A 121,896-nucleotide genomic window follows, 5' to 3' on the forward strand; every position below is an offset into this window, starting at 1 on the left:
CAGCTGTCCTCTGATGAGCTCTGAATTGTCATGGAAAGGATAGAGTTCAGCAGCACAGGCATAGTGCTATTCAAAGACTGACTACAGGCCACCTGGAAATTAATGTTATTGTGCAAAAAGATTGGCAGATTACAGAGACTGTACAGAGGAAGAGCCATAGGGGACACTGCTTTTTGTTGGGCAAGATTGTGCCAATATAGGTTGGTTAAAGTTGATGGCTCTTTCTGTCTCCAAGCCTGTCACAAATTGCAAGGTTTGAGAAAAGCTTTTTATTCTATTGTTTAGCACAGACATTAACTGAAGACTTGGTTTTGTCAAGGAATTATGTATCAATATGTGTGTCTGTCACGAGCACAATTTTTGCTAGGTGCTGAAAGAAGCAGGCTTTTTCTGTTGTTATTAAATGTGTGATTTTTGTGTCAAATTACTTTCTAGCTTCATGACTCAGGTGTAATTTTGGTGACACAAAGCTGATCCATTTTGAACTTAATTTACAGTTCCTCTCATCACAGCTATAATTCCATTAAGTCAAGTAGCATGCTGATTATTCTACAAATAACAGAAATTATTTGTTCTCGTCTTTAGTAGAATAATGCAGGGTTTATTGTCCCTTTCAAGGCACTATTAATATCTTTCCTAGATGTGTGATGTAGTGTTTGTTCCAAAGAATCTTCTTGCAAGATTCCAAATTTGTATATAGTTGTATACAAATGTAAGTTCTATACACACAGAGAACAACAGAGATCCTAAATGAAAATTGCTTTTCAATAACAAATATTATTTTTTTCCCTGCAGCAGGGAGAAATGGTGTCCTTGTTTCAGATGGAATAGAGTTAATTTTCTTTCTAGTAGCTGGTTTTTTTGGATTTAGTGTGAGAATAATGCTGGTAACATACAGTGTTTTAGTTGTTGCCAAGTGATGTTTACATTTTTTTCAGCTTCCCATAGAAGCTGAGAAGGAGCATAGGTAGACCAAGCTGGCCAAAGGAATATTCCATCTAATAGACATCAAGCTCAGTATATAAATGGGGGCTGGCTGGGAGGCAGGAGTCTACAATCACTGCGCAGGACAGGCTGGGCAACCAATCATTGCGTTGGTGAGAGTGACCTGTGTTGTATCATTTTATTGCGTATATTCTTTTATTATTATTATTATTATTATTATCATCATCACCACCTTCTGTCACTGTTCTATTAAATTGTCTTTATCTCAACCCACAAGTTTCCCTTCCCCCCCTCCTTTTTTTCCTCTTCTCTCTACCCTACTTGAGGATGGGGGCCTGGGGGATGTAGGTGGTGGGGAGTAAGCAACAGGCTGCATGATCCCAGTTGCTGGTCAGGGTTAAACCACAGCAATGGTCAATTATATTCTTTCAAGTCTTTTAATAGTGAATTACTTTCAGTGCAATGTCAAGAGTACCAATAACTGTTTATGGCATGATTAATGCTATTAAAGCTGCTGGCAATTAACTTTGTCATTGCAGAAAACACTTTTGTCACCAGAAGCCAATGCCCTGATGTCTGGAGGGAACAGGAGGTACTGCTGGCCCACAAGAACCAGAAGTTGTCTAGTGTCTGAGGGGCACAAAAACAGTTGACTGAGCAGCTGCTGTGGTCAGACTTATCAGGGTTTAATATACAGTGGTTTGTCAGAGCTTATGGCATTTCTGCAAAACCAGCTAGGCTGTAGCACGGGAAGAAATATGATGTTTGTGATCCTTCCAGGAAAACTCTGGGCAGTATGCAGGAGCAGAAGCTGTGGCAATTGTGTTCTCCCCCTTCCCCCTCCCTGGCTCCTGCTCATGCCATAACTGTTAGTGGGAGTTGTAATGGGTTCCGCCTGGACTTTGGGAGATGGATGGCAACATAGCCAAACACTGCCTGGAACGGGGACCTAGACATCTTGTTGCTATGCAAATATGCCTGTAGGTCAATTATCTTACTCCATAAATAGTAGACAGCTCAGAACCTGTTGAGGTCTCCTGCACGGCAGCAGGCTGCATGACAGGATCTCCCCTTGAGCAGGGACGCCCGCTCAAAGTTACACCTCAAGGTTAGAAGATTCCTTGCCACAACAGATCCTTGGTAAGAGGTTAATAACATGCTAAATTTTGAAATCTTAGCTAGGTGATATGAAGGATTGATTGTACATATATAATCCTTTAGACACAAACCGTTGACCAAGTCTGGGATGAGGATTGGATCCAGCTGCATGTAGACTCCACTCTGAGAAGGAGTTTAGAGAGCAAAGGGGGCCTTTCTGAACCTCATGACTCAACGGTGGGGTCTCCCTGACAGTTTTGTCTGACCCTGTCCTCTATGTAGTAAATAACCAAGTGTACTTTGCCATCAAATCTCGTAAAACACTGTCGCATTTACTATCAAACTTTATTAAATCACTGTTTTATGTCAATAATATTTCACTGTTTCTCCCTTATGAGTGAAATTAATCACTCAATCTACGACACGCTGAATGTTACCACAAGCAGCTTCGGGTGGACAGTGAGGGTTAGGAATCAGTGAAGAAAAGAAGGGAGAAAATAGGCTTTAGAACATGTCCCTTTGATGGAGTTTTTGTGTTTCCTGTATATTATCGTATTCTGGCTCAGCAGCAGAAATTGTTAAGATGTGAATAGCAGAGTTTTTTTTCTGGAACTATGAGGATCAGATCAGGAGCACTGAGGACAGTTTACACATTTAGGGCAAAATCTTCAGTAACACCATCTAGTAACAGTTCCTATGGGGGCCTGAGATAAGCAGATGCCCCAACTATACAGAGTAAGGAGGCTTGTCAGGACTGGAAAAACAATGGAGTGCTGGGCTCCCGCTGCCTACGCAGCAAGGTAGTATCCTTTGAGGTGCAGAATGCTAGCAGACACCACGGGCACGCTTGGGCTGAAAACCAAGATGGAGTCAGAATACACTTGGGTCTGTAAGCTGGATGCAGACAAAGAACGTGAGTTGCCTGAAGATAAGCTGGGTAACTAAAATTTTAGGTTTCTACCATTACCTAGTGCCCAGCTGCGCAAACACTTCTACATGGGGATAGCAGGGAGGATTCATCACCTGTGCAACATTGCCCACTAATATAGGCTAGGTCCTGTGAGGAATTATCAAGAGTAAGTTCTTCAACTAAATCCATGTTTTCTCAATAATTTTTTAAGCATTCCTTAAGAGGCAAAACACGAGGTTTAGGTGAGCCCTTTTTTGAGTTACAATAGCTGTTACTTGTTGTTATTAACATCTCAGGAAACTCCAGATTGGATGTGAAACATTCTTGACATAATGCTGTTTGGTCAGTGAGGCATCTGGAACAAAGTTGGAATCTACCTGGCAGGTAGGTTGTGACTGCTCACGCGACTGTATGAAACTGACTTTAAGTGTAATCTCTCATCCACTCTGTTAACTGTACCTAAATCAAGATGGTCTGGAAAGCAGGAGACTACTGGGAGAACCTGGAGATGTGTCTGCTACTATCTGCCTTTGAAGAAGACTTTACCAGCTCAGGTGGTGCTTCCTCCCTTCAGGACAACAACTGCACCTGGCTGTGGGTTTATTCCATGGGTTCTTGAGCTTGGCAGAGGCCTCAAGCTGTTACCACAAGTGAATGGGTAAAACAGGGTTTTGTCCTGTCTTCATGCATCCAGGCCAGCAATCCTGAGCCAAATAATTCCCACACAAGTTAACAGAAGAGATCAGGCTGATGGTTTGATTAAAAAGTGCTGTGTGTTCTATTGGAATTTAAGACTGTTAGTGTTAAATGGATTTTTTTTCCACTGAATGTGGCAACTTCTCTTGCAACACCTCTTGAGCAGATGGACCATAAGATGAGGACTGGGGGAGCAAAGTCCCTCCCACTGTAAGAGATGATTAAGTTCATGACCACCTGAGGAACTTGAACGTACAGAAGTCTATGGGAGCTGATGATATGCATCCCAGAGTCCTGAGGGAACTGGTTGATGTAGTTGCCAAGCCACTCTCCATGATATTTGAAAAGTCATGGCATCAGGTGAAGTCCCTGGTGACTGGAAAAACAGAAACATTACACCCATTTTTAAAAAGAGTAGAAAGGAGGATGCTGGGAACTGCTGACCTGTTAGACTCACTTCTGTGCCTGGGAAGATCATGGAAGAGATCCTCCCAGAAACTATACTTAAGGCACATGGAGGACAGGGAGGTGATTCAAGACAGACAGCATGGCTTCACCAAGGGCAAGTCCTGCCTGATCAACATAGTGGCCATCTATGTTGGAGTGACTACCTCAGTGGACAAGGCAAGAGCTATGGATCTTGCCTATCTGGACTTCTTTAAGGCCTTTGACACAGTCCCCCACAACATTCTTCTCTCTAAATGGGAGAGATATGGATCGGATGGGTGGACTGTTTGGTGGATGAGGAATTGGTTGGATGGTCACATTCAGAGGGTAGTGGCCAACGGCTAAATGTCCACATGGAGACTGGTGACAAGTGGTGTCCCTCAGGGGCCTGTATTGGGACCAGTGCTGTTCAATATCCTCATCTATAACACAGACAGTGGAATTGAATGGACCCTCATCAAGTTTGCTGAAGACAGCAAGCTGGGTGGTGCAGATGACACACCTGAGGGACAGGATGCTGTTCAGAGGGACCTGTACAAGCTCAAGAATTGGGCCCGTGTGAACCTCATGAGGTTCAACAAGGCCAAGTGAGGGTCCTGCACCTGGGTCAGGGCAATCCCCAATATCAATACAGGCTGAGGGGTTGAAGGGATTGAGAGCAGCTCTGTTGAGGACTTGGAGGTACCAGTAGATGAAAAGCTGGACAAGAGCCAGCAATGTGCACTCGCTGCCCAAAAAGCCAACTGTATCCTGGACCACAACAAAAGAAGCATGACCAGCAGGTCAAGGGAGATGATTCTACCTCTGTACGCCGCCCTGGTGACACCTCACCAGGAATACTGTGTCCAGCTCTGGAGGCCTCAGCACAGGAATAACAGGAAAAACAGGTCCAGAGGAGGGCCACGAAGATGATCAGAGGACAGGAGCACCTCTCCTCTGAGGACAGGCTGAGAGAGTTGGGGTTGTTCAGCCTGGAGAAGAGAAGGCTCCAGGGAGACCTTATAGCAGCCTTCCAGTAGTTAAAGGGTGTTTATAAGAAAGATGACAACAAACTTTTTAGCAGGGCCTGTTGTGATAAGACAAGGGGTAACGGTTTTAAACTGAAAGAGAGTAGATTTAGACTAGATATGAGGAAGAAATATGTTTATAACAAGGATGGTGAAATACTGTAACAAGTTGCCCAGAGAGGTGGTAGATGTCCCATCCCTGGAAACATTCAAGGCCAGATTGGACGGGGCTTTGAGCAGCCTGATCTAGTTGAAGATGTCCCTGCTTATTGCAGGGTGGGTGGACTAGATGATCTTTAAAGGTCCTTTCTAACCCAATCTATTCTATGTTTCTGTGATTCTGTATCTATGGTCGCAACAACAAATGTGCAAGTGCACTGAAATATCCATGTCCATACTCTTCTTTTCAACTTACTACTCTGTGCACAGCCAATTTACCTAGCCATAACCTCTAACAAGATGCTTTAATATTCATATGAAAAATTGATCTGATCCAGGAAAACTAGAGCGATTCACTGCAATCAGTTGTCTTAGTGCAGCTGATGCTGGCCTCAAATACACGTGTTCCAGCTCTAAAACAGCCCATCTTCAAAAGGTACAGAGGAAAAGTGCATCATATAGAATTTAGGCAGGGATCTTGGTAATCAGTTCCCAGAAAAAAAAATCCCTTAGCAATAACATTTTAACAAACACAAATAACTTTTGCTACTGTCTGTAATGGAGTAGGTGAACAGTTACAGCCACATGAGTGGGTTTCTGGTTTGTTTGGCCTAGGATGTTCAGAAGGAGAACAAAAGATCCCCAAGAAGCTTTCTAAGAGGATGCACAGTCTCTTCTTGGCAGACTGTTTCCTGGATAGCTTTTTGTACTCTGGATATCCAGAGTACAGATTCTTATTCAGCATAAACCAGCATTTCTCCAGCAAAGTTACACGGAGTTGAGGTCTCGCATATCAGCCCATTGTAAACTCTTCCTTCTGTCCCGATGCATATAAACGAGTCACAGCTAACACTGGGTATGGGCAACACTCTTCCATGCCAGTGTCCTCCCACAATATTTCTGTATTTGAAAATTGCTCTGGGATATTGAATCTGAGGTAAGAATTCCATTTCCAAGGATCACGTCACCTGGAGAAACACAGAAATTTCTTATTTGTACAGTTAGCCACAAAAATTACCCATGAAATCACCCATAAAGAAAATACAGAATGTTTTAAATAAGGAGAATGGAAGAATTTATCTGCCTTATTGTAGGTACTAGTAACAATGTTACTAGGCTTACAGACAAGAGTTGGTGGCAAGCCATGTTTGCATCAGCCTCCACTTTTTATAAACACCATGAAGTTTCTCCCTCACACCCAGCTATCAAGCTGTCAAGTTGCCTACACAACTTCATGAGTGAGATCCAGTCCTTCAAGGAAACCCACATCCTGCAGATTGCTCTAGGAAAAGCAAAATGCTGTAGCACTCTTGAAATCAAAGACACTGTTGCCAAGGTGGAGCTGGTGTGCAAGGACCACAAGATTTGCTTGCAAGCCTATTTTGGTATTTCACACCACTACCTTTGCAAGTCTTACCTTTTCTTTACCTCTGAACCATTCTCTCCTTCTTCTCCCCGACTGTTCTTTAGAAAAAAAAAAAATGATGAATTGACATGGTCAACTGAGTGGCTGCAAACCCAGTTCATCACAACCCTTCAACTTCACCATCTCTGAGACCACGAACAAGCAAGATGAGACTGCATGGCTCTAGTTGTTGTCCTCCAGGTGTATATGTCCAGGGTGTGAAAACACATGTGAGTCCTGAGAAGTGGGACGTGGTGAAAATGATCTTGGTGGAAGCTCCCTTTCTACCTGCAGTCTGCACTGCAAGAGGAAAACACTTATTCATGCGGGATAAAGCCAGAGATGGTCAGCAAACACCAGAGAGCTGGAGAACAATCTTTTTTTCTTCATTAAGATTTTCTTCCTTTTCTTGAGAAGATTTGCTTGTGTTCTGGCTAGGTTGTTGGTCTGATTTTATCAGCCTCTGGAGTCCGTCTTGGGAGGTCAGCCAGTTGTGCAGTTTTCTATATTAGGTTCCAGCACAGTTTAGCACTTTCTATACGTGGGTCCTCTTAAGCTAAGCAGTTGACATGGAGCACCTTGGCTATATATACTTCTCTTCATGTCTTGAACTTCTCATGGAGTCTCCACACAAGCCCTTTTCCCTGATAAGTGGCTGATTTCATAGCCTTTCTGCAACATACATAGACAGAACTGCCCACTTCTGGGTGACCACTGCATATTCATGTGCTGAGAATGTCATTCCTTGGGAGCTGGTTCATACACCAAATGAGTGAGGATAGCCAAGAAGGGTTGAGAGGAACAGCTTAGCTGCATAAGGGTTTATCAAGCCAGATCTATGAATCTGACCACTTCTCTATCCCAAAGGTCTGGCTCATGAACTTCTCCTTTCCTATTAAGCAAGGAATAGATCTTATTCCTCAGATAGGGCAGCCTGGTGGGGAGAGGTACATGTTGCACAAAGGCCTGGTAGCATGCCCTTGCAGCAGTCTCACACTTGCCTCAAAGGACCTGCAGTGCAGAGGGGACACCAATACCGCACAGCCCTCAGTCAGCATCCAACTGGGTACAGGGTTTCAGTTGCTACATGACCCTCAGCTTTCCTCTGTCCACCTAAATGGGAGCCTGCTGACCATGGGGTCACAGGGCACACAAACACCTGTGCAGGAGGCTGTGCAACACAAACCTGTTGCAGCCAAGAACAAAACTTCAACCAGGAGGACAGACCCTCCCATCCCCTCCACCTGACTGACACACTGCTAGGACCAGCCACAACATGGCCTCTGTCCTGCTTCCTGCAGTAAACAGAGCAAGTCAGAAAATCCCATCTGGCACATCACAGTGGCCACAGACCAGGAAAGAATCTATGATTCTTTCACACTCTAGCACATGCTACCGTTTTATCTTCAGGGCAATAATAATAGGAATTAATTGTGAGTATCCCATTGAGACTTCTGAGTCAAATCCCCAGTAACAGAGAGTGTACAAAAGTTTGTTTTTTAATGCTGAGGAAGAGAGTACAACACTGACTCCATTGTGCTCTGGGAAGTGGTAACATGTAGGGTGTGAAGAGTTCTTCTCCAGTGGCCTTGGATGCACAGAAGTACAGAGGCACAAAAATCAGTAGCAAGACTGAAAAAGAAAGCTGTGATGAGGCCTGCCAAAATGTTGTGTCTTTTTGGACACGTGTCAGCAAGCATATCTCTTGATCTCTGTGGCTGACAGCTGTTGGAGACTGTTTCTTACCAAACAGACATGACTCAGCATCCGAAAAAACAGACAGTAGGGCAATAACTGTTAAAGTTGCATAAGCCACTAGAAAACACAAAGTTGGAAAATAAAAAAGTAAGCTGGGGGCCTTCTTGAGCTTTGCATGCTGAATGTCTGGCACTGCAGAGCACTTGGAAATACTCCCGGGGACCTGTAAGAATAAATAACTTTGCATTGACTTTGGTGATGCGAGACAAACTCTGACCATCTATCATGAAATAATTCCTGCCATACTAGTGATAAAACATGAAGAAAGGCTAAGGGGATAAAAATTATTCTATTAATGGAGGACATCAGGCCTATATTACACACAGGAATGGTTAGAGTTCTGGACTAGGTCACAGATATGAAGACTACAGTTGACAGCTACAGAGGTCGACATACTAGTTATTAAAAACAGAAGCCTCTGCCTTCGTCCAAATTGCGAGCATCTATTGGTGATCCTGGAGTCTTTGAGATCAAGGAGAGAGCCAGTCATATGCTCAACAAATTCCACTAGATCCAAAGAACACACAAAGCAGGAGTTCTCACCCTTGCACTTGAACTGTCTCTTCTCTATTTTTAATAACAAGGGAAATTCTCACTTTATCTATAACCAATATTCATGCAACATGCGGAAGAGTAAAATCTCCGGTATCAGATCGACTTGACTTCTCTGGCCAGAACGCTACCTGCCATTGCAGCCCAACACAGTGAGGAACACGTAAAGCTGGAATTCTGTGGTTCAAATTGCAATTCTGCTTTTGGTTTAAATTTTTGTCGTGTCAGTGCAGCTGCTGTTGCTACTGCAGAGGAGCTGCTCAGAGTCCTCATGTATTTGAGACCCCCAGAGTTCTCTGCACTGGTGAGCTGCAAAAGTTCTCTGCACAGCTGCAGCAGACAGATATTTTGGAAAGATCATAGAACCATAGAATGGTTAGAGTTGGAAGGGACCTTAAAGATCACCTAGTTCCAAACCTCCTGCCATAGGCAGGGACACCTCCCACTAGACCAGGCTGCTCAAAGTCCCATCCAACCTGGCTTTGAACACTTCCAGGGATGGGGCATCCACAGCTTCCCTGGGCAACCTGTTCCAGTATCTCACCACCGTCACAGTACAGAATTTCGTCCTAATATCTAATCTTAAACTACCCCATCTCAGTTTAAAGCCAGTACGCCTCGTCCTATCACTACACTCCCTCATAAAGAGTCTCTCCCCCCACCTTTCCTGTAGGTCCCCTTTAGGTACTGGAAGGCTGCGATAAGGTCTCCCTGGAGCCTTCTCTTCTCCAGGCTGAACAACCCCAACTCTCTCAGTCTGTCTTCACAGGAGTGGTGCTCCTGTCCTCTGATCATCTTCGTGTCCCTCACTCCAACAGATCCATGTCATTCTTACATTGCAGACTCCAGACCTGGACACAGTACTCCAGGTGGAGTCATAGAATAGAATCATAGAATTGTCTAGGTTGGAAGGGACCTTTAAGATCATTGAATCCAACTATTACCCCAACACTGCCAAAACTAAACCATGTCCCTAACCAACATGTCTACCTGTCCTTTAAATACCTGAAGGGATGATGATTCAACCACTTCCCTGAGCATCCAGTGTTTGATAACCAATGTTCCATCCAATGTTCCAATGTTTGATAACCCTTTTGGTGCAGAAATTTTTCCTAATATCCAGTCTAAACCTCCCCTGGCACAACTTAAGGCCATTTCCTCTTGTCCTATTGCTTGCTATTTGGGAGAAGAGACCAATCCCCACCTTGCTACAACCTCCTTTCAGGTAGTTGTAGGGAGCAATAAAGTCTCCCTTCAGCCTCCTTTTCTCCAGACTAAACAATCCCAGTTCCCTCAGCCACTCCAAAGACTTGTGCTCTACACTTCTCACCAGCTTTGTTGCCCTTCTCTGGACACGCTCCAGCACCTCAATGTCTGTCTTGTAGTGAGGGGCCCAAAACTGAATACAGTATTTGAGGTGCGGCCTCACCAGTGCTGAGCACGGCAGAATAATCGCTTCCCTAGTCCAACTCACCACACTATGCCCTATACAAGCCAGGATGCTGTTGGCCTTCTTGGCCACCTGGGCACACTGCTGGCTCATATTCAGCTGCTTGTCAACCAATGCCCCCAGGTCCTTTTCTGACAGGCAGCTCTCCAGACACTCTTCCCCAGACCTGTAGCATTGCATGGGGTTGTTGTGACCCACGTGTAGGACCTGGCACTTGGCCTTGTTGAAGCACATTCCATTAGCTTTGACCCATTGGTCCAGCCTGTCTATATCCCTCTGTAGAGCCATCCTACCCTCCAGCAGATCAACACTCCTGCCCATCTTGGTGTCATCTGCGAACTTACTGAGGGTGCACTCGGTCCACTTGTCTCGCGAGAGCAGAGCAGAGGTGCAGAATCACCTCCCTCGACCTGCTGGCCACTCTTCTTTTGATGCAGCCCAGGATGCAGTTGGCTTTCTGGGCTGCAAGCATACATTGCTGGGTCATGCCGAGCTCCTCATCAAGCAACACCCCCAAGACGGTCTGTGCATGCCTTCGTAAAAGAAAAAATAGGACATTTTTTCTTATTAACAATTGAACAATACCTCTCCTGTGTCCTGGAGTAACTGAAAGATGTTAAAGGGTGTTGAGGACACAGGATTCATTTACGGCTTTTGGGCCTGCTTTGAGTTGCCCAGACTGGGTTCAGTACTGTTTTCCCACTTAAAAGCCTAGGTCTTATGCAACCTCTAGATCCTAACCAGGGTGATGTAGTCTTCTTCAGAGGGTGAATCATTATGCTTTAGCTTCTGTTCACATGCATTAGGAGAGATTTTTTTAAAGGCAGAAGCCTGATCTTTAAAGTACATTTTCCTATAAACTGTGGAGTCTCTCTAGATAAGGAGGGCACAAGCTCTATCCTCCCCTGTAGTCTGTAATGCACCGGGTAGAGTTTCACACAAGAAAATCATTACACAAAGTTGAACAACATACCCTTTTCAGCTTGTTTTATGGTTTGAAAACAGATAACACTATAAATACCATGAAATCCAGGCTTTATTTTCCAACTCAGTATTTCTTTAACAGAAACTCCCAGAAAGTTCAAACTGACCATTTAAACTCTGTACTGCTTTAGATGCTCTCAGCCACTTACGAAAGAAAGGGACATATATTATCCAGACACAAAAAAATGGTTCTGGAGTCATTAGTTATTCAGTTACTGTTCAACTGTTATTAATTATCAAGGTACATTCATTTATTTTTCTCATATTTGCAGTACAAATGGCATAAGAAATATAGGACCTGTCTTCAGGAGAAGTTTTCAACTCCTTTACTAGTGTCCTACAAAAAACAAGTTATAGATCAAAAAAAAATTTTAAAACTCATCAGGTGAAAATGCTGGCAGGTGCTTTACTGTGTTTATAAGCTTGAGATTATCCTTGTGTAAAAGGTATATGTTACTTATAAAAATTCGTAAACCCTTGCTCCAGTATCTTAACCAAAACAAAACCTGTAACTGAGACAACCACTTGTAGGACTTCATTGTCTGCCCATCATAGATATGTTTTAATCTGATCAAGCAGAGAAAGGATTCCTATGATTTCCACCAGAATGTTAAAGAATTCCCTTTAAAAGTAATTGCAGATTGAGCAGAAGGTAGGTGGGTGGGAAGTCCTTGGAATGAACTGGTAGAGACCACAGGTAACAAGAAGAGTGATTTCAACCTTAATTACACACAAAAATAGCAGACCAGCCAAGAGAAGAATTTCAAGGACACAATCAATAATGAGTCTGGATTTTTAGACTGTATTGATTTTTTGATACATTCAAAGTTTGCCCTTGCAAAGCAGCCTGGCTATCCTAAGGGAAAACTAAGAAGCATATGGAACTTCACCCACCAGCTGTTTTCTTGTTCTGGTGACCCAGCAATAAACTCCAAAGCTGTCTACTCATACAAAGGTCTCATGAGGAGCTGTAAGTACAGTAGTTGCTGACCGAGGAATCAATACTTTCAAACTTACTGCTTCATTCATCTGCAGATGCCTATTGACCCCATTTTGGAAAGGCAGTACTAGAAGACCTTGGAGGGATGGAAATGCAAACCTGAGTCTGTTTTCCTGACATCTCTACTACTACAGTTACCTGCTTGCACAGATATACCAACCAAAGAGAGGATCTGACCTCGGTGTCCTTCTCAAGGCCAACTGATGCAGCTAGGTTTTGTACCATGTCATTACTGACACTAAGGCTTCCCTGTGGTTACTCAGTTCTTCTGGTTTTGCTGAGAAAATCCCACCCAGAATTTGCAGGCACCCCTTCAAAAATGTTTTCTTGAAATCTAGTATGTTTCTTGCAAAAAACTGTAATTTTCACACACACATGTCTTCTTTGAACTTGTCCATTCACATATGCGCACTGTTTGGCAGCAAACAGAACATATCTTAAGGAAAATTCAGCATCTTGGTCACCAACAGTCAGTGGGTTACTTTTTGAATTACTGTCTCAGCTGGGCTAGAGACCAGCTGTACCCTAAATAGAGTCCTAGTCAGAACTCCAGGAGGAAGAAATAACAAGCATCTTGGTTTCAGGCATAAAGAAGCATTTGCAGCCTGCAAGAGAGGCAGTCCTCAGCTACACTGCCCAAGGAACAGACCAAGGACCTAGTTTATTCTAATGTGCCATCTGGCTCTAATGCCCACCATCCTCTGCTCTGCTGACTGCCCCATCAAGCAAAATGCTCTACCATCTCCCAACATTTTATCAAGTTTCTAAGCCCTCAAGTTTGAACTTGCAGCTGAATATGCCTCAGGTGTATTCTTTAGCTTTGACCTTTGCTCAGGCTGAGATGAAGGACAAGAACTAGGCTTCAGAAGTCAAGACTGACATTGTGAATAAGACATTGACAAGAAAGAAAGACAGGCTTGTTTCCTCAGTTTCTTTTCTCTCTCTCATCTACTTCCTGAGTTCTTAACCTATTCCTAGTAGCCTGCTGTATTTCTTGGAGGAAAGTAAAAAAATATGTACGTTAATTTCCTTATAGATTTGGGTTCTCATCAAACAGATATTGCATACTAGCTTTCCTTTTTGTCTGATAAGTATTGTATTCTTTTCTCCACTAGCAAGTAGTTTTCCAGAGCCCACTGTAGAAAACACTACTGTGATTTTGCAGAACTGTGAAACATCTGGTATGGCTGTAATGTATTGACAGTGCTACTCCATGCTATTCAGCTCCCAGTGAGGATTTTTTCCTGGTGTGCCAAACCCGCAGTGAGCTATGGGAACACTGGAGCCTTCCCTAGCAGGTCATGAAACGAGTCATCAAGAAGCCACAGTCCTGAATGAATCTGTGTGTTACACAGATCACTTGTTAAGGGAACAAGTATTGTCACTGAATAAATTTTCACATCCTGAGAAAAAAGCAAGGATAACATTTTAGTGATTCTGTTAGCCACAGGCATGATTTCCCTTGGATTCAGCTTCACCTGTACTCCCCCTTTCTTCCTGAACAGATATTGTTCCTTCCTGGCAGAAAAAATAAATATAATTTACTGTCTGTGATACGTCTAAAGATATACCTCTTCTGTCACATCTGAGGCACTTAGCCTAAGAGTCTCCTGATCCCTGTGCTTCACACAGACAGACCCCACACACAAGCAGCACTGTGGTTTCTCTCTTGCCTCATAAGCCTCTGCATCAAACAAGAGCTAGGATGCAGCAACATCCAGTCACAGAGTAGAAGAAATTAATTTTGGAACCGTGTCTGCTTGGTTTCCTGTGACAGTGTCCCTGTTAGACAAGAGTCAGAAAAAGAGGACTTTCTTCGAGTCTTTTGACCTGACTCTAATTTTTCCAACAGCTCAAAAGCATGCAAATATACTGACTGTATAAAGCAGCCCAGGCTTTTAATAACTTGAGGAGCCAGAAGATAGTGTCCTTGTCATCGAGAGAACCCCACATCTGAGCAGGATTCTGTTTCCTCCCACCATGCTTTCCATGCATCAGGTTCATATCATCCCGTTATATGGGTAGATATCAGACAGCTGATCTGTTGATGTCATACAATCATATTACAGATGATGTGTCACAGACTGCTTTGGCAAAGGAACAGTCCCTTCCTTTTTGCGTCTCATTTTCTAGTCTATTTACAACAGACCAAGCAACGGTAGCCCTACCAGCCCTCTACATAAGAGTGACAGATGATACCCAGAATCACATAAGCATGATACCACTGATAAGAGAAACACTGATGTACGTCAAAAAAAAGGAATACAGCAGGCATCTCCAAAGGCTGCAGACTGCATATAAATTTGAAAGAAGGTTGTGGGTACTGTCTGTATGGACATTGATGAATCATCCAAAGACCCAGTTCCACACCTTAGTGCCATGACTAGCCACAAAAGCACTGCTATAGGCAACTGAAACCAACGAACCACAGACTGAGTATGAGTGAAAGCACTTTTGTGCATGCAGCAGCTTTAGCTAACAAAAATTTAGGTGATCTTTCCCTTGCAATGACCTTACCTAATTCAAACAAGGACTTAAATCAAGGATGTTATTAAGAACTATTGTTATCAATGATTATATTTAAAAGGTAATAGTGAAAGAGCACATCCTCCCAAGACAAACTCCCCCGTCCACCCAGCATCTTATCAGAGCTCATCATCTTAAAGGGAGATAGAGATTTATCCAAAAGCCAGCAAAAACTTTGAGTCAGGCCTGCTCATGTTTCCTTCTGTGACCTTCTGACGCTACCTCAGTCAATCTGAGCCTCTGTTCCTCTGCTTGGGGAGCTGACTGGCTTACTCTGGAAAAGCACCAGAGGGCAAACCAACATGTAGATGTCTGGAGAGTGGTAAAAAGTGCAGGGAGACCTTTGCTCCTACTTGTGTACCATGTACAGCATGGCTTCTTCCTAACAATGTCAAATTCATTCACTGACACAGCAGCCCTGTGAAGTAAGGGTAGTACCATCCTATCTACCATCCCTATGTGGGCAAATGAAGGAACAGATAACACATCATACTAAACACATAGGGATAAGACAGGAATTAATCCCAGGTCACCATTCAGCTTCCCCATGCCCATAGTCCTTCCTTCATCCTGTGGCCCTTTCTCCCTGATTAATGATCAAACATTGCATTATGTTGTACAACACAGGGTCTGTGACTTAAAGTCAGGACCCAAGAGATGCCTTGCCAGGCTACTCTTGATAGTTGCCATCTAATGAGGGCCCTGCATGCATCCACTGCACCACTCCATAGCTTCCCTCCTGATGGGAACTCTGTATCCCATGCATTCTTGTCCCAAAAGCCACAGATAGATTTTCTCTCGTGCTACTTCATGTTTCTTATCTGGTGCAGAGGAATACAACTGTGAGATTGTTGCCTAGGTTTCAAAGAAAGCTCTTTTAGCTCCCCTGGGGTCTGATTATTGCTTTGTACCTTTGCTGTGTGCACTATAGCTTCTAAGGGGTAACAGGATGTAGGATTAAGCTCCAGAACATTTTCAGAACTATTCAAATGTTCCTTCCATGTGTGGCAAGCTGCATAGCATTTTCCAGAGTCCATTTCACAGGTCCTGGTCCTGCCTTAGGTCTATTGCTTCTCTCCTGTTGCTCTGCTGGTTGACATTCCCAGTAAATTCTTCTCAAGTTGCCACAGGTGAAATACAGAATGTTCTGCCTTCACTGACATCCCACGCACACCACAGTAATGCCACTGCAGCTGAGGGAGGGACTATTTTCTTGTGCAGTAGGCAGAAGAGTTTCTCTGCAGCCAGCTTTGCTGCTCTGCAAAGAGCAGAAACAGATTCACAAAGTCTTCTGCTGCTTCCAGTGCAGCACCAAGCAGATCTGACAAAGCAGAGAGAGAACATGTGAGAAAGAGGGTTTATTTTTAAGTACAGCTTCTGCTAATTGTTCATGCTTTCAAGCCCAGCAACATCTGCAGCTACACAAATCAATACTGAATCATAATGGCTTAAAGAAGAGAGAAAGGAATAGGGACCAAGATTATCACTGTCTCCTATACTGCAATCTGGGAGAGAAAAGTTTGCCTGATGAATCCAGTGAACTGCTTCTCCCTCATATCGCCCTGTGTGACACTTGCAATACACAGGGTTTTTTCGTGCTGCTGGAATAGCCAGGACTGACAGGGTATGATAGGAGGAGCCTGTACCTCTTACTGTTTGAGCAGTCAGAGACAAGTTAGGAATAGCACATGCCACTTGATCCCCTTACACCCTTGATTTGCTGTGAGCTGTGACTTTGACCTTGGTTTCTATGGTTTCATCTGAAAAATTAGTTAATTTCTCCCTCTCTGGGTGTGGGGCTGGGATGTGGGAATATGACCCCTAGGAGGAAAGGTGATAGTTCAAACCCAGGCTTTAAAGTCAGCCCTGCATCCTCCAGCTTTTTGTCCTTAAGTAACCCATTAGGGTCACCACCCCAAAGTGTCACAGCCCCCGGCCTGTCTGCCAGACTCCAGGCAAAGGAGAAAACATCCCCAACACCAAGCATCAGATGTTTTGTCCTATTCTTCCAAAGCCTTAGCTAAATTCTAAGCTACAAAAACTCATCTGCAGTAAAAACCAAGCCCCAGCATCCTGCCCTGTTTTACTGCCAATTTCCACCCAGGCACAGTTTCCATTAATGCCGGTCTGCTGCCTACACAGGTGCCCTCTCCCCATCCAACAAGACTCCATTGTAAAACATGTAGTCAGGCTCTCCTCTGCTCAGCCTGACTCTTTTTACACTTGTTTCTGGACAGTTTCAGTCATAACCCAAGTGCCCAAGTCACCCAAGCCCCTGTACAGAAAATTACAGCCTAAAGGCATAGCCTTTCAGCATAAATCCTTGGGCCCTGCACAAATCATGTGACAGCTGCCCAATCCTGTTATAAAGCTCTCACCATGCCTTAGGCATGCTTTTCGTATTTCTAGTATTTATTAGTTATTGCCATGGCACAACCTGTATCTTTAGTACCCCAGCCAAACCTATGGTTACAGCCGTCTGTCAAAGCATCCTCCAGGCCTACCTTAATTCTTTCCTCCAGCTTTAGTCCCACAAACACACAGTCTCAGCCTTCACACCTGCATGTTAGTATGCTTCTGTGGAATCAAAGCAAAAAAGGGAAAATAGGTGTAAACCAGCAACACCCAGAGTTTAGCTTAACTCAAGCAATGAGATTTTAGGCTGAAGAAGTTGATCCATAGGCTTCCTCTAATTACATCACATAACTTTCTAGTTTAAGAAAGTCAGGAAAAATCGCGTTAACTATCCTGAAACAACTTGAAAAAGTAGAGGACCGCTAACAAAAGCATGTTTTGAATTCAGTTGCTAAGACCAAGGAGGAAATGCAAAAGATAGCTCTGCAAATACAAAGTTTAGTACAGGTCTGTGTGGAATTTTTTGACAAACCTTCTGCAACACAAAAGCCTTTTACAAATTTAAGTCAGATTTACCCAGTCCTCTGTACTTTAAAACAGATTTTTCTAAAGCATTTGTTTAAACTACAGTTTGTATTTAATCTTGAAAGGTACCTCTTTATTCCTAAAGAAATCATTTTAAATAGAGGCCATGTGCAATATCTGCTTCAAGCTGAATTTTTGAATTCCCATTTTATTTGATTAAAAAGTAACTTATTTTTCTTTTGGAAATACAAAACAACTTACCCTGACCTTCCTCCCCAGGCCCTCACCCCACCGCTCCCAGCCAGTCTGTTTCCATTTCCTCGTCACTCTAGTTATCTGGAGCTGAAACCCATTTCAACTTTCCTCTGTGGAGATAAAAGATCACCTTGCCTCCTGCAGCTACTTGTGCTCCCTATTCTTTCCTAGGAGGCAGAAAAACAGAAGAGCAGTCAGAAAAAGGGGGTTCCTTCCCCTTATTAGTCCAACCTCATAAGGCTACACTCTGCTGGCAACTTAGCTCCAGCAAGGAAGTGCTTCTAGCAACTGTAAATAACAGAGGAAGCTGCAAGAGAAGAGCCACATCCTCTGCCCTTGTCTTGCAGGGATAACCCAGTAGGAAGTGTATATTCCCTCTGTCAATTACAGCAAGTAGAAAAGGTGGATCATTAATAGAGCCTGTTGCAGATTTGGAGCAACTCCCACCTCACTCCTCAAACCATGGGGTTTTAATGTTGATTCAGGCGACCCCTGTGCTTTCAGAAATCTGAAGGCATAATGGCTTTGTGGAGTTAGTAGGTAGAAGAATCTGCCTCTGAGCAGTAGACAGTGGGCGTAAGAAATTCATTAAATGTACAGAAAAGGGATTTTATAGAAGATTATCTGTAGAAACAAAGTTATATGTTTGTCTTAAGCAAAGAAGTAGCTGAAGAAGGGGTACATATTTGTCTTTTCACATCTTTCCCCCTCCCTTAAGTCTTTTAACTTACATAAATGAGCACAAATACCTTGTGAATAATATTTATAAGACAGAAATGCATAGAGCTAGAGCAGAAAGAAATGCCAAGACCAGTATTTGTGTTACTTAGCAAAAGACATCACAGGTGCAGGGCTCTGCTTCTGGTGGTGCACAGTATGACAAGCAGCTCGTTACAGAAATTCTTGCAGCTCTTCACAGGGAAGCCTCAGACTGGTATGTTTCAGCAGCTATTGGCATCAGAGAATCAAAGCAGAGTTTGAACTGACTGAGCCCTCCCCATTTTCCCATCACTCATCTGTGTTTCCATGGAGGATTTGGACAGAAAGGCATATTGTAAATGATTAACGGTGTGAAGCAGTAGAAATATCTGATACAATAGGCTTCCTTCAGTGGAAAAATTCCTTATCTTTAGAAAGGATGATTGAGTACCTTCAGTGCAACCACAGGAACATGAAGTACCGGTAGAGACTTTCCATGACTCTGATTTTCTTTTATCTCACAGCTGTTTGGCCATTATGGAACAAATAATGAGATTCTTTAGAAGGGCTTTCAGAACACATAGCATTAAAAAGAGTAAGAATTTTTTTCTGGTATCAATGGAAGATGAGTTGAAAGAACATTGCATGTAGCATATTATTTTGTATATATTGAATTGGGATTACCCAAAATAAAGCCGTCCTGAAAAGTTACTTTAATCTCTTGAAATGATACTGGATTCTTTTCCAAGGGGTTATAAAGAGAAACGTGGCATTATATAAACCTGTACGAAATGCAGAGATTCAAAATCTCTCCCACCAGAAAGTCAATTATTCTATACTGTTTTCATGTTCTATGAATAGCTAGTTCTTTTGCAGTGTTTTTTGCCTATAAATCTTGAAGAACATCTATAAGGATGAGACTCTCTGCTCGGCCAGGTGGCATTTCTCTTTCTCAGCTCATTGAGTGTAGTGCAATAACTTCTGAGTGACAGGAGTTTACTAAGTTGTTCATGTAAAGGGCAGTAAGCTCCTTATCATCTGTTCTTCTGACCAAGGCCTCAGGAAGACCTCTCTGTGGTAAGCAGCAAATCCATCAAGATCTAAGCCATCAACAGAAAAATAAGACAGTACAAATGTCTGGGTGCTGAGAAGCACCCATCTGAATATCTCTTAGAGCTTAACAAGGTGCTATAGGCAGCAGAGACCTCTCCCCACAAAATATGCCACAAGAGTTTGCACCTTCTCTGCACAAAGATCTTCTTCTTTAGGCAATTCTCCCTGCTAATTACTTCCAGCAATTATGTTAATACATAGGAACGCAGATATAAAAAGAAGATAATGTGATATCAGCTTCCCATATATTTAGAGTTTCACTTGTCAGCTAGAGGAAGGAGAGGTAAATAAAAAGTCCAGCAAAGAAGACAAAGGGCATTGGTCATCAAGTATAATGAATGCAGCACCACACAATTAATGCAACTATCTGTAGCGATGTGAAAATGCAAGCCATCCAAGTGGAAAACATAAGCAATTTAAATTCCCTTTAGTTACATTTGCTTCTATTTTTCTCTGTTAAATCAAGTCAAGGTTTGGAGCTTCAACAAAAAAGGTTTAATCAGCCTGTTTATCTGAGGTAAGGAGTAGGTTTAAGTAACCATACCAGACTGGAAAGGTGTCTTCAGTTGCCTAGCATTGTTGTGCCAAATATAGACACCATGTGTCACATTCCAGCCCGAGTGACACCAAAGTGTCTTCTTCTGTAAAGTCCTTTTTGGTTTGGGAAGGCAACAGCTAAACACACAGACAGGTGAGGGAGGGAAAAGTAATTTCCACTGGTTCTGTGAATAACTGTCTATCTAAATTACGCTTCTCCAAAAGAAAATGTCTATTGAGAAAAGGAGGTATACATGTTGCTGAAAGGTAAAAAAAAAAAAAAAAAAAGAAAATCCTTTTTTGTAAAGCATTTCTGGGTTTCAAAAGATAAAACACCTACATTTATTTTAAAAAGCCAGAAACAAAATGTCATTTGTTTTCTTTCTCCTCTGAAACAGAAAATAAATAAAAGAAAAGAAAAAGTGCTTAATAGTAAGCTCTCAGAAGATGAAAACATTTGCACTGAAATGTTTATTGGCATAGAGAGTGAAATTTCCAGGCTGTTTAATAGATAATCTAAAAGATTCTGGAAAGTGCAGCAAAGAACATAATAGCCAAGCTAAAGGCAGTAGGTTGTTTCTGAACACATAATGAAACATTCACCACACATATGAACTAGGTCAGAAATATACTGTCTGTCTCTCAATAACTGTCCCCTGATTTCCAAAAATCCCAGTGCTCCATTCTTAAACTTCCATCAACCTGTACACAAACTCCAAAGAATAGGATGCTTTTGAGATTCAAAATAGAGTATGATAAAAATACAGGATTATTCTTTCTTTAGCAGTTCATAAGACAACTTGCCAATTACTGACCCATAGCAGGTTTTTATAGAGGTATTTGGTACTTTTCAGTGAACAAGATACTTTTTAAGGTACACTTAAAAAACTGACATCTCTGTCTTTCCTTGGATTGGATCTATCTGACAAAGACCAGGTACTGAGCATGACTGCAAGCAGAAATAACCTAGATTAATAGGAGGAAGTCTGGATAGCTTGATAAAATATTTCCTTGTAAACACTTAGAAATTTTACGGAGGTTCTCATTGCTGGTGGAACAAAGTTCAAATCAGGTCCCTGGTATCTTCTGGGGGAGAAGAGAGAGACAAGGAGAAACCAAAATTGAGATCCCCTTATAACAGAAAACATATGTTAAAGCAAATAAAAAATTTGTTTAAAAATGCTCACAACATCCTCATTTGATATACAAATCCAAATTCAGAACCTCCCAAGCTCTTCCAAAACAGAGCTGATTCTCCTACTTCCACCTGAACTACTATGAGTCAATCGCAGCATCACAAAATTTTCTAGGTTTTATAGTTGCCTTTTAAGATGGAGATCTCTCTGGCTTGTTACACTTGAAATTTAGGGTGAATTTTGTGCCTTTACAACAAACTTCAGTAACTAATTCCTAATTCCATCTAGTATTTCAAGAAAATCATAGCTCAATCTTTATTTTGTTTGGGTCATATCAGCTTCTCTGGTTTTACTATTTTTTTCTACTTCTTGGCATAAGCTGTGAAGTACACGTGAAGCAGAATGCACAGAATAAAAGCAAAAAGGGAAAATTAATACCATGGAATTGTTGTGAACAATCCAAACCATGCTAACAGATAAATGTGGTCTTCAGCATGAAATGCTGCATGTGCAAAGAGGGGTAACAAATGTTCAGAATTTCCCTTCCACACAAACATTCCAGGCTGTGGGTGGATAGTAATGTCCCCTGGAATCTCAGTTCCCTGTGATCAATACTACATGCCATCTATAGATAGTATCAAAACTGGGGCCAGGCCTCATCTACTTCTGGAAATGGGCATGCCTGCAGCACGTTTGTGTTGACATCCCGAAGTGTTTTATGAAGCTATGAAGCACCAGCAGAGATGAGTTCTTTGGTAGACTGCAAGTTAGAACACTTTGTTCATCTCTGTATTCAGAAATACTTCATTTTGACCTATTTTTTTCTAGTGGTCTTGGTGAGAGTTATGCAATTAGTAAAATTTAGCAACAAGCCCATTTTCTGGACGGTCACTGATTGAAAACCAAGTAGACATTACATATTGTTGATTTGGTGCCTTTGGTGTGATGGCTAAGAATTGCATGAGATTAAGAGCTAAGGAAAATGTCTTTGATTCCCCACCAAGTCTTTTCACAAAGGACATTCCAAAGTGTGTGTGAACAGGTCATAATGAAGAATAACTGACCTTGAGTTGTCCCACAGGCAGCAGGCTGGTTTCATAATTTTCCTAGACCACAGGGTCACTTGGTGCTCTCAGATATATATGATCATCCTCTCTGAAATTGCAGGGAATGTGCTTTATGCATTAAAAGAGCACAGTTAGCAGCATGGTTAGCAATTCAGTCAAATGCTTAAGAAGGGAGCGTACTGCAGTAGACAAAAGGTCTTCACTATGTTGTAGATTCCCAGTGATCTGCTGTTGTAGAAGTGTCCCTGTATACCAATGTCTAGAATGTGTGGGCCATAACCAACATGTTCTGCAATACCTGGTAGTATCGTGAGTTTTTCTGGCTACTGGTGTATCTAAAGGATGCCCGTGCTCCAGTTAGTAGGTTTGTTTGCTCTCCTTCTCCTGAATCACTGTGAGGTCACAGGAAATTAAGATATGCTCTGATTGCTTCCAAATCAGCTGTTGCAAAGCCAGAATTGAATTCAGAATCCTGAATGCACTGTACCTCCCCACATGCTGACATAGAGTACTGCAGGAAATCAAAGAGGTGGCTAGCAGCAGTGGCAAGAGACAGGTAATACTGCCCTTTTCAGACAGAAAGAGAAGGGGGCAAGAAATAATCAATAGCAGTGGGGAGACTGCAAGGCGGTGGAGAGTACACCAGTCTTTCTTCACTCTTACCACCTTCACTAGGCAGTTCAACACTAGTCTTTTGAGGGAAGGAGGAATGAATACAGACTACACACGGGCTTGCTCCAGTGAGCATCTTGGATTATATCTGACCTTCAGAGAGTCTGCAAAGCTGTTTCAAATGATCCTCCCTGTACTCAGATCCTGCCTGGGCACTGGTACTTACAGAATAGCTGCTCTTTTTTCAGGTTGCTTCCCTTCTCTTGATTTTGCCTTATACCCAGTAAAGGAATATGGGGGAACAGTACTTAAAGGCTTTCAGCATTTGTCTGGACACACTAACGAAGTGCTTCCCATGAACATACACTGAAAGCAGACTCCAGTGGACGTGGCTGTAAACCGGAGACATGGTGTTAGCCATATGTACACAATGGTCCCACTGAGGGGGAAAACACAGTGTAAAAAATTCATATGCCTTGGAAGGTGCAAAACTACTAAGAATGCCTTCAGAGGACTGTAAGGTATGTACTTGCAATGCCTTCAGGAGACCTGAGGAAGTTCACCAGATCTCCAATTGACTGCAACTCATGACCAACAGGCCAATAACCCTAAGAACCACACAGAGGCTTTTGAGCCTGGGAAGCTGAGGGTTCTCATTGGCCTTTGCCCCTCGGGGGAACTTCAGGCTCATAGTGGTTTAACCCCAGCATGAAACTAGGACTATGCAGATGTTCACTCACCCCTGACCCTGCCACATAATGGGATAGGGAAAAGAGGAAGAAAAGGGAAAAACAACTACCTCATGGCTTGAGATAAAGACAGTTTAATAGAACAGTAATGGAAAAGAAATAATAATAACATAAATTGTAAAAGAATATACAAAATGAGTGATGCATACTCAAAACAAGTGAATATGCAAAGTAGGTGAATGAAAATGAGTGATGCAATGCAATTGCTTACCACCTGGTGATTGATTGCCCAGCCTGTCCAGAGCAGCAATCGTGCATCCCTGCCCCCCAGCCAACCCCCATTTATATAATAAGCATGACATCCATGGTATGGAATATTGTTTTGACCAGCCTGGGTCAGTTGTCCTGTCTATGTTCCCTCTCAGGTTCTATGGGATGCTGAAAAGGTCCTTGAGTGCTAAATAACAACTAAAAACATTAGTGTATTATCAACACTATTCTCATCCTAAATCCAAAACATAGCCCTATACCAACTACTAGTAAGAATATTAACTCTATCCCAGACAAAACCAGGACAAGGCTTTTCCCCACCTTAACTCAAGTGTAATAATTTGTAGTGAGCTCAGATGTCTTTAAAAGAGCTCTGAGAAACTTCTAATGAAGGTGAAGCACAGACCTATCTTCTGCCAAATGTTTGTCTCTGGCTGTGACAACTGTTCCCTTCTCGTGACCCCCGGTGTTATGGTTTGCGTGACTAGTGCCATCTGGTGAAGCAATTGGCCATTAGTAATAAATGAGCTGGTCACAAACCTGCTCCGACTTTAAAAGCATCCCAGGCAACAGACCGGCCAGGGTGACACATGCAGGGAAATAGGGAAGCGTAATATCATGTGGGCACTGCTTATAAAAATGCACAGCTGCAAGTCCCAGGTGGGAATAGGACCAGAGCTGCTGCTGGATCCCCCTGTGGTCAGGGACACCTACACAATCGTCAACTTCTCCAAGGACTGAGACACTTTTTCTATGTGTACTGTGAGGTCAAGTTAGGATTGATGTGTTGAAACAACCCAATCTGCAGAGAGTCCAGGTAAAATAAAGTTCTGATTGTAACAACAACATTGTTGCATCATCATTCTAACGAGGATCTCTAAAGAATCTGCCTGTCCCCATAGTGTTTGGTGACACTGGTATGACAGGAAAGCATTTAGAGAGTAGAAAACTCCTAATTCATCTTATGTTGTGTTCCAGGGTGCTAGGAGAGCAAATGGGTTTCTACCTGCCACACCACAAACAATAGTAGTGAAACAAAAAAATGAAAGTTGTTGAGAAATATTCTGTAGTAAGTAGACAGTATGAGGCATGGAAAGCAATGCACCTTCAGTTTCCCAACAATTTGCCTCAAGAGGGCTTGTTTAGCATGGGAGCAGCCAGAATACTTGAACAGATTTCCTACACTCTGGGAAAATTGAATTTTCCCTACATGCGCACTGGGTTTCAAGAGAAAAGTGAAAGGCTGTGGTGGCCACGCTCTAAACTATTTCTGAAGTCACATTTAGGATTTAAGTTCCAACAGACACTAAGTTTGCAGATTAGTAATTTTAATACCCTTCTTAGGAGATTGCTTAAATGACATTTTGAACCAAAAGATACTGTTAACATCCTCATTACAATGATGTTCTTCAAGATATTAATAGTTACCAAAGAAGCAGTGCATGTAGTTATGGAAAACCATTCAAAGCTGAGAAAATGCTGTCATTTTTATTCAGTGTCAAAATTAATAGGAGTTATAAAATTAGGCTCGTGCATAATTTAGGTTATTCCTAATATAACTTGGTCATTTTTAGCCATCTGTAAAAAGAGAGGGCTGCGGTTTAATTAGAAAACTTTCTTCTTTTTTTTTTTCACTTTATATATTTGCAGTATATGCGGACGTGGTCTACTGAAAGAGATAAAACCTACTTTTACTATAAGCAAGTACCACACTTCCACCAACCCCACTGGCTCATGGCAAAATACAGAAGTATGAAATTACTATTTGTCTTAAGCCTGATTTCACACTGGAAAGTGCCTACTCACAGACATAAAGGATAGAGCAGGAAGAGAAGGATTTATCAGTGAGCATGCTGAGAGTCTCAACTGGAGACAAATCTGCCTGAATCTTTCCAGAAAGGAGACATTTAATATTAAGAGGGAAAGGGAGGGCAAGGGAGGGTACTCAGAGACAGGAGCTTGGAGAGGCTGAAAGAAGCCCAAGGAATGGTATTCACAATCCCAAATTGCCACCTATTGTGCAGCTCAGCAGCTCAAGAGCTGTTTCACTCTTGACTTGTTCATTGTTATGGCTCCCCTTAACTTTTGGGCGTGATGGCGGATGAAGACCTACACAAGCTAAACGTTTTGATCATTGTAGCACTCCTGTGTTTGTGAGTCAGTATTTAGGGTCTTCTACCGACCTGGGGGCCACCAAACTCATTCAGATATTTATCTGACTTCTTTTGTCTCTCAAATCTGGAGAAACAAGTTCAGATATGTAGAAAGAAAAATGCTCACTCCTGATGCAGGCTTGCAAACCCAGGGTGGTGATTTGAGCTAGTAAGTACACCAAGGAAGCCACATGAGACTGGTAGCTGCTAATCAAGTAGTCCTTCCCTAGCACTCAGGTTAATTCTATGCTGCGGTTTGGTGTGAAGCTGCCAAAGTGCTCACAAAACCTGGTGTCTTTACAAACTGCATAACTGGTGGTCAGCACCAGTTTATTCACCATCCCTCACAGGACCAAGCAATTACTCTTTCTTTAAAGAAGGGAATTCACTAAAGGGCATAGCTTTCTAGTGGTTTCCAGACTGACAGAAGCTTGTGTTAACAGGTAGAAGTTGCGCCACACTCTCTTCCCTACGGCAATTTCTTGTTTTCATCTTCTCAGCAAGCTTCAGTCTACTGAAACAGACACCTGAGCGTATGCGTAAGAGGCCCTGATACCTTAAGCAGGTAAAGATTTAGCTATCTGTCTATCTCAACTTATTTCAGCCACGGACAAATCCAAAATACAAAGTTTCTACAGATTGCCTGAAAATAAGTAGTTTGATAGGGGGTTGCAAATTAGAGTACTCGTTACCATAAAACCAAGGGCATAATTTTAACAATTATTGTTGTACTCTGAGCTAGCCCATGATCCTGTATGAGTTTGCCATCCAGACAGTGAACACACCAACAGGAGCTGCCACTATCCCTGCTGGACAGAAAAGCTTATTCTTGCTTCTCAGTAAAACCAGTAAATCACGCTGTCAGAGAAGGTTAGATGTCTCTTGTCTTAGAGACCTAGCAGGAGAATAAAGATGTGCAGATATTTGGAAAATAAGAATCAGCACCCTGAGTGTACCAATAGGATCTGCAATCTCTTGCTCTCCAAGTGTTTGGCTGCCTGCATACAAGTCCAGCTCTGACATGGTGCAGCCTTGTAACCTGGGACTGCGGGGGAAAAGCTGCATAAAAAGGGCTGTGAAAAGCCTCATCTGTGACTTACGCACACACACCCTTCACCCCTTGGCTTGGGAGTTGCATTGATCCTTGCCTGAGCTACTCTGTAGGTTTGCTTGTGCCTGACCATTTATCTTGCTGACCCTGACCACGTACTTGGCTTGGCTTGAGACCTGCCTCATCACCGTGAATTTGTCTGGTCAGGACTGGATTCTTGTCTGACTCTTGTTACTGCGCTTCTTCTTCAGGTGCTATGTGAGAAGATCACAACCTGCCACAGAGATCAGTGTCCCTGCCTGTGCTGTGCTCACCCTTAGTTCCTGAATTCCCTTCCTTTGTGAAGCAGCCCCCTTCTCGTTGCAATTTGGACAGCAAGAGAGAAAGAAACATCCTGAAAATTTCACCTTTTCACCTGATTTATAGTTTCATTTTGCTAATGAACTTTAGTAAACTATGAAAGCTGGAATTGTGTCTCACACGCTCCTGTGACTCCAGTCTCCCTGGTTTTCACATTTCCCTGAAACATACTAGTCTTTTTGTGTTTACACTGTAGAAAATGTATTCATTTTAGAAAACCTTAATATACATAAAAAATACAATGGGCAAAAAAAATACTGCTTGCAGCTGAAATTGCAGTTTGTGTGTTAGTGGAATTCATTGCTGAAGGATTCTGTAAGTGCAAATAGTTGGCATAAATTTAAAGGAAATATGGGTAGGTATTTTCATGAGACTTACTAAATGGAAAAACCACATAATGTTCATGGAGTTTCCTGAGCTAAAAATAGCAGGAAGCTGGGGAGTCCTCAAGGGAAGTATCAGATATGCGTGCCTTGTTCTTATTCTTCTCTCAGAATGTGCTTTGCACATGATTAAAGACAGGCTGCTCAGCTAGGGGGGCCTTCATCTGAGGTAGCATTGATATACATATGTTCCTATATTGTTATGCTTAGATTTGCAACAGAGAAATTGAATTGGTCTGCAGAGAGTGGACACATCTAGCAAAACCAGTTGCAGTCAAAAAAAGAACAAAACACTTTTTGTACTAAACCAGTATTACAGTGGAAAAATTCTGACCATTTCTAACAGCTTGAAGACATTCATCAGCAGACAGCAACCACAGCTTAGCAACTGTGATCAAAGTGCTTGTCTTTAGTCTCCCTATGAGGATGATGAAGTATGTAAATAAGACCAATGTATTAGTCATGGCTAAATTACATAAATTGTTATGGGAATACCCCATTTTTCTGCCCAGGAAGGGAGTAATCCCTGTTAAACTAAAAAACGTGTAAAATTAGTAACCACAAAGAAGAAGGCAGGACATCTGTCCGTCACCAGTTCGCCCTCATCACTGGCAAACTGAATAGACCATTGCAGGCCCGATTATAGTACTGAGACTCCTAAATCACTGCTCCCTCCTGTCTGTGCATCTAGTAAACACCCAAACTTAAAAGCAATAAGCAGCTTCAAAGGAATAAGAATCCAGCCTCCAACTGTCAAATAAGATCCCATTTCCACAACTGAACTTAATTTCTATTATACCCCACTCAGAACAGCTCATGAAGCAACACAGTGATCACATGTGTGTTCACCATGCCTCTCCTTAGCAGCAGACAGGGCATTATGGCAGGTCACTCACTATGAATTCCTGAGTGGGTGCTGATCCTTGTCAAGGCACCAGCTCCCAGCTGAGACTAACATAGCAGACAGCCTGCAGAGCGCTGACTGCCGCCTCCCAACGGCACAGCCCTGACAACAACCAGCATATGGAAAGTCAGTGTTTTCCTCTGCTTCCTTTTTGTCAGTGGCCCAATTGGCTTCTTCACTCACTTGAAACTCTAGCAGAGTGGGGCCGGAATATTCTGTCTTGGAAAGCAATGACCCTGTGCAGGGAGGAAGTACAGGCCAGAGACAATTATCAATTCACCTTCCCCAGAAACAATAGGCAATTACCGTGCAGGCATAACGTCACTAGCAGCTCAGCTCATCCCTCATCCCTTGACAGTTGCGCCAGAAATATATGGGGTGTGTCTCAGAACCCCACTTCTTATGATTAAAATAGCTGGTGCTGTCATTTCTCAAGATCTGCTGGGTGTGTAACTGTCCAAGGCGGGAGACACAGGTTCAATGTGTCACTTTGTGTTTGAGCTTATTGTGGTGGAGGAGCACAAGGGTTTCTCTTCAACACTGAGCCCAGCTCTGTCCTGTTAAGCAATATTTCTATTTCTGGCCCTGCTTCAAGGTGACTTGAAAGTCAAGCTGGGAAACAGATCCAAAGTTGGCATCTTCTTTGCCTACCCACTCTCTCTTATCCCCATCCCCAAGATCTCTTCTGCTTTGCTGACTTCAGACAATATTAGTAAGAACACAGCACCCAGCCTAGCTTTGGCTCGCAGCGTGATTTCAAATGCAGTGAAACACCATGAGGATTCGTTCCCTGGAGGAATCAGACACAAAGAAAGATTAAATTATTTGAGGGGGGTAACTAGACTACAAAGCGGAATTTAAAGGTCTAGGAGTTTAATACCTGTTACCCTGTAGGATTCCCAGCAGGGACTCTGTCTGCTATGATAACAGCATAAACACCCTCAAAAAATGAGTATGGCAGTAAATGAAATCACAGTAGCAACTTCTATGTCACTGAGGGAAAACAAAGAAAATTGTCCACAGTATTAACAAACTGCAGGACTAATAACTAACGTTTGCTGCTTAGTGCATAAGACCGTACAGAATTCCTCTCTCTGCTGTGGACTCAGGCATGACACTTACTGTGTCATGGGGAGCAGCTTTCTAATGGATGGCTCTTGTTTAGTTACTTATGCAGATTTATTTGCACATAGAGGACGAAGGAGCAGAGAAGCAATTTCCATTCCAAAACCAGTCATACTCACTTGCAGTCAGCTAGCTGAATGAGTCGGCTTTCTGTATGTGCATATGCCCATACACACATACATATATGCACACCTAAATGAAAAGATGCAAGACCACAAGATTTGGTAGATGGCTGGTCAGATGCTCAGCTAACTTATCGGCACATACTCCTGAGGTAAATTTTCCAAGGAAAGATGTTTTCTTATGTACCCCCAGACCCAACTGCTTTTGGAAAACAACAGGAGAAAGGCTTTGACACTACCCCTTCCACAGCACTTTACCTACTTCTTATCAGCTTGAAAGTAAATCTTCCACCTTCCTCTTAATGTACCCCAAAACTCTTATGAAAAGTACTGTCTGCTGCCCCGGGAAGCCTACTTACCACTTATGCATTGAAGGAACAGGAATATATTGGAGCTTCCATCTTGACGCACTCCTTGTGCAGTCAAGAAGGGGTGAGCTGGGTGTACCATGACCCCTACTTCCTAAACTCACCTGTACTTTTTTCCCATGTGTTGATCACTTAGGGCACCCGTACGGAGCTCACAGCTGCCTGTGCAATGCCATCTGTTCTGCGCCAGTAGGGACGGGGGTGAGAGGGGCAGAGATGGTGCAGGACTTTTTCTGGATCTCAATAAGAAATGCCGAACAACAAATGGTGTAATAACATAGCTGTGTCAATAAGATAGAATAAAAAGAGGAATAAAGATAGCGAGTAAAGCTTGCATTCATACATGTTTTGAGAACCTTGCATTCGTGCAGCATTGAATGGACTCTGGATGGATTTTCCCACAGCACACTGTGCAGATCCCATTCATGGAGAGAAATTTGTATCTTTTTGGTCATTCAAGATATTATGTTATTTCCATACAAGAAAACAATTCTATTTGTAAAGGATGTTCTCATGAGAACTTCGTGGTGCTCTGTTAAATAAAGGCAAAGCCATGCAGATATAATCACTGATGCCAAGCAGGAACTGCCTGCAATTACAATGACCTGACTGAGCTTATCCTGCTGCCAAAGATTGTGCAGCCCAACGCACGCATGAAGGCCATGCTGTACGTGCAGCACAGCATAGGCCTTGGTGTGCTCGAGTTAACTGTATTGTGGATCACTAACTTGTCAACATACAATGGTCATCTGGTCAGGAACAATACATTCCAACCCTGATCCACATACAGTTTACCTTTCTCAAAGGTTTTATAAGTTATGGATTATATCAGCAAGCTGTTCAGCTAATAGAAAATTTCCTGACAGGCTGGGATTTTATCTCTGCATAGCATCCACCCACACACAGCACAGCCCAGCACAGGGCATTGCTGCAGGTTCCCATACAGCAGCTACTCAAGCTAATGAACAGGTTCCTCAAGCTTTAAGTACAAAGCCCAATAGGGCAGACATACCCTGTTCAAATTCACTAACTCTTCAAACACATTGCCTTCTGCAGGGTTCTTAATACACCATAAAACCCCTGAGATCAGCTCTCCAGGTTCACCTCACTGTCTTCTCACTCTTACACATTTTCCTAATCCCAGTACATGACTGATGGTGCCACAGTTAAATTGCAACATTACATTAATGTTCCATGCTCTAATCAAGCCTACCTGCCCAATATCAAATACAGTCACATTGCTGTATCTCTTGCTTATTTGGCATATCCTCACTATCAGTTTTCACAGAGAAATAAAGCTCATTCAGTTGCTCGGCTTTAAATAGCCTGAAAGCATCTCGATTTCCAATCTCAGATGAAGGCAAACTGATTTTCCAGGGTTCTTATCTCATGATACAATATTAGAGTCCAAGACATTCTTGGCAATCAATCAATCTTTCTTTCTTTCTTTCTTTCTCTTTCTTTCTTTCTTTCTTTCTTTCTTTCTTTCTTTCTTTCTTTCTTTCTTTCTTTCTTTCTTTCTTTCTTTCTTTCTTTCTTTCTTTCTTTCTTTCTTTCTTTCTTTCTTTCTTTCTTTCTTTCTCTCTTTCTCTCTTTCTCTCTTTCTCTCTTTCTCTCTTTCTCTCTTTCTCTCTTTCTCTCTCTTTCTTCTCTTTCTTCTCTTCTTTCTTTCTTTTCTTCCTTTTTTTTCCTTCCCTTCCTGCCTTCTAAACAGGAGCTAAACTCCTAAATAAAGAGGCTTACTGTTTATAGGCCTATTTCTTACTGGCTTTGTTCTCTCTTCAAATAGTAGCCTAGAGAAACATGTGCTTTTCTAAACAGGGGCAGAAAAAATACAACTCAAGAGCCTGGCTCCAGACACAAATGCATTGTCTTTGCCAAATAAGGATTCTGAAGTACCTGTAAGTGGCCCTGACTACAGCATTGCAAGGAGGTGTTTCCATAAGGCCTTATCTCCTGATATTAAGTAACAATCTCATCTTTCTTTAGATAAAGGTTTTTCCTGGTGTTCGTGGTTGAAATGGAAAGCTAGGACAACCACAAGCCCTAAATTCTTCAGAGCAGCAGAAAAAAAACAGGACAAATCCTGTGTGCTGAAACTGCACCATGGTAGAGCTTTATTAGACGCGAGGAAATATTTTCTAATGGCAACAACAGTGACATCCAAACACTGCCTGCCTGGGAAAGGAGGATCCCCATTACAGGACGTAGCACAAGAACAGTAGACAAACTGTCAGGAATGCTTTAGAAAGAATTGTTCATAAAGGATCAATGCTGCCTTGCACAGCCACAGACTAGATCAGCTAGTATCTAACCTTATAGACTAAATATCAGCCATCCCATCCATGTGCCCCAAGTCAAGACTTTTGACATCACAGGGTAGACAGCAACGCAGTTGCCCTGAGGCTTTAACAGAGTTATAGGAGCTGCGTTTCTCTCTGGGATGGATGTCTTACGAGATCTTAACAGGTGTCACCGTTTTCTGTGTACACACACGCACAAGCTAGGTGCTTTCATAGCAGACCAGCCTAGACAATAACGCTCTGACACAGCCTCATCTTGTGGCACTATGGGACTACAGCTGTTTGATTTGCACTGTCAGCATCAAGCCAGACACTCTCAGGCTTCCCCCCACAATGCTGCTCTTGCCTCTGGGACCTCCAGTATGGACCTCAGCGGCAGAGAACACAGCTGTGACATCTCCTTTGTCAAGGCTGTACCCTGTCTTTTATCATCATGTGCCTGTAGTCCTCTACTCAATATCCTCTATCTTCACTTCTCAAGGCCTCTGCTGTCTTACCAAACCTGTATTTCTCTACACTACATCATTGCATTAGAGTGATAAAACTATGCAAAGCTAAGCAAAAGTACAACAAATTAGCACCTGGTCAAACAGAAAAATTGCAGTCACATCTAAATCAGGCGAAACAAGCTGCAAGCACATCTCATTAAGTTCAGGAAAAGCAAGTCTGGTAGTAACTTACAACCAAAGGTTACAAAGGTTACCACTGCCTGTTACTAGCAGTGGTAATACTGTGTTATAGGGCTACACAATAACAGAGTATAACATAATACCTCAATACACCTCTTGAACAGAAGGTCATCTGACCCAGGCTCTCATCTCATATTATGATCAGAAGTGGATATCTGCAGGACAGTTCAAAAACAGGGGAAACAGGGAGTAATCCTTCTTCAGAACACTATTCCAGCCTCCAAAAATGTGTGTGTCAGGGCTTCCAGCAGTGTTCAATAAAATCTACATATCCTAAGGCTACTGGCATGAACATTAAGTTTCCAGTTTCATTGGAGGGACAAGAAAGCTAAGGATGAGTCTTAAATTTAACCTATATTCCTTTCAGGGGGGAAAATAATAGGGGCTGTGTGTCACTTTCCCGTGTCAGGAAGGTCATTGAAAGAGGACCTGTTTGGAGTTAACTCTACCACTGTTTTTATACCTAAGTATTGACAGGAGCTGCACACGGGCTTTTGGCTGGATTTAATCCCTGTGCACTTTGAGGACAGAGTGCTCCCAACAGGCAGCAACAGCTTAGCAAAGGAGACAGGCAGAAATAACCAGGGCCTAGATTTTGCTTCTCATCTGCAAATGTTTGCAGGCAGGATACCCAAAGTCTTTCTCTCTCCAACAAAGACCTGAATTTCAAGCAGGAGTACTATGCCAGACTCACTGCAGCACCTGAATTTGACCTGACGTTAAGGCACCATCTTTCATATACATATTGCCCTTTGCTTCTTTAAACCATCCCTCTGCCCCTACCACCAATCTCTATTTGGATTTCTCTACTGAGATACATGAAGCAGGAATATAGGCTATGTGGGTCCCAAGTTGCTGAGGTCCCATCTCCTCCTTGCTTTTTTACTCAAAGAACATAATTAGATAAAAAATTCAGTGTTTCAAAATTCACTTTTGGAAGGAATCTCTCTGTGTAACTGAAATCACAAATGACCCAAGTGTCTTTTATATTGTATCTTTGTTCTCAGGCAAGAAACAGTGTCCTGTGAGGAAGGCAACTTCTAGTTCTTACGCAGGCAGCTTGATACAGTCCATGAATTAGGTGGTTCGTATCCAAAGGAATTCCACATATCAAGCAGATATCAGAAATCATGACCATAGCAGGATGTTAATGCCCTGGATGTAAAAATACAATAAGATGTGGTGGTTGTCATGGTGAATTTCCATCTCACTGGGCACTTGGAGATACTTGAGAATAATGATTCAGAACTTGAAATGCAGGGTGCTGTTTCAGAGGGAGGTTTTTTTAAAAGTCGCTTTTTCTCTGTGTTAAATAAATTCTTTTTTCAGATTGCCTCTTCTGATGGCAGCTTAAAAAAATACACTGAATGTACTTGAGTCCTTTATTTGTAAAGAAGAAAATCTCTTTGTATTTCTACCAACAGATCTCAGCTTCCTGAGTCTATGAACTTCCAGGAAGATTATGGGAAGACTTCAGGTATCTCTAAAATTCCTTGGGCATAACATAAAATATTTATGGATAGTTCACTTGAAGAACAATAAAGTATAACAAATAACACTCCTTTTGAAAGGATCATCAAGAATTTTTAGCTTGGAAAAGTAAGAGGGACCCTGTGGACAAACTACCGTTTCTCTTCAGAGAAAAGATGGGATTCACGTACAATGATAACAGGAATCAATTGTAACAGTGATAACTGTACTATAAAGGTGACCTTGTCACTCTTACAGACTTGTAGGATGATGCATCTCCTTGCAATATTTAAAAAGTTGTTACACATACTCTAAACAATTAAATTGAAGACATACATCCTTCTGTGTTACCAGAACTTTCCAAGGTGTAACTTTTCTTCCTGACTGCCCACTGAAGGGCGACCAGAGCTAATGTGATAAGCTGCATGCATGAAGAGGCTCCTGCCAAATGCAAATTTGCATGGCAATAACCACAACAGCTGCATGTTTCTCTGACATTTGCCAGCATAGGTGAGGATGTGATCCATCCACATGATGAGACCACTGCTTTTGCCTTGTCCTGCAGCAGGGTGCTGTTATCAGGAACAAAAATACTGCTTAGGAGTCTCATCAAACATAGGAATTAAGGTCACTATTTGCAGGTCATGTCTCAACAGTTCTGCATAAACAGGTAACTATCCTGTGGTGCTCCTCTGAGTAGCACTTGCTTTCCTCTAGCAAACATCCCCAGCACATGCAGTCCCTGCAAACCCTGCAATCTTCAAAGTTCCCATGTCAATGATGTGATGAGTGGGAAAAGAAGAGCCTCACCTTGTTGTGCTATTTCACCCAGTGCTGGGTGACCAGTGCAGAAGTGAAAGGAAAGACTACCTTAGTCCTTCACAGAGATGTTATTCTGTTCCTGAAGTCATCTTCAGTACCCATGTCCTGTCCTGGCAGAGATCTACTCAGGGATGCACAACAGGTTGTCAGCATGTGTGGGAGCAGCTGTTTCCCAAAATATCCCCAAACTGAAGCATTTGCTTTTAGGTTGCCTTGGTGCTTGGCTTGTCAAGTCACATGCATCCAGGTAGATTTTTCAGGGTCCTTGCAGGAAGGTGGGATAAGTCCACGCCATTGCAAAGGGAAAGCTAAGGGAGTCAGTCTCACATAAACAAGTGTCTCACACCAGCAACAGTGAGTTAGACACAAGGAAATGAGATCACCCTAAAGTTTACATGCTGGCATCCTGTTTTGGACACTAGCTCAGAGCCCTGCCTGTTTCACAAATAGCTGAGTCAAAATTGGTGTCAGGATTGCGCTTACTTGAGGAGTGATATGCCAGGTCCAGCACTTTGCTCTGGCAGAGGGAACAGAGGCTTGCCAGGAAAGGCTCAGTCAGAGATCACAGAACCACCACTGCAGAAAACAGGAGGGGAAAGAGTTGCGTAATACTTGAACAGCCAGTTTGGGAGAGTTTGGTAAATACTATATAGGACAACTGCCCACATAGCATAGCAATACCCTCTGTCTGGCACCACAACATCTAATAATGGTGTTTCACCAGAGCAAACAAATCTGCCATATAGGGTCCTTCTCCAGTCACCCAAGGAAGAAACTCAAATATTCTATAGCGCCTTCAGGACTGATGACAGCGGGCTGTGAATATCTACAAGCAAACAAGCAAAAGGAATTAGAAGTTCATGCACAGTTGCAGAGCTATGACCTCACTGGTATTAGAGAGACAAGGTGGGAAAGGTGAGATAAATTGCAATGCTGGGGTGCTGCAAGGGAGGGATACGGGCTTTTCAGGAAAGATAGAATGGGAAGGTGAGGAGAAGGGATTCTACTGGACACGAAGTAGTAGCTTGAATGCATATTAGTTTGCCTTTGGACAGGTGACAAAGTACTACAGAGCCTGTGGATAAGAATTAGAAGACAACCAGCAAATGTGACGTTGTAGTGTCTGCTACACACCCCTGATCAGGAAAAAGAGACAGATGAAACCTTATTTAGGCAGCTGTTGAAAGCTTCACCATTCCAGGACTTGATACTTATCGATGACTTTAACAACCTTGGTGTGTGTTACAACAGCAATACAGCTGATGGCAAGAAATCACAATATATCTGGAATGTGCTGAAGGCAATTTCTGATGCAGGTGACCGATTAACAGAGGTGAAAAGATCCTCTATTCAAGCTGGACTTCCAAACAAGGATGAACTAATTGCAAGTGAGAAGTTTGAGGGCATTCTTGACTGCAGCAAACAGGACTGTGGAGTACAAGATCCTGAGAGGAATGAATAAGACAAAGAGCAGAATTACAACCCTGGACATAAGAAGAACAGAATTTGAACTGTTCAGGGACCTGCTTGGAAGAATCTCAAGGGAAATTGCCCTGGAGGTTAAAGGAGCTTGGAAGAAATGTTTTATCACAGCCAGCCTCCTCAGAACATAAGAACAGTCCATCGCAACATACAGAAAGTCAAGCAAGCATGGCAGAACACTAGTATGGATAAACATAGATAACCTGACTAAGCTCAAACACAGAAAGGAGTACACAGCAGGTAGAAGCAAGAGCACGATACCTGGCAGAACTACAGAGACATTGCCCACCAACATAGGTATGGGATCAGGAAACTCACAGCTCATCTGAAGTTTGAAGGACAACAAGAAACGTTTGTATAAGAAAATGGGCAGCAAAAGGAAGACCAAGGAGAGTGCGAGCCCATTGCTTAGGGCAGGAGACCTAATGAAAAGGCATACAGGAAGTGCTGAAGTATTCACTGCCATTTTGCCTCAGTGTTGCCTGGTAAGGCTTGTGTTCAGGCCTGTCAGGTTCCTAAGCTTCCCAGCACAGCCTGGGTAAGTTAAAATGTACCCACAGAAAAGGAAGATACAGCCAGGTATCACTTAGGCATACACGAGTCTATGGGTTCATATGGAATGCATCCAGCAGGATGCAGATGTCATTGTAAGGCAGCTCTCTCATGTTCATTCCCCATTACAGAAAGATTTTGCATTCTGGATCCAGTCCAGTATAGGCCATTAAGATGATCAGGGAGCTTAATGACATAGCATATCAGGAGAGGCTAGAGGAACTGGGTCTCTTTTGCCTACAGAAGAGAAGGTGAAGGGGAGGCTTCACTGCTGCCTGCAACTACAAGGCCAGAGGGAACAGAGAAGATGGATCCAGACTTTTATGAGATGTGCATGGTGATAGGACAAACTGTAATGAGCACAAGTTGGAACATGGGAAATTCTGATCAGATATTAGGGAAAAAAGATTTACCGCAAGGCTGGTCAAATATCGGATGACATTGACCACAGAATCTTGGGGGTTTCCAACCTTGAAGATAGTCACAGCTCAGCTGGACACAGCCCTAAACATCCTGATCTGTTTAGAGCTGTTTTGAACAGGTAGTTGGACTACATGACCTCTGCAGCTCCCTCCCAACCTTAATTATTCTATGCCTCTGTGATTGCATTGGCCATTAGAACAGAGACAGACACTATTTAGGATCAGTCCTGATTAGCCCAGTCCTCAGGAAACACCATTCCCTGCAATGTCCTCACCTAAGCTGCAGTAAGGCCTTGACATATCCTTTGCACACCAGCATTAGGTTGTAGCACAGAGATGAGAAAGAAGCGGGGCTAAGAACTGAGTAAAAGCAAGATAGACTAAGTCTAAGGCAGTCAAGCTGACAGAGCAGTTCAGACTGAACCATGAGCTTGCCAAGTCTTTGAGAGTATATGCTTAAAAAAGCAATTATTTACTTCAGATGCCTGCTTCAGAAGCATATGTCCTTTCAGCCTAACTTTGACTACAAAGAAAGGCTACAAGCCATGCTGTCCACAGTATCATGATTAGCCAACAGCATCACCACAACATCAATGTGTGGTCACAACTCAGCAGAGCTGAATTTTATATATGACATAAAAATGCATTTCAGTGGCAAGTAATGAGCTTGAAACTCCAGTTTCATCAGCAGTTTAGTGAGCACCAAATCTAATAAAATAGCTTGAGAAGACGATAGTTCATAAAAATGACTAATACAAATCTGATCTAAGTAGTTAGAATTTGCCTAAAAAAAATTATTTGCTAAAATTGAGTACACATAGGCAATGACTTTTCTTAGCAGCATTCATTAGCTGGATTCTAGATTGTTCCCTCTGTCTTTGCTCAATATAATTCTGTTGGGCCTGAGTGAGGTGAAATGGGTTTTTGAGCTACAGAGTAATTCATAAAATCACTGGTTGGGAATATATGTCACTCAAAGAAACAATGATCCCATTGCCTTTTTTTAATGGGGTAGAGATATGCTTCCTGCAGAGAAGTATCCAGATATTACAGTGAAAGAAAAAAAATCCAGCTATCTTGAGCAACTAGCGCAACCATAGGTAAGACAGTTCTCTCCTAGCTTTTCTAGTAAATACTATAGGGAGTTTCTTTTTCCACTTGGAAAACTGTCTCTACTCAGCACCTTTGGGTCATTTAGGGGCAAAGTCCTTGAGATCCTCTGAAGTGGTTACAGACTGTATCTTCTGGGAGGAGTTTTGGGAAAATTGGTCATCTGTTTTTTTTTTAAAGCCTGCACTTTCCTTTCCCTTTCTGGTGGGGAAGTGTCTGACTTGCAGCACAGCAGGAAACCATCTGGAATCCCAATAGACCATGCCTACCTGGAGGACAGGAGAGAATTGCATCCAGGGAGGCCTTTTGATGAAAGCACACCCCAGCACCTCGGCCCTTTCTGCTCATCTGCCTGCTATTCATTACACTTAAGACCTGGCTGATCACTCTGAGGCTCTATGGCAGAAACAAGGTGAACTGTGAACAGCTTTCCTTATGACTGAAGTGAGAAAGTGAACAAAGGAGCAAGTTTGCATGTCGTTCCTCTACATCAGTAAGTGAAAAACTATTTAGTGTTACTAGTGCAGCTCATGCCACCTATTTTAGTATTATACCTTTATGGCTCCACTCCCTTGAGCGCTATGTTAGCTGTCATACAAAACCCGAAAAAAATGTCATCCCAGCCCTAAAGTGCTTAGTGTTAAAGCATGACACAGGAAACAGACTGGGGGAAGGAACAAAACACTTTTAGGTAGTCATTGTCAACAGCTGTGATCTCAGTACACCACCAGTTTCATCAATGTCAAATGTATCAGTTTCAGCTTTCTCCCAAGCATGGAGAAAGCTCCTCTGTTAGGATGACTAGGAACAGGAGGAACTATGACCAAGGAAAAAGATACGGATGCTCTATAATCATGTAGGGATGGGACTAGAAAAGCCAAAGGCCTTCTGGAATTGAGTCTGCTGAAAGCCAACAAGAAGGGATTCTACAAGTACATAAAGGAAAGAAAGGCTAGGAAAACGTGATCTCACCACTGGTGAGGACCATGGTGCTAAAGGAAAAGACCAAGGTACTCAACACCATCCTTGCCTCAGCCTCTACTGGTAAGTCTAGCATTCAGGAATCCTAGGCTCCTGAGACCAGAAAGTGGAGGAGGGTCAGGTTAGGAGACAGAAAAATTGGACGTGCAGAAGTCGATAGGACCTGACAGCTTGCTGAGGGAAGCTAGCAGATATCGTTGGGAGGCCACTGTTGATTATCTTTAAAAGGGAGAAATTTTGAAACTGGGAGAAGTTCTGAGGATTGGAAGAGAACAAATGTCAGCCCTATCTTCAAGAAGGGCAAGAAGAAAGAGTCAGAGAAGCACAGGCCAGACCAGCTCTCCTCAGTCCATGGAAGGCAAAAGAACAACTAATCCTGAAAATCATTTCTAGAAACATGAAGGACAAGAACGTGATCAGTAGTCAGCATGGATTTACAAAGAGGAAGTCATGTTTAACCAATTTGATAGCCTTCTCCAACAAGGTGACTAGCTTGGTGGATGAGGGGAGACCAGTTAACATTGTTTACCTTGACTCAGGTTGGCTTTTGACACTGCCCTAATATCCTAAAAGACAAACTGGCAAAAATGCAGATTAGGTAAGTGCGCACTGAAGTGAATTAAAAACTGGCCAAACGGCTGGCCCATAGTGTTGTGAACAGTGACACACAGTCCAGCTGGAGGCTGGTCACCACTGATGTACCCCCTGGGGTCTGTACTGGGGCCAATACTGTTTACTATCTTCACTAATACTCTGGACAGTTGGATAGAGTGCACCTGCAGCCAGTTTGCAGAAGACATAAAAGTGGGAGAAGTAGCTAATGCACCAGATGGCTATGCTGCCATTCAGAAGGACATTGATAGACTGGAGAAATGGGACAATGAGAATCTCATTAAGTTCAACAGAGGGAAATATGAAGTTCTGCATCTGAGGAAGAGTAACTCCAGGCACCTGAGCAGACCAAGGAAGGTGATTCTTCCCCTCTACTCAGCACTGGTGAGGCCACATCGGGAGTACTGTGTCCTGTTCTGGGCTCCTAAGTACAAGAGAGACATGGACATACTGGAAAGAGTCCAATAAAGGGCCACTAAGATGATTAAGCAACTGGAGCATCTGTCATGTTGAAGAAAGGCTGAGAGAGCTAGGAGTGTTCAGCCTGGAGAAAAGAATGTTTGGGGATCTTATCACCAGGGGGAATACGGCAGACAGAGTCAGTCTCTTTTCAGTGCTGCCAAGTGACAGGACAAGAGGCAATGGACACAAATTAAAATACATGACATTCCATCTGCATGCAAGAACAGACTTTTTTATTGAGAGAGTGGTCAAAGAGTGGGACAGGTTGCCCAGAGAGGTTATGGAGCCTCAATCTCTCGAGCTTTCATGATCTGACTCAATACAGTCCTACAATAAATTGGCCTATGTACAGCACAGTCTACCTCCTGTCTTCCTTAAGGTTTGTGGTACTTTGTTAGAAATCACCATCACTTCAACCTTCTGCTACTTGCAAGGGATTATAAGGTGGGTACAGCTAGTTCCTTTGCAGGCACCCTGTACCTAAGATCTGATATTTCATCTCCCAGAGATGTTTTATTCTTGTGTAGTGCAAAAGATGCAGCTGGCACTCGGTTCCACCATTCTCAGGAGACCAAAGAAATTCGTTGCTCACAGTTTGCCTTGAATGGCTGAGAGAGGTGTGAAGGCGATGAATGAGACTGTCTGCAAAGCTTGTGAGTATCATGTTACTGCACCCCGAATTTAATGTCCCTGCAAATGCACCAAGGGTGAGGAGAGAAAGGAGGAAGGTGGAATTCAGGTGAACGGGACTTTCCGAATTTATTTAACGGCCACCGGGTGTCACTGGTACTCCACAAAAGGTGATCGCCTGCAGAGTAACAAGGGCCAGTAATTTCAGTCTGGAAATTCACTTGCGCTCCTGTTGTCAGTGACAAAGACAGTAGGGACCAGGCAGTTCAGGGACTCTAGCACCTGCTCAAAGCCCTTTTTAAAAGGACTGTGACAGCTTGATGAGGAGTGAAGGGTGAGTTCACAGATTCATAGAATTATAAAATGGTTTGGGTTGGAAGGAACGTTAAAGAACCTGATTCCAACCCGCCTGCCATAGGCAGGGACACATTCCACTAGACCAAGTTACTCAAAGCTCCATCCAGCCTGGTCTTTAACACTTCCAGGGATGGGGCATCCACAGCTTCTCTGGGAAACCTGTTCCAGTGCCTCACCACCCTCACAGTAAAGAATTTCTTCCCAATATCTACTCTAAATTTACCCTCTTTCAGTTTAAAACTGTTACCCATCATCCTATTTGTACACTCCCTCATGAAGAGTGTCTCCCCATCTTTCCTGTGGGCCTCCTTTAAGTACTGGAAGGCTGCTATAAGGCCTCCCTGGAGCCTTCTCTTCTCCAGGCTGAACAACCCCAACTCTCTCAGCCTGTCCTCATAGCAGAGGTGCTCCAGCCCTCTGATCATCTTCAAGGCCTTCCTCTGCACTTGCTCCAACAGGTCCATGTCCTTCTTATGCTGGGGTCTCCAGAGCTGGACACAGTACTCCAGGTGGAGTCTCACAAGAGTGGAGCAGAGGCGCAGAATCACCTCCCTCAACCTTCTGGCCACTCTTCGTTTGATGCAGCCCAGGATATGGTTGGCTTTCTGGGCTGCAAATGCGCATTGCTAGCTAATGCTGAGTTTCTCATCAACCAACACTCCCAAGTCCTTCTCAGGGCTGCTTTCAATCCATTCTCCGCACAGCTTGTATTTCTGTTTGGGATTGCCCTGACCCATGTACAGAACCTTGCACTTGGCCTTGTTGAAGTTCATAAGGTTCACACTGGCCAACTTCTCAAGCCTGTCCAGGTCCCTCTGGATGGCATCCCTTCCCTCCAGTGTGTTGACCCCACCACTTTGCTTGGTGTCATCGGCAAGCTTGCTGAGGGTCCAATCAATCCCACTGTCTGTGGCGACAACAAAGATGTTAAACAGCACCAGACCCAGTACCCATCCCTCAGGAGCACCACTCATCACTGGTCTCGACTTGGATATTGAGTTGTTGACCACAACCCTTTGAGTGCAACCATCCAGCTAATTCCTTATCTACTGAGTGGTCCATCAGTCAAATCCATGTCTCTCCAATTTAGAGACCAGTATGCTGTGCAGGACAGTGTCAAATGCTTTGCACAAGCCCAGGTAGATGATGTCTGTTGCTCTCCACTTATTCACCAATGCCGTAACCGCGTCATAGAAGGCCAGCAAATTTGTCAGACATGATTTGGCTTTGGTGAAGCCGTATTTGCTGTCACCAATCACCTCCTTATTTCCCATGTGCCTTAGTATAGTTCCCATGGGGATCTGTTCTATGATCTTCCCAGGCACAGAGGTGAGGCTGACAGGTTGGTAGTTCCCAGGGTCTTCCTTTCTAGCCTTTTTAAAAACGGGTGCAATGTTTCCTTTTTTCCAGTCACCAGGGACCTCATCTGACTGACATGACTTTTCAAATATCATGGAGAGTGGCTTGGCAACTACACCAGCCAATTCCCTCAGGACTCTGGGATGCATCTCATCAGCTCCCATAGAAGTCTGTATGTTCAGGTTCCTCAGGTAGTCATGAACCTGATCTTCTCTTACAGTGGGAGGGACTTTGCTCCCCCTGTCCCTGCCTTGCAGTCCATGCACTCGAGAGGTGTGGGGAGAGAGGTTGCCAGTGAAGACTGAGGCAAAAAATTTGTTGAGTTGACTGTGAACTCCACCAATGCATGATCACTGCAGCCCAGGCTGCCTCCAGTCTTGATGTCACCAAGGAGCTTGCTTGCACTGGTGACGAACGAGGTCCAGTATTGCATCCCCTCTGGTAGGGCTGTCTATTACCTGGCTTAAGAAGTTATCTTTGATGCACTCCAGGGCTCTCCTGGATTGCCTACAGCTCACTGTGCTACTTTTCCAGAAGATGTTGGGGTGGTTGAAGTCCCCCAACAGTATAAGAGCCTGCAAGCATGATACTTCCTGTAGCTGGAGTAAGAAGGCTTCATCAATAGGCTCCCCCTGATTGAGTGGCCTGTACTCTAACACTAACACTAACAACAAGGTTTCCTTTGTTGTCTTTGTCTCTAATTCTTACCCATAAGCTTTCAGCCTGCTCATGGCTATTCTTCACAGACATCTCTTCACACTCTTCCTTTTTCTTGATAGGGGCAATGCCGTCGCCCCTCCTTCCTCACCTGTCCTTTCTGAACAGCCTGTAGCCATCATTAGCCACACTGCAGTCATGCGATTCATACCAAGTTTCAGTAATGGCAAGCAGATCATAGCCTTCCAGCAGTATGGTGGCTTCCAGCTCTTCCCATTTATTGCCCATGCTGTGTGCATTAGTGTAGAGACACTTCCGCTGGGCTGTCAGCTGTGTTACCTTCTTAGAGGAACACCCCTTAATTTCTTTGAGGCATTTCACTGGTGTTTCCCTCTTGGTTCCTATTGCCTCAGGAGCCCCTGGCTCATCTCCTTAAGACTTTAGGCGTGCCACAGTGTAGCCAGAACATCTCAGAGCAACAGGCTGAGAGTCCTCGCTAGCACCCACCCCTCTAACCTTGGCATGTCATCCCACAGCTTGTCACAGGCAAACCTGATATTATCCCCCTTCCCCTTCAAGTCTAGTTTAAAGCTTTGTCAATAAGCCCCTCTTCCCCCTTTCATAAACGAGAATCCCACCTGACCGCAGCAAGCCTGATGTTTATAGGCCTTCCCATTGTCAAAAAACTCAAAACTGTGGTGGTTATACCAGCCATGGAGCCATGCATTAATAGACTGGGCCTGTCTGTTTCTTCCATGTCAGTGCCCGCAACTGGAAGGATAGAGTCAAAAATAACCTGTGCTCCAGATTCCATTACCAACTGTCCTAAGGCCCTGAAGTCTCTTTTGATTGCCCTTGGACTATGCATTGCAGCTTCATCTCCAAGTGCCTGGAAGAGCAGTAATGGGTAATAGTCTGAGGGCTGTCACTGGCATTGTCATTTCCCCATTCCTTGCCCGTGATCTGCCACCTTCCTTCAATATATTCTTCCTCAACGACAAAAGGTCCCCTCCTGTGCTAAGCATGGTACCAGGGGTCTCTAGGACCCTCTTCTTGATAGCCAAGGGGTTGCAACAGTCTAGAGATGCCCCTTGCTCAGATGAGAGAGTGACAATCTGACAAATTAAGTATTACGGGATGTAAGACTGCATTCCTGAAATCATTTTTTCAGTTGTACCGAAGCTAACGTCAAAATGGCATTCAATTAGAGTGAGAGGGTGGAATTTGCCTAGGTGGTGAATGAACTCAAACCTAAGTGCTATTTCTGGACTCTGTAATGTGAGAAGCCCAAGGTGGCTGACACTGGTATGTGCAGTGGAAGTTTTTTTCCTGACAACAGTTTAGCTCCACAGCTGTAAAACATTTCTCAGAGGACAAAGGCTACGGGATATCTTGGCATCTGAGGTCACTACTGTTCTAAATAAAGAAGCATAAGGAGGCAGAAGAACCCAAAATGTAAGCCTGAAATTCACACATAGAGCCCAATTGCTACTCAACAGGAGCCACCATACCTTCACTTTCACTAGTTTGGGTCAGATCAGCCTTCTACTCCAGCACCTCTTGAGTTTTATTTATGTACTGCCTCTGTCAGTATCTGTTTGTTTTCTCTGATGGGAGTGGCTAGCTAAAACCTAAGGCTTTGACAAGTATTTCCATTAGAAAAAGAAAGGACATTGGAAGGACAGTAACTCTATGATTCCACTTCCAAAGAAGGCACAAAGTATACCTATCTAGACCACAACAGGAAGTCAGAAATGGGAGTGTTAACCTAAATCCCTCACCTCAGCCAGCACTTGAACCATAATCTCTCGGCTTCTTCTTGCCTTTCCCACCAAGTCAGGACTTTGCATAGCTCTGCCTTTCCTAGAAATTGCTTCCTGAGCTGGGCGTCTCACCCCAAAAAAGACACTGAGGTGCTGGAGCGGGTCCAGAGAAGGGCAACGAAGCTGGTGAGATGTCTGGACAAGAAGTCTTATGAGAAGCAGCTGAGGGAGCTGGTGTTGTTTAGCCTGGAGAAAAGGAGGCTGAGGGGAGACCTTATGGCTCTCTACAACTACCTGAAAGGAGGCTGTAGCCATGTGGGGGTCAGTTCCTTCTCGCAAGTAACAGGCGATAGGATGAGAGGAAGTGGCCTCAAGTTGTGCCAGGGGAGGTTTAGATTGGATATTAGGAAAAATTTTTACACTGAAGGGTTATAAAGCATTGGAACAGGCTGCCCAGGGAAGTGGTTGAGGCACCATCCCTGGAGGTATTTAAAAGACGAGTAGACGTAGTGCTTAGAGATACAGTTTAGTGATGGTTTTTGTCAGAGTTAGGTTGATGGTTGGACTAGATGATCTAAAAGGTCCCTTCCAACCTAGGCAATTCTATGATTCTATGATTCTATGGGTGGGAATGTGTCCCTGTCTGGGTGGATGTCCCTTTTGTTCCAGTTTTCTGACTGCATCAGCGAGTGCGAGGCTGTCAGACAAGGGTGGTGATCAGAACAGTCCTGAGGCCCAGTCTAGCCATTACATATTTGCTAAGAGCCACATTCCAAGTAACATCCAGGCCAGGGAGCCCTCCAGGATGATTGGTGGATGAAGGCTACTGTCCAGACTCTCTCTTTCCTCCACCTCTTCCACCACAGCAGGGAGACCAGGGAAGGAAGGGACTTTCCACTGGGCTGAGCTGTCTGGTATCTGTACCTACTTTGTGGGTGGTGCAATGAGACAGTGGCTTGGTGCACTGTCTCATTGCATTTCCCCAGACTCAGTGTAAGATGAACCTTCCTGCTCCTCTTGGCTGCAGAAATGAGGATTACTTGTTTGCTCCTTCTTGCTGCAAGCCAAATGAGCCATCCCCAGGCTCAGTGTGCCAAGGGAGGCTTCCAGCTGGCAGGAGCACAGTGACTCTTATTTTTCCTTGACTGTCATAAATGCACAACACATATCTCAGTGTCCCATTTGCTGCTCTGTCCTGTTTCTCTTTGATTTACAAACCCATCTCCAGACATTTCCCCTGGCACCCCATGCTGGCTCTGTAATCCGCATGTTGTTCAGTGCACTCAGCTAGCTAACACCTGGAGGGACCAGAACCACGTTTCCCAAGAACAGAACTAAGACACAGCACTGCTTGGGCTGACCTGTGCTTTCTCTTCTCTCTTGACAGGTCACAGCTGTGATGGGAAGTTCTGAGCACACATGGCTCTTCTGGTTTTCTGCTCCGTAAGGGCTACAGGGAACGCTCAGTTCCTGTAAGGCGAATGCCAGGCTATTGCCTGTGCTCCATCCTCCCCTTGGCTCTGTGTCAACAGGAGCTGTATGCATCAGCCTGGATGCACGCGGACCAGACCAGCCACCTGCCCCAGGTGCACAGGGTACAGAAGTAGAAAGGGCTGCTGTACTGTGGAGCTGCAGAAATAAGAGGAAGTGAGTTGTGAAAATCTTGTACACATTGCATTTGCCAGACACAGCAGTTTCTAAGCAAACATCTGGTCCCATGTGGCTGGCAGCAAGGAAAATCAACCAGAAAAGCAAAGTTCAGGCCTGATCTTAGCGTCTGCAAAAGTGGCTAAGTTCCCTTCTCTTTTTAGTAAGGAAAATGTTCCAGAAAGGCCTTTCAGTGCAAGCAGACTTTCAGAGACTAGTCTGTGGGACTGTGGGACTTGTGCTCATATCCTGCCTGGTCCTCTAACACAACAACCTTCAGCTCTCTGCAACCGGTATCACAAATACGGTGTGTCTTTAAGAAAATCCCAGGTCCAGTTTGGAGAACAACACTGTTTTCTCAAAAAAATAAAAATTGAAAACAACGACAAGATTTCTCACAGCTGGCAATAGAGAATAAGTTTCCAAGGGATCAGACACTCAGGGCTGAGTGTCTTTTTTGAGAACACTTCAAGGTTTTTTGAAAGCCTGAGGTGAGAGAAATTATGTGTTTGCCAGCCAAGCAGGAAGTCAACTTTCCCAAAACATATTAAAAGTTTCAGATTTATCAAAACACACCCGATGCTTTTATCTGTGCTAAGACATGCATGAAGTACTTGAGGCATTTTCTGCAATATTGAGCACAATTGCATGCCATCTCTGGCCTAAAGAACACCCCAAGTTTCAGTCACATTTATCACACAAACCTATCATAGCAAACACAGCTGTCTGCTGGCTTATTAAGAGAAATAAATTGCAGGGAGATATGAAGAAGGAAGAAAGTATAACTGAAAACAGGGCAAAGGCAGATAAAATTATTACCTAACTTTTATAACACTTTTCTTTTTAAAATATAGGGGGTTTTCATTACCAAATCCAGTTTACAACAGAAAGGTTTAGCACGCCAAGATCTGATGTTTAGAAAGAGTCCCACTACTCCACTTAAAAAAAGGAATCGGAAAAAAATCCAATGAATCTCTAGACACCTAGCTCTCTTAGGACCCTTTGAAAGACCAGAGGCAGTACGCACTTAGCAGGCTGAAACTGTTAACTGACAAGATGCCAAGTGTCCATCAAAAGGTAAAATCAGCCTTGTCTGTTTTTCTCACAGGTCCACCTGGATAAACACTGGCGTCCTGCTTACGAAGGTTAGCTTTCCTCTGTCCCCATTCCAGATAACCAAACGATTCCCCTTTCAACTTCTGGTTTGATTAGACCTATGAGAAATATGGTGCTTTCCCTGGAAAAAGAGGAAAATAAACCTTTTTGGCCTGTGGAGGACCCGTTCAGTTTCTGTCTCAGAAAACTATTTACACGTAAGAAGGTGTGGGTAATCTCTGGCAATTCAGTGCCTACTAACAACAGGTTATTAATCATTCCCCTTGCACAGCAGGACATCCGCTTCCCATGCTCTGATGTTATGTTTGCTGAGTTTAATTTAATATTCCGCCTTCAGACTTCTGTAATCACTTAAGAAGCCTGCAAAGCTCTAGCTTCAAAGCACAGATACCAAACACCAGAAAGCGCTCTGCTATGGTCAAGTGTGAAACCAGCACTCCAGGACTCACGGTTGTCAAGATCACCCTGAAGAGATGACCTCAATGTCACTTGAGAAATACTGCTCAGGGCACCACCAGCGTGGCAGAAGTGTGAAGAATGTAGGAGGAATGGAGGACAGGAACAAGACGTCAAAGAGTCTAGTCCTTCTCCAACACTCCCTCTAGCCTCTGCCCACCATCCCTAGGCTATGCCTGCAACAATGTAGTATCAAGGGGATTGTAACAGTGCAATTATATGAATGAGGCTCAACTTAGACGAGTGGATTCGTGTCTCAGCTGATTTCACATCAATAGCTGGTACTATTCTCCAATTCCCCTTTAGACTAACATCACGGTCACCTCAGCTTTCTGTTCAGTGAATGCTGGGAGCGTGGCAGGATTTAGCTGGTTTTTTCCCACAGTCAAACAGGAATTTCTGCGCTATATATAAAAAGGAATGCTTTGTGCAGGGTCACTCGATTTGTGGTTTACACAACCAACCTCTGAGGTACGTTGCCCACTGAGCAGATAATTCACGCCATTCCAGGAGCCTGATGTGGAGCCTCTAATACACAGTTGCAGTTTGAAGACAGAAGATTCAACTAACTATATTGGCAAGCACTGTGTTTTTGCCTGAAGTCCCAGCTCCTGAAGTCCCATTATCTGACTTGCTCCTTATTAACCAAAAATTAAGGTTCTGACTTTCGCAGTTGCAAAGAAAATCTTGAAAAAAAGGGCACCCAAAAGACTTGAAGACCCAATGGAGACAGTAAGAAGGCAAAATATATTACTTTATGATTTTAAGTAAATATAGGCATTTTCTGAATGTAAAGGACTGAAACTACTTTTCAAAGAAAAGAAATTAAAATTACTTTGCAAAATAACTGAAGTGTTCTGAACTCTTGGGGATTAGAGATGCCCAGTTGTGCCCAATTTCTTCTTAGTAGGAACTGAATGTTAAGTTCCACCAGGAAACTTTATAAACTGACTTTCCGTTTATAGATAGTGGTTTCTAAGCTGAATTTAGTGATACCTTTTGAACAGAACATGAGAATGAAGCACAGTTTAAATGCCCTTTTCAGAGTGCTTGAAAAGTCTTTCTTCTCCTGAATGCATTCACGAGCTTTGAGCAATACGGTATTTTGTGGCACATGCTTTCTGGGTTAATTATTGATAATGAATGTTCTTGGAGCATCTGAGGTGCAAACGAATCCTAACACTGAAGTATAAACTACACTGAAACTCCTGAGTTAAATTATTCCCTGTCTTATCAGAAGATAAAAAACTCTAAGACAGGCTGCCTACTGGACTTGGAGAAATGAGATCTTGGAGAATGGTGTTACTGACATAGTGCTTGAGCTTATAACAGTGTGCTTCTTTGCCAGCACTTGCAGGACAACAGTTGGCTTCTGAGACCACAGCAAAGTTGCAAACCTGCTACAGGATTTCCGCTGCAGGAGCATGGAGCACTTCTTGAAGGAATACCAGGGTGCTTGCTGCACCTTTTCCCAGATCCAGCAATGACAGTGGAGCTCAGTACATCTCCTACATGACCTTTGGTTTTATCTCCCTTGCCATGTTACCTCCTGCTTCAATCCACCAGCACAGCTACTACCCCAGGACCACTCCCTCACTGGAGCAATCACGAAGAGCCAAGTTGACCTGTTTCACCAGTAAAACTTTCCAGCATTTGGTGCAAAAAGGCACAATGTTTCACACATCTGTTTCCCCTCAACAATGCCTGGTTGCTAGATGTGAAAGTGTAACCAGTGTTTAGCCAGGATTTGACTACAGAAGAAGGAAGGAAAGACCTGTGGAGGTATCTTGGCCATGTGCTACCAACCCTTTATCATTTTTCCAAACAGTATCAGCCACTGGAATTTTCTCTGACCTTCCACTGCCTCGCTCTGTGGCTTCGTCTCCTGGAAAGCAAATCATATGAGATAACTGCATAGGTTTGGTTTGGTCAATTACACAAGGTTCTTTTCAATGTTGAAAGGGAGCTTTTAATATGACCCTCCCTGAATTTACAGAGACTAGAATACTTCTCAACAAGCCAGATTGCCATGTCAGGCAGGATTTTAGTAGCTGTTCCCAGAAGGAGCTCATGAATGTTTTCTTAAGCCCCACCTGAGAAGTGGAGTGCAACATAAAAATTCAATTGACTTTTCTTTGCTAAGAAAGGAAAAGATTTCAGTGAAACAATTCATTTGCTTGAATGCAAATCTATCTGCTAAGCAAATCTATCTGGTTTTCTCCCAAAATGTCAGGTATTTATGGTTCCAAAAAAAAAAAAAAATTCTGTTTTCAATCTCTAACAAGAATTCAATACTTTAATTCAGCTAAATCTTAAACAAACAAAAATGAGACACCTATTTTACTTTTGACTGAAGCTTTTTGTTCGTGAACTAAACTCATAGTGGCTTTGGGTGGCCAGGAAGAGAGAAATTTCTACTTGGTTGGTGAGCTTTCAGTCAACCTAAAAGGAAAACTTTTTTCAGCTTCGCTAGCGTATTAAAATAAAAACCTCTGTTTATTTGCCAGGATGAGAAGTAGTTTTTCTATGAAATACTCAGTTTCTAGAAATGTTCATCAATCCCATGTCCACTATGGCTGGTCATATACAAGTCTGCAAGCTAAAAATAAATAATTTGCTCAGGAATAAGGACTCCATTCTTCTAACTCCCAGAAATATGATGGGGACCTCAAAGGAGCTGGAGTGACTACACTGAGGATCCAAGTGTGATCTAAAGACAGTCCAAATAAAAAAATCTCATCAAATATCAAACCAGCCATATAGGAATAGATGAAATAGATGAAAAGGGAAAATACATACCCTGGAGCTTTAATGACATAGCCTCAGCCACCTCTGAATACCCCATCAAGGTGTGACGAAGCCAACATGGGAAACAAGCATCACACAACACTTCTGTCCTTAGTTAGGACATGCCAACCTGGGTGTTCCCCAGGCACAGCCAGCCTGCTGCTGCGTATGGCCATTATTGCTGCACTGCTCAGCATGAGAGAGGAGCTGTCACGCTCCTGCCCTCCTAATCCCAGCACAGGCACACAATCTGAGAGGGGACTGCTGCTTGTAGGCAGCTGAGGTTCTGCTGCCTGTCTAACATAGGCCTGAACACCATCTCACCTCTCTGCACAGACAGAAAAAGCTGACAAAGAGACAGGTTCAGAACGAGAAATTACACTTAAACTTTTAAGCAAACATTTGCGCAGCAATAATGACCTTTAAAGACCAGTTAAGACTGGCTTGTATAGGAAATTTGCATGCGTGACTGCCATCGATTTGAGCAACACCATTTAATTACCCAGTGTAAAACAGATGGTGTTCTCAGAACTGCTGTATGGTGTTTATTTTTAACTCACAGGGTTCAATAATTGACTACTCCAAGCTGGTGGTTAGAAGAGTGGAAAGATTCCCTTCACTAACAGTAGCAATGGGGATTATTTATTAAACGCTCCAGACCCTGGAGCAGCACAGCCTGGTGAATACAGCAAGTACTGTAGCACCTGCTTTTCAGACAGCTGTGACTCTGACATAGATCATCTTTGTAAAACTTGAACATTGCTTGGAGGTGGGAATGAACTGTGCAAAATGTAGCATTTTGGGACATTTTTACAGTATTTCCAGACAATTAGTCATTGTCTTCATTGCCTCCTGTTGAAGAGCTAGGACTTTCCCTGCCAAGGTCCGTATGTTATTTCATTCTTCTGTCCTCACCATCTGGCCTATCGACATGACGGTAACTCTGATATTGAGTATTTTTGCTGTCTGACGTAGGAGTTGCACCCTGAATTTCCTATCTGTACCTTGCACCAGAGGATGCCATCATCACCTTCAGAAATATGAGACCAGTAAAACCCCAAATGGAAAACAAATGTAACTCTATATTTACAAGTGGGACTTACTTATCAATGCAAAAAATCGTAGAATCATAGAATACCACATTGGAAGGGACCTCAAGGATCATCTGGTCCAAACTTTCTAGGCAAAAGCACAGTCTAGACAAGATGGCCCAGCACCCTGTCCAGCTGAATCTTAAAAGTCTCCAATGTTGGGGAATATGCCACTTCCCCTGGGCAGATTATTCCAATGGTTGATTGTTCTCATTGTGAAAAATTTTCCTCTTGTGTCCAACTGGAATCTCCCCAGGAGTAACTTGTACCAATTGCTCCTCATCTTTTCCATATTATTCCTTGTAAAAAGGGAGTCTCCATCTTCTCCATCACTCTTTAAATACTGGAACATGGTGATAAGGTCTCCCCTAAGCCTTCTTTTCTCAAGGCTGAATAAACACAGTTCTCTCAGCATTTCCTCATATGGCAGGGTTCCCGGTCCTTTGATCATCTCTGTGGCCCTTCTCTGGACCCTCTCCAGCCTGTCCACACCTTTTCCATACAGTGGAGACCTAAACTGAACACAGTGTTCCAGGTGTGGCCTGACAAGTGCTGAGTAGAGTGGGAGAATGACTTTTTTATCTCTGTTGTGAACAGCACACTGTTCGCTCATATTGACCTTGCTCTCCACCAGGACCCCCAGGCCCCTTTCCACAGAGCAGCTCCCCAGTCAGGTAGATCCCAGTCTGCGCTGCACTCCTGGACCTCAAACCTATCCTCGTTGAACATCATAAGGTTCTTGTTAGTGCACTCTTGCAGCCTCTCCACCTCTTCTTGCAGGCTGTCTGCGGACCACCCATCAAAAGATAGAGGTAAGTATACATCTGAAAAATATCAAGGAATATAAATTGTACAGAGGAGGAAACCACTTATTGCTTTGATGTGTTACAGTTTTTGGCACATGCTACGCAAGCAAATGCCCCCACAGGCTCAGATGCAGGTTTTTGCATGAAGCACTCTGCTTTGCTAGACGATAAAGTGGCAGTTTGAGTTACTCAGGATAGCTGAATTTATCACATAACTCCACAGTTCTGTCACTGCTTTGCTCATTAACTGTCCTGGAAACAGTAGGAAGGTGCTGAGGAAAAAAACCCTAGGCTTTATAGGCCATCAGCTCCAAGAACATATTGTCCTCCAAGTACTGTGAGACTGGCACTTAGACTGAACTGACAACACTTCTTGGTGATTGTGCTTCTTGGTGACTACCCTTGGAAGGAGCCTCTCACCAAACCCAACACAAATTTCCCCAATGTGAAAAACTCCGCTTGATTTAGGTGAACCTGCCTTACACCTTCCCTTGATACCTGGCCTTCCTGTCCATAAGCTGTCCTTTGACCTGGGGAAGCCATGTTTACCTCGATATGTCATGATACCCGTGTTGGCTTTAAATGCTGTACACATAGCAGTGAGACAAAGCGCTGTGGTGAACTCTGCCAGGAAGACCCTACCAGCCTATGCTGAGCTGTGTCCAGCCCCATCAGGAAAGACATAACAGTGCCAGAGCTGGCCAATTTAAGGGGGGGCTTGGCTTTCTCTACTTAAAATCACCTCTTCCTGGTCCCCTCGTTGCTGCTGCAGATGAATTCTGGACACTTGTCTACAGTTCTTCTTGGTCCTTGCACGCCTCAACTCCACTTCGACTTCTTACATCCTACTACAGTCTATTTGGCAAGGCCTGAATAAAACACACCATGAAGCTTTACAGAGACAACCCAACTGACCCAGGTAAGTACCTCCGCTGTTTCTTTGCACCAGTTTTACTCCATTAAACCAGTTGTTGTGACTAGTTACAGAGCATCCCAAATTGATGGGGAAGTCCCTACCTTATCCTATCACACAGCATTTCTCAGAGGCAATCGTTCCCTGCAAAAGGCCATGGTAAGATGTTTTTGCCTTCCTAACTGTCCCTAAGCTTAGTCCATTAAGGAATCACTGAATAACTCCTTTGTTCTTGCAACTGTAGGTATGCAGACTACCAGGATACAGCACAGGTTTTCTCTAACAGTTTCCTTGGATCATAGGGTCCTTGTGGTTTCAGGAAATGTATTTGTGTTTCTCCTCCCAAAAAGAAGGTGGGCTCAAATAAACTGAAAGAGAGCAAGGGAACACAGATAGAATCCCAGATACTTTATTTTTATTGTCTTTTTCCCCCAAAAGGTAATGGAGGATTTTGACACCATGTATTGTAGGTTTTCTTAATTTCCAGAGAGAAAATCCCTCCTGATCTCTGTTAGAGAATGTAATGCTCTCCTGATCCCTTCTGAAAGACGTACTGAAAGAGACACAGGTTAAATAACAAACACAACACACCTTGATTAAGGCAATGGTTGACTAACAACAAACACTCAAGTACAGATCAGCTGGGTCTCTCCTGAGAAGGAAAAGTGAGTCACTTTCTGTTGACATCTTTGGGACAAATAAAACTTAAGTCCCTGAAGACTAGGTAAATAAAATACAAATAAAAGGAAGTTTCTGGTGTCAGTGGACCTAGGAGGTGGAAGGGAATGAAACCCTTCCTTTTCACCTGTCTTGAAGAAGGAGCATTCATTTCTCTCCAACCAAAAGCTAGTATATCCTGCTCACATGGTCATAATTAATTACTAACCAAATTTGGGTTCAGGAGTGAATCATTTTTCAATTTGAAATGGAAAGGGACTATGAGGACTTGGGAGGAGGTGGGGGGTGGGAGAATTGTACAGCATCTCCTGTAGAACTATGGGGAACGGTTCCTTGTGTTGAGTCCTCTGGGAGTTTTATTCAAGAGATCTCCTGTTGCCTTCAAAACTGAGAATCTTGGGCATACGTATTAAATATTCTATGTTTATAAAAGTGTCTATAGGTACAAAATACTGCTATTAATTCTGACATGAATGATATCGACTACCAATAAGTTCTTCCTTATGAACACACCGATAAAATTGTGTGAATAAGGGAATGTTATGCACATACCTTCTTGTCTGTGGCTTTCAAAAGCCATATCCTACAGTCATCAAATGGCCCTAGGAGGAGAATCCCTAAGGACTGAGAAAGAAATGCAGAATTAACGTTGTAAGGTGTTCCCACACTGTAGCTTTCCAAAGCTCTCTCAAAGAAGAGAGGCCCAACAGTACAACTAGAATGAAGATGGGTGAGCAACAACAGTCAACAAAATAACAAGGTGTGGGTTTACTCCACTCTGATTTCTGTAGGGAATAAGTATATGCTTAAATTCAAGTAGTTAAATTCAAAAGACTTCTACTCATTCAGTCTGGCCAGCACAACTTGCACATGCAAATGCATACAGGTGGATGTGACAGTGATCTAGGGCTAGCTTATGTGTTCAAACAGGGTCATATGGATTGGCCGAGGAACAGCCACCTATATAGCGGTGCTGGACATTCCAGGTCCGACGGAGAAGGGGCTGGAAGTTACCTGATCACCACCAGCCAGACTAGGACATTGACCCCAGTCCGGCTCTTTGACCTGCTCACTCCTGGATGTTTGAGGCAGGTTCTGTGACCTATTTTTTACTTTTCTCACCTGTATTTTTCAAGAAGGGAAAGACTGGCCTGTGTCAGGTATTATATGCTTCTGATGTTAGACAAATATTGGCAATATTGAGTTGCTTGGGTACTAGGCATGCCATTCTCACACAAGTATTACAGATTTCTGTCTCTGCAGATATTTGCCATACAGCAAAGCTGTGCTTAGCCTTTGCTGCTCCTTCATTGAGAGAACTATGTGCCCTTGAGTTTTGCAGTTTAGACAGACCACTAAAAAAAGTTGGTCATATGCAAGGACTAATAGCACACCCACCACCCCCCTCCTATTTCTCTACACCATTAGACTGGCTGCAGGACATATAGCAGCACTTTGCTAAGCAGTTTGCAGTGCTCCTGCTGGACTACTGATGTGGAGTTGGGGTTTGGCGTGAGAACTGTACCTATTTGTTAAAACAAATAGGTGACCTTAAAGGAAGAAGGAAGCAAAAGAAGAGCTGCTCACCATGATCTGCCTCCTGCTGTGCCATGACGTGCCACCCCTGAAAGTCCTCTGACACAGAGGAAGAGTCAACAGCCCACAGAGGTGTTGCCAAGTCTCAGAGGCCTGCCAGCCCTCCTGCAGGTTTATTAGTACTTTCCCTACCTTCAGCCAGGCCAAAGTCCAGAATTCTCAGCTTCTTAACAGCCTCAGAGCTGTCTGCTTCGGGACAAAGCTGGGCATCACACCATCAGCTTCTCAAATACACTGCAGTCCCTACAGATGGAAGAAGATCTTGGCTGAGTTAGATCCCAATTGGCTAGGTGTTAGACAGAAGGAGAGTTCTGAATCTCAATACTTTCCAATGCATATACAAAAATCCTACTGGTGTCTTTCTATATTCTAAGTATCAAAGTAGCTTTAAAATGTTGCCCTCCCTCAACTAAATTTCAGCAAGACCTAGCTGTTAAAAATGCCTTTCAAAATGAGGCTAAGAATTCTTTAGGTCTACTATGTGTTTCAGCACATCTGACTTTCTTAATTCTGCATAACTCGCTCAAACAAAATCTCTTTCAGTTTGAAATGTCCTAGTCTTCTCTCTCAAAGCTGATTTATTTTCCTCATTTATTGAGAATTTCAGTTTGGCTAATAAAATATTTTCAAAAACATTTCAGATACCAGAAAGCCCATACATGAGTAATTGCAAAACATATGAAGCACTAAAAATTTTCAGTAGGCTTAATGCTAGGAATTATTGAAACTTGTGCATTCTACACATGCTTTCTTACCCTTTCTAGAAGCATGCATGACATCTATGAAGATAGTCTCTCTGGGGTACTAGGAAGAGAGTCTCTTTTGAAGGTTTACAGGGGGATTTAGGACTCTCAGTACTTGGCTCTGTAGAGCAGTGAACGTCAGAGAAGCTTGCTGGAATCAATAAGGTAGGCTTTCACTACAGAATTTGCAAAGAGGTCACTTATACCCTACATCTCTGCTTCCTAAATCCTCCCTCTACGCTAGGCTGCTGGCCTCACCTAAAGAAAGGAGCCTGCTAGAGTTCTCACTTGGATTAAAAACCCAGTGAGAACAGAACATAAACCAGAATGTCCTCCAGAGTCTTCCTGTCACAGACAGAGAAGATCTCCCGCAGCTCAGCTGCACATAGCCACAAGGCAGTTCAGCTGCAGAGCTAGGGTTTCTTCAACTCTGCCACAGGAAGGGGTTTCAACAGACTTTCAGAGGAGGGGAATGAAAGCAGTGGAGTGAACTGCTGCAGCGAGGAGCTGTACTGTGAATTCCTGACATAGGCCTGCACAGGAAGGACCCAGAAGGAAGCTTCAGACCAGCACTTCTATCAGCACAGCTGTGTGGGGCAGGAGTGTGCCCTTTGTATAGTATTGACAAAGCAGTGCTAGCAAATACCACAGGAGGGGTTCAGCTGTCTCACAGGCCTGAGCTTATATTGGGATACTACATCTTCATCTTGGAGCAAAAGTATGACGTGTTTACTCACAGAGCTGCACTGTTGCCAAAGCACTTTGCTGGTACAGCATCCGGTAATTTTGGATGAGCAACGTGCTAAAATAAGTAGGGACCTCACTTGTTTTTGTGGTGAACTCAAAAAAACTAGCCTCAACATGTATGCAGTCTTTGTCTCTTCTTTGTAGAAGAGTGTCAGCTACGCAGCTCATTGCAAATACCTTTGCCAAGAACAGAAAGACCTGCTCAGTCCCCCCCCTGCTCATCTCACACATAAAGTAGGAACTCACCTTCAGGACTGCTCTCACACAGTATAATCGGTGTTGGTCCCCTTGCATTTAATGCAAGAATAGTGACTTGCAAGAAGACGGCTCTGTCTTTCTGTCTTTAAAGGAAAAATTGCTTAACTCCTTTGAGTTTGGCTGTATTATAGGTGTCATGCCCACAAATATGCCTACTCTACCCACTATATATGGGAAATTTGCATCATCTAGGGCTTGTTTTCCCACCCCTGAATTTTCAAAGATCTGTTGGAGGTGTAGATTCAGTACATTTCATATCCAACACATTTCAGATCCTCACTTAAACTCCCATGACAGAATTAGACCTTCTGGTTTTGGCACTGATCCAACAGTAGAAAATGGTCATGAAAGCAAGGCTGTCCTTTGCTTTCGTAGTCTTTCATAGCTTTCAAAGCAAGGCATCATAGTTTGCACCAGAAAAAAAGCCCAAATCAATCAAAGATCTAAGTTTCTGCACAAAGAATAATCCAGTACAATGGTATCTGTTCCAGTAGCTTTCTGGTTTAGTCTAGTTTATAGTCATAAACAGGCAGGATGAGATGGCAGGTGATCTAGGATGGAAAGATTGTGTGCCTGTCAGCAGCTGTAGTACAATCCTTAAAATTTTCTCTCATCAATAAAGGGTTTTTTTCCTGCACAGCCCAAATCCCAAATGGATCCCAAGCCTAGCCTCTCAGCTTAAAGACACCAGTGCCCAACCATGATTTCAACTCTTCTATCAAAGTCTCCTGGCTCAGACCTTCTCTTCAAGAGCACTAAGCCCCAGGCGCTTGGCTCAGCACCACCAAGGCTGTAATCTCCACCTTTGAAGTATCAAGCAGCAAGGCCCAGATCTATAAAGGTATTTAGGCTCCCAGGCCTTTTCTACCTTGATTCGTTCAGCCACATGTTTCAAATTGTCCCTTGACACCATAAAAGCTAAACACACACCTTGTCCTACAAGGATCCAAAGCACTAAACAATAGAATCAAAACCTGACCAAGAAAAAAAAACCCACAGAATAAAAAAAAAATAAAAAAAAAAAAACAACAAACCAAACCACTGGAAAAAGTTCATGCTGGGGAAAAAAATGCAGGAATTTCTGCAATGCGTCATTTGAGACACCAAAGGAACCAACACCTTTAAGTCAAATACCTTCTTCCTCTTCAACAGGATCCACATCCTGCCCTGCCCTTCAACAGATACCAATGAGTGGAACAGGTTTGCTCTGCAGAGACGTTACTGCCAAGACACACTCAAGGAGCAATTCAGACATTTTAAGATAGGTGTCTGATATAATTTTAGAGGCCTTTAAGCATCCCTTATGGCTTTCAGCTGCCAGTACATGACCTCTAGGATCTTTTGCATGTCTTCAATACTTGACAATATCTATCACAGAATCACAGAGTGGCTGAGGTTGGAAGCAATCTCTGGAGGTCATATGGTCCAACACTCCTGCTCAAGCAGGACCACCTAAAGCTGGTTGCCAGAACTATGTCCAGGCAGCTTTTGAAAACCTCCGAGGAAGGAGACTCCATCACCTCTCTGGGCAACCTGTGCCAGCATTCAGTCACCCTCACAGCAAAGAAGTGTTTCCTGATGTTCAGAGGGAATCTCCTGTGTTTCAGTTTCTGCCCATTGTCTGCCACTGGGCATCACTGAAAAGAGCCTGGCTGCCTCTTCTTTACACTCTCTCACTCCCTCAGATACTGGTACACAGTGATGAGATTCTCCCCTGAGCCTTCTCTGAGTACCGGCTCTCTCAGCCTTTCTTCATATGAAAGATGCTCCAGGCCCTTCATCATCTTTGTGGCCCTTCGCTGCACTGTCTGCAGTAGCTCCATATCTCTCTTGTACAGGGGGAGCCCAGGACTCGACACAGTACTCCAGGTGTGATCTTACTAGTGCTGAAAAGAGGGGAAAGATCACTCTCTCAGCTTGCTGGCAACATTCCTCCTAATGTAGCTCAGGATACCATTTGCCTACTTTGCCACAAGGGCACATTGCTGGTTCATGTTTAACTTGGTGTGCACCAGGACCCCGGGTCCTTTTTGGCAAAGCTGCTTTCCAGTCAGTTGGCCTCCAGCATATACTAGTGCATGGTGTTATCCCTCCCCAGGTGCAGGGCTTTGCAGTTCCCTTTGCTGAACTGTATGAGGTCAAGGTCACACTAGACAGCAGCATGACCCTCTGGTGTATCAGCCACTCCTTCCAATTTGGTGTCATCAAAAAACTTGCTGAGGGTGCACTCTGTCCATCATCCAGATCATTAAAGAAGATGTTGAAACAGTATTGAGTCCTGGAGTGCACCACTAGTTACTGGACTCAAACTTCATGCCACTGATCACCACCATCTGGGCCTGGCTGTACAGCCAGTTTTCAATCCACCTCACTGTCTGCTCATCAAGCCCATACATCATCGTTTTCTATGAGGATCTTATGGGAGACAGTGTGTCAAAAGCCTTACTGAAGTCAAGGTAGGCAACATCTACTGCTCTCCCCTCATATGCCAAGGCAGTCATTTTATCATAGAAGGCTATCGGCTTCATTAAGCAGGACTTCCTTTTTGTAAATCCACCCTGACTAATCCAAATCACCTTCTTTACAGGAATTAATAGTTTCCAGGATTAGTTGTTTCACCATATTCTCAGGAAACAAGATGGGGTTGACTGGCCTGTAATTCCCTGGGTACTCCTTCTTGCCTTCTTTGAAGACAGGAGTGACATTTGCTTACCTCCGGTCTTCAGGAACCTCTCTCAATCACCACAACCGTTCAAAGATTATCAAGAGTGGCCTCTCAATGACATCTGCCAGCTCCCTCAGCATTCATGGGTGCACCTCATCAAGGCCTATGGCCTTAGGTATGTCCAATTTACTAAGTATTTCCTAACCTGAATCTCTTCCAACAAGAAGAGAATCAAGTCCTCCTGCTTTCAGACTTTCCCCCAGTCTCACGGACATTTAAACAAATTCATTCCTACAGTGCTTGATAAGCAAACAGCAAAACTGAGGCCAAACCCTTCCTTGCAAGCAATGAGGCAGTTATTGCTTACTGACCACAGATCAGGAAAGTGAAGCTGCAGACCTGCTTTCTGACTGTTGGTAGCACATGAAAGGCATTTTCAGTGTTCTGGGGTCTTTGGTTTGTTATTTGGGACCAAAGTGAAAGTTTTTTGATTGTTCTCAAGTGGTGGGAACTGCACAAATCCACTGGCATCAATAACTCAGACCCTTCTGTGCATTCACATAGAAGTAAGGACTTAATGTTAAACCGCAAGATCAGCAATATAGGGAGGGCTGTTTCCTGTCTATGCTTGTGTGACTCTTTCCAGATAGGGCTGGGAGGAGGGTCATTGCTAAATGTGGAGTGACCACCATTCTTCAGAGAAAAGACCCATGTCAATCTGGATCACTGCTGTTTTCTGACAGAAGCATATTGTTTCTCTTGTCTATCTGCTATTAATCAAAAAACGCACACCTCAATCCTTAGTTGTCCTCTGCTGCTCAGATATTTTCAGCTGTGGAAGAAAACCTCATGTTTGCCCTGCTCTGACCAAGGACAGGGAGTGAGAAGTTGTCAGGGTCATACTAGAGCAGCTGGCTCAATCTTTCCTGGGCAACTTTCAAGCCTAGACATAATGCTGCCACACGGATGAGCCACCTTCAGAGCAGGCACCCGTTTGAGTCTTGGAACAGAAGTACTCTGTGCCTCTCACTGCTCTGTCACAAAAGGCATGACAGGGAGCTCTCAGACCACCAGCCAGAGCTTGTGCTCAGATACCTGAGCATGGTGCTCCCTTCATAAACAGGAAACCAAGTTTATGGGAAAGTGCTGGATCTTGTCTGGTCCCCCTGCTATACCCCATGACAGCAGTGAAGTAGAAGGCAGGTAAAGGTACCTTCCTCAAGTTTGGTTAAGGGCAGAGGTTGTCTGAGGACCATCCTCTAACAGTGGTGTTCTCTCCAAAACAACAAAGTGCTCTTTTCTGCATACTTTTTCTCACCAAAAATCACATGTGAGCTGGCCTAAGAGTCACGTGGATGTATTTCCTGAAAGATTAATTATACCTCATGAGTCCTGTATATGGTTACAGGCCTCCTTAGAGAATTTTGAAATTCATGTAGCTTTCCTCGAGCAAATATTTGTTGCTTGCATTTGCCTTTTCTAGAACCAGGGCAAGCATCAATATGAGTCACCAAGGTCTCAGGATCTGTAATCCTAGCTAAAAACCTCTAAGCAAAATGGGACCCCAGATGGGCCCTTCTTTTTTCTAGGTAAACAGCCCATGCCATCTCAAATGAATCCTACCTCCAGCCTGCCTCCGTACCTATTTAGCTATATAAACCTAGTGCTCCCCAGAATCCTGCATCACAAGAATGTAGCAGGGATTGTAGTCCAATGATGTCTGAATAGTCAGAAGATAACCACCATTATAAATACTTCCTTGAACCTTGCAGGATCCTGCAGGTCCAACAGGATCTTCAGTCAGCTTCACGAGCTTGATGCTTTTGAAATTAGAAAAGCAGGAGTAAACATGCTTTCCTCTGGCACCGCAAAGCTTGTGTACTAAACCATTACTCTGAGAACCTTATTACATACAACCACATTGTTGGGATTACAACAGAGGATTTAGCCAAAACCTGACCCAGGAGTAAGATCTGATTTCACCGGGGGCTGGAACAGGCTGTGGACATGTAAATAAATGTGATGTTTTGCTCCTGGTAGCAGAGAGATGCTATTATATTTCAGATACTGTTGGTTTTACTTTCAATGATTTGTGGCTAACTAAATGTATTAGCCATTCACCACATTGTATGCCACTAGCTAGGGAAACGCAACTGCCTTTGGTAAAGGTAGTTAACACCCTTGGACGGATGGAGCTTTGACCTTTTTTAAATATGAGTAAGCTGATATTTATCATCCTTTTGATTCTGAACAAGATACTGGGTCTTATTAAGCCTGCAAGCCTAGGGTTTTTCCACACAGAGCTTTCTCATTCACCTCCTCTAAACCCAGAGTCCCCACTGTTGTGGGCCCAGGGTGCCCTTTTCAGACTATCTGGCCAGGCTCTTGCACAGGGGATGAGAAGGGCCAGTGGAGGGCCCCAGCTGTCCTGAGGAGTCCTCAGCCCCTCACTGCAGTGGCCGGAAGAAACCACTTCTTTTTGTGTCATTCTGGAAGTTCAGACCCTTCCTTTCTCCTTCTGTAACTTTACTGTCCTAATTGTTATACTGAATCCCTGTGGCGTTTGTAGCAACATTTTTGTAACTGAGCCCGCATGAACTACATAAGAGTGTCTGCTCTTTTCTGAGTGGATTTTGTTCACATGCCATTTTCACAGGAACAGCCTGAAGGCAAAGAAAAGGATGAAGAGGAGGGTAGAACAAGAAAAGCTAGTATAGCAAGATTAATTGTTTAATCAGAGATCGCTTGAAAAGTGCCTTCTATCCCTCCTTGACCAAAAGCACAGAGAAGTAAGTAGATTCTAGAAGGGGTCAGAGGAGTTAACATTTACTCTCAGCTTCCTGCAACACCAGCTACACAGGAGCAGAAAAAAACCTTCTACAAAACTTACAGGTCCATATTTCAGTTTCCTCCATGCCCAATGCCTTGTCACTTGGGCAGGGCGGAGGACTTAGACTGTATAAACTGCAAAACGGACATCAAGTGAACCTGTAAGATGCTGTTGGAACTCCAGGCAAAATTAGCAGGGAAATGGTGGTGCTACCTGCCTTCCAATAGGAAAGGGCAGTGGAGGAACACGGAGAACAGGTGTCAACGTTTGAAGCCATCATTGTATATCCTATATACCACTATATCACTCACTTTAATATCCCACACAACTGAACCTGAGCTTTTTCTTCACCCCTCTCATTACCAGACAGCCAGGGTAGGTGTCAGCTGTGTGCCAGCTGCCCAACCTGGCCAGCAATGCAAGCAGCACAGTTTGAGTTCACCGAGCTGCCTGTTCCTCAGAAAAACACCCCTGTTCACTGGGCTTATCCCCATTCCCAAGCAACTGGTCTGATCAAATGGGGGGAAAAGGGGGAGGAAGTGAAACTTCTGCCACATTGATAAAAAATTATCAAAGTGTTATTACAAATGTAATAATTTGATAGACTGTAGACTGAGTGGACTTTGGGCAATAATATCTTACCAAGACTTGTTCCCTGAAGTAGAGGCCAGCTATGGCACCTGAAGGTCTGTTTTGCCTGAGAAGGCATGCTCTCAATTAGGCCCAAATAACTTGTACATTCTTAGGTGACTCACAAGCCCAGTCAAGGTTAGGGAGAATACAACCCTCTCCTATGTTTGTCATTTGTGCAGAGAACCGGTGAACATATCACAGAAATTACCTGTTACTACTTTGAGCAACAGGGATAGTGAGGGAAAACCCTGTCAAAGGTTCATTTTATGTGTCCCCCAGCCATCCCTCCTGCTTAAAGCCTTACAATTATGTCTTACCATGCCTATACAGATATGTTTGTAAAGCCTGCCTGAGAGTAACAGTGACCTTTCAGCCAGGGAAGCCAAGACAAAAGCACACAACACTGAGCAGTTCACACTACTTTGGTGCAGAACCCCAGACACCTTGGGAGTACTTTACTGCACCTCCAAAGCCTGTGGTTGTGTTTTTCTGCATACTGGAGAAAGCACCAGTACAATTCATGGGGCACAGGGAACCAGGACAAGAAGACTTCACTGTACCTACAAGCACTCGAGTGAGCTCATTTTTCTGAAGGCCTTTGGTTAGCTTTTAGAGCAGATTCAAGAATGTCTCAGGCCAACATCCCATGCTCTGGGGTTCCTGCTTTTGCAAAGTTTCAGGAAAAGCAAAAGACAGAGATCTTATGCTGGGAGGTAAAGTTAACATGAAGTAGTCCAGCAGACACAGTTACTGGCAGACTTAAATTTTCCACAGGGCTACGTAATACAGTACTAAAGGAACAATTGAGTTAAGTAAATGAACTTGCATTAGTATTAATCCAAAACAAAGGCCCATCATTGTGGAAGTATATTAATCATCAGGAGAGTAGGAAGTAAAGGTCCCATGCCAGACAAATGATCAGTGAGGTTTGCAGAAGCAGGATGACAAATGTTTGCTAAAGTGGAAAAGTACAATAAGAAGGGAATTGGGCTAGGGGAAGCCCAAGGGAATCTGGGCTTTTCTTTCTATGTAGTGTTGTCCCAGGGGAAAACAGAGCTTCAGGCTCGAAATCTAATGTCCTTTTTTGTCAACAATGGAGAAATTTTAGAAGCCAAATATCTGATACAGGGAAATTTTAATACATTGTTTTCAGAAATCTTCCACAACTGGCAAACATGTTTAAGAAACATATACCTGCATATATATTTATGTGTATGCATACACATATACACATGCATAATGCAGTCCTGGGAGAAGAAAATCTGTTAAGCAAATGTTTCAATGCTGAGAAGCAGTAAGAGCTGCAAACGTGTGTGTAGGATGCGACTTCAGTAGAACACAGTGTAACACTGGCGGATTTCAGATTAGATTGCAGGCAGAAAAAAATAAGGTATTTTTCCAAGACAAAGAAAGAAGAGAACTAAACAGCAGAAGAACTCACAGATTTTTAACTCTCAGTTAAAATACATTGTGAGAGAAGAATCATGCAGATATGTGTGTGAAAAAAAGGGGGGGGAAATTGCAACATACGGTTCACAGCAAACTAACAAAGTATCTCCTTGTTCTCTGATTCTACAAGTGCCCGCTCTTTTGAAGTCTTTTGTTGCTGCTTTATTGTTCTTCCTTTTCTTCTGATCCTTTATTTAGCAGCCTGCCTCGTAGATATATAACAGGATAAAATGAGCAGCTAGAAACACACTGTGCTAACAGAATGCAAAAAATTATAAATTGCCACTGCTATAAAGGGATGAATTAAAACAGATATCAGTATAACACGTTGATCCCAAGTTGAAAAATTCTCAGCAATAGTCATGGCCACTACTGTTGAATTGTTTGTGTATTGGCATAAATCTGGCCACAGCGGAAGAGTTAATCAGTAAAATTAACAGATGCTGTACTCTGACCTGCTTACTGGAGTGCTTCTTCTATAAAGTTATATGTTAGGTTGAATGTGTGTGCTTCAGGGAAAAGAAGCAAGAAAGGAGAAAGTGGCTGGAGACAAATCATTTCTCTGCAAACACTAAGGTGCACGTATCAGAAATCAAAAGACAGTTAGGGAAGAACTGCAAGTGCTCCAAGATGGCCTTGAAAGTCAGGGGTCACACGGGTGCCTACAGCAACTCTTGGCCCTATGTGAGACGGGTGACTGCAGGGCTCCTTTGGGAAACGGCAAACATGTACCTGAAAGGGGTCTGAGGTACAGCTGCAAACAAGCCACAGCAAGACACAGCCTTGAAATGGTGTATGTGAAGCCAAGAAGAAGCTGGAACCAGGCTTCTACAGCTGCTGCTGTCTTCCAGACCCGTACTTGGCAGACTTGCTTCTTTGATGCAGGTGCCACACACGCCTCCCAAGCACCTTGCCTTCAGACAGCTGCAGGTTGCTGTTGTTCTGAATGGATCTGTGTAGCCCGGGCAATGTTAAAAACAGAAGGTGTCGTTGATACCAGCTGGTAATATCCACAGAGTAGGCTCAGCAGCAGTAAGGCTGCCTGCATCTCCTAGCTGCTGCGAGCGCACAGGTGGTACCCAGCAGGGAAATGGCTCCCGGAGACACAGGAGCACACCAGGAGGCAACACCGCCGAACAGGCGGGGCACCCTGAACGCAGACCCCTGCAGGGATACGGGCACGGCCTTGGTCCCCCGCACGCCTGACGACCCCCAGCGCGGGCTCATCCCGGGGAGAGCCGCGAAGTCCCAGCAGAACCCCGGCGCCCCTCGCCCCTCTGGCGACACCCACCCCCGAGCGCCGTCCCCGCCCGGCGGCGGGCAGAGGCGGTGCCTGAGGCGCGGGGCGGTCCCGGCGTGGCCCCGGCCCCGGGTGCCGCTCCCGTGGCGGCTCGGCGGCCCGGGCCTGGCAGCGGTAGAACCGCGCGGCGAGCGGCTGGGTGTCGGGGACCCGCTGGCCGCCATGGGGACCAACGCGCCAGCGCGCCGGGAGCCGCTTGCCCGTGGCCCCCACGTAAGTCAGCGGTTTCGCCCGCCGCCGGCGGGAGTCCCGAGGGGGGAGGGCTCGGCGGAGCGGGCGGAGGACCGCCTGCGGGCTTGCCCGCCGAGCGGGGGCTGCCGGAGGGAGCCTCGGGGGAGACGGTGTTCCCCCAGCCCGTGCCCCGGCCGAGGGCAGCCCGGCGGGGGAGGGCAAGGCGGCCCCCGGCGTGTGGCGAGCCCCGGGAGGGAGCTCCCTGCCCGCTGGGCGAGGGTGTCACGGCAGGTGCCGTCTCCAGGGCGGGCGCGGGACCGGTCTCTGTCCCTCCGTTTCTCCACTCGGTATGCGGGATTTGCGGCCGTGCCGGCCAACGTGCTCGGCGTTTAGAAGTTCTACGGAGAACGGTGCTAAATGGTTGCCCATTTGTGCCCGTTCCGCGTGGATTCTCTTTCCATTATTCAGTCCATAGCAAGCTGTGGGGAGCTGGTGACCTTCCCAAAGGTAGCACGCTGTTCCTTGTCACTGTGACTTCTTTGCCTGTTACGTGGGAGATGAGAGATCGGATTTGAACTCACCCACGTTGGAATACTACCTGGAGGGTGGTTTCGGCAGGGTTTTAGGATTATTAATTGGTTTTATTTTGCTGATGTACCACTGGCAATGAGGGATGGCTCCACCATGCCAGGTGCTACACAGGCACGGCGGGAGGAAAAGCATGGACCCTCAAAGGATTCACATCTCAGGGGGGTGGGAGAAGAGACACAAATGCAGGAAGGGTAACAAGGGCGCTTGGGCTCTGTGGGGTCATTTTTTAAGTAAGTTTTCTCATAAGGCATTCAGCTAACAAGTGAAGTAAATGCAACATTGAGGGAAAGGCAGAGGAGAGGCATGCAGCGGGGAGGAGGAGGACAGCAAATCCATAAAGGTTGGGAAGGTGGCATTGGAGAGAGGGGCAAAGAGCCAGGCAAGCCTCCCAGAGGTAATCCGGAGTCTTTGCCCCTTGGCCAGCACTCCCACTGCCAGAAGTAGTTCTGCTGATGCTGTTGCCCCAAGCTGTTCACTTTGCTACGCCTGTAGAGCAGGTTTTGTGACTCCCTGACATTTGTTTTAAGCTACCAGGGGATACGGTAGGAATCAGGAAAAGATGTGTAAAGGCATTGGAGGTGATGTCTGTCAAATAACAAAACAAAAGGTGTGTACCTATTATGCAAAGATGGCCTGTTCCATTTGAATCCAAATGTCTTACCATATCAACTGGAAATCCCTCTTTCTCTGAAGTGCTTCTTTACATATCCTCCCTTTCCTCTTGCCTCCCAGCCAGCTTTGACTTCAAATTTGGCTTCAGCTCGCCCTGAGATCTGGAGGTGTTGAGAAATATATATCATCACCTTGGATATTCTCCAATGAAGGCATGCATCTAGGACTTAGAATTTTTTAAACACATGGATTTTCAACAAGCACTGAAAATATGTCCATTGTGCTTATTTTTAAGTAAGGAATTAATTGACAACATCTTTTCCCTCTTGTAGCAGTGTTTCTTTATGGTTCTCTAAGTCCAAATGCGACACCGTGTAAGTACATCAGATACTAAAGAGTAAACCAACTTAGGGACAGAAGTGAAAATTAACAAAGCTCCTCGTTCATATTAAGAAAATCAAGGGTGCCAATGGAAATTATAGAATGGTTGCATGTCCCCCAAGGCTTTAAATTAGAATGCTTGTACACAAAAACTAAATGGACTTTTTTGACTTGGTAGCACTCTTCTACCAGAAGATTTCTCACCTCTGCTGCATTGGTCCTTCAGCATATCACAGTTAAATCTATCTGTAGCCTGGAGAACTTTAGCTAATAAAATGTTGGCAGCCCACACTAGGGGGAGTAATTAAGGAGATTCCCATCAACACTGTGCTGCTCAGGGAACGGGCATTTTAATGGCCGTCAAGGATCCCTGCAATCTTTGCCATAAACCATGTGGTAGAAGCCAATCATAGTGATTTTCCCACTAAGTACTTAGCTTTGAAAATACAAAATGTCCTTTTGAAAATCCTGTTTAAATTGGATGCTTTTTCTTACAATTTCATCGTAAAAGATTGAGATGGATCATAGAACTTTGTATGAGAGAATACAGGCATAAGAGCATGCTACATAATGTTCGTATTTCATAACTGCCTTTCAGAGATACACAACGAGGTTTCAGAAAGCACAGGGAAAGTCAGAGAGAGCGCCTCTTGCAACATGGAATCTCACTAGTGAAATAGCAGTGACATTCAGGCTGAGTTTCTCATAAATACTGCCTCAGCAGCCAGGCCAGTCAGAAAGTGATCTGTAACCACACGATTTTGAGTAACCTCCTACATCCTAGAACATAGAGGGCCGTGGGAAAATAGACTGCTAGTCTCTCAATGGTGTATGGTCTTTAGCAGAGGGACCCGGCATAGCCTATGGACATGTGTGTTGAAGTTAGAACATCTATCAAAAGAGTTGCACTTCCTGCAAATCAGGGAATATTTTAGCAGTTGCTTTTATTTCTTTGTAATTCTGGACCATCTTTCATTAAAACATCTAGTACTAAATCAAAACTTCAATAAAAGAACATGGATAGCAAATCCAGCTGAGAAAATCAGACTATCCTGAAGGTTAAGTCAGAATACCAGCTGACTCTTCACATGACTTTTTTCCAGATAAGTATCAAAAAGAAGGAGGGAAAGAAGTAAATGGCCATTTAATATGTGAGGTTTTTTTTCTTTCCTAAATGTCATCCTGAACTCCAAAGATTTGCTCCTCATCATTTACAAGGTCCTGGCTTCCTGTCCAAGTAAAGCATATTTACAGAAGGTTTGTTGGTTGCAGGCTTTCTATGGACTTTTTAGAGATAGTTCCTCTTTTAAAATTTTGTGCTTGTTTTTACTTTTCCTTGACTTTTGTTTCTTGTTAGGAAAAACAAAACTCTTTCTGGAGATCACTGGTGATGAAAATAAGAGCTATAGATACTCCAGACAAAAAAATGGGAATGTTTTATTCTTGACCTAGAATTAAAAACAAAGACATACTTTTGTGTATATGCCTGGTACAGAAAACACTGTAGTTTTGACTGGCATTTGAGCCTTCCATTACATCTCAGAAAACTTCTTCAAAGGAAAAATCTGAAATGGCTTCAGGAAATTCTAATAGCCATGTAATAGTTTAGGATTTAAGATTGGTCTAAAAGTCACATGATTAAAGAAGACATTTGAAAAACTCAGCTAATGATACCTAGTGTGTTACAAACTTCCAAAACAGGAGAATTTACCCTTTGCTTAGTGAACAGCCACAGCTACTCTTCTTTGCCCATTTTATATTCTCTGTCTCCCAAAATTTCCTCATCTGTCTTTGAAACTGTAAACTGACTATATGTTTGTACTGTAACCATCTTTACAATCAAATTTTCTTCTTTCGTCATTTTTTGTCTTAGTGCAGTTAATAGCCCAAGTCCACAAACTACACACAAAGCACATTATTTTAATATGGAAAAAAGGTGGAAATACATGTTTACCATTATTATTCTTTAGTCCTGACATTAGATCTCTGCTTAATAGATTTTCTACATACTTATATGTTAGCATTATTACTCCTTAAAATTAGAAATTAGGAATTAACACTGAAGACATAATATTTCAAATATTTGTCAGCCAGCAGTCACACTGAAAACACAGCTGCATGCAAGTACGATGCCACAGAGGCTCAGAAGGGATAAGGAAGATGTAAAAAAGAGATACTAGTTGTACAAGAAGAGCAAATAGGAACTTCTAGACCTGGTCGCAACACAGGAGGTATTTATTAATAGTGACAGGACACTAGAGTTTGATGCAGTATTCTTCGTTACTGGCAGCCACTTAACTTTCAACACTGCCTGTCAATTTTAAATGGAAAAGTTAGGCAGTCTTATCACTACATTATTGTTTCTGGCTTGCCCCTTCCTTTTTTCCCGGCTTCTGGCCTGTTGGACTTCCTCTCCGAGCCAGCACAGCCCTTGTGCCTTTGTTAGAGCTTGCAAGCACTCCCAGACTCCCATGCGCAACTGCTCCTCTCCGGACAGACAACACAGTCCACCCTTAATCTCATTGTACCCACTGAAAGGAAGATTGGACTGAGGGCAGAGGGCTGATGGGCGCAAGCAGAATACTAGATTAGAACCATAGCACTGCTGGAACATGGTAATTTTGGTATCTTCCATCTTTAAAATTGCGAGCATACAGTAGGAATGAAACAGAAATTATGTAGGTTTGGCTTCCACTGAAAGCTGGATAAAAGAATTAAGCTCAGTCCTGCAAACCTGCCTCTTTAAAGAAATATAAACAACTTGTTATTGGAATGAAAGCCCAAAGTGACCAGAACTAAGAAAGCTTAACAGAACTTGCTTTCTGGTCTTTCACGTATGATAGCCACTTGCCTCCAGATAACTTGGCTGTTTTTCTGCATGGTTTCCTCAACCAAGTATGCATAACAAATAACTATCCCACCTGTAGCTGAGGTGGAAACTGGGATCTGGTATTTGGCAAACTTACTCACTTTTCTTACCTACAATCTTACAGCATCCAATCAAGTTGGTTCCTCTCTGGCTTTTGTCCAAATACTCGGAGTATGTACAGCAGTCCTATTCATTCCTGTTTGAACATACTCCAAGTTGTTTTAAGTAAACTATGTTGTCTACAGATCAAGGGGTTTAGATGCACAGCATGGGCATCAGCACAGTAAGAGGAAGAATTCCACCACAAGAATCGCCCTGGTCTAGGCTGCCATTGTTGTTCAAGAGCAACTCGTTTGAATACAGCTTGGGTATGGTGAACTGTGTCATATTCCCCAGTGGATCTTTGATGTGTGTCAACGATCAGCAATGGCAATCATATTTATTCCAGCAGGACTGAACATGAGTGGAGCTTCAGAAGAAGAAAACAAACCATAACCTTAAGAGCTTTTAATCCAAGTAAAGAAAACAGACCCTTTTGAAGGATTAAGCAGATCACACAAGCAGAGTGAATCACATGATGACAGCAAAAAGTGTGTCGATTCCACTATTTTATTTTTAGAGAGAGGGAGTGGGAAAGAAAAGTTTTATGGTTTTTTTCAGCTGAAATTAAGATAAAGGCTCAAGTTGTTAGAGATTGAACGAACTGAAAAAAAAATCCTGTTGAGGTTGCCTGCACTCTTTCCAGTGGTTTTCATGGATTTCAGATGGATGTTGTTTCATCCCCTCACCCCTGACCAAGGAATCCTCTACAACAGAGGTTGCTCTTCATACCCTGTTTCTATCACATGTCACAACTCTAGCTAGTTACTGGAAACCTGACTCAAATTTTATAGGATATAGGCAAATGCAGTTATATCGTAATACACCAGACATCAGCATATGCCATCTTTCCAATAAGAGGCTGTTATAGATCATTGGCAGCTCTAAAGAAAATCCTGTGATGTTTTTAAGCTAATTCCTAGTTATTTCAATGAGACTCACAACTCTACTTGTTACCTGGAGTTTTGATTCATGATTACCTGATTTTAACATAGAATTGTAGAACCATTCAGGATGGAAAAGACCCTTAAGATCATTGAGTCCAACTGTTAACCTAACACTACCAAGTCCACCACTAAACCGTGTCCCTAAGTGCCACATCTACATATCTTTTTTTTAAATACTTCCAGGGTTGGTGACTTAGCCACTTCCCTGGGCAGCCTGTTCCAATGCTTGGCAACCCTTTTGGTGAACAATTTTTTCCTAATATCCATACTAAACCTCCCTTGGTGCAACTTGAGGCCATTTTCTCTTGTCCTACAACTTGATACTTGGGAAAACAGACCAGCCCCAACCTCACTACAGGTCGTTGTAGCGAGTGTTAAGGTCTCCCCTCAGCCTCCTTTTCTCTAGGCTAAATAACCCCAGTTCCCTCAGCCGCTTCTCATAAGGCAGCTCCCTTCACCAGCTTCGTTGCTTTTCTTTAGACACATACCCTCCCCGAGACAAACCACAGAATTTCACATAGTTTTGGATTTCCTCTCTCTTGGCCAGGAATTCTGTGCCTAACAATCTCATCTACGTGCAGGTCCTCTTTTTGTGTTAGCATGACACGCTGACCAAAGATGTGAGCTATCTATGTTGTGGTGAGGAGAGAATAAAATCCCAAATTTCCCTTTGCGTAGCATCTATGTTATTGCCTTATCTCCATCTCTTCCCTTTCTCTGAAACATCAGATAGAAGCTGCTAGCCTATGATGTGATACTGGTCTAGCTAACACCCTGCTGTGGTTGCTTACAGTTACTATTAACTGCACAGCTCACCTGGTAGTTTTAACTGCGAAGAACAAAAAGGAAAATACAGGAAGGTAATAATTTGTTATGCTTTCCCCACTGCATGTATCTGCTTATATTCTCCTTATATCATGCAGTATGTGTCACTTGGTCTTTTCCTATAAGAGATATTCGTAATGGAATGCATTCACAGCAGCTGAGCACTGCTGTGCTACAATCTTCAAAAGTTATTATTTTGGCTGTGTTAGCAGGACCTGCTCTTCTGAAAGCACTATGACCCTTACCTTTAAAATTGAAGTTGCTTTCAAGTGTTTGAGGCTGGGCAGTACAGAATTGACACGGGCAGCTGCTTCTAGTTGCTTTTGAAAATCTTAGCCTAAGTTTTCACCTTCTTACACTCAGCAGCTGGTATGAAGAGCTGAGGAAAGAAGTAATTAAAGCTCCACCTCATGTAGATGTTGATTTAAACAGACATATTCCTTTGGTTTCAAGAGGCAAGAAGTAACACAGTGCTTAGCCCCACATGCTACTGACTCTGTCCACACTATCCATCTCCTGGACGTAGACATGAACTGACAAATCCCTTGTCAGGCCACAGTTTAGCCCCTTTCACCTCTTTCAGGGTGGATTTCCAAAGAGTCTGATCTTTGAGCCAGCTGCAAACCAAACCAGATGATCTTGGTCCTTCTGTTCAAAGCAGCATGACCTCTCTAGAAAGAAGTAAGCTCCTCATCTCCAGCATTTACCAGCACCTTGTGTATTAGTGTCTGTTTAGACCCTGCAGGGCTATTGCCATTTCTGATTATTTTTGATGAGGCGGGGGACAATGAATTAATGTGAACACTGAGACCTTACTCCTTTAATAAGCCCCGGTACTGCCTCAGGGCTTGGCAAAGACAGGAGGCCATCTTCACAGTGTCATCAGAGATTTTGAGCAGCAAAGAGTAAGGCTGACTGGAGTAGGCAGGTTGTGGGTGAGGCTTCTCCTCCCGTCTCATCTTTCTGGATAGCATTTGTCTCTCTGCTGGAAAGACTTGGGGCAGGCGTCACTCAGTAACACATGATAAATTTCATCCTATTTATGTAATATGTGAGGTCTGTGGGGGAGAACTAAAAGAAGCATAAACTTTCCCCTTTCTTCTCCAGCTTGTGCTGCAAGATGCTGAAACACCATTAAAACATTTCTGGAAAAAAAAACACATCAAGAGATGCACTCATGCTGTTGTAAGAATAATTAACTATGTAGTTGCTTCAAGCTGTGTAAGTACTAGTATAATGCAGAATTTGTTAATATATACACACTTTCATACACTCATGCTCAGGTATGATTTAGGCTCATCCTCAGCATTTTGCTTCTGTGAAACCAGCTGTAGATATACTAGTGAGCTTACCACAACCCAAAAGCATTTACAGGAGACGAGACAAACTCACTTATAATGACATTTCCAGAATGCACATAGGTCCTTAAGCAATGTGCAATATGCATAAAGAAAATCTACTAATGCAGAGAACAATGAAAACAAGTTAAGTGGGACATGAATTGAACCTAAGGTGCCTTCCAGTTGCTATTACTACCTCTGGTCAGCATTTCAAGTTAAGATCCCCGGTAATTTGAGAAGTGGGTGTGCTGCAATATTCTCAAAACACTGAGGCTTTGAGGAGCTATGACTCACTGGACCACAGCTGCCTGAGGACTTTCTGAACGTCACCATAAGATGTTCTTTTTGTCTCTCTTGGGAAATAGTTCGCAATCTTAAATTCCAAAAGGCAAGTCTTAAAGGTGTTTTACTTTTTAAATTACATTGCCATAACTCCTATTTAAGATCTTTCTTTAGTTGAAGACTTCAGTATTTGTTCCTCAAAGCTGTTCTAAACAAATATGTGTAACAGCTAGAAAAGTCAACTTCTCCCTAGTAAAGGACAGGAATGCAACCATTCCCATTCCTTCCCTCTATTTTCCTTTAGGTATGTCAGCCTCAGGAGTCACTATTAAGATTAATTTTTCTGAGCAGTAGGGGGCAAAAGCAGAAGGGATTCAAGACACCTCATGTATTATATGGATGAACAAAGATACAACTTGGACTGAAAAACTATGTTGGAGTGCAGGTGCCAAACATCTGAATGTGGCACAAGCATGATCAGATAGATGGCCCTACCACATTAGACTGTCAGGTTTCAGCCACACAAATATGAGATCTATCAGAGGGAGAAAAATGGTTGAATTCTCATTTTACTAGGATTGTGTGACACCAGCTACCAAAACTGTTTTATTTAGGTGCTTCCATACCAAAATATAGTGGGCATACATTGCTGTTGTTACACATGGTGCCTAGGGTACTGAACTAGGATCCAAGTCACAGTACTCTCACTAGTAAGAAGCATTTTGACCCCAAAACACAACCAGTGTGAGAAAACACATCTCTTCTACAATCAACTGAAACACAGAGACAATCAGCATTACTTGACAGCTGGTATTAACAGCTTTCTTGATTGTGTCACATGCCAATGAAGTCAACAGGATTTAAGGAAATGCTGATATTGTTGGCCGAATTAACACCAAAGTCATAGAATTCTGTAGCACACCCAGAAACCCTTCATGAGCTACCGTCAGGAACTCCAGCCACAGGGCGCTGTACTTCATCATATCCTGCACCATCAGGCAACCTCCTCTCGCTGTGGGCCGTGTCCGTCCTCGCTTTGCATCTCCCACAGGCAACCTCACAGCTTTCGGACAGCCCTCATTTTGAAGGCTCTTAAACATGACGGTGGTGCCCACTGGAGCTGTAAGATCATTCAGCAGATTTACCCGGATGGCTCTGATGCGCATTGCATCAGGTTATTCCACGTATAACCCGGCAGCAGGAGGCCGTCCTGACGCACGGGCACGGCCCCTCGTCGCGAAGGCAAACCAGCGCAGGACCTTGCAAACACCAGCACGGGCAGCCCCCGCGCTCAGCCCTGCGGCGGCGGGGTGCGGGGTGCGCGGTGCTGGGGCGGGAGCGAAGGAAGGCCCCGCTTCTGAACTGCCGGGCGCGGGTGAGGCGCGGCGTTTGGCGCGCCGGGGGGCTCCCCACACCTCATCCCGACCCCCGCCGCCAGCCGCTAGCCCCGCGCGGAGGCGGGGCGGGACCGCCCTGCTGGGGGCGGGTCTGGCTCGGCCTTTGATGCGTTCGGCTTCAGCGCTGCCGCTGCGGCTTCGGCGCCGGGTGAGGTGACCGCGCAGCGAGGTGACGGCGGAGCGGGGCTGTGCCGGCCCGGCCCGGCCTACGCGGGGTGTCTAGTCCTCCAGAGGGACCGGGGCCGCTGAGGCCGTGCTGCCGAGCGGGAGCGGCTAACGGCGTGGCGGGTGGGGTGGCGGGGGCGTCAGCGGGCCGGAAGAGCTGGGGGTGGGCGCGCGTGCGCGCGCCTGGAGCGCCGCGGCGGGGGCGGGCGCTGGGAGAGGCGGGCAGGGGCGTGAGGCTGTGGGCCCGCGGCGGGAGGGCCGTGCCGTGCCGTGCCGTTGTGTCTTGGGCGGGAGGGGCGGACTCTGTACCTCCCGCAAACCGGAATGTGCGCGGGAGTCTTCCGCCGGCGAGCGGAGAGAGCGGCCGCGGGCGTGTACGCGTGTGGGGATCGGGGAGGAGGGGAGGGCTGTCCACGGACGGGCACGGGCGCACCTTTGCGTGTTCGGGGGCGTGTTGAGGGACTGGCCTCCCGCCCGTGGAGGCGATAGGCCCCCGGAGGAAGTGGCCCTGCCCAGGGTTGCGCGCACAAGCGTGCGCTGCGTGGCGGAAGGGCGCTCCCGTCAGCGTGCCGGTGTCTGCCGGGGGTGCGCGGCGGGAGCGGCGCTCTGCCGTGTGGAAGAAAGGAGGAGCGGGAGGGTACAGCCCACGCGGGGGCAGTAAATGTGTCCGTGGGCGTGAGAGGCGCAGAGGGGGTGAGCCCGCGCGCGCACACGAGGAAGAGCGGCAGTGGAGGGGTCGATCCCGTTCCTGGGGGGAGACGGTGGGCAGGGCGTTCCAATACGTGCGCGGGGTGACACTGAGAGTGCTTTTTCCGCTTACACAGATGCATTGAAGGAGGTTGTGTTGGTTTTGTGTAGGGCTGGTTTTGTAGGTGGTGACCTGCGCAGGGCTGCAGGAACAGCACACGTGTGTGCATACAGGCGATACAGAAGTGATGGCTCCATGGATGAAGAAGGGTGGCATGAATACACGTACTAGTACATGGTGTGGGAAGAGTTTTGGGCAGAATGACCAATATGCATACGGCATAGCAAAGCAAGAGGGACAATCAAACGATTCCACAAGCACGCTGGCACAAGTGTAGAGATTGTAAAGAGGAGTATTCCAGGCTCTTTGATTTTGAAAAATCATCGCTTCAGAAATGTGAATGTAGAATATACAGGTGGTATTTTTTTTTTTTTTTGGTGAAATACTGATAAAGGAGTGTCTCATGCACTTGAGACTGCTAACAGAAATAGTAGCTACTTGGTTGCTGTAAAGTCTGGCACGGAATTCCCCAATCTTAAAAAGTCCTTGAACCTCTAATAGTCTAAAAGCCTTAAGATGGGATATGGAAGAGCAGTAGACCAAAAAAAGCAGAGATTAATTACTTCACATAGTCCTTCATGGAGCACTATTTTATTTCTTCTTTCTGCCGAAGATTACTAGTCCCAGCAATGTGGAAGAGATAGACCTTGGAAAAGGAAGATAGATACCATTCTAAAGAAGGATGTGTAGGTCAAACTCAGTATATCATTGAACACCTAGAAACTTAAGAGGCAATTGCTAGTGATTATTTATTTAAAAGAACTACAGTGAACAGTTCTGAAAAGAGGTGATTAGCCTGCAAAACCTGTTAAAATTCTAAAACCATAGTAGTAACAAAATTATGTAGCTATGGCATTATATCTCTGGTTGAAGGAATATAGCGTTAATGGTTGAAGGGACTTTGCCATTACTTGTTGATGGTGAATGCTGTCTGAAAATACAGAATTATTTTTGCATTTACAGGCTCAGAATAGGACAGAGTCAAGATAGAATTCTGTTTTTAAATTGTGATGTAGTAATACATCATACATTTCTTTAGAAATCATCATCCAACTTAACCTGAAAAACAATAAACTAGTTTAACTAGCGGTAAATTTCCTCATGTAGTTAACACTTATATTGGATTGTTACCAGTCCTTTTGCTAGAGTAAATATTTTGGCTCTTCAGAAAAACACCTGTTAAAACTGACAGCAATAGAAAAACTGTGCAGCAAGGCCTGTGTGTGGCTTACTTGCAGCTTTTTGAAACTATTGTGTTACAGAGTTTAAGTCAGAACTAAAAATAATTCTGGGGCTTACTGAAACCTAATGTTAACAGAAGTTGAAATGCAAAAATAGCATGATTTGCTTTTGGTTCTGGTCAGTTCATGTGTCTTTGAAGTATCTACACATCTACGTCTGAAATTATTTCAAGAGGCTGTTATTGCAACTGATAGCAACTGTAATTAAATGTGGTCTGTGTGGCCAGAAAGATGGGTGATCTAGAGAGTCAGTTCTGGTAGGTCTGTAGTTATGGTGAACAATGAGATTTTATTTTTTTACAACTTACATATTTAGTATTTTACGAGATTATCAAGGAGGGCGGAAAACTATCCTGCTTCTTAAAAGCCTGCTTTGCATAAATGAAAAGATAACTGCTTAGTCAGAGGGGAAGTGATGGTTCTATCTCAGGCAGGTAACTTGGAGTAAGTGGACTTTGGGTAAACTCATTTTGTTACTTCCTTATTCTGTGCCCTTTTACTTTGGCTTCTCAGTTTATGTAGTACAGAATATGTATGCAGCAGTGGCTGACTTGAAGAGTCTTCAGAGAGGTTTGCTTCTATTTATACTAACATTATTCATGCAGTTTCAAAGACAAGCTTATAGGGATGTCAGAAGAGGCCTTCACATCTTGAACGTGGATTTATTTGAATTAGTGGCTGTTTTTACATGTGAAATGACAGGATGTCTTGCTCAGAACCACCTCCAAAAAGAGCTTGTTTTAGAAATAAGAAGAGCAGTGGTTCTGTGAGATGTGAGTCTAGCTCATGTGGTTTCAGGTGTCACTTGGTGATAGAGGATAACATGTTCTCTGACCTGCTTTTATAAAGCATCTAAACCCTGTAAAGTACTCTCTACATTTTCAACATGAGGTACTGAATTTCTTACATACATTTGAAATATTTCAAGCCTGCTGGACAAAGAAAGACAAGATTAAATTAAAACAGCCATCATATGCACACATAACTGCAGATGTTTTCAGCATGAGGAAGTAAACAGTTTGCCGGAAGGATTATCATCTGACCCTTTGAAAGTGTAAAACAGTAACTGATTAACAGACTACTTTTGAAGTGAGGTTCAAATGTAAATTCAAATGAAGGGGCTCAATGTAAGCCAAATAATATCTCTTACTTTATGGCTGATTCCATAGAACTCAGCTTAATTTGTCATGATAGTAATCAAGTGCTGAAATTCCAGGCTGTATCTATTCTACTGAAGTTGGTTAGCGTAGCCATAGCTGCTTTGCTTGACTAGATGAGAAATGCCATTTCTTACGAGCTTAGGCATGGCAGCCGTCCTTGTTTTTTGCCACTTAAGCTTTATTCTGGAAGGTAGTGTGAACTACTCTCAGGAATCACAGTTGTTGGAGTTAAACTAGAAAAACATCACTGCCAGTCATAGTTTTGCAGAGCCACAATGGATTGCAAGTGGAGACTTGAAATGTCTCTTGCCTTTGACAACTTGGGATAAACTTCTGATCACTCGAACACTACTATTATACTGAAACATTGTTTCATTATGTCTGATAAAACCTAAACTAAATCTCTGTTAAAAATAGGGAAATCGTTGAAAAGTTGCTGAATTTTCTAAGTTTTGTAAGACTGCAATGTCACGATAGCCTTTCTTTTAAAAATTTACTGAAAATAATTAAATGTAATGTAAAAGGAGCATGAAATTGCATGTCAGTATAATCATGCCTGCATAGCAGCTGCTCAGAAAGAGCTTCCTTAGCTGTCAAAACCAGTAGAGAGACTGGTATGACTGAGTCAGAGATGAGCAATCCTTGTGCGTTAATCTGGAAAAAGATTACTTGCCATTAAACTGAAGTAAAAATATGACATAATGTTAGATTTCATACCAAAGGATAGTATTACTTAAAATACAGTTCTTCTTGGAAGGAGAACAACAAAAAGGTTGTAAATAGGTGGTCTGATACCCTCTGCTACTAATTTAGTAGTTTCTGTTTGGGGGTGGGGGGGAGGAAATTTGGGTTATTTTGGGGGAATTATTGCTGTATCCCTTTTTAATAGGCTTTTCTTTTTCTCTAAAGTGTTTTTTCCAATTGCTAAATGGGAACCAAAAAAAACCCGCAGCAAAAACAGCATGGCAAAATAGTGAACAGAGGATAGGTAAACATTAAAAATTATTACATAGCTTAATCAGCTACTAAACAGGCTGGATTGGATTAGGATAACGTCTTGTTACAGTAACTGATGATGTTGCTTGTAAAAATACTGAGTTTCTGTGGTATTTCAATTGTCAGAAACTTTTTTAAATAGCCTCCAAATTGCCTGAAGATAATCATCATCCTTATTTGTCTACTTCTCTTCAAAAGTTGTTGTCTTGTTGTAACCTAATATTGTATTGTTGAATATCCTGATGTAGTAAATGTTTAACTGACTTTACGTCACCAAAGTGTGTTTAACAGATACATAAACTGACTCAGGCAAAAACTTTCTCTTTCTGTTCACACAGTCTGTCAGTGAATGTATTTTTTAGCAGTTTGTTCCATTTTGTGGTTTTGGAATATGAGATATTTTTTTCTTTCATTTACTAAGGCATTAATAATTTTTCCACTTATACAGAAGTTTCCATCTGAATGGGAAAAAGTCATTTTACTGTTCAATTACAGTTGAACTTCATAATACTTCAATATTGTTTATATAGATGTTTTATATATTATTTATAGAAATAGAGGTTTTAAAATTAAGTGGGGTTTAACTAAAAAAAAATATATGTAAATCTGACCTCTTATAAAATCTCCTAATGACAGGTACTGTAAGGGATCAGTTGTCAGTTATCAGTGGATGAGTTAGTATGTGTCCACAATTCTGGGCTGCATTTACGTATGCTGTTCATGAAGTGTACCATTTATTTGCTGTAAACATTACTATTAATGCTGCTGCTATTTTTTTCCCCCCTCTTATTTAGGAAGTGTATTTCAAGAATCTTTCAAAACAGAAGCAAAAGGAAGTCATGGAGAAGAATGGGAACAACCACAAACTTCGTGTTTGTGTTGCTACTTGCAACCGTGCTGATTATTCAAAATTAGCTCCCATTATGTTTGGTATTAAGGCAGAACCACAGTTCTTCGAGCTTGATGTTGTAGTGCTTGGTTCCCACCTGATTGATGATTATGGGTAGGTGAATTTTTGTGTCTCTGCCAATCTGTTTCTGGGGTGTTAGTGATAACATCATGAATGTTAGGTAACAAAATCCTTGTCATTGTGAATGTACACAAGAAAATTTTAAATGTATTTTTCAGATTTTATCTAATTTTGCAGCTCCTTCTGAGATTGCATGTTTCTGTGTTTTTTCCAATCAATCTTGGAATTTTAGAAAGTTTTGTGTAAATGCTGTAATTGAGGTCTTCAACATGATCACAGACTTTATGAAGTGAGAAACTGAATTAATTCAGATTTCTGTAAGAGTCTGGTGATTATGGAATGAAAATGTGGATTTAAGCTGATTTAAATCAGATTTAATTTTCACTGAAAGTGTAATCCTTTGAATAAGACAGTGACTGTGTCAGACAGGTTGAAGACAAAACTGGAAGACTTCTGAGTTTTTTTCCTCTCTTATTGCAGCTAAAGTACACAGACTACTTAGGTCAAGTTTAGTGAACATAGAAGACAGGTAGTCTCATACAGATGTGTGATCTTTCATATCTCAAATACATAACTGTAAACAGTAACAATTATCAGTACTCAAGGAATGTTTTAATTTTCTCATTATGGAATGAAGCTGGTAGTATCTGTGGAAAACCCTTTTTCTTTACTGCCCTTTGAACTTAAGGACTCTTTGTGCAGTGATTTCTTAAGTCTATGAGTATATAAGTCTTGATACATCTCAAATACAGAATCAGAAAAATGCATGCTAGGTGCAGGATGTTTTCCTTGAACATAGAGGCCTCAGCTTTGCATCATATCTGTTGTAATTATACATTTGTCCAGCAAAGTCAATATATTGGTGAGGAGACAACATACCTTTCCTGAAAGGAAGTCATGCCATATCTGTTCTCTGGAAGGCTCCACAAACACGTGAACAGTTTGATTTCTGAGGATTTCCAGAACATGTTCAGCAAAGCTCCTCATTAAAGGTGTCTAGAAAAACTTGATGTCTGGAGCATGAGGGAAGATCTTTGTATGGATGAGAATATTCTGTAAAGTTCTTAAAAACTAGTTTCCTCAATGAAGGACATATAATAAGCACGCCTTTTTTCAAACCAGGTACAACTATTATAATACGCAGTTATTTTGTCAAGCTATGTTGCTGTAAAACCAAGTTGTATTTACTCTTAACTGTTTTCTTCTTACCTTCAGTAATACCTATCGTATGATTGAACAAGATGACTTCGATATTCATACAAGATTGCACACCATTGTGAGAGGGGAGGATGAGGCAGCTATGGTGGAGTCAGTGGGCCTTGCGTTAGTCAAGTTACCAGATGTCCTGAACCGCCTGAAGCCTGACATAATGATAGTTCATGGGGACAGATTTGATGCTTTGGCCCTGGCCACATCTGCAGCCCTGATGAACATTCGCATTCTTCACATTGAAGGTGGGGAAGTCAGTGGGACCATTGATGACTCTATCAGGCACGCTATAACCAAACTGGCCCATTACCACGTGTGCTGCACAAGGAGTGCAGAGCAGCATTTGATAGCCATGTGTGAAGACCATGACCGCATCCTTTTAGCGGGATGTCCCTCATACGACAAGCTTCTCTCTGCCAAAAACAAGGACTACATGAGTATTATACGCATGTGGCTAGGTGAGCAGTCCACTTTTTATGTTTTTCATACGAATTTCAACACCAGACAAATTCAGTAACTAGGTTACCAGTCTGTGGGATCTGTTGACCAGTGGCTCTCAGAAAAGTACAGGAAAGAAAGAGATGGACTTCTTGCTAGTAAGTTTAAGTTCGCTTAATTGGAGATGATTATCAAGCACCAACCTGCTTCTTCTCAAAAAAAATAAATAGTATATTTGGTAATACTATCTAGTATTTCTCTTTCTGCATTTTCTTTTTCTTTTGTTCTGTGTTCTACCATGTATAGCTGGAAAGCTACAAATCTGTCCTAGTAAACACACCTGGTCCTTTGGTCAAGTCAAAAAAAGTAACTCCTTAAATGGGTAATTTCTCTGAGCTTAACAATTTAAAAGCAGAACAGTCTTATATGAACAGTTATTTTGGTGTAAAGGATGTATCTAAATAGAATCAAAGCTGTTCAAGGCTAATCTAAAAAAAAATCAAAGGGAATTTATATTACAAACATTCTTTTGAGGAATGCATTGCAACAGGGCAACGTGGTGCTGAAAGATTTTGGTGTTTCATATTCATTTACTTACAAATAATTCCTGTAAAGAATGGGGTTTTGTGTTTGCTTTTTATCTTTGACAAAGCAGTCTCCTATATGGCACGTTAACCTGTGTAGTTGGAAGCTGGAATTTTCTTAGATGAGTAGGTGAATATTTTGCAGATAAGCTTTTTTATCAAATGTACTAAAACAAGTATTACTGACGTTTTTAAAGCAGTGGGAATGAAGTCTTTGTTTAAGGATGGGCAACTGAAGGAAAACTTGAGCAGCTTCAGAGGTTTCACATTAATCCAGATTTGCACTGTTGTGAGAACAGGCTCTTGACCCTGGTAGAGTCTTGCAAAGCTTTAGATGTAGGTCTGCAAGTTAACAGTTTGTTGGGGTTTAGATAGTGGTCTCAAAGTTATGAGACTTGCTTAGAGAGGCAAATAATAAGATAGATCCTTTTGTTACTCCCTTCAGTTTTATAGTAGCATGAAAATCTATATGTTGAATATCCCATTCAGTGCCTTGACTCTTCAGGCTTTCACATCAGTAATTTCAAATGTATGTCCTCCCTTCCTCTTACTATTCAATGCCAATAAAAAAAACTTTTCTGGGGCTCCATTTGCACAGGTGAAGATGTCAAAACCAGAGATTATATAGTTGCTCTGCAACATCCTGTAACCACAGATATTAAACATTCCATAAAGATGTTTGAGCTGACACTGGATGCACTCATCTCCTTCAACAAGAGAACACTTGTTCTGTTTCCTAATGTGGATGCAGGTAAGTAATATACCTTCATCACAGAGGGACACATAATAGACTGTCTTTAAAGCATACATTGGTTCTTATGGAGTGCTTTTATCCCAGAACCTCCAGCCAGATGGAAATAGCTGGATGGTCTCAGCATCAGGTGTGCATCTGCTGCAGCACCATGTTGACGTTGCTGGAGGACATTTCATCTTTTCAGTGTGGGGAGGAACATGAAGGGGAACCATGTGACATGTAGAAGTAATATTAGTGCCTCTTAAATTAACTAAAAACTACAAAGTAAAGATTTTTGCAGTGGCTTTTGGAATCAAACTTGGTCTTACATGCCCAGCTCTGCAACTTACAGTGGGAGAATAAAAGTAGAACAAAACCAACTCTGAGCTGTCAACTCAATGAACAGCTATTAGCTCCTTTGCCTGTTTGGACTTTCAGTTTTACAATAGAACTTGAATCATTTGGTCTACCTCTTGTTTTTCTGTAGGAAGCAAAGAGATGGTTCGGGTGATGAGGAAGAAGGGCATTGAGCATCATCCCAATTTTCGGGCAGTAAAGCATGTCCCATTTGACCAGTTCATTCAGCTAGTTGCACATGCTGGTTGTATGATCGGTAACAGCAGTTGTGGTGTCAGAGAGGTGGGAGCATTTGGTACACCTGTCATCAACCTGGGGACACGGCAGACAGGAAGAGAAACAGGTACAAGTTTGCTTAACTACTTTAATTTCCCCATGGTTCTGAGGTTTATTTTCTTCCACAGGATAAAGTCAAATGAATGTTTGACAGAGTCTATCTTGCAGTATCAGTGCTACATAATTTTTGACTCATTTTAAAGCTTTGCTGGCAATTCCTGTGTCACGTAAGATAATGAGGCTTTTATCTATAGACAGGTTAAAATATATCTCTGTTTGCAGTGGATTCTGTTTAGCAGAATAGCCAACTATTTTGTTTTCCCTTTATAGCTAGTTTGATGTTTTACATGTATTAAAATTTCACTTTAAAAAATATGAACTCTTCACCTCTTCAGGAAGTAACCGTATTGTGGTATTTCACGGATATGCAGATAGGACACAAACAGCCATTTACGCCCTGTTTTCATTTGTGCTTTTTTAATTTAATAATAGAATTCTGTTGAAGGCTAATATTCTACTCTGTAGTGTTTTGTTATGCATGACAGCATATCTTAGGAGTCATCACTGCTCTACTGGGAGCAAGGGGAGGCACATAACTGATGAAGAGCAATGTCAATTTGGCTGGAGTTTTTCCTGCTCGGAGGAAACAAAAATAATTATTGCTTCGTTTCTAAAGCAGTTCACATCCTCTAGTGTAATTTGAGGAGCTGACCTGTCCTATTATGTTAACTTTTGTAATCTAGGTGAAAATGTCCTTCATGTTCGTGATGCAGATACGCAGGATAAGATTCTGCATGCTCTACAGTTGCAGTTTGGTAAACAGTATCCATGGTAAGTATATTCATCATGCTTCATTGGAGGGGATGCTAAAGCAGTAGAGTAAAAGACACTTAATCCTGAGGTGGTTTGAATCAATATTTGATTGGAGTGCTTTTAATGCACTAATCTGAGGTTATAAATTATTTTTCATTCCATATACCTTATTCAGAATCATAATGCAATATCCAGTAGGCAGATCAGTATTTTTAGAGCAAAATGTTACTTGTAGTGTTTTGATATAACTAGTAATTTAACATCCAACAGAAAGTCAAGAAGACAAAATTCATATGTTTGCTTAGTCTACCATGATTTAAGAGAGCTTGTTCCATAGGATCAGCATGGGGGAGAACATCCTATCTGCCAACTTCTGACTCATGCCTGAAAGACACGCTATTTTATAGCTGGATTGACCTCAGGCATGATATGTAGAGTCTCCAGAGTGCAAGCTTCAAGGGAAGCTGCAAGATTATAGCAAGACAGTTTTAGTTATTCATCAGCCATACAGTATTAACCCTCAGTTCTTTAACATACAAGTTCTCATAAACTTCAAGAAATAACAGTTGTCTAATTAAGGACAAGAATCAAGAGTCTATTTCTTAAGAACCTCAATAGAGTAATTTACTGAATAAAACTGAATTCTGTAATACCAAATGTCTGATACTGTGTATGATGATATTTTAAAACCACGCTTACATGTTGAAAACTGACATGAAAGCACATGAAAGTCCCGACATGAAATAACTGACATTATTGCGTAGTTGTCATCTGTGTGGTAAGCACATTTTGTCTGGACTTGTAGCACACACATAAACTTTCTAAAATTTAGAGATTTATCAGGTCGGTCCTTTAATTAAACCCTTAATTTATTATTTTTTTTCGTATCATTAGCTCTCCAGTTTTCTACATTCCATGTTTTGTATTCCAAAATGCAGCTAATGCCAAAATTGCGCAATCTATTGTGTGATCTTCAAACTACTGACACTTACCTACCATGTGCCATGACAGACTCAAGTAGTGTGAGCTTCAGCATTGTTAGTGTAGCCATATCATAATTTTGTAATGATATAGCGTTACAGCCTTCTGTCATACAAAGAACTTTATAGATTGCAGTGTTATTTCCAATTAAATTGATTTTTTTTTTTTTTCATATTATAGCTCAAAAATATATGGAGATGGTAATGCTGTTCCAAGGATTTTGAAGTTCCTTAAATCTATTGACCTCAAGGAGCCATTGCAAAAGAAATTCTGTTTTCCTCCTGTCAAAGATAACATCTCTCAAGATATTGACCATATTTTAGAGACACAGAGTGCTCTGGCTGTGGATCTAGGCGGAACAAATCTCCGAGTAGCAATTGTCAGTATGAAGGTAAATATTCTGTTGTACTTTTAGATATTCTGTGAACTCCATTGGGCTTTGTGGTTCTGTTCTTACAGCGGAGATAAGGGCTTATGATACAAAAGAGCTCCAAAACAAACAGTCCTCCAGGCTTTTGCTGTTGAGGGGTGAAGCAGATTTTCCCTCATTTGTGTTGCAGTTCTCATACAGTCTTGATACAACTTGCCTGCTGGTTTGCTTTTCTAAGACTGCTGTTAAACTACCAAAGCCCATTTGCTGGTACATGGTCCTGGCTGCTCCCTCTCTGTGGGAAGCCATACAAACCTCAAAGAATAGGACAACTTTCAGATGCGTTGGTTCCCTGTAAAAGGTGACTGAGTTCACCCTGCAACTTTTTATATGTCAAGCAAAACAGGGAGAAGGTCCAAGAGCAGTCCTTTTTACTTCCTCACTGCCTTACACAGCCATGCAATAGACACACAGAACTGTTTTCAGCAACAACCAGCATCTAGCAAAGCAATTAACTGAGGGATGGTGGTGGGTTCATGGTCATTCGGTTCAGGATACAGAATTTTGCTTCTCTTCTCCCAAGAGAAGAACAGCCAGTAATCAAAAAATCTCAGTACTTTGCTGCATAGAAGTGTAATCAGTAAGGCAGTACTGAGCCTCAGCTGGAACAGTGTTCACTGTAATGCATCACACCACAGAGAGGCAGACCAACAGGAGAGAGAATAAGGAGGAAAAACAAGAATAATTATTACAGATACGGAAAACAGGGAAAAGTTGAAGAAACTAGAATTGTTTAGTCTAGAAAAGGAAACTGAATGGGGGGAAAAAAAGAAAAAAAAATCCTTCAGATATTTAGAATCCTTTTCTATGAAGAGAAAAATCAGATTAATTTGTGCATAAACAAGTAGTAAAGTTTTAAAACAGTGTCAGGGAAAATCATTTTAAAGTTTTTATTATCCAGCTTAGCTAGTAATGCAACAGAAGCCTGGAATAGATAGTCTGGAAGGGTATGGTGTCTTCCTACAAAATAGTAGGAACTAGTTTAAAAAGGTCTTTTAACACCAGCTGCATTATAGTTTGTTGACCTTGCATTGGAAAAGGGTGGTGGATTTGAGTTGTAATGATGATCTTCTAGAATTCCTATCAGGGTTTTGTTTTTTTAATTGTGTTGACTCTGTCCTTTGAAATACGAAAAGAGTTGCTTGATGGTTTAGTACCATCATCAGAATATGTAGAATTTGATACATGCACTAGAATTCATAGACACTTTAAAGACTGAGCGAGTTTTGAGCCTGAAGTGCCTCTCTCCTTGTGAAAGTAACCCATTTGAAATAGGCTTGAAGTTACAACTTTATAAAGGCTGTATGGAGAGATGCTCAGGTTTAGGGATACTGTGTCATTTAATGGTCTCCATGCTTAAAAGTTCCTAACCCATTTCTCTGCCACAACAGGAAGATTTCTTTTGCCTGTGTCATGGCTTATACTATAAGCGCTTATACTAATAAGTATGCATGCTCGCATAGCTATGCCAGGCATGGACAACATACTACAAATGTTTGATAGCTAACTTAGAATGATGAACGTTCATGCTTGGCCAAAATAACAAGCCAAAGTCTTAAAAAACAGCAAGTGAGGCTACCAAAATGGTGTCGGTATCAGTATGGTGCCAGATCACTTGTGACGGCATCTCATAGTGAAGCAAGTCAATATACCCACGACCATCATCTGATTATCCAGATCAATGAAAAAAACATTAAAATTTCTATTTAAACTTGTGAGCTTCAAGTTTATGGGATAAAAATTACTTGGTGATGGTGTAAAAATACTTGAAATAATTTTTATCCAGGTTGATAAATGAAAGGATAGTTAGGACTGAAGAATTTTAACTCATTTAGATACCCGTCTTCCTGCTTGGGGGGAAAAAAACCCATAAAAATCCTGAACTCTGCAGCACTTTAAAGATGTGAATAAAACTCACGTTGAGAAGTCTTTGGCTTTTCTTCTCAACAGTATTGGACTATTACTCCTACTGTTACACTGCATACTTCCACATAACTAGGTCGGTTAGACATAGTTACCCAGAAAAAAAAGTAAGTTGCCTGCAGAAAGGTGAAGGGCTATGTAAATTGACCTGATATGGTCTAGAATTTTTATTCATTTAAAAGGAGATGTCTGGCAGACCTTTAAGGTCTTAAAGACAACTTTTAAAAGTGTATTTTTTTTTTTTAGAAGTAAAATTGACACCACATTTTCTGCCAACACAGCCTGGAAAAAAAAATGAATTTTAAAAAATTCTGTCCATTTTGTGGAGCCTAGCTTGAGGTGGTTTTTATGAAAGTTGAAATGTTAGCAAATCAGAGTGAAAAGGATCAGACTTTCATAATAAAATTTCCACAACAGATTTAACAGGAAATGGCAGAGTTGGGGGTGTGGTTTTCTTTTCATGAAGAAAATAACTGAGTTTTGAAAGCTCCTTTTCAAAGATGTTGTGTCTTCTGATAATGTTTGCTGCAGCCTCGTCTTCCAAAATAACTTCCTCTCATTCCTCTCCCCCTCCAAACCAAAAGTGAAGAGGAAACTAAACATAAAAATCCCCAAACCCTATTTCTGACGTGATGCTGAGATGGTGGGATCTAATACTCAAACCATTGAGGTCTTGGAATTTTCTTTGTTATTTTTGCAACAGTGACTCAGCCATGTTACATATAGACTGTCTTTGTTACTCCTTTTTGCTTAGCTCTTTTAATACAATGCTGTTAACTTAGATATATTGTAGAGTATGGTGGATATAATAAGGAGAATAACATTGCTAAGCAGCGTATCTTCTGCAGTTTCCTGGCCTAATCCCACAATATTAACATTACATTCAGATTAGTTCCTTAGTACCTGCAGATTCAGGCACGCACAATAAATGCTTTCATTACAACTGCGTGACTCCTAGGGTTGAAAATACTCCCTCCCTCCCCTGTATAACATACGTCACAGTAGATGGTACTCCAGAAATATTTCAAGGGACTCAAAAGTATGATTGCTTAGAAGAAAAATAATTTCTGAAAGGACAGTAAATTTTACGTTGAAATTTCTAGCATTTCTCTCTGGCTGACTCTCCTCCTGCAGCAAAACTTTCATGCAGGCAGATTGGAAACACTTTTTTCTCAAAGCACAATGATTTTTCTGTCATTTTTAGCAATTGCTATTCTTTTTTTTTTTTTTAACACTTTAGTATTGAGCTTAAGTGCATTGCTGTATCACAGTTTACTCCTAACAACAGTTCCAGTAGGTCCTGTGATATTTCCTCACACAATCATGTGTTCCTCAAAATACAGATAGGGGAGGTTGATTACAGAAGCAGAATGCAATGCCTAATCTTGCAAACTTGTTCCTCAGAGGTGTCAGGAATCTTGCACCGAACAGCCTGAAGGACCAAGATCTAAGGCATGCATCTGTATTTTTTTTAAGAGAGACAAGTTATGGCTCTCCGTTTTCAAGTGGACCTGTAGTTTAAACTGAAGAGAAATTTCATCATGAAGTACATTGTTGTATTTAATTTCTAGGGTGAAATAGTTAAGAAGTATACGCAGCTCAACCCTAAAACTTATGAAGACAGACTAGAATTAATTCTAAAGATGTGCATAGAGGCTGCATCAGAGGCAGTAAATGTGAACTGCAGAATTTTGGGAGTAGGTAAGTAAACAAATACTAACTTTGTCTTTCCATCTAAGTTTTTCAACATGAAATGAAATCACTACTGATCAATTTAAAACACCTTTTTAAAATGGATCTTGCATATTTTAAGGTCTTAAATTACATTCTTAACACTAAAAGGTTTTTAAATGTCTGTGAAAATGAGAAGCTGACTATAAAGACTGAAGTTGCCCCAGTCTGTAACAGCCATGAAAGCAATCTGCTAATCTATATCTATAAATCTATATCTATAAACTATATCTAAAATGTATCGTGTATAGATTTTGTGGATTTGAAGCTTCCTGCAGTCTCAGAATTGTGAGTGAGATTGTTTATTGAAGTGTATATGAGTGTCTATTGAAACAGCTCTTGAAATAACTGCAGCTGAGTCAAGTTTCCTTTACTGTCTGTAAACCTTTCTTTATGGCCACAACTGTGCAGCAGAATTCTCAGTTACCCTAGGGCAGACTAAAAAGGCTAAAACACTAGATCAAATTTGCAGCTAACAGAGAAAAGAGTAGCCTGTTTGTTGATTTCCAGTTTAATTACACTGTAATAGAGTTCCCTGTTAAACTCTGTTTTTATACCAGAGAGTCCTTCTTCAATTTAATGGTGACTGTGAGCTTTGGTCTTAAATATTAGTTATTTATGAAGAGGTCGATTAATATGTCCCGGATGTTTAAGGAGGACATGAAATCCTCATTTTAGCTGAAGAATGCTCCCAAAGAAAAGTAGTTTTCTCCAGACCAAAACTTACTTGAATCACACAGTACAAAGAAAAGTTAATTTGAACGTCTTTTAAAAGTATCATTCAAAACAATGTTAAGTACACAGAGTCATAAGAAGGAATACATCAGACTTTCAAATCAAGTATTTCAGACTATCTGTTGAGTAATACATATGACTTAACCACCCATATTACTTTATTGTGTCCAAGTGCTAAATCTTGAAAGCCTCGTTGTTCCTGTAAAAAAGATGGTGAGCTCTGCAGTGTTCCCTATTGCAAGTATCTAAGAACAGTTTACAGTCATCTACATTTATTTAGGATAATGAAGCCATAAACTGGTTTACAGAGGTTTATATACAGGGAAAAAAGCTTTCCTTTTGTTTGCCATTTTACGAGAATTACATTCCTGTTTATTCTTCAGCCCCTTTCCTCTTGTGACTGATTCCTTACTGTTCTGTTACAGAGTAATAAGGGGAAAAGTTGTGCTATCGAGTAGGAAGTTTCTTACCTGGCTATTTTTGTTAACTGCTCTTTGCCTCATTCAGACTCATAGTTTGAATCAGAATACAAGTTGAAATTGAAAGTTCTCTTTAGAAACTGGCATATAATTTCTATGGGAATAATTAAGGTATTAGAGTCTAGTCATTTCCTTAAGGCTAATAAGAGGGTGGAGAGTCCCATCTCCATTCCTTTGGAGAAATTTTTGCAAGACTGAGCAGAAGGGCTGGATTTAATCCCAGACTTTTTATCAGTAACATCAGTCTCCTTCCAGCTATCTTAAGTAAAAGTAATAACCAATAGAAATGAATAAGGAGAAATAGCTACTAACAGAAAACAGTGAAAAAAATTTTCCTCCTTTTAGTCCTATAAGCTGCTGTCAGCATAACTTCGATTGAAGAACTCCGACTAATATAAAACAGGTTTTCCAAGTGATTAAAAAGTAGAACTCTGAAAAAAAAATCATCATTTTCAACATCTTTTTGTCTTGATGATCAAATAAGTCTAGATCGCACAGCTCTGCAGTTAGTTTCAGTTTTGTTATTTTTGTTCATTTTTTCACTCACAACAAAGCATTTGTATTAAAAACAGCTTTATGAAAATGAGGGAAAAGTAAAGACTACAGAGACTAAAAGAACACGAGCAGCTGTTAACTGAATTTATTTTTTTTTTTTACTTTTTTTCACTTTTACGTAACACAAATTTTAAACCAAAGGAGACCCAGGTCTATACACAAATGTTGCATAGAGGTACTTGTGACACCCGTGTATTTACTGGTATTAGGCAGTATGTAAGTTATCTTTCTGGAGCTGACAGTAGAGAAAAGAGGATAAAGAGATCACTTCTGCTAATTCCCATAGTCGTTTACATCAGTTACTGATGTCGTTTATATCAGTTATCAGTATTTAGAAAAAGTAGATATGTTTTACTAAGCTATTGCTGAGTTAGCAACTAAGTATTAAATAAGGTTTTGTTGTAATAAACATTTGGTTCTTAAAATCCTAGGGAGATCTTCACAGATTGACACGGGGAATGTCATTTCTATTACGTACTTGCTGACAGGTTCTCAGACGATTTGTTCTTTACAAACTGAGATTTTTGGGGGTCTGACAGCTTTAATGTCCAGTTCAGCTGCTTGTCTTGTAGCTTTTGTGTCTGCTTTCTATCATAATGTTAACCCTGTGACTCTCTTTTTCTGAACATGTTTAGGTAAGTGACAGAATTATATAATCTCTGTACAAGAATAATAGATAAAATGTTCAAACTTTGTTGTCTGGAGCTAAACACCTCTGTAATAGAGTGGCCTACCTTTCAAAGGTCCCGACAGAGTCCATCAACATTGGAAGCCTCTCCAGATAGAGAAAACTGATTTGGCTAATAGTGCCTATTATTAGGCATTATTCTGTTCAGTAGACAAATCTCTGAACACAGTCTTGGGTTTTTTTCTGGAAAACTGTGTTTTTAAGTAGAAATCACTACTTAAAGTCCAGTGATTATTTTTATTCATTCTAAATCTTGAGAATTACAGCAAATTTCAGGACATTTCTATTGTTCCAGGGTTTGAACAATTTATTTTGTAGTTTGCTGTTGTATGTCTTCTTTACACATGACTAAGAAGCAACACAAGTATTAAGTGATTTGCTGCAATCTTGCCTAATGTAGAAACATTAACTCTCTGACTAACACAAACCATTACTTCTCGAGTTAGTCTTAAGGTACTGGATGCATTGTGATTACAGCAATGGAGTTCTATGAATTATCTTTACATGTCAGAAATTTGCACTGCGAGTAATTTCTAATACTTAGAAATTTTTACTTTCATGCTCCGCTTCAAAGCGTAGCATTAAAAATAAAAATACTTGTCATTGCAAAGAGAAAAATAGATCCTTTACTTAAAAGTATTACACAGACTTAGTTTTGATTTTTCTCCCCTATGTTTCTGGGACTTAGGTATTTCCACAGGTGGACGGGTAAACCCCCGAGAAGGAATTGTGCTTCACTCTACAAAACTCATTCAGGAGTGGAGCTCTGTGGATCTCAGAACTCCAATATCTGATGCCTTGCACCTGCCAGTCTGGGTGGACAATGACGGAAACTGTGCTGCTCTAGCAGAGAGGAAATTTGGTCATGGAAAAGGAATAGAAAATTTTGTAACACTTATTACTGGTACAGGTGGGTATGTTATAGTTCAATGAAACCCGAAGTCAAAATACCAGGACCATCGCTCAGAGGCTCAGCTGGTCTTAAAAGCATAAAAACCACCACTGGGCCTGGAAAACCCTAATATATTAGGTTCTTAAACCAAAAATCCTTTTGCCACTCTATCTGTTTGTTTCTTTAATGTGCTTTTTTATTTATTCAGGCAAATGAAACCTTTTACATACTATAAGCTTCTTGATAAAAGAGCTTCTGTTGATACAAGATATTCAGGCAAAGCATTTTTTTCAAAATAAGGAAAATCTGAGCAACTTTAGCTGGAATAATTTTGCTTTTTTCAGCTTTACAGCTTAATTCTCTTCCAGCTGCAGAAAAACAAGTCAGATCAGGATATGTATCCAGAAGATAAGCAACTGAACACGAGAGATGATGCTTATTGAATCTCAAATACAAATGTGGGGTAACTTGTCTCATTTGTTAAGTATATAGTCCTTTAGAATGGTGGCAGTAATAACTAGGTGATGAATCCCCACGTAGGGTTTGGGAAGAGGCAGCAGAGGATTGCAGATTTAAGTGTCCTTGGCTCTTTAGCACAAAGGTTTAGCTGTCTGAATACAGCATTAAAACATCTCTGAAATGCAAAAATTTTAAGGCCACTTGAAAAGTTAGTTTTGCTCATGAAGAGATGACTCAAAAGCTTAAAAGATCTGTCATAGTAGTTCAATACAATCCATAGGCTTTTTTAAAAACAAGAAGCATTATATACCCTTTTGATACATATATGAATAGGAGGGAGCTATAAGCTTGCTTATTAGGTGTGTTGAATGAGTTCTTCAATAACCAGTAACATTTGGTTTCCAGTGTAGAAGACCACTGATGCACATATGTATTAGAATAAGCAAATATCAATGTCCTGCAGAATTGGGGCCTTTAAAAACTCAATTTACGCTTTTTTTAATCTTTTTTTGTTTGTATGTTGTTAATTGTAGAAGTTTTCCTATCTTTGCAGGAATTGGAGGCGGAATCGTTCATCAACACGAATTGATCCATGGCAGTTCTTTCTGTGCCGCTGAGCTGGGGCATATTGTTGTATCTTTAGACGGACCAGAGTGCCTGTGTGGTAGCCAAGGATGTATAGAAGCATATGCCTCTGGAATAGCATTACAGAGAGAAGCTAAGAAACTGCATGATGGTATCTACATACTTTATTTTTGAAAACATGATTACTAAATTGCAGTGTAGGAAGACATTTGCAAAGCTGATACTAAGAAAAATAGACCTGCCATCTTTTTCTAGGAGGAGACAAGAATAGTCATACAGGCAACCAGATAGGATTCCTGTGTATGGCCAACCCAGGAGCCACCACAACCTGCATAGTACAATACAATTCTTTTCAGTGATGGCAATACCCAGGCAGGCCACATTTGGAACCACTGGTCTCATTACCAGAAGCATGTAGTACGGTTCAGTCTCTCCTTAAGTGTGCTGTAAGGTAATCTGACAGGCGTTCTGTGAGGTTTGGTTTCACAGTGATTGTCTTTCAGCAATAGCTTCTCAGTCTTAGATAAGACTGAGAAGATTTATATTTTGTTTTATTAACTTTTGGGGCTGACAAGACTAGTGAATTACCATAATCTAACTGAGTTTGATGCCCTGCTCGTACAGGTAGTTCCCTGCATGATATGGATGTGATTGCTTTGGCTAACCTCAGGGTTGGACAGATTGCTCAGTATTCAGTCTTCAGTATGGAAGTAAAAGAAATGTGAAGATCTTAACTGTCTGTTTGTCACCCTCCATTCTTGACTTACCACATCCTTTTCTCTTGGCTTTCTCTCTTCTTCAAACAGAGGATCTGCTTTTAGTAGAAGGAATGTCAATGAAGAAGGAGGAGGTTGTTAGTGCTGCACATCTCATTCAGGCAGCTAAACTTGGGAACACAAAAGCAGACAGCATTCTCAGAACAGGTGAGAACATAGTCCAAAGGGTGGAGCCCTCCCATGATTATATTTTTGGGGGTACAGAAATGGTAATGCACTGTAACACTACAAACACATCTCTACACGTTGAAGACCTCTCTATATAAAAATTACTACTGGTAATGAAATGCTAAATATAAATGTTGGAGGAAATGTGAGCAGAAGTGTCTATTAAAAGTGTCTGTTCCAATAAATGAAAAGATGAAAAGCTTCTGCAAAGATGAGCTTAAAAAAAATGAGGTCTCAACATTCTCGTATTGGAAAATTTGGGGACATTTCATTGTAGGCAAGTGAATGGCTAGTCTGAGCAAGCAAAGGCAATTTATGTGTTACTTTACATGGGATATTTTACTCTTTTACTAGCTTTAAGCACAGTCGTCTTCCTTATACATAACTGATAGCACTAAGATAGTAATGATTTCGTATTTTCTCTTAGCTTACAAGTGTGATAATGTATTGCTTTCTCTTTCACATCCATATCATTGGATAATGCATTATTGTGCAATAAAATTGCCTTTCTTTTACTTTTGAAATGCAAATGCATTGTCTGATAACATAAACTTAAAACTGTCTGACATGGATTTCCTGACAGTGTCATTTGCTGCTAACAGACCTATTCCAAATACTGATGCCTGGACTGCTTTTTGAGTATTCTACTTACTTAATTTCTTTTTACTTTTTTTCAGCTGGGACAGCATTAGGCCTTGGAGTTGTGAACATTCTGCACACCATGAACCCGTCTCTTGTGATCCTTTCTGGAGTTCTAGCTAGCCACTATGTTAATGCTGTCAAAGATGTGATAAATCGACAGGCTCTGTCCTCTGTTAAAACTGTGGATGTGGTGGTCTCGAATCTAGCAGATCCTGCTCTTCTTGGAGCCGCTAGCCTGGTACTGGATTATACTACACGTAGAATATATTAGGTACCTGGAAGAATTCTAGAAATGAACTATTCAAATTCCTAATGGGTGGAGGGAATACTTTGCCTATAATTTTTCTTTGATGAGAGCAGCTGCTGAATCAGAGTAGTTCTGAGTAGTTAGTGACTACTTCATCATTTCCTAATTGAGGTGTTATCTTTTTGTATTTTTCCTAAATTTCATCTGACTTCATAGGAACTGATGTGCAATTCTGTTGTTTTTAATCACCCCTGTTGGTAAGTCCCTACGTTGCTTTAAGTGTAGCTGAATTATTTATGAGCATATCTTGATGTATGGTGGGAAATGTGCGTATGGTGTGTCAACTTATAGCTAACACTTGGGGATCCATATCTCATTTCCCACCTATATGAAATGAGAAGTCTGTAATGTGACCAGCTTTTCAGTTTCCAGGTTTCCACCCACAAAGTAAATATTATGTAATCACCAATAGCAGGTAGTAATTTCAGTGGGTAGAAAACAGAGGGAAATTGCCTCTACAGTCAAAAAGGCTGCATCTGGCAATTGTGGTTTATGAAGAAGTTGGTCGAGGCAGTTATTTATTACATCATCTTTAAAGGGCACAGTCCCACTTTAGAAGCTTTGCATATGAAGAAAAAAGACCATGGTCTAGTGAGCATACAGCTTGCAGAACAGTCCAAAGAAACTGACAAGTGTAACAGTGACCATCTTTGTCTTCTGGCTATGGCCAACAGTAAATTATTTGATTTTTATTTGGTGTTTTCTCAAGGGACTTAGTCTACTACTTTTCTGCCAAATTAGCAGAGAGGGGACTGTTTATTCTTTGGTAGCCAGTTAGCTGAAATTCAGCTATATGTGGTGCATCTGATGGTAAAGAGTCTACTTTTCAAGACAACTCTTCTACTGCAGAGTGACATAGTGCATCTCCTCAGCAGTTCTGGTGGCTGCAGGTATACTGTTCTTGTCCTGCATTCACCATCAGCTTGCAGGATGGAAACTTAAATCTGATCCTCGTCCTCACCTTCAAGACATTCAGAAGCCTGGGAGCAAAATATGTCAAAGACCAATGAAGGCTTGCCTAGGTAAACCATGGTTTATGTTTCTTTAACTAGTCCTTCTTGATATACAGCTTAGTCTCTATCCAGCTGCTTTTTAGCACACTTTCAAGATACTGTAGTAGTAACTATTTGTCACAAGGAGAAATTGAAAAACAGACCCATCTAAGTGATCAGCTATCCCAGAAAGAAGATAACTGTGGAGGAGCAGTCACAAGTCACGTCAAGTCACAAGACAAGATGTCTATTTTGACATCTGACTCAGCCACAGATGATACGTTCAGAAGCCTAGTAATGTACTAGTACAGGGGGATAAAAGGGGCCATTTCCACACTAAAATGCCTTTTGCAACGAAAAAACCTTCTGCAACCACTGCCCTCTGCTCTAAATAATCTTGGACTGAAAAGCTGTTAGTATAGCGAACCACTCTACTGGCTAATTCTGGGACATAATCTACACAAGTTGCCTTTATTTCATCCTCTCTTCCACAAGAAATGCTTACTGAGAACTCACATCTTCCTAGCAGGTTTTAGAAACACCACCTGATCTCCTTCTTGGCGTCTCCAGGAATAATTGCACAGCCTCTATACTGTAGTTTTTCTCAGAATCAGCAAATACTGGCTCTTAAAGCCTACTACAACTTTGCACATGGTTATGTCACCAGGGTTTCTTAATTCCTTTCCTGTGTGTCTTGGTTTACTTAGTGATTCCCACTAATTTCAATATTAGAGCAGTAGCTCTGTGAGCAGGCCAAGGAGAAATCAGCTTTGCTTTACAGTGATAGTAGCTTAGGGCAGGAGTAACAGTATTGAGGCTCTAACAGGGAGGAGCCCTATCATTTGATCTTTCTGTCCTCTAGTATCACAAGGAATGCCTGACTAAAAGTGGGACCAAGCTTTTGCTTTCCAGACCTCCTGAAGCTCTGTATTTTCGATATATCAGACTCCAGATACAGGGTTTTTTTGCTAGCAGCTGAAGGGAGGGTGCAGGCATAGCAAAAATATGAAAGACTAACATACTTGAAAAGTTTTACTCCGAACACCTTTAGTGGCTAGTCCTGTTACGAAAACGGTTCTTCAAATGCTTTTGAAAATGTGTTTTCTGTCAACCGGACAAGAACCTGCTGCATGTGTGCAAGTGGTGCCAAATTGTTGCGGTTTTCCCTGAGAAGCCTGTAGGTTTATAAAATCAGAAAGAATAAAAAAATCATATTTAATAGCATATGAGTGATTTTGTTTGTTTCTCCTTCCTCACCTGTTCAGAAACTTCCCTCCCACTTCAGCCACATTACTGTGGACGAAGGTTTTATGGCCACTACCTCCCAATTGTATCCAGTCCCAGAGGGAGCAAACAGTAGATGTTCACAGAACAACTGCAGTACTGTGCTCTCTGGTTACTTGATGGTGGCCCTATGTCTTTTGGAGTAGCCCATACCATGAAACCAGCCTTTATATCCATTACTGGGAGCGATGAAGGGGAGCAAATGTGCAATATAACAGCTGAACTCTCCTTCCCCAGCTATTATCAGCATGGCAGATCCTAAAGCAGCAGTGCATCCTCATTACCTGCAATGGCAGCATCTGTTAATACAACCTGTTGGAGGAGGAGGTTTCTTTTCAGTGTCCCTGGTTAGTGCATGCAGTATCCCAACTGCTAACCTTCACAAGAATGCCACTGCCCAGCCCCCAAAGCAGAACTGCATATGACATGCAAGAGCTTGGGCAGGTGGAGACCCGCTCATGGACATGCATGCTTATAATCGGCATCGAATGAGCAAGGACCAGAAGTATTTCAACAGCAGAGTGGAAGAAGGTTGGAAAGTGACTTAAAACTGCAGTTCTTAGTGCTGTAGTGTTTAATTCATATAACCAATGTAAGACCTCTGCCATTCCCTACATTGCATTGCTTCTCATCCATATGCAGCTCATGGAAAAAGACTGCTTTGTCCATGACTGCTCTGCCTAAGCATAGAAACACAACCAGCCAGGACTTGGCACAATGGGGAGGCCAGTTGAGTTTTGCTAGCTCTCTTCTTACAGATCATTGCTGATGCTTTGCAAGCCACATAGCTAGTCAGTACAGCATGGCGGTTTGGAATTTCTTTTTGGGCTCCTGAGCAGCGAGTTCAGTTATTCGGTATTTTGAGTCTTTGATCTGCCAGCTAGACACTTAGAATTAACAAATGCCTCAGCCTTCTGGTGGTCTTGAAGCACTGTCCTTACTCCATTTAAGTGTATCAAAACTCTCAGAAACTTGGGCATACCATCCATGGAGGCAAAGTCAGGTTTGTATCACAAAAACACATGACAGACAGTAAGGTGCAGACAGAGGTTACACTCTGATTCAATCTGCATTAGTGAAATCTGATTGCTCTAGAGAGTTCACAGGCACTAATAAGGGTAAAACATGTGGACTATACACCCCTTGGACCATTCCAGATAACTGTGTTTGGAAAATGGTTTATCAAAGACACATTAGAACTCATGCTTTGGCAGCCAAGGTGTTGGTGCTAAAGCTGTGTATTTAGTCCACTTGTTTTAGTTTGGCACCACGCAGATAATTTGCACCCTGAGAACATAATGTGTTTTAATAACAACTAAAATTGCTGACGAGATTCTGAAGAAGACATAGCAAGCCAAATTTTTCTTTGGCCTTGCTTAAGTTTGCACATAGAGTTGTCATGCTTCTGGGTTGGTTCATTTGGCAGTTCTTTCTGCTGCTGTCGTAAGTGAGGGGAGCTTTTGAGTTCACAACCCTCTTGACCTCACACAGTTACCAGTTGTATCCTTAACAAATCACAAATTACTGTTAAGGTGTTACTGCTAGCTGAAGAAAGGTTTGCTTGCTTGAAAGCTCACATTTTTCTCCATTAGTCTAAAAAGAGGTAAGTCATCTCCTCACCCCTTTTGTCTTGCTTGTACTATTAGACCACCATTGCTGTAACTTTGTACCTGCAGGTGTCTGAATATTAGGTCTTCTGGCTTTTTTTGCATGAAGTGCATTACACAGAAATTTTAAATCCAAACCGAAGTGCCAAATCTGTGCTTAATTAGAAAATGTATGAAGACTGTACTTAAGGTAAATTTTTGAATAAAACATCCTGATTTTTTTCCAAAGGGTCTTTTTTTAATTTCAATTTCACAACCCCACGATAAGTATGGATATAGCACTTTTTAAAAAGCTACTAAGATTTTACCTCATCCATGCCTTGAGCCTGGTAAAATTTCTGCACATGGTAAACCAGCTGTGCCTGGTAAACAGCCACATAAAGCAAGAAATTAAACATGTGCTTGTAACTGTAGCCAAATGCATTGCAACACTGTAATCACACATAATTGTCAGCGAAACCTGAATTACTGATGCAAGATCTAATGAAACACTACCCTGTTGAAGAGCATTGAGTAGCATGCACTTTCTCCAACTAGAACATACCAAAACAGGCAGATGGACTATCCCCCATGAGCTCACACCAAAGGCCCCGGGCTGTCATTAACCTTGTAACATCTGGGGATCCTGCAGATGCAGTGCAGCCCCAGGCACACTACCACCCAGTGCCAGAGCATGCTGCTGCAGGACAACAGTTCTGCAGAGGAACAAGCTTGACCATATGATACATGGAATTCTTACTGGAGGAATCCTCTTTTGGCAAAGACAACAGCTACCTACCTTGTCCAGTCTAAAATACAAGCCAGTAAAGTACACTTTTCCCTCTTTACCAGCTGCTCAGAAAAAAAAAAAAAAACAAAAAAACCCACATCACAGCAAGAAACAAGCAACACATAGCATGTTGGTTTATGGCTATTTAAAACTGTTACCTGTGTCACAGCATCTAAGTATCTAAAATAATTCTCAGACACAGAAAGTCCGAATAGAGCGCTGGTGAGGCCACGCTGCTGGGGAGGCCAGATCAGGAGTGCTGGGTCCAGTCCTGGGCTTGCCAGTACAAGAGTCATGGACATACTGGAAACAGTCCAACAAATGGCCACAAAGATGATTAAGCGACTAACACATCTCTCCTATGAGGAAAGGCTGAGGGATTTGAGACTGTTTAGCCTGGAGAAGGCTCAGGGGGATCTCAAATGTGTACAAATACCTGAAGGGAAGGTGCAAAGAGGAGAGAGCCAGGCTCTTTTCCAGTGGTGCCTAGTGACAGGACCAAAGACAATGGGCACAAACTGAAACACAGGAGGCTCCTCCTGAACACCAGGAAACACTTCTTTACCATGAGGGTGATTGAGCACTGGCACAGGTTGCCCAGAGAGGTGGTGGAATCTTGCTCCTTGGAGATACTCAAAAGCCATCTGGACATGGTCCAGGGCAACCGACTCTAGGTAGTCCTGCTTGAGCAGGGCAGTTGGACCAGATGACCTCCAGAGGTCCCTTCCTCCCCACAGCCAGACTGTGATTCTGTGACAGCACTGATACAGGAGGTAGGAGGGAGACAGCACTTTAATATAAAATTAAGGCAGAAGAGAGAATCTACAAAATTTCAGCACAAGAGCTAGAGGAGGTAACCAAAACCCACAGAGCTGCTTGTTAAGTGTTCCAGCTAGACAGTGTACACACAAAAAAACTGCAGACACACTGTTAGCCCCTGCAAACCCAGCATATAAAACACTGTTTTAACTTCTGTAACATTGAATCTTCGTCCATTTTCTTGGATTGCAGCTGGAAACCATGCCCTTAGCACTAAGACAAGTCAACACAGTGATTAATCAGTTCCATAACTCAGTGTGCAGGAACGCCTCTAATTTGCTGAACATTCCAGTTACAGGAAATTCAAATTAACACTTTAAACATTGTATATTTAATACAGTGGACTTTTCTTTATTAAATGACCATTTTAGTAGCCTGTGTTTGTAGAGCTTCGGGGTTAGTAGAAGATACCTGTGGTACCCCCGTGCAGTTTCAGAAAATACGTTCCTGCTTCAATCTTCCGCAGAATCAAGCTTCCAGACATGCAGTCTAGTATCATTTTCATCCCCTCTTCACACATCACACTTTACCTTGTGAATACGCTTGCAAACATGAGAACAGCTCCAGTCACTACAGACAACAGTAAGGTACAGCTTAACTATTGAAGCCCAACTGGCAACCATTTATTCAGTGCCTTATCCACCAAAGGGACACAGCTGCTAGTAAGACAGTTGCTGTGCAGCTACTCCCTGAATCTTACTAAGTTTTCATCTGCAACTGCAGCCCTCTTCAAACTGGCTGGACTAACCTTCCAGCTTGTATATAGTTTGTATTACAGCAATTCTGCTACACACTAGTTAAGCTACTGTACCTTTGATAAAAATGGTGAGATAATGTATGAGACTGACTAGACTATTCTTAGAAGACAGACAGCTAAGGTAAGTCTTACCAGAGCAAGGCTAGAACACAGCCCCCTGTGAATGCTGGGTGAGATGAGAGAGCCAAGGAAGCAGCAGAACAGAGATTTTCTGAATCAGTTTGTTTTAAATCCAACCACCTTGGCAGACAGAGCTCCAGCCCAGTAGATGAGCAGCAGTAAGAGCAAGTCTTCCTGTCTCTTGCTCTCCAAACCTCCAGTTCACCACCCTGGTAGGAGAAAGTGTCTGCAAGAGCCAGTGAGGACAAGGATACAGTTCAAAAACATCCAAACAGCCTCTACAAAACAGGACTTTGCACATAAAGCCAGTGTTGAATACATGGCAGAGTAGAATATGCAGCGAATATCACGGGCTTTAACTACTCAGTGCCCTGTACTGTATTTTTAGCCCAAGATCTGCAGCTGGTGCAACAGCAGTGCTACACAGAAGTGCTTACCTGCAGAAGGCAGTGTCCTCAGTTCCACTAGAAGTGAGATAAGCTCCTTAACAAGCCTGCTGCTCCAGTTTCCTAGACCTTCTATCTTATGTGATAAATTGTACAGGGAAGCAGTTTTTAAACTAAAGCTCTCAAGAGCTTTAAGAAAGCTTATAGACAAGCAGGACAGCCTCTCAGAGACCAGGAGCACTACTGGCTCGTTAGTCACCAGCAAGGTGAAATCACTAGCAATTACAGGAAACATTTTCCTCACACTCAATTCAAACATTCCCTGTTGAAAGGGAACAGGTGACCTTAATTCATCCAAAGTCAACACATTTTGCTGTTTAACAAATCTTTAATATCAGTAATGTGGGAAGTGACATCTCAGTGCACAACAGCACAGAGGCTACAGTTTTGGAGGTTCTCCCATTTCAGACACAGAAAGGAAACATCAGGAGGAACATGCAATCAAACAACCATCAGCTCTAGATACATCATGAGGTTTGGTCCAAAAAAACATTGAAACAATTAATCCAATTACTGCAAACATAGCTTCTCTGAGTAAGGTTAAGATATTGCATTTGTAGTGTTTCCATTGTGCTTTCCTTCAGCGAACCAGCGGAGCCTGCTTGAGCGAGATGAGGACTGAACGCATGCGGGACAGATCTTTTGCCTGCTTACTAGACTTGGGATTAAAGTCACAGAGCTGAGCCACACGTTCCCACTCAGTGCCCGGAAAAACGTCTTCTGCATCATTCACAAAGGCTTCTTCAGCTGCCCTAAAAGCAATGCAATGCACCTTGTGTTAATGCCCAACATATAAGGCACTCTCTCTCTCTTAAAGGATGCAGTTTCTTTCAGCATGTTTCATAAGAAATGTGACCTGACAGCTGCTTGTGGACATTATGGCTACTTATGCTCCCGCTGCCCCAACCCTGGAGATGAGAGTAGGTTGCAGTACTATGCTACGCACAAGCAGTGCAGAGGGTTGCTGTGTAAAATGTTGGAATACAGGTGTTTGGTTTTAAGAATAGTTATTGAACCTTTGCCTAAGGAGTCACCCACAAACTGGCAAGAGTAAGGTACTTCTATGTAGGCATTTTATTTATGTAGAAATGCCCAAGCTTTAACTACTTAAGCCTCTGCCACTTTATGGCTTATATTGGAAACTTGCCAACTGGAAATTTACAACTCCCTACAAGCATGTCTTAAAACAGATTCCATTTTAGGATTTAAATCAGCCCCAAGGCTTACAGGCCACCAAAAAGCTATCTGCTGATGATTCACAATGCTGTAGTGAAGCAGCATGAATCAAAAGTAATTTAAGTCATGAATCCCATGCTTGTAGGTGGTACAGATTGAAGCATATCTTGGCAGAGGGGATCACTCATTTGAGGTCACAGGATAAACACATTTCCCCTGCTCTCACCCTAAAGAGACTCTAAGAAGGCTTTGTATATTAGGCACAGGTCAGTGCCAAAGGCTTCCCACCTGTATCCTTTTGGCAGTGCTATGCTGCCAACAATATATTGCATCAATGCAGGGATAACACTTCAGCATCTAGTTTACATGATCTGTGGGGCCCCTGGTAGCTGCCTGAGTGCAAGAGCAGTAAGCATCAAGAGATCAAACCAAATCCATCTACTCCAACAAATAGTACAGGAAAAGCAGTGAAGATGACTCTCCCATGAGGGTTCAGCACTGTTCACAGGGATGATACGGTTACAGACACCACTGAAGACAAGGGTCACTACAACACTGCTACTTTATGTGACATGACACTTTTAAGGGGCAGTGAAGATTTTTTTACTTAACTGTTCTAGGCTGTAGCAAGGATGATTTATGTTTGTGCTTAAAGGTGAAGAGAAGAAAAGAAACAAGGAGAGAAAGTTTAAGTCAGATATAGAAAATGAGAATGAGTTTAATGCAGATGATCAGCTGGCTGAACATGCACTAGTAGCTTAGCCTACATTCAGCAAACAGGCTGTCAATTTTATTTCACAGCACTTATACTGCACATTTTATACTGAAAATAAGGGGTTTATTGGAAAAAATCTACCAAAATCAACTCCAGGAAACTTCAGAGAAGTCAAACACCACCTGTAAATCCATCATTTCACAAGTCTTGGTTTACATCCACCTACAGTTAGGTAACGAATTCCACACTGGACCTTCAATATAAACGCACTCAAAGCCACACCATGGGCTCACCAATACACCTTGTAAGGGTGTCACCTTAGAATCTGTGACATGGCCATCTTTCAATTCAAGTCTACAAATTAAGGGAAGAAATTAAAATACATAAACAAGCCAGTGAACATTGCAATCCTTACACCCCACGGAAACTAGCATACTCACTGAGGTTTGAAAGTCACAGCTGTATTCTCATTGATCCATTAGACTGGCAAAATGTCTACCCAGAGCTCTCCTAAGTGTTCTTCCAGCAGCTAATGCTGATTTTCCAATATCACCTCCTCGTACTTTTCATCTGTTCTCTAACAGCATCCTATTTCTATATGCATGTGTCTCTTCTACCCTGGTTTACAGCAGGTGATTGCTTTCTACCTTCCTTGGCTTACACAGCTTTATGTGCAAGCATTGTTCGAATACTTTTCTGATTATGTAGGGAAATGAGCACAGATTAGGAGCTCAATGTCTATTACAGAGAATGCAGAGTTAAACACTGTGCTTCTCTGTGGAAGTGACTAGGACTAAATACAGCACCCATGTGAGACTGCAGACACTAACCCACACACCCAGCAAAGCATCTTGCTAAGCAGTGTTCACTGGCCTGGAAACAACTGTAAACCCCTACATCTAAAGGCTACTGAAGTCATTACTAAAATTCCAGCGGTATATATACTACGTGACTTAACGTGAAAGTGCTGGATGTTGTGCAGTGTATGGGATACTTACAGGAAAACTGCACATAATACTGCAGATCGGAGTCAGTCCAAAAAGTAAAAGCTGTTTAGTTATACTGCCCTGAAACATTCAGAAGTCATCTTCAGACATTCAACACTATTTCTGACCCTCCTCATTACCTGATTGACTAGCAAACAGAATTAGTAGTTAAGCAACATACACATAACCAATCACGTCAGCGAAGGGTTGTTTGTAGAAAGCTTCATCTGCCACCCTAGGTAGCAAGTAGTCCAACAGGCAGGCAAGCAGGCAGGAGAAAAGAGATAAGGATAAGAAGTACGGAACACAGCTGAAGGCAGTTTTAACAAGCACATTAACCTTGTAACACCTAGACTTACTGTAACAGGAAAGCAGTTACCACGTAGAATGTATCAACTAAGCCACTGACTCAGAGGGGCACACAAAAGCTCTGCTACATCCTAGAAGTTGGGACCAGCTGGTTTAGGACTAGAGTCCCAATGTTAGCATCAGGCTCCCTCCCAAGGACAGAAACTACCATTAGGAGAGAGATCTCACCAGGCTGATGAGAATGCCAAACACTCCTTCTGCGCCACGCTTGTTAAATGGACTTTGCTCCAGAATGCATATCCTGCACTCAAACACTGGCCACAATAAGGCTGTGGGGGTATCATGAGCTCTGGCTACCAACTAGAAGAGTGCCAATCACATTTCTCTTTCTTGGCCCAACCAAGACTGTACCTCAGTGAATGGAAGTGTCAAATCCATAATTCTGTAGGAAGTGTAGGCCTCCTCTCTTCCTTCAGTAAGAAGTAGAGTCTACCTAGGACTTTACTTACTCAAGACAAACCTGCTGGCCACTTTGGTAAGAAAAATGGTGTTTCAAAACCAACCACAACAGTTTATCTTGAAGTATGTGGATCCCCAAAGTATAAAGCAGCCCTGATGATTACCTGGACAGAATGACACTGGCAACCCTAGGTCAGAAGTAGAGATCTAAGTGGTATAAAGGCAGTACTATCACCTTTACATAGCTTGAAGTCAAAATTTCACAGGGAACCTCTAAGAACACTTAAGAGCTTACTAGACTAGCAACCAAGTCATTAGTCTCTGCCCCAGGGCCCATGAGACAACGTAAACCCAACATAGACAAACTCAGTATTTAGTTCTTCACTAGCAGAACTGAGTCAGGTTATTTCTCAAATGCTTCCAAAAGCAGTAGCCAAAGATTTGAAGATATCTAATGAAATAACTTGTAGCAAAGACTAACCAGAAGGCCATTTCCATGTGTTCTAATGATAGCAAGTAAGATTGCTAGTCTCAAGGTAGGTAATTACAGTCACTGAAGACCTGTACAGCTGAGAGCAAGCAAACAAGTCAGTAGACTAAAGCTTTTTCTGGCCATGTACAAACTTTGTGTCTTAAAGAATCATCAGTAATTCTGGTTTGTTATATCAATGTTTTATCTGGCTATTCTTGGACATTTTATCAAGATTCTAAGAAAACTTAAAAAGATAGTCTACCACTGGAGATCCACTTCTTAGCAGGAGAGGTTACTTTAATGATCTGAAGGACTAGTGCCTTAGGACATACAGGAAGTATTCTAACCTCCCTCAACCCCATTACTTTCATATCAAGTACCATAACTCTCCAGATGGCTGGAGAAACCTTACCTGTTGCTGGCTTTTGTTTTCTGGAGCTTTTCATCTTGCCTTGCATACCACTCCTCCAACTCCTTTATTGCTTTCTCTTTCCATTCTGCTTCCTGCTTTCGTGAGTTTGCATCTGAAGATTTAAGAATCAATTTGTCAGTCATGTTTGTTCCAGCGAATCTTGCTAACTTTTCAGCTGATGGCTCCAGTTGCACTCTAGTGCAGACAGTTGGTCTACTCAGATAAAGGTTAGCAGATTTCCTGATTTAGACCATGAGAACTCTACATACCATGAACATTCAGAAGATTAGCTAAACAGAATGCCTGCGGTGCATGACTGGGACAGTACACTTCGGTTTAGGATAGGCATTTGTAGACTAATTCAGATTCAGTAAGTCTGTTGACCTGCAAACTGTTCAAAAACAGAAACAGTCACCTTGCTATGCTAGTGCCAGAACAAAGCTCAGTAAACCCTCTGTGCTTAAAGAAAGTGAGGGAGCCTGGCACTCAGCATGCTTTTACAACCAGCCTACAGTTCAGAACAAGCTCATTTGCTGTTCTATCTAGAATCACATTGTACAGAAGGTTCTTTCCTAACAATTTCAAGCAAAGTCTCCTCCCTAACGTAAGTGGAAATCATACCAGTTTGTAGGTTTTTAGAGGCTGTCCACAGGTAGGTATCACTGCATTTGAAAGTTCTATTTAGTTTAGTTACTAGTCCATTACTTAACTTAGCTATTAGATTTCAATTCATGTGACAACAGATGGCCTCAGCCAACTACAAAATAAGCAATCTTTATCCTTTGAAAAAAGTGCTGATAGCTACAGTATTTATTCACTCTTTTCTGCTAATAAAAGCTGTTCATTTTCTGTCAGCTTACATGTAAGTAAAGGGCAGGATATGTGAATACTCTTAAGGTTCAGAGAGCTACTTGTTTGCTGACTCCAATAACAGTCAGCTTACTGGAAGACTAATCCAGACTTGCTGCTCAAACCCAAGAAGCACGTTAGATTCCCAAAAGCCAGAAGCCACAGTTGAGAATTCTGATGCTTAAGAAGATGCCACTAAGTTACTCACACTACTGCAACAAACATCCTCCTTACCAAGTTGCTCCAGGCGTTCCTTTTGCTCCTCTCTCCACTTACGAATACTCTCTGGTTCTGACTGCAGTCGATCTACTTGGGATATGGCAGCAGGGGAGTTTGTTGGACCATTACTCTCCTTAAAAGGAAGGAATAGTAATGTAATTTGTACATAACAACTGAATATTTCAGATAACTGCCTTCAAGCCACACAAAATTAGACTCTATTTGAACTGAGCACGTAACGCATTCATCTGATGTTATATCACATTTCCACCCTTAACATGAAAAACGTCTTGCCACAAATTGCAGCACAACTGAAGCAAATTAATACAGGACAGCCCCTAGCAATCAGGGATCAAACACAAACTCAAGCTGACTGGCAAGTCAAATTATGTCAGAGCTCTACACATGAGGAAAGCAGAAGACAATGTCTAGCATCTCACTATGCAGTTGCAGGCCTAGAGATGCTCCAGTTCATTTCACCTTAACTATTTGCTGCGAAAGTAATTTTGGGGTTTTTTTTATGGTTTTGTGCATAGGAGTGTAAAACAATCTCTGTAATTTGTCTACTTCAGAGACATTTGCGAACTTAACTGATACTAAAATCCAATGTCCTTTAAAGACATTATGGAATTTGGATTGCTGTATGCAGCTTAGAACAAAGAGGCATTTCAACATTTAAGCATCAAAACAGCATGAGTACCAGCACACATTTTACTATACAGTAGCTCAAAGACTTGCAATGAATAGGGCTATCATTAATACACCAGATTTGCAAAGCTAATGAATATTGTGCTATTTGCCACAGCAGATACACCAAGTCCAACAACTTTTGTAGGTTCACCCTACTTTTAACAGACCTAAGAAATACCGCTCCTGACAGTACCAGATGGATTGCAGTTAGTGACAGATTTTGATGCGTCTTGCCCCTCTTTGGGCCTCCTGTAGCCCTCAATGAAGGAATAATGCAAAGAGAAGGAGACAGACTGGTGAAACAGCACTAGGCTTCACATTCAATCCAAAACAAAATAAATTGTCCCATCACAGGGCCAAACTAGTTACAGGTAGCTAAAACAAAAGCTATATGTAGCCCATTCAGTCTGTTCTTCCTCATTAAGAGGAAGCTCTATCAACCAGCTGGTCACTTAGTGTGTTCGCACTCTTGCGCAAACATAAAATCAAGGTATCTCATCTACCCTTCTGTTGTATAAGGAAGCAGAAAGGGACAGTAAGATACAGTTTTACCATCAATCTCACAGCAACAGTGAAGATATAAAAACATTAGCAACAATGAAAGCTGTTTGTGTCTCCGCAAAGCTCAGTGTTCATTTAAAACTCTACAGAGCTCATACAGAGCCCACTTCACAAGAATTCATTTAATCAAGGCTATCCAGCCAACTCTGAAACCAGGCAATGACAATGCTTTAGCCAAACTGATCTGAAATAAAGTTACAAGGCAGCGATTGCCTTAGCATGCCTCATTCCTCCCTGATGCTAATAAAGCAAGTATCTCCTACTTTTGTCATTACCATGGCTGACGAACACATTTTCTTACTACGATAGAGCTATTTAGCCAGCAGCTTAATTCCATGCAGTTTTATGTCACTAAGAAGTGTATAATGTTTTCAGTCAGCTCCTTGTAAGACCAATCTTGATAAGACAATCAGGACACATGAATTAGCCTTAAAGAACAAGCAATTCAGAAAACTTCTTTAAACTAGATAGTCAGATTATGCTTTCAGTTTATTCACCCGTGGCAACTCAACGTTCAGTCATACCACAGAGCCCATCATTCTGCTTACAGTGGTTACATCCTATCAAGCCATAATTCAAAATGGACGCCTGCTTTAAATTGCCTCTAAATTCAGAGGAGGGGCATATTAAGAGCATTAACAGCTTTATGAGACGAGCTATCATAATAGAAGTTCCTCTTCAGAGACGAGATAGAAGTACATTACAGATAAGAAGTGGAAAGTATTAGTCTAGATTAAGGTAAAGTTCCCAGAGTAGAACAGAACACTCTAAGCACAGAAAACTTCTATCTTACCTGATAGACATCTCCATTAACCACTCCACCAACAGCATCTGTAAAGAAGTGACTCTAGTTAGCCATTTGACAAAAGACAGAACATCCAGATTTACTGATTTCAGTAACTTGTATGGAAAGCTTTACTAGAGTAACTAATACAGGAGTTATGCAAATGAGAATTACTTTATGCTCTGCAGGGTCACTTCCTTATTTCTGCAATTTTGCCAACAGGCACAAGAAACCAAGTGACCCTTTATTCTGCAGAACCAGTAATGCAAGGTCATTTCTTCATCATGAGATCATGCTTCAGTCTACATAAACAGAGCTGATGCTGCTGAGAAGCTGCTACAGACAGTATTCTAAGGTTACTCCCACTTTGTCCTCCCTGTCTTAGAAGCTGATACTAGTCTCCAAGAACGTAGTTACTAACCTCAGTAGAGGAAGATCCAAGTTAACAAAAAAACAGCTTTTCACTTATGAGAACCTAGTATTTTATAACTACACTCCTACATCTGAAAGATGGTGGCTACTTTGTCCAATTCCTACTTCTCTGCAAGTTACAGGAGCCAAAAAGAGCCGGTTTGAGAGGCACGTAAAGCTAATGGCATCTGTCTGCTTCAAAGCAGACACCCTGCGCATCACCTCACATCAAGCTGGAAGCTCCCTCAAAGCAGACTTGTAGAGATCACTGCACATACACTGACTTGGGCAGCTAGAGCTACAATTCACAGTTCTAATGAATAGGTTTATGAAGACTAAAGCCCAGAAAGAAAACATGCTTACACTTCACTGTCCTTCAATTTAAGCCCATCTGCACTACAGACAAACGCTGCAGCTGTTCACCTTGTTTTGACAGGGCTGGATTAAAGCTAAGCCAGGCTCTATAACTCATCTTGACATTAACAGCTTGAATAAGCCAGCTGCCCACTCTGACTACCTTGGAAGAGCAGCAAGCAATTCACACATTCAGACAATCAAACTGGAGACACAAGTTTATCACTACAACACTCAAGAGTGGCTAGCCTTTAAATGCATGTAGTTCTAATCTCCAGAAAGACAGCAGTTGTTTCGTGAGAGAGGCTCCTTGGCAAGCACTGACTCACAAGCTAGGTGGGAGGGCTAATAAATCTTGAAGGTTCTTCCCGGGACTGTTATAATATGATTAAGTTTTCTTGTTACACCAAGAAACATTCATTATGGTCATCAGTACTCGGGCTGGTGGTCTGCTGAGGTAAAAGGAACAACATCATTGCTGAGGGCTGCAGCTGAAATAAAACAGATGTGTTTATCATACAGCCGCTTTTCATCTGCGCAGAAACAGACACTAACTGGCACAAAGCTAGGCATTTCCAGCGGGCACTCAGGTCAGAAGCATTAAAAATATTAAAACAAGCTTCCTGTTTTGAGCTCCCCAGAACTTGTGATTAAGATACAGAGTCAGCATGCTGACTGAGCATACTGCAAGCAGAGAAGGAAATGGCACTGTACTAGCATGCTGTCATATGACAATACAAGTACGCTAACTTGTACCAAGACCAATTGTCTAACATTCTCTCATTTCAGCTCGCCAGTCTCAGTGTTTGTATAATTCAGTATGAAATCTAGAAAAACTACCTGCTTGCCAGCCTTTATATCAGCAATCGATGCTAGTTGTGTATCAGATTTCTTTGTCCACAGAAACATGTAATTTCATACCCAACTTCCCACAGAAAAAGCCCCAATACTGTAACTGCTATCATTGTGTTTTCATCAGCCATGAACAATGAGAGATCTCTACTGGCTTCAGAGTCCATCTAATTCTATCACAGTACTGCATCTTGAAGCTCCTGGAGTTAACACTGCACATTTAGAACTATTCTGATTGGTAATGATCCATATTCCTTGGTGTTTGCTTCTGAACTTAAGATAAAGCCTTATTTCTAAGTATACTGTAGCAAAGAACATGTCCAAATATCTACAGTTCTGTAACACATGCTCACAATAGGGTAATAGTGAAATTCCACACAGCAATACAGATAGTTTTTAAGAGTCTGGAAGGATTCAGAGAAGATAAGCCATTATCTGCTACCTTGCACTCACAGTAGAGAAACAACAGCCAAGCTTGCCAGAAACAGACAACTAGAATCAGTGCCCTCAGCTGTATACTACAGCTTACAAAAGAAAGGGCTGAGTAGCTTAGTTTGAAAATAAATACAGCTGTTTTGTCACTTCAGTCATACAAGTCAGTTATTGCAATGATGACCAACTACTCTGAAGGCAATTAGCTGCATTAATATAAGACTCAGTACTCTTGGCTGTCCTGGTTCTGGTGGGGATAAAGTTAATTCTCCCCAGGCTCCCCCAGGGACACAGCTATAGAGGGGCAGAACCCATCTGTATTTCTGGGGTGACAGGGGGATCCCAAGAGTTGACTGCACTGGAGGCAGAAGTGAGCCTAACTGGAAATGAGTGGCAAAAGCATCCCATTGTGACTGGCCCAGAGGCTCCATGCATCCTTGGTATAGATTACCTCAGGAGAGGGTATTTTAAGGACCCAAAAGGGTACCGGTGGGCCTTTTGGCATAGCTGCCCTGGAGATGGAGGAAGTTAAACAGTTGCCTGCCTTGCCTGGTCTCTCAGAGGACCCTTCTGTTCTGGGGTTGTTGAGGGTCGAAGAACAACAGGTACGTGTGGAATTTGGATAATGAGGTGAAGTCTCTGTGCTCAAAGAGCAATTAAGACTCACTTTGCTATCTCTTGTGCAAACCAGGGGAGTGAAGGCTTGTCTGGCTATCACAGGATACATAAATAATGGGGTAGTCTTGGGGAGCCAAGACAGCCCTGCTTTTCCTCAGCAGAGACAGTAAAATCAAGATAACAGAGACTTTGCGTAGCTCTTTGTTTCCTTGAGAGGCTACCATGTCCAGTAATTGACCTTTGCCTCATTACCTGTGAAATGCATATTCAAGTTGACACCCCTGTATATGCTAATGAAGATTTTAGAGATCATGCCAAACATATATAACTATAGCACTCGTCTCTCCACCCAAGTCATACTACAGATCACCTAGGGGAGGGAAACCTTGTAATTTGGGGGATAAAAGGATGGAGAAAACGACTGTTAAATTGGGAGAGAAGAAACTTGATACCTGACGGACCAGTCGACGGGCTGCGTTCTCTTCCTCCACCCCAGGCAGGGACACCTTTCTGGGTAAGCGCTGCGCCTTTCACCCTCTAGTGAATGTTACCACAGGTTGTTGTACTATCATAATTTTTGCTAGCAATATTAACCTTAAGTAATTAGCTCTATTGTATTTAGTGAATTTATCAATAGCAATCTCGAATCTGCAACTATCGCTTCCAATAAAATAACTAATTTCAATTATTTGTGAATCTGATTCAGTGAAAGTCCTTTGGTGGGACTCTGATAGTAAATCAGTGAAAGTCCTGGGACTCTGACAGACAAATATCGAAACTACAGTCCTTTTAACGCGACAGTGCCAATTGCTACCACAACAGTGCATCAGTGGCAATATCGCACTAACCAAGACTCTCTGACTCCCATCCATAAGCTGATTTGTCAACTAGAAGTTCAAGGAGTGACCAGCAAGACTCACTCACCCTTTAACAGTCCCACATGGCCGACGCAAAAAATCTAATGGAGAGTGGAGGCTGATCAAGAAAAACGGCCAGTACTTTATCTCTATACTGATTCATGAATGGTGGCAAATGCTCTGTGGGGGTGGTTACAGCAGCGGAAGCAGGGCAACAGGCAGCACAGAGGCAACAGACATTTTAGAGGGATGGACCAGGCATTATAATGACTAAGGGCATTATACCTGTATGAATATAATTGTATGTATATAAGACAGGGGAAGTGGTGGCAATTCATTGGAACTTGTAAGATCTGTGCATGACATAGACGGTATGGAATAAGGGGTGGATAATGCCCTGGTTCTGGTGGGGATAGGGTTAATTCTCCCCAGGGTCCGGTCTGAGCTGACAGGGGAGGGGGTCAGGAAGTCACTGCTGGGAACAGGCTGGGGCATCCCAGGTCCGGTCAGTGAGCGGTGGTTCCATAACTGTGTTTGCATATCTCTCTATCCATGTTATTGCTGTTGTTTTCCTGTTCCCCTTGCTGTTCTGTTAAACTGCCTTTGTCTCAACCCACGAGTTTTGCCTTTTTCTTCCGATCCTTCCCCGTGGGGTGGGAGTTCGAGACAGCAGCCATATGGTTCTTTGTTGCCATCTGAGGCTAAACCACAACACTGGCATAAAAGGAAGTTTGCTTAGCCTTGTTCACTAGCCTCTCTGAAGTCTTTTTCTCATTGCAAAAGACAACAGCTATGAAAACAGTCATAAGCAGGATTTTGCAGAGGTAGCTCTTCTAACACAAGTCCAACCATTTCCTAACTCACGGATTCGCTCACCCTGAGGTCCTCCTGCCCAGCTATGCTTTGGACAATACCCTCACGCAGGAAAAAAGAACTTCAATATGACCGTAAATAAAAGTATATTTTTATAAGCTACTTTCAGCATGTCATTTAAACAGTAAGTACTCTACTTCTTCATTGCTACTTTAAGTGAACTAGTACCTCTAAATAAAGCAACAGGAGAACATAACTAAGTTTAAAATATTCCGGCATAATGTTAAGTAACTTCACCACTCAAGGCCTAGTTTCCCATCCTTTTTTCTTTTGGGCAGAGATTATGCTTCCCCTTCACCTACCTCTCATCCATAATAAGATGGGAAAGAAGAATCTTCTCCAAGGTTTTTGTTTAGATAGTTATGCAAGAAACTGAGGAAGAAGTAGTTTTTCTAGCCATAACCCATTCTCATGCATTTGTGCAAAATAAAGGCAAGCGGATCAGGAAGAGTCCTTCTTTCCTATGCTTTAGTTCTAACTTGCTGTCATACAAAAACCCACTTGACTTCCCTCATTTCCAATGTAATCAATAGGCTAGTACTAGACCACACCTTCCTCTCTGCAATAATGCTTCTGTAATTTCCGAGTAGATATAGTACCCTCTTGTAAACAGAAAGATAGGTTTTTCTGCCATGAGCTTCAAAATAATGCAGTATCACCACAAGCAAATACAAGTTAAACAGAAACCATCCCTTTATTATACATTTCTCTGTGCTACCTTATGGTGCTCTGAAGCCTCAAGATATTGACTGCATAGCAAAATCCAGAACAATAGCTGTTGAAATGATTACGAGAAAATATCAATAGTGACAAACAACTAACTCCGTTTTACTCTGTTTAAAACGTCTGTGGTGCTAACTAAAGAGACAGAAGGAAATAATTATTTCCTAAATCATTTTCAAGTAAATTCATATTCAGTCCCTCAAAGGATATTAAATGAGGTTTACGGACAATCCACCAAATGCAATTAAGTTTCTTAATTCCTAGAGAACGCCTCTTCAGAAGATGGAGAAACATCATTCACTCAAGTTCACATAAAAACAACAGAGCGAGAAACTGTGAAGGCAACGTTTGAGACTAGACAGCCTACATTAAACTTGTGTGTATTTTCGTGATCTTTAACATATAAAACAGCTTATCTTTGAATGTAATTCTCCTTAAGAAGCTAATTGACAAGCTGTCACAAGGTTTTTATATTGACATACAGGTTCTAGAAGCCACACACTTCAACCTGCACTCACTCACTCCTGCTTACAGGACATAGCAAGTCCTGCTATAACCGGAAGACCTAGTATTGACTGGAGAGAACTGAAGAATTTGACTGTAAATGCAGGCATTGATTTAACACTGAAAAGGAAATCTCATAAAAGACTAAGTTACTAATAACTAGGCAACAGCACTCTGTTACTTGATTTATACAGTACTTCCTGTTTTCTGCAACTGTGATTATGCTTTATCTTTCAAGGGAAATAAGATTAGTTTTCACATGCCCAGGATGCTTAAACAGGATAGCTATTTACATAACAAATGGCCTACTGGTTCAGGCCAGTATTCCAACCCTGACCATGTCAATATGAAGTGATTCTGAGTGACACACACAAGCTTGGCAGCATTCTGCTATTGCCCCCATATTCACCCAGTATCCACCACTACTACAATTAACAGCAATACACATCAATATTAGCTTCCTGATATTTATATTAACTGTTCACGAAGTTCACTACTGTCACTGTATTTATGCAATCTTTTTTTAAGAGGCTGCAATTTAAAAACTGTTTGCTGGATGAAACACCATGTTTCTTACAAGTATATTTCAAGAAGTTGGTGACTGCTTCTCACAATATTTGAAGTTAAGATCTTCAAACTTCAGTTGAGAGTGGCCTGAGTTACGAATTTTGGCCCAGTATTTAGAAAGAAAACTTATCCATTAGACCTGTAAATATGGAGTTCAAAAAGGTTACGGTTAAAAAAAGTAAATCCACAAATCCCTGATCATGATGCTTAAGGATTTACCTAAGAATCATTTGTCACCATGCCTAACTAGTACATCTTGCACGGCTGCAATGCACACTTTTTAACAAGGAGGAAGTACAGGCTCTGACAGTCAACAAATGGATGTTATGTTAAAAAATGGGACCACCAAAAGTCCACAAGCAATGTTTAACAGGCTAGAACATAAATGCAATCCCAGTGCCTACAAGAAAGCAAGATGACATACAGCTCACACCTAGACTTCCCAGATCCTTAGATCATATTATCGTATTCCTTATTTTATGACCCACTTTCTAGAGAAAGTTCTCCAATAACAGTTTTGCATTCCATGACAAGTGAACTTAACATGACTTGAGAAAAAAAACTCTTGAAAAGCAGCTTAAGAACAACTTCTACATATCAAGCCAATCCGGAAATATTTAACAAGTTGACTTTTTGGCAAGGAATTGCTCTGCAATAGCCACATTGCATGCCTGTAGAAAAGATATGGATCTAGCTGGTTCTACACCTTGTGAGAAAGGCCAGTGTCAGAACCTTCTCCAAAGAAATCAGCCCTCAAACAGCTACTTTAATGTTCCAGAGCCTGTTTGGAATGTAAAGACCAAATAAGGAATAATGCACATCTGAGGCTTCTGAAAGTAAGAGGGGAAGCATTCACTGTGTCTGCACTATACATAGGATACAGAAGTCAGGTTATGAGTTATGTCTGATACCAAAACAGGATGGTGTTCGGATAATGATTATCCTCATGCTTTAGCACTTAAGTTACTCCCCTGTAAAAACCCTTTTTACAGGAAGTATGTAGTCCTTATGCTTTGAACTTCATGAATGAGCTGACTGTAAGGGCTGCGCTACCACTAAATGAGCACTGGTAACAGCAGGTCTCCATTACCCAGTTTATCTAGCTGGACTTTATTCTAAGAAATACTATGAACCTGCATCCTCATATGTGAGATATACCAATACTTTCAGAATTCAGGTTGCATAACAAAGACTTAATTCTGAAGATGTGAGAGGCATCTTCCTGAAGCAACAAAGGAATGTCACATGAGAGTATGTTCCTAGGGATAAGGGTGTTGAAACATCAGTGAAGCACAGCAGCATCCTACATTCACAACCCCTCTCCACTTAGACTTCTGTTAAAAGTCCTAAACCTTTCGTAATCAGAAGTGTTGATTCAGGGCTGCTTTAGCTACCACTAAACTAACTGAAATCCCACTAACCTCTTAGTTCCCAACATACCTAGGCACCCTCCTCGGAATGTAACTGTGCGTTCTGCAGTGTCAGTTTTCTCACATTCAGTACAAAGGTTACCAAGGAACAAAGGCTAGAGGCTTAGCAAAATTAAACATTAGCTCAACTGCTAGTGCACTTTAAGACTAAGACCACTGCCTCTGAAGACAGAAACACGAGTGGCAGAGCTCAACATGTTGCCTTATCCTGCTTTCAGCGGATCTTCCCATCAGGCAGGCTCCTGGATTAGAGGAGATCAGAGCTACCCAGCACTGTTCTCAACACCTCGGCAAGCCGGGCCACCCAGGCTGGCGTCTTTGGGAGACACAAATCGTAAGCGGCACCGCGCCTGAGGGAGCGGGGCCATAGCTTACACCATGGCAGAGCAACACGGCGTGCCTGCGCGGCCCGGACCCAACCCCGCGTCCATCCCCGGGCAGCCAGGCCCCGCTCACCGGCGGCAAGCGCTCGGGGAAGAAAGCCCAGGCGAGGACCCCGCCGACATCGCCCCTTCCAGGCCACGGGGCTTCCGAGGCAGAAGGGAAGCTGCGAAGCCCCGCCAGGCCAGGACCCCTTCCCTCTCCTCCCGTCCCCGCCGCGGGTAGGGGTGGTGGAGCGGGGCCCGCCGTCCCGCCGCGCGTACCCAGGTCGAGGCCGTCGGGCACCTCGCCGCCCTCCAGGATGTCGTAGCCCTCGTCGTTCTCGATGCCCGCGATCTCGTTCTCTTGCTGCGCCAGGAAAGCGGCGGCAGGATCCTCGTCGATGTCGCCCAGCGGCCCGTTATCGCCGGCAGAGTCCGCCGGCTTCTGCTGCTCACCGAAGAGCTCCATGTTGTCCATGAGCGCGAGAAGCGGCGGAGGCACCGGGGCGGGAGCGGCTGCAGCTTCCGCGCCTGCGCCTGCGCTAGAAACCAGTGCGGAAGGGGCAGGCGCCCCGCCTACGCCAATGAGAGCCCAGCACCGCCCGGCGGCAAAGCCAATCAGCGCGCGGAGGGGGCGGGGATAACGGAACTCTCCGCGGGACGCCTTGGGCTCGAGCCAATCAGCGCCAGGAGCGCCGCGGGGAGCGGAGAGGCGCCGAGGGGCGCCGGGTGCTGGCTGACGGGGGCGGACGGGCCGCCCGGCTCCTCCCTGCCCCCGCACCTGGCGGCGGGCGGGGGCCGCAGCGGGGCCCGGCACCCGTCCAG

At 42.6% G+C, this 121,896-nt stretch overlaps 2 protein-coding genes across 9 annotated transcripts; one reads left to right on the plus strand and one right to left on the minus strand.

Annotated features, from left to right (window-relative positions):
- Nucleotides 1-68,086: 68,086 nt before the first annotated feature.
- On the plus strand, nucleotides 68,087-102,740 carry GNE (glucosamine (UDP-N-acetyl)-2-epimerase/N-acetylmannosamine kinase). Of its 6 annotated transcripts, none has more exons than XM_063321349.1 (12): nucleotides 68,087-68,260; nucleotides 82,726-82,934; nucleotides 84,117-84,568; nucleotides 85,731-85,883; nucleotides 86,353-86,565; nucleotides 87,242-87,329; nucleotides 88,473-88,683; nucleotides 92,217-92,346; nucleotides 95,522-95,743; nucleotides 96,738-96,920; nucleotides 97,576-97,692; nucleotides 98,391-102,740. In XM_063321349.1, exons 1-12 carry the CDS (start codon nucleotides 68,210-68,212, stop codon nucleotides 98,624-98,626), a joined length of 2,265 nt encoding a protein of 754 aa, XP_063177419.1. In that variant the 5' UTR covers nucleotides 68,087-68,209; the 3' UTR covers nucleotides 98,627-102,740. The 6 variants fall into 6 exon arrangements, with proteins under 6 accessions (XP_063177419.1, XP_063177420.1, XP_063177424.1 ...); XM_063321350.1 differs by lacking the exon at nucleotides 68,087-68,260 and adding an exon at nucleotides 77,559-77,709; XM_063321354.1 differs by lacking the exon at nucleotides 68,087-68,260 and adding an exon at nucleotides 77,711-77,730.
- Nucleotides 102,741-104,126: 1,386 nt separating this feature from the next.
- On the minus strand, nucleotides 104,127-121,633 carry CLTA (clathrin light chain A). 3 transcript variants are annotated; one of them, XM_063321356.1, is made up of 7 exons: nucleotides 121,354-121,633; nucleotides 113,098-113,135; nucleotides 111,069-111,186; nucleotides 109,986-110,097; nucleotides 108,515-108,568; nucleotides 107,245-107,280; nucleotides 104,130-106,208 (listed from the first exon to the last, which is right to left on the minus strand). In XM_063321356.1, exons 1-7 carry the CDS (start codon nucleotides 121,547-121,549, stop codon nucleotides 106,037-106,039), a joined length of 726 nt encoding a protein of 241 aa, XP_063177426.1. In that variant the 5' UTR covers nucleotides 121,550-121,633; the 3' UTR covers nucleotides 104,130-106,036. The 3 variants fall into 3 exon arrangements, with proteins under 3 accessions (XP_063177427.1, XP_063177426.1, XP_063177429.1); XM_063321357.1 differs by lacking the exon at nucleotides 107,245-107,280 and having other exon boundaries at nucleotides 104,127-106,208; XM_063321359.1 differs by lacking the exons at nucleotides 107,245-107,280; nucleotides 108,515-108,568 and having other exon boundaries at nucleotides 104,188-106,208; nucleotides 121,354-121,629.
- Nucleotides 121,634-121,896: the final 263 nt, after the last annotated feature.

Source organism: Chroicocephalus ridibundus, chromosome Z, assembly GCF_963924245.1.
Source record: "Chroicocephalus ridibundus chromosome Z, bChrRid1.1, whole genome shotgun sequence".
Taxonomy (NCBI): domain Eukaryota; kingdom Metazoa; phylum Chordata; class Aves; order Charadriiformes; family Laridae; genus Chroicocephalus; species Chroicocephalus ridibundus.

Bases quoted from the DNA above. Each gene is read 5' to 3' on its own strand.
- GNE (XM_063321349.1), top strand. From the start codon at position 68,210: ATGGGGACCAACGCGCCAGCGCGCCGGGAGCCGCTTGCCCGTGGCCCC. The intron at 84,569-85,730 runs GTGAGCAGTCCA...CCATTTGCACAG, and splicing joins TATTATACGCATGTGGCTAG to GTGAAGATGTCAAAACCAGA. The intron at 95,744-96,737 runs GTGGGTATGTTA...CTATCTTTGCAG, and splicing joins AACACTTATTACTGGTACAG to GAATTGGAGGCGGAATCGTT.
- CLTA (XM_063321356.1), bottom strand. From the start codon at position 121,549: ATGGACAACATGGAGCTCTTCGGTGAGCAGCAGAAGCCGGCGGACTCT. The intron at 111,187-113,097 runs GTAAGATAGAAG...CTTCCTTTTAAG, and splicing joins TTAATGGAGATGTCTATCAG to GAGAGTAATGGTCCAACAAA. The intron at 110,098-111,068 runs GTAAGGAGGATG...TTAAATCTTCAG, and splicing joins GGAACGCCTGGAGCAACTTG to ATGCAAACTCACGAAAGCAG.